This window comes from Mchenga conophoros, linkage group LG7, assembly GCF_057382185.1.
Source record: "Mchenga conophoros isolate Kocher_MC1m ecotype Shallow Benthic linkage group LG7, M_conophoros_male_GT1.1, whole genome shotgun sequence".
Taxonomy (NCBI): domain Eukaryota; kingdom Metazoa; phylum Chordata; class Actinopteri; order Cichliformes; family Cichlidae; genus Mchenga; species Mchenga conophoros.
The window spans coordinates 24,717,617-24,861,795 of NC_140532.1; the positions used below are offsets into that span (position 1 = coordinate 24,717,617).

The window sequence follows — 144,179 nt, forward strand, 5'->3', positions numbered from 1 at the left end:
CTACACTGCCATTAAACGAACAGAAGAAGAAGAAAACCCCTGCACATGCGCGGTACGGATCGGGTAGACCCGATTTGTACAGTCCGACTTTACACATGCGCAGTAAGGATCGGGAGTCCCGATCTGTCACTATCTTTTTTTTTTTTTGTTTTTGTCTACATTATATTAAATGTTTCATTATCGGAAACATTTTAAGAGATACTTGTTATTCTTAATATCTTAACAGATACTCTGACTGACCTGTAACTATCGTAAAATGCTTCGACCGGAAGTAGACACCTTTCGCGCATGCGGTGTACCGATCGGGTTTCCGGTACGGATCGGGTAGCGACAAGGTTCAATTTGCCATGTTGCAAGGAGAGCTTAACTTCTGTCTCACTAGCTTGCCCTGCACTCAGTGAATCTGCGTCCGACTACTCCGCCTAGGCTGCACTGTTGAGCGCAGATCCACTGAGCCGCTCAACACAGACAGCATCGTCAGAAGGAAAGTTGATAAAATAAATTAAAAATTTTGTATTGTTCGATACATATGCGTACCAAACCGAAAGCACTGTATCGAACGGTTCAATATCGATACGAGTATTGTTGCACCCCTATTCATTACATTGTTTGGTGGAACTGTCTGAATATTAGTGCGAATTAAGTGAGCAAACTATGGCTTTTATCTAACTCCCTGGAGAAGGCTTGCTGTGATGGAAGGGCTTTTTCCAGAGGGTGCACCATAAATGGAAAAGTGGAGGCAGTGGAGCTGTGGGTTTCAGACAGGTGGTGGAGGCACAGCTGGAGATGATTCAGATTGTAAATAAAGAACCCGAAATCTGCCAGGTTCACTTTTCCATTCTGAACACTCAAAGCTCTTTACACAACTTTCCTCATTCACCAATGCACTTTTTTTCTATGCTCTAAATACTTTCTAACATTCACACGCATTCATACTCTGATGCATCAGAGAGCAACTTGGGGTTGGTATCTTGCCTGTGGATATGTGGCAGACTGGGATCGAACCCCCAGACTTCTGATTAGTAGGTGGCCTGCTCTACCTGAGCTATAACCACCCCCTGAAGCATGATGCCTTGTTGTGAGGAGAGAAGACCCAATTGTATTCACCAAGTTGAGCTCTGTGTCTGGAGAGGGCTCTCCTGACTGAGTCTTTTTCTGCCATCTTTGTGGCCAAACTGTTCTGTCAGGCTTTTGACTCCTGGATACAAATACAGGACACAAATGTAAAAATGTAACAGTTTGGGGGGGTTTCTTTGCTAGCTTGGAGCAAAACAGAGGTTTATCCAAGGAGGTTATTTCAGAGTTGAGCTGTTGGAAGAGCAGGCAGGATATCCACAGATTTCCTTCAAAAGTCCACAGATGCTGTTACAGGATTCTCCATAAGCACAACAATCTACCATCCACTGAGGGATTTCTTCAGCCAATTACTCACAGGTAAGTCAATTGCCAATTGCAGTGTTGGGAAGGTTACTTTTAAAATGTATTCCATTACAGAATACAGAATACATTCCCCAAAATGTATTCTGTAACGTATTCCGTTATGTTACTCAATGAGAGTAACGTATTCTGAATACTTTGGATTACTTAATATATTATCATGCTTTTTACAACTACGTGAATGTACTATTGCTGTGATTTATTACTATTACTGAAGGTCCGCGGCTCCGAACCGTAGTAAAGGGACCTCTGGCTAATACCGTGGGTTCCGTGTTGGGCTCGTAGCCGAAAAATAGTTTTACTTTGTTGTGTGGGTCAACTTTGCTTGCAAGAGACAGAGAGAGGCGTTGAAAGGCTGTTCCAACGGAACTTATTGATTCGGAGGAAAACACGAACACAGTGTACAGTAGAGTCTTAATAGCATACTTACAACTGGGCTCGTCAGGCACTCTTCTTGGCTGAAGTGGTTATTATTATATTTACATGCTTCCAGCTCCCGTTTCTGCTCGATGACAGCTCGTACTTTTCCACTCGCCTTTTTCTCCCTCCTCGCGCTCACAGACACATAACGAGTATGGCAGTCCATTCTCCCAGCAGCACGGACTACACTGCCCATGAGGCTACATTAGAGCCATACCTGTAGCTTAGCACAACAACAAAAAGGCGCTCTCTCACCCAGGAAACACGCAGAGAGAGAGCGTCACCCTGTAACCGTGGCAACCGTAACGCTGCCGCCTGGAACAACAGAACATCACAGCTGTCAAACAAAACCCAAACACTCCTGACCCACCACATTATGAAACAGGAAAGTACCGCCGTGTAATCCATTTATTTCATCAAAGTAACTCTATTCTAAATACCACCTTTTTAAACGGTAACTGTACAGTTACTCATATTTTGTATTTTAAATACGTAACGGCGGTACATGTATTCCGTTACTCCCCAACACTGGCCAATTGTTTCCAGGTGTGTCACGGTGGAGGTCGAGAACCACGACAGAAACTGTTGCCAGACATAAAGACATGAGTAGTTTTTACTTGTTTACAGCAAAATTGCTGAGCTGGAATTAGAAATAGAGCATGTTTGAGTTCAGTAATGTAAAGCACAATAATGCTTGAAATAATTTTAGTAAGCAAAAAACAAAGGCAATATGTGTAGCAATTCATATATAATTTACCGATAACAATATAATAACAAAATTCTATGATATTTTAGCCAGAGCTTGCCATCAGAGAAAGGTTCTCTGTTATCTTCAATTGACTTAGTTTTGCCATATTCAGTGGCACACGATTATATGAGTTGGACATCATGCTGGCACAAAGCAAATATTTTAAAAAGTCATCACACAATCATTAGAACGTTTGAACAATTGAGCCAATATTTATAATATCTTGCTCTTGGACAGAACATTTGCATCCTTATTAGGCTGCTGCATAAAAGTCTTGTTACAGTATCATCATACCATTGGAATCCAAACTGTAATACAAACCAAAGATAATAGCTTCCTCTGCTACTCTTTCATAAACTCACATACTCTCATGTCAACACTGTCCTCCCATCCTGCTTTGCCCTCCACCTAGCCAGCCCCTCCCCTTGCTGAATGCTTGTCTGTCAAAACTGTCCACTGTGTGTTAATCCAGTAGGATTGTGTTGTTGTATTGTCACAGTGCCAGGAGCCAGGGGTCACTTTGATTGCTCTGAATGCTCAGCATCCCTCTGTTTTGCCTGATGTGTTTCTGCTTTGCTGTCTGACACTGTCATGACCTAGATTTTTTTTTTTTGTCCCTCTGTTTAAATTCCAGGCCAAGGTCTCCAAACAAGGCATGTTGTTGTTTAGTTTGCCCACCAATAGGCAGGATCCAGCACCTGCCCATTAACAAATGAGATGCAAAGTGCAGGCAGTCAACAGTTTAGCTTTCTACTGTAGTACAGCCCCATTTTCAAAGAAGTAGGTAAAATGTGTGTAAAGTGTGTAAAATGTAAATAAAAACAGTATGCAATGATTTGTAAATTTCATTAACCCATTTTTATTCACAACAGAAAATAGAAAACTAGTATGAAATCAGTGCGAGGGCTTCAGAACACTTCCAGAAAACTTTGTCTAAAAGGAAACAGACCATCCAACTTGTTTTCACTGGTTAAAGGCTGTTTTCACTCTAAAGGCTGCATCTCTGATGGCACTAGTTCCTATGGAATTGGAATTGGAAGCTCTAACATCTGAAAAGTCATACAGGTTTTAGAGCAACATATACTCCCTTCCAGACAACATCTTTTTCAGCAACACAATGTTAAACTCCGTCCTGCATCTCTTACAACAGCATTGTTTCATAGTAGAAGAGTTCGGGTGCTGATACTTTCCTCAACTATAAAAAACAGAGAAGAAGACCCAGGACTGTTGAGCAGCTAGAATCATCAATCACACAGGAATGTCTCATTGCAGCACTGTTGGACACTGTCCCTCTCCCAACAGTCCTGCAACTGATGTAGAAAAGTACCTGTTATGTTAATGAAACTTCATTACCCAGCATTCCTTGTTCAGTCATGTGATTGCATCCTCTCCTAGGCTAACAGAAGCAGGGAGCTGTTTGGGAGTTAGGAATAGCCCATCCTTTATTTGTTAAGGCTGGTGTGCATCACCTGTGTTTGAGGCAGCTTATGTAGACCTTTTGTCCTTATTTATATTATAATGTGTTTTGTTCCTGTTTGCAAAAACTACAGCATACCTATCCTTCATATACTATCACATTGAACATATATGCAATAATTTCTATTTCTTTTGTTTACCCCTTTAAAAATCACATAATCCATGCTATCACAGCACGATCCGTCAATTTTCCAATGACCTTCAGAAATCTTTGGTTTGTTAACTGAGGCTGCGGTTAAGTGACTGTAGAGGAGAGTCCACCACAGTCAGCACTCTTTAGTCTTCTTTGGTCATCAAGTGACTCCTGCAATAGTAATCCTTTTTCCACAACAAAGAAGAGGGTGGAGTAGGTATTTGGACAAAAAAGTTCCACTTCTCTTTGGTAAGAGTGGTGTCGATTAATTGCAGGTATAAGACTCAGTAGGACACAAAACACTACCAAACTTCAATATTGCCAACACTGTGGTTTACTTTGGATTTGGCTTTAATACACTTTGGTATAATTCTGTCTTCAGTTTGTCTTCTATATATACACCTGTATATAATATACCTTTCTATTATCGCCACTACTGTCTGACATTTATTGGTAAATAACACATTTTTCTGTATTTTTTTCCCAGCCCACTCCAGAGCATGTTTTGTTTTCTCTAGCAGTTTAGAAGGCACTTGTAATAATCTTGTTCTTACAGGACTTTAGCTGATTGCATCCTTGGAAAAGAAAAATACTTAGAGCATCTTTTTTTTTTAGAGATAAGTGCATAGGAGAGATTAAACAATCAAATCTGTCTCAGTTTCTGCTTCTGCTTCTGAAAGCTCATTGGTAGATGTACAATGCTACCACTGATACAGTAGCGTAATTTCATGTCTTTCATATCCTGAATATTAACATTTAGTTGGGTTTAAATGTTTCTTTTCCCAAACATTCAGATATTTTCACGGTTGAAGATATAACAAACTGAACACACTGAACTGTTTAAGAAAACTGTCATGTTTACTAACTCCAGAAAACACAAGTGTGTAAACAGACTGCACTTTTCTGCTTTGGTCAATTTGTCTCTTTAATGCAAGTGCTTTCTAACTAATATTCACACACATTCATACACTGATGGACGCATTGGAGAGCAACTTGGTTAATATCTAGCTGTTTGGCATGCAGACTAGAGCAGCCAGGGATTGAACCATACAATTAGTAGATGACTTGTTTTCCTTCTTGAGCTACTACCACCCTCTTGTCCTATTATGATTTGATAACCATATCTTCATATTTTAACTGCAGTTTAGCAGCATCACAAGCATCACAAAATGACTCAAAGTTAACCCCTAACCAACTTTCTGAAGTTGTTGTCACGGTTTGCCGGGGCAAGCCGTGTGAATAATAATGGATCCAACTGCAGGCTGCTGAAGTGGAGGGTGAGTTTATTTGCAACTAAAAGGTACAACAGACAGGGTGGCGAGGAACAAAACGGTGAAAACTCTAAACTGGGAAAACTAAATAAAACACTAACCGGAATACAAACGTGACATGCAGGGAGAATGACCAGAGAATCAACACAGAAGGGTGGAAGGGAAATAACACAGATGAACCAGCAGCTACCATGACAGAAGACACAACTTAAATACACCCAGAGAACACAGGGAGATTACACGCAGGTGGGGAACACAGCTGGGAGTGATTATCGTGACGAGACTAGGGAGGCAAACTGAAAACACTCACATAAGACGCAGACCTTCACAATAAAACAGGAAACACATACACGCAATGACATAACACACCAACTAAACACAGACTGGGGGACACAGAACATAGGAACATGAACAGAAGAATACAAACACCCAAGGTAACCAAAACCACAGAATACTAATAGACTAAACATAAACACGGAGTCGCAGACTCCGGACCATGACAGTTGTAAAACTTTTGTCTTCAGAAGCGAATTCTTCTCCAACCGCCTGAGGAGAATGTCTTCCTGTTGTTGTTCCTCTTTAGACATCTGAAGACCTGCAGTTATTCTAACAATGTTGGCTGGTGGGTTCAGAGCATGAAAGAGTCAGAGGGCAATAAATCTATGCAGACCAAAAACCAAAAGAGAAAATATGTGGTAAATCAGCTCAACAGGTGGAACATTGTGCTCAACAATAATAACCAGGCTTTGTACATTACAAATTATTGTGGCAATAAACATCTCGGTGTACCTTTCCAAAATAAAAGGCCTGGAGCAAAGCAGACATGGAATGTAGGTGGATGCATTTCCCAAAGCATCGCTGTTTGTTTTGGAAAAACTTCACAAATAACAAACCTTTTATATATATAAATATGAGTTTTGGGGCTGTGAGAAGAAAAGCCTTGCAGGCTGTGTAATAATCGCACTCAATCACATGTCTATAAAAGGCTAGTTTGTTTAGCCAGTAATTAACCCTGAGGACTGTTGGGACTCAATGGCTCATGATACAAGTCCAGTAAAGTGCACAGTGGCGTCTCTCATTGCTAAAATGTTGAAATGCTCCAGGGAAGTGACTTTGGGCTTGTTGTGTCTCCTCTGCTCCACGCTGCGCTGACTTCCGTACGGGGCGGGGTGCCACTGAGTCCGGCGCACAGCTCACAGCGCACCGTCACCAGCCGCTCTCCCTGCACCGTCTCCCGGCCTGACTTGACAAAATGGGTTTAGAGAAGGAGAAATTGGATACCAGCATAATTATGGACGAAGATGAGTTCAACAGATCGATAGAGCCCATTCTATCGAACAAGGGGAAAGTGTATACAGCGTCACCCGACAGAGATCCAAACGATATCAACCCACATCTGAAGGTAAAGTCTGTGCGATGTGTTGGGTGATACTTTGAAATTGAAACTACAAAAGGTGAAGGCTGTCCAGATGAATTATTTGTATAGCCTATTGCACTATTATTGGATGGTTTTTGTAGTCCAGCAAGATTGTTAATCTGCAGTATGAATACCTGGAAGTCGCTGCCTGCGCATTAATCCATCACATTCAAACACTTTCCTGCCTCTGTTTACTTATTATGTTTTTATTGCTTGCCCTATGACTTTTGTGACCTAACAGGTGGGCTTTGAAGATGTCATCGCGGAGCCCATTTCCACACACAGTTTTGACAGAGTGTGGATTGGAAGCCACGCCACCTTTGAGCTGGTCAAATTCGGTTTTTACCGCCTGTTGACTACTCTGCTTGCTGTGCCTGTGGCTTTCATCCTGGGGATAGTGTTTGGAGTGCTCAGCTGTGTTCACATCTGGTAAGGAGTTGTTCTCAGGCAGCAAGGTCCCGATGTTGTGCTAAACAGTATTTTCAGACAACAATATGTGAACACACAAATGATCCCACTGTAACAAGTTAATGTTGAGAAGCAGTGAACTTACAGTAGATTAGTAGAATATTTGTAGAGAAGACATCTTAATTCATAAAGATTAACTAGTATGCAAAATATCAACATTTCCAAGAGCGTTACGTTAATTATTACCTTATTCTGTTTACCTTGTTTAGATCATCGCATCAACATTATGAACTCCTGCGGCTTTCCACTATATTTGTTCTGTTCTTTAGGCAAACATTGACACAGGTTATTTTTACAGTCAACATCATATCCAGTGTGGCATTGAAACATTATGTCAGCAATTTGTTCTTATATTTGGAAAATTATGTCATGCTTATGTCAGCTCTATATGTCTGCAGCACCCAGGTGCTGCTAGGTTTTTAGCGCTCATGAGCTTCAACCAAAACCCAAAGAGTCTATTTGATGAAACAACATTTTATGTGGAGTAATGAACACCTTATGGAAAGTTGTGAGGAACATTGAGTTCCCCTAGTAGTGATGGAAAAAATGTCCTATGTCCCATGTCAGTTAGAGGGTGCTCTAGCAGCATTTGGAGCCTGTTTTCAGAGCAGAGTGGGACATTCTTTAGATGTGCACGGAGCACTGTAGAGTAATTTGTACATGACCTTTCACCTAACTGAGCTCTCTTGGGGCTTATAAGCTTAAGAGAAAGTCAGGCACAGGTAGGCATCACCAGAACAGGGCAGTGTATCAGGAGACCATACACAGGGGGTGTTAGTCCAAGGGAGGAAATAGCTTCACAATACACTGAAACAAACTTCAAAATGCAGTATGATGACCATCTTTCATCTTTTTCCTAGACAGGACCTATAAACTTTTTTAACAGCTGAGACAATAACAAGAGCAACTGTTCTGGCAACACAAATTAGTTTAAAACAGAAATCTGTGATGAAACCTCCATGCCTAGAAAAGTGACCCTCTGACCTTCTTCCTCCAGGGTGGTGATGCCTATGATCCAGAGCTTCATGATGCTCTTACCGTCTATCCACATTGTGTGGAGGAGTCTGACGGACATTCTCGTAACACCGCTTTTCCACAGTATGGGGAAAATCTTGTCCTCCATTCAAGTCAAGGCTACAGAAAACTGAAACTTCTGTCCCTGGGGAGAAAGAAATGTGCCGGGGGGACTGGAGTCAGTGACGAAAGAGTGACTGAAGCAAGTCGGATACATCAACTCTAAGTGAAATATGATATCCTGGTGGATGTTATTGCAAAGTAATATTCTGTAGATTTTTTTTTTTTTTTTTTTGAAAAATGTGGCCATGAGGGCTAAGTTTGTCAAACATATAATCTGATCTGCTTTTTCTCAGAACACATCAAATGAATGGTTTGAAACAGCAAAAGCACACCTGTGTTCAGTCTGAGCGAAACAAGGTTAAAACATTAGAAAATTAGAAATTTAAGATATGCTATGAACATATTTCACTAACCCTTTTCAGTGTATCAAGCAAAGACACAAAGCAAATAACATGACTTGCAAATAAGCAAATCTGCACATGCAGTCATCTAATGAAACCCTCATATATTTGCAGACAGCTTGTGTGCACCACCCAAAATGGAGTTGTTTTGCTGATTGTGACCAAAAGATGTTTGTCATTCCATTCCTTTGTGGGTGGCGGAGTTGTAAAAATTGTTGCTGTTCAACCTAACATATTGCTGACTTGCTAAGAGATGTAATATTTTTGATTTTTTATCTATATATATTGTGTATATTATTAAGCATTCAGCTGGAAGTTTAATGTAATGAACCGAATAGTTTGCTCAAGAGCAGTTTATTGGAATATTAAGCGCTATGAAGCAGCTTGTTGCACATTTGCAGCCTTATTTTACTGTATCAGCAATAATAATGGGCATTTGCTTATGTATGGAGCATACAGTTATTTAATTATGTTATATAAACAGGATTGTAGATCATTTTAGAAGGGCCTTTCTAATTTATTATTTATGGGACAACTAGTTCTTGATTGACAGACACTGACATCAAAAGACTTTACTACAGTGTGATGAAGGAGTTCCGTATTTCATTCTACTGAAGCCTTGGTTGAGCTGAGTGAGACTGTGGTACATGCATTTTGGATAAGCTCTGTTTACTGCAGCACAGCAGCTTAGTGAGCTGGGATTTGGAATACTTCTACAGCTGGAATTCATTTAAAAAATGACATGATTTTTACCATTTTGGAGTGGTTTTGATAAATGTTTAATTTGAAATATAAGCTTGCACAGCTCCTACTTGCAATGATCTGCACAGTCCAAAGTTTAAAATGTGTTATTGAGAGCATCAGTGCAGCAGTCAGGTCTGCGTGTCAGGTACATGCTTATATGTCTGTTTGCTTTTGTACTGTTTTCACTGTGCACTTCTGTCAAGTGCAAACCCACCTTAGACACTCACGGTCTAAAACCAAACTTTGGTATAGTTCGCACATCCCTTCTCATTCCCAGACCGTCAAAAGAAATTATTTCTGTCAAAGCCACTGACAGAACTGAACAACATATGTTCATTCCAGTAATGAGATGGTTGTTACATTTCCTCTTCTTTAGAAATCTGTGACTACTTTTGTAACAACATACAGGGAAGCACAGTGGGTAGCACTGTTGCATCGCTGCAAGAGATATGAATTTGCTGGCCAGCTGTGGCCTTTCTGTATGCAGTTTGCATGATCTCTTTGTGCCTGCGTGGGTTCTCTCCAGGTGCCCGGCATCCTCCCACAGCCCAAAGACATGCATGATGAGTTGCTTAGTGGTTCTAGATTGGTTGTAGGTTTGAATAAGCCTGGATGACTGTATGTCTCTATGCTAGCTCTGGGGTGGACTGGTGATTTATAGGATGTACTCTGCCTCCCACTCTATGACAGCTGGGATAGACTCCAGAACCTTTCCACCCTGCAGTGGATGGATGGATGGATTATCACACTGAAAATTCAAAATAGCCTTTAAGGTTTTGCATCAGCTCTCATAAAAATACCTGATTAGGATTCCAACTAAGGAAACGCTAGGTTATTTGCTGCCATTTGGACTGATCTTCAGAGCTTTAGTTTATAATCTTACACTACCAAGCAGTGAGTGATGGGTATACATTTCCAGCTATACCTCCTGTTTGGTGCCTCGGGATGAGAATGTATATGTTGTTGCTTGGTTAGTTGCTTTTACTGTTTGAAGTCTGAAAAACTTGACAGCAAGCTAAAACGCCTGTATACCTCTCACATACTGTATTATCTCACTGTTGTGGCTCATGTTATAAACAGATGCTACATCCAGGTGACACTGACCAACATTTCCACATATTTGAGTTTCTGCAGTCCTTTGTAGTCTTGTAACAAATATCAGAATTTTTAAGTAGATGCTATAGTTTCATTAGAAGCTAGTCGCTAACGTTGTAGTCTCTTGTTGGAGATAGTAAAATGGGTTCATCCGAAAGGGACACACAACAAAAGTTAAACTTGTTCAGTGCAATTAAGTTTATAGTAGATCACAATTCAGATTTTTCAAGGAAGATGAATCAGTTGAAATAAAAGCTACATTGGCATGTACTGGTGGTTGCACTGCTGGCTAACCTGCTGAACATTTAAATCAAAAAGCTGAACGCTGTATGATGCAATGCTTTGTTTCAATGCATTTTGTTGGGCTTTGTGGTCAGCTCTCGGATGACCATTAAAGTAGAGTTGTACAACTGAAGGTGGAAGACAGTTGTGTGCAGCAGCAGCATGAAACCACAACATTTTATCTGGGCTTTTTAGTCTAGCGCAGGCTATATATTCATTAAAGACAAAAAGGTTATAATACTGTAAGGTATTCACTTGTCACTAAAGTAAAACTACTTAAACTACTTTACTTTTAACAGTAATGATGCTACTTTTATGAGTTTGATTTTAATTTTTGTAGTTACTGTTTTACACAACATTGACACATTTTGGAATGAAACTCTTATTTTAACAATAAATATGTCCTTCATGACAAAAATAAAGATCTTTTTTTTCCTTAAGGTAATTCTTCTGTGTGTGGTTTCTTCTTTCTGTCACAGTAGATGAGTGTGGTTTTGATGTGCAGGTGAGTGCCAAAATAGTCTCATAAATCACTTTGCTGAGATTTCATAACACACTTTCCTATACAAAGATGAGCTGTGCATTGATGGAACATGACCTGAGGCTTTAGCTGTTAGATTTGCACGCCTGCGTGGCATTAACACTCATAATGCTACACAGAAGTTTTTTGTTTGTTTGTTTTATGAAGAGTAGTCTCTTATCCAGACATTCATGATGTTCCCCTTTGACCAAATGAAGAGACTCAAACACAGTTCTCTCTTGAACTCTGTCCATCTAAAGCTGAGTTTTCAAATTATAAAATATTTTGAGGTGCAAGTTGAGCTGTTGTGTCTGGCATTTCTCTTTTTGTCTGATAAATAGCTTCAGCTAGCCAATCACAGCCCAGCCTGAAACACAACGCTGTATTATTGTATAATTACAAGGAAATTAAAGGAACGTCTGAATGCAGTGAAATTTTTTCTGGCGTGTTCCAGCAACCAGTGCCAGAAACAAGCCAAAGAGTTTCTTCGCTTTGACCTTTTGACCTCCAACTCTTGTTCTTTGTGGATTAAATCAACCCAGAACATAAGCAGTGTAAAGACAGATAAGCACTGATGCTCATATCCACAACTACAACCACTTATTGCATTTGTCTGGACTCTGGAAGGAAGCTAGAGCACCCAGAAGAAAATCCACAGGGACATATGGAGTTGAACATGCATACTGCACACAGAAAAGCCCCACCTGGCTGTTGGATTTGAACCCAGGACCTTCTTGCTCTGAGGTAATGGTGCTAAGCACCACACTGCTGTTGCTGCCCTATGCATATCATGCAATGTAAAAAATTTCATTTCATATATGTTTAAAAAAGCAATAATTTAAAAAATGATCCTGCATTAACCTGATACCCTTATGGCTGTTTATTCTCCTATCACAGTTAACTCCGTCCTGATACTCAACAATGTCTATTAGTATTGTTTCCACTTAATTTTGCGCAAATGCAAATTATAATAAGTTTGCTTGTAATTTCTAAGCAATTGACACTAATGTGTACTGAATCCAGTTCCTATTCCATATCCTCATGACTTTTTACCAAATGTTACTTAAATTTGCTAATATTTTCCACAGTGTTAGTAGCAGATTGTGTAAGCTTCTCTTCCAGGCTTCAGCAAAGTAACATCTTTGTTTGAAGCAGGTGCTCATTTGGTTATTTTGATCTCACTTCAGTGCCACACCCAGTGGACTCAAGGAGGCTAACCAGGTGTTTATTCATAGAATAGCTTTCTAAAAAAGAAAAAGAAAAAGCATTACAGTACTTCATAATAAATGAAAGCAAGAAGAAAAATGATGCCTACACAAGACTTGTTCTTTTGCAGAGACAATGAAGCAAAATGCAAACAACTGAAGTCTACAAAACCTTCATTGGTGCACTCTTTTATCTTAACATTATGCGCTAAGGAAACATTAGTGCTTCAGGTTTTTAAAAACAATTTTATTTGGTGTCTTGTATGACATTATACGTCTGCACTTTACTGTAATTGTATTAAACTGGAACCAACACAGTCCTGTATCCCTACATGGCGCCATGTTCAAACGTGTCCACTTGAACTCATTCCACTTGAATTTATTGAAGAAGTTTATACACCTGCTCATTGAAATGTTGAGGAAAACAATCAAATTGTCACTGGTGAGTTTGGTCAAAGCTATTTATTCACTTCCATACAGATTTGAGCATTTATGCATTACTTTTAGCCTTTTCAACAATTTAGACATATACTTATACTATTTAACCTCTAAATGCATTTTAAACATTTCTGTAATATTTTCTTTTTTTTTTTTCTTTTTTTTTTTGTGTCCCGTTTGGATCTTTAGCCATCAGAATTGTTGTCTTAAGGCCAAGAAAGATGCCAAGCGGATTTATTTTACCAAGTGGATCATCATGGCCTTGCCATATTGGTCCATTTGATTGACCTTTATTATAATTATGAATTTATTTTATTTTCAGTTGCTACAAATGGGACAGACATGACTGGGGGATTCTGAAATATTTTCAGCTTACAGTATATATTTGTCATGGTTCCAGCGTTTTGAGTTTTGGCATGTTTTGAGTTTTCTGTGAGTTTGTTTTGTTTTGGATTTTGTTCTTGCATCCAGTCCTTTCAGCATAATGTTTCCTTGTGCTTCTTAGTTTCCCTTTCTTTCCAGTCTGTGTTTCTCATAAGATTATGTCATCTTTTGTTATCATCTTTTGTGTTCCCTTTCTCCTCAGTCAGTCATGTCTCTGCAGTTATCTCCTGCCGCTGTGTGAAGTTCACATGTGTTGGTCTCAGTGTTTGTTGCTTCCTGCTTTATTCTGATTGTCACTCATCTCCTGTAGGTTGTGTTAGTTAAGCTTCCCATTGTCTCCTTAGATTCAATTCAGCTGTGTTTCCTGGTGTTTCCTATCTCCGTAATTACCTGGTGTGTAAGTTGCCTGGCTTTCCCTTTGTCTTCTGCCAAACTGTGTGTTTCTTTCTCCTGTGTCTCAAAGTTAGGTTTCTCCCTTTGTTCATTCCTCGTGTTATGATTCTCAGCAATAAAGCCACACAGCAATATTTTCTCAGCTATTATGTTCAACTAATAATTATTCAGTAATGGTTAGGTCTTGTAATAATTCATCAATAGCTTTTAGCCTTTAGTTTTAATCATTCATCACTTTACCTACTTCCACTGTGTGGAGATACTATTAGCTATTACTGTTATTAATACAATTGTTTAATTACGAGAAAATATTCATCCATTTTTCCCAATTACTCATCTACTTTAATCATTTTTGCCTCCCTTGTTTATAGATAACTTTCAATGAATTAAAAATGGTTTTAATTTTTATTAATTTGTATTATTTTCTTTCTTGCTCCTTAAGTTCATTCATGTTGCTATCACAAACAAATGCACACCAGTTTTGTTTGTAATAGTTTATTGGCGCTACAATCATCAATAAACAATTGAAATGAAGTTCCTGGAGATAGAGTAGATAGCAAAGTGTTTAAATTAAATAACAGAATAATTACAGGATAAAGATAGTAAATGAATAGCCCAGAGTTAATAAGAAATAAGGTGCTCCTCAAAATAAACAGCAAAGAGGAGTTACTCTTCCTTGAACTGAGATAAGCTTTCACACTGAGGAAGGCAAGAGCTGACATCTCTGTGCATGTTGCTCTAAAACTAAAAGCAAATGAGAGCTTTGAAAAATGTAAAAACAACTTCATCATTGTGCCAATCCGTTTCTTTTATTGACACGCCAGTGAGACGCACCTAAAATTTGTTTCTATTGCAGTCCCTCTGGCTGAAAACAGCAAGGTGCCAGCTGGCGTCTCTCCACGATGAGCTGACACAAGAATGTAAACAGACCAGAGTGGCCAGCACGACTTCAAAACCTGATGAAGCTGACACCTTGAAAAACTGGGTTCACTAACCAAAATATAAATGTGATCTTATGAAGCAGCTGATGACAGGCGTGACTTTAGATGTGCTGAAATAGCTGAACTACATATTTCTTTCTTCCCTCTATCCATTATAACCACTTGGATTTTTCCCCGTAGGCTAAGGTATGGCAAGTGTCCACACCTTGCCAGGTTCAATTAACTCCCACGTTTCACTGAACAAAAAACTTATTATACTCTGCTGTGATCCCTAAATATGAAATTCCATGCCGGCTACAAACACCCTTTCAGTCTGAGATCACGTCAGTCTCTCCTCCAGCCGAGCAGGTTCCAGGGTGGCTCTCCTGTCTGCTCACTGGTGACTCCCCAGCTGCGCTCTGCGGTATCCGAGGAAACACTGGAGGTTTCCCCGTACGCGCTTGTCCACTGAATTTTAGTCACGTCCAACAAAAAGGGCAGGAATAACTTCACTATACAGGACTCTGAGAGAAAGACCCCGTCCTCCCAGTTTGCATCCACGCCTCCCTCTCTGCTTCCTATATTATCTTTTTTTTGTCTGTTTCAACGTGCTAATCTCTCCAAACGTGAGGACAGCATGACAGGAGGACCGAAGGACGGCGAGACAGAAGAGGTACAGTATAGCTCTCAGCTGTAGTTCTTTTAATTTGTGGTTGTTTGTTTGTAGCTGACATTTACTTTTCTTACAGAAGCTGATTATCTCCCCCCCCCCCCCCCCCCCCCTCAAAAAAAGAGAAAAAAAAAGAAAAGAATGCGTTCACGAGGGGGAAATGAGTGCGCTATGTTTCTGTCCTTATCTTGCGCTCTGGCACCCAGTCATGAGCACTTCTCCCACACAGGCTAAGAGAATGCGAAGGTCGATGCAGTTTACATTAGAATGTGGGTGTGAGGATCTTACCTGTTAGGTCCTCTTTCAGCACAGTAACCGATTATTTACGCACAAACGTTTAAACTGTACATTTCCATGCGTTATACAAGGGGGAAACAAATCCATTTTTTTTACCGTAAAATTCTGAATTTCAGTCACAAATCTCCCCTGTCCTTTAATGCCAACTGAAGTCGTGTGGTGTGCGTAATAACATAAGGTGCTTGACTCGTAGGATTGAGGAGGCTCATAGAAGCCAAAGGGGTCTTTACGCATTTTAAATGAAGTTTTTGCATACGTAATGTGAACATATTACAAATGACATTGCAAATATAACTGAATTCGTGATTTTCTTTACTTTCTAAATATATATTTTTCGTGTAGGAAGAGTATTAATTGGAGATTCGTTCATATTTAAAAAATAACGCCTTTGCACGTTTCTTAAAAGTGTTTCCATTGCCATGGGTAGACAACACGTTGAATCAACTGTATGTCATGTTAACATACTGGATTAGTGTCTGGGTGGTGAGGACCCCTTGCGGCTGGATGAAGGGGTGTGGTACTTTACTTTCTATTCACTTAAACCCATCCCTGTTTGTGGGGAAGCCTGGTAACTTGCAGCTCCAGTCGCTCTCTCTCTCAGCGCGCTACACACTATTCCTTCTCCTCTTCACCCTCTTCTCCTTCTGTCTCCCCCGGCTCTTTGCAGGAGTTTCTACATTCGCCGTTTATCCGAAAACAAGGGAACATATATAAACCCAACAACAAAGACATGGACAACGACAGTCTGAACGAGAAAACGATGGAGGATGTCCACACCAAAGAGATCGACCTGGTCAACCGGGATCCCAAACACATAAACGACGACGTTGTTAAGGTGAGTTAAACTTCAAAGACTGGTAACTTCTGAACTTTATGTTTTCGTCCATGGCAACCGAAACCACCTGTTCCCGAGTTTACACAGGGTTTACCTGTATCACAGGCGCTGCAAACTGAAATAATCTCTAATAAACGATGTCCATTTTATTTCTATGAGCTGTCAAACAAGTTATCTGCGCGTCGGACACGCATGCAGTTTTGCGCACCTTTGCTATGCGCCGTGTCAGTGTTACCACTCAGTGTCTTCCCCTATTAGGAAGAAGCTTTGCAAACGTATTAAAGATCATTGAGCTGCAGCGATACAATGGCATGCAGTCCCCTTGTGTGGAGTGGGCTTGAAACGTGAACGTCCCAACTTCGCTCCAACAGAGGAAATATAACCTATTTCCTGTTGTTGGAACACACATTTCCCACAGTCCTCGCTGCACACGCCTGTCTAATGGGAAAGTAAAATTCTGTCCATAACAGAGAAGTCTCGCCGGATAAATACTCAGTACTTATTTTTGTTAAAAGCACAGGGAGAGATGTTATAGCGGCAAAGGAGTGGTGCGCTGCAAGCCACCTGATTCATCTGTGTGGGAGAGAGGAGCAGCAGCCGTGTGCGCCCGGCTGTGCTCCTCTCCAGCTGGTGCATCTGGCTACATCAGAGTGGGGTCAAGCAGCTCCCTGCGTGTTCAGGAAGGGTCAGATCTTTGAAATGCCTGAACTCTGCCTTGTTAAAACAGGGAAACACCCAAGTGGGCGATTAGTATGAGGGGATCCCTCACCACTCCTTATCCTCCCTTCTTTCCTCCCATTCTGCCACTGCCCCCTCCGTTTCCTCCCCGCATGCCTATAGTTGCGTCAGAGGAGTGAGTCCATTTGTTTCTTTTTGTTGGCAAATACAAGGTTTTCAGTAGAAATGAGTGCCTGTCGCTGCTGATGTAACTAATCAGACCATAACTACTGAATATAACCTTTCTCTTTAAAGAATATATAAATGTGGTAAAGTTTCATCCCCTGCCAAATTGACTGATGAAAACATACTGACAGAGCATTTTGATTAAAACAACCATAATACACATATACAAGGAATCCATTAAAAATGTTGTGCTCATTTAATTTTCTGTTATTACATGACACTCGTTTCACATACAACCTGCCCAAAAAGTACATTTTGTCTTCTATTTCTCGTTAAATATTTGAAAACACTTCGTTTTTATGGAGTTTATCACTGTCTGAGAGGCATGTGTGTTACTGCCAGTTTGTGCATTTTTCCCATATGACGCACAAGTCTATATAAAATGTGCCATGAACACGATGAATTCACATGTTTGTATGAAAACACTTTTACAAAATATTTGTTGCTGGGTTTGGAAAGAAAAAGACTCTCATTCTCTAGTTTTCCTGTTTGCTGCTTCTATCCCAACTTCTTCCACCACTCTCTGGCTGCTCTCTCCCTGCTCTCTTCCATTGTGACAGTGAGTCAGACTCTCCTTCCAGTCTCAGAATAGAATGCAGCTTCACGATTGTCCCACCCCTCGCTAATCAAGCCAACAGACTGCTGCTGAAATGACCTGACAACACATGTGCATACACTGTAAAAATGAACATGCTATAGGCAGCGTTTAACGTAAGACGCCTGAAACCGTTCAGCTTTTAACTAGCAGTAGTAAACATCTATTGGTAGTAATAGATGTTTACTAATAATACAACGTAAACTGATAGTAATACTTAATACCTTGTCTTCTTGCGACATAGAGACAGTATCAGAATCCTTCTTTGTAATAAATTATACTTAAAAAAAAGACTTTCATATTGAGTTAATAAATCCCAACAGAGAAGCCTCTGGGTATATTTTATAACGAGAGGCCCTTAGGTACTCATTGCCTCCCTCTGGATTTTGAGAGTAAACACTGATAAGTTTGTACAGTGTGCTGTATACAGCAGCTCTGAGGTGCTTTGAGGTCAGTGAAACAGCTCAGCCAAGTGGAAGCGTGCATTCAGTATGCCCCGATGAAACACACAAGCAGGGAATCCCTTCCAGCGACGCTCGCTCTGCAATCCACCATGACCACACGCAACCCTCAAATGCCGGACTACCATATAAATCTGTAAAGCACGCATTCAAACACACTGCTTAGATAGCACACAGACGCAAACACAGAAACACTGCATTCTTATAATCAAAGGTGCACTCCTGTTGCTGCTGCAGCTGGCCTCAATCACCTGGCCACATCAAACAAGTTCCATTACTGCCATGCGTTTGGAGTTTCTCCTGCAATGATTTTTTTTTTTCCATTTGGAGGAGTTGTGGGATTTTATATGGGAGAGGAGGAGCTTAGGCCCAGCAACGAGAAGACTGAAAATGCCCCCAGTGGAGAAAGTTTTTTAGAGGGAGTTGTGAAAAGTTTGAGCTCTGGCAGCAGATCTGAAGTCTCTATGGTAAAACTGAAAGGAATGAAACACTCCCACTAGGACTGCAAAGTCTATTTTTGGTCCACTCTTAGTGGTATTTTTACTTATCTGCCTCATTCTGGGATTTTTAGTTGATTACAGATGCCTCTGGGTATGGGATCTTGTTGTATGTAAAGCTCACATGTCCTGCTTTGATAATGTCTGTGCTTTTTATTAGCCTGCGCACTCCGCTGTGGGCTGAGACATCAGGCGCTATTAAAACCTTTTTGAACTCAGTGTAGATTTGTTTCCGTGCAAATGGCATGCAAATTTAACAAAGCGTGTAGAGCTATGACAATAAATACATGCAAAAGATTCCGTTTTATTTTTACTCGTGTGGCGCCAAATAATAGCAATAATCATTCCAAGACACTTTTATATTGTGGTATAAGCTTGTGTTTTGATCCAAAACAAGTCGTGTGTAAATCATTGTGTTCTGCCACCTAAAATCAAACACACTGACCACTAAAACCCTGCAAATAGTTCTGTAGAGCACTACACTCTGACCTTCTTCTCCTGGAGCCCACTTTGTCTATTCAAGCATAGTCGACAGCCTTAAGACAGAGCTCCAGAAATAGAACATGACCTTATTTACTCAATAATACAGTTGCCTTGCTGACTGGTCACACACTGGTCTCGAGACGCTATTGTTTCATATCAAACTTCTCAATGGAGGGCCCCTTTTTTAATTTAGCACAAAAGTGATATTTTCTTAATGTGACTTGCTTATTTGCTTATTGAACTAATGTTCTTCATTCAGGAACTGCTAATCCCTAATCCTTCTTTAAACATGTAAATAATTAGATTAAACTGCCTAACATAACTGGATAACAGATGTTTTCTATAAGGGATGCCCATATCACTTTTGGACAGTCGGAATTCAAACAGCATTCTTGCCAAAATCCCACTTAACACTCGAGTGGCTTACAAAGGAAGCCTCTCCTGAATTACAGCAACGGTAGTAATGATAACTTTCCTCAGAATTGCAAATGAATAACAATACTTTAAAAAAAAAGAAGAAGAAGAAAAAACCCAGGAAAAACACCAAAGAGCACCGTTTTATGTCAGGAACTCCCCACCACCCTGCTGTGGTTGTTTGTGCCTCTCTGAAGAAGGCTCTCATTTAGTCTCAAAGTTCTGGAAACTGGCGCCGAGTTGGCCCACTTTAAAATTTGTAGCTGTGGAAAAATTAAATGGACGGCGGGCTGGTTTTGTGGCTGCAGTCAGTTTTATATTATAAGGCTGTAGTGAGCTTCGCCAGTTGGTGTTGTGAGAGACGCTTTGTGCTGCTTTCAGGATAAAAGAATTGGACTTACAAGCTGATGTTTCAAGGCAAGAAAAAAAGGCTGGATGTGAGGAGTCCTTTTGCTAGGACTGTAAAAAATATTACATTCACCCCAACATAAAGAATAACAGCATGGCATGAAGTCCTAAGACACTCACTGTTATGGACTTAGGTGACTGGTATGTGATTTGGAGCCGTGCATTATATTACAGATTTCTGATGTATGGATGCTGTTGCAAAATTAGAATCTTCAATCCAGTTTATTTTTTCCAGATTTTATATAAAAGTTGCACTCTGGTTGCTGTTATCACATTATTTGTAATACAAAATATTACATAATATTAAATCACTTGGAACATTCTTATTATATTGGCGAATCTTAACCGATTGCTGACAGTCTGCAAATTTACATTACATGTAACATAATAATGGCAAGAAAAGGGAAGATTAAAAGCAAAGTGAAAATATTAAAAAGATTTTTGAGGATAAATATTTTCAAGTTGACTGGTAGAAAATAGAAGGAAGGAGTTGCAGGAGAGCTATTTTTTAGATCTAAATTTCTATTTCATGCTACTTTAAACAGGAGACAAAGAAATGCATTATTTATTTAGCTTATACCAGTATAGCTCTCTAACTTTCTATATGTATTTTTTTAAATCTAAAAATTACCAGAAGGTTATATATTGTCAGCTCTGGATTAAGGGCAGTTACATATACTATTGCTATTATCAATAAATATCCCTATAGAGTAATAAATACACTGCAGAAAATCTGTATCACTTTTTAGTAAGATCTGAAAGTGGTCAAGGTCAGACAGTTTGTGTAAGCAGGAGTCACATCTTCCAGATGGTGCATCTCCTAGGAATGAAGCACTTCACTTTTCCATTTCATTGTTAGTGTAACACTAGATATTATCTGCTTGACTTATTGGTATTGCAGCTATTAGCCCTCAGTAGCCCAACTACTTTGACATGACACAGTCTCCAAGTAACTGTAAAATAAATATTGATTTGGGGCTCAGAGGCCTAGGAAGAGGCTGACCGGGAGAGGAAGGTAGGTTGAATAAGCACTGAGATGCCACTTTTCCCTCCATTCTTTAAACACCAGCAATCAGCCTGTGCACACTTGCATTGAGTTTCCTATTAAAAAGAAACCTAACAGGAGATGGAGGATGTAGCAGAAGCCCAACAGCCCAACAGTTCATCTACCAGTAACATTTCCTATTTTTTCTGTGTGTCCGGTCATTTCCAATGTAGGAGGCACGGGAGAAAAAAGCCCCTGGGATGATTTTCAGAAATTGAAGCTGATACCAGAGATAGCATTTGTGCAGTCAGTGTATTGGGTGGGGCAGATGCTGGATTGCGTACCAGTCCCTGCTAGGAGAGGTATAAATCTTGTCAAGAATCCCACCCTCCAACTCTGCGAAGCTGACATATTAACAGGGAGTGAAGTTGATTTGTGTGGAAATAATGAGCTTGGATTTGACAGCGTTAAAGTTTCCATAGTGGTTTCATTTGCGCCATATCAGAACTCTTGTGAAACTCTGTTGGCAGGGGATGAAGGTATTTAACAAGTCAGAGTGTTGAGTTTCAGCTGAATGCAGTGCTGATATGTTTTTCTGTGTCTTAAAATTCCATTTTTCACACAGGGATAGTTCACCGAAAGCTTTGTATTCTCATACAAAGTTTTTACCAGCAATTTCTAACTCGTCTACTTTCATCTTCCTTAGGTTGAATTTGAAGATGTGATTGCAGAACCCGCAGGGACCTACAGCTTCGACGGTGTGTGGAAAGCCAGCTTCACAACCTTCACTGTCACCAAGTACTGGTGCTACCGCCTGCTGACGGCACTGGTGGGCATTCCCTTGGCGTTGATCTGGGGAATTTTCTTTGCCATCCTGTCCTTCCTGCACATCTGGGCCGTGGTGCCGTGTGTCAAGAGCTACCTGATCGAGATCCACTGCGTCAGCCGCGTCTTCTCTATCTGCGTGCACACCTTCTGCGACCCGTTCTTCGAGGCCATGGGCAAGTGCCTGAGCAGCATCCGAGTCAGGATGACCAAGGAGGTGTAGCATCCCAAATCAGGAGGAGGATTCAAAAGAGGGCCAGAAGAATGGGCGCAATGGAGATGGGAGGGGAGTCAGAACAACAACCAAAAAAACCGAAAGAAGACGAAGAAAATAAATGGAAAATGTGTTGAGACTTTTCCAGAGTGGGGTGGGGGCTGGGTGGTTGTTTAGAGGTAAAGGGGTGCTGTGACATGGCACCTAACCCCACCTTTTTCTAACAGCTGTTTTCTCCTGTTTTTTCTTTTTCTGTCTACGTTAGTATTTTTTTTTATTTTTCACTGTTAAGTTTGTCAAGCAGGCAGCCAAGCTCCATATGTTGTTATTAATTTTGCTCCATCATGTAAATTCCTTCCATTCTTACTCTTTGTAGAGAGCCTTTCAAACGGATCGATCCGTGCAAAGAAGGGACGTCAGCATCTGCTGTAACCTCTCACGCTCGTGTTTGTTTTTTGGAGCCGTAGGGCAGAGTAGGATAGTCGGGAGGGGGGGGGGGGATGCTGGGGTTGCATACGTTCAAACAGGGAGAACGAGTGAACGCTGCCAAATTCTGTCTGACTCAGCAAAAAAGAACAACCACACAGATCCAGCAGCACAGAAGCACCCCTCCCTATGCCCCACACGCCCACTAAAGTGACCTCCCACCCCTCCCCTCTTTGCCCTGCTTTCCAGCAGTCTGACACACTGAACCTGCCCCCGTTTCTGCATGTACCTGCACCGCCATGCCAGCAGCTCACCGTCCACCGCGCCCGTGACACAGCCTGACTGAAGCTATCTGCATCTTCGCTCACTCGCTCTCTACACCAGCTTTTTGCTTCGCCTCTGCCTCAAATGAATTTTCTCAAGTCTGACAGAGAATGTCTGAACCTTACAGAACCTGATTTGATTTTTTACTCTTTTGTTAGTTTTGTTTTGTAAGACAAATTTAGACTTTTTATTTTTCATTCAGGCTCCACGTTTTATCATCATAGCTCCATAGTGAATGAGGTTTTTTTCTCTACACTATGAAAATGAAGAACTTGAGGAGGCTTGATTACAGTGCCATTGTTTTGATATCCTGTATGTACTGTGTGGGTGTTTATTCATAAGACAAGACTTCCAAAATGATTCCAGTGCACTAATCTATAGAAAAGTATTGGTAGTGAACAGCACTAATGAAAGTCTCCATGTTCCTCCATTTCCTAATACAGCAGAGTGCAAGCAGTTAATTTTGCACACTGGAGATTAACGCTGTGCAGTGAGGAGCTCGTGTGGAGATGTTCACATATTGTGGTACTTAGGTTAATGCATTGGAATAAAGACAATGTTTGGTGAAATGTGCCCACTCCCCATTTCGGTTTGCTTTTTTTTGTTTTTTTTGTCTACAGTTTTGTTATGTGGCCTTGCTTCTTGACTGTGGACACAATGCTAAATTGCATTAAAACGACACCTCCCACCCCAGGATGGGTGAATTTGTGGATGGGTGAGAATGGGGTGGAGAGAGGGTTGTGTTTAACTGAGACACTAAGCTCGCTTTGACTATATCACCTTTAGTCTACCTGCTGTTTTTTCACAGGGATGATAATATCAAATCGAGATGTTTTTTTAAAGCTCTGAAGGTGATATTTTTGTATAAGAAATGATTTTTTTTTCTTCCTTGCTTTTACTGTACCATATCACGCTGTGCACATTAAAATTTAATATAATCCGTTGTGCATTTGTTTATGTTTTATTACCTACAGTTTTACAAGCATGGATAAAGTGATCACTAGCATGTGCTTCCCCATGAAAGTCAGAACCTAACAGTGGGCTGCTTGTTCTTTTATACTTGTGATATTGAGTCATAGCAAATCTAATTGTGTAATGATTCACAGTAGATACTCGGTGACTGGTTTCATTGATGTGCAGTGCAGAAACCAGCCAGCTGGGATTACTTTTGTGGAAAAAAAATACATACAGTAAGAATGAAGCTGGAGTGAGAGCGGAACAGAAAAATCATTTCCAGCAGCAGTGCCCTGCAAACCCTCTCTAGTATTTATTTGTATCTCTGTCTCTGTAAATAAGGTCTAATGCCTCCAGTGTTGCCCATAAGCTGTTTTTCTCCAAGAGCCTGGCACACCATTTCCATGGTTACTTGGAAAACAAATAAAGTGTTGAGCAAAGCTCGTGAGACTTGAGTCCACTCTCTTAAATGTATTCAAGTTAATTTACAGTAAGCAAGCACATAATTATGCTGCCCGAGGCAGACCTGGATTCACACTTTAAACAGTATTGTTCAGCAGTTACATCTGAGGAATGAAGTCATGTTAACTTAACAGTGGTTCATTGTTTTAATATGTTTTAAGTTATTTTTAAACATGAAATTAATATTAAAAAAAGGAATCACTGATGAGCTGCTTAATGCTGCTAACAGCTCTATAATATTGCATCACAAAAGTATGTGGGCAAACAAACAAACATTACATGCCATGAATCTGCTGCTTTTAAAGCCTGTTTTCTACTTCCAGCACATCTTAGAACTCAGCTGCAGGGATTCAGCCACAACACTGGAGAAATAAGCCCCAGAGATGCTGGATGGAGTTAGGTCAGGGGTTTTCATCTTTCACTCTGTCAGGTTTTTCCACACCAAACTTGGAAGCCGTTTCTTTGTGGGCCTTTTTTTTGGGCACAGGGCCACTGTCCTATTGACAGACCTAAGACCTAACAGACCTAAGACCTAAGCTAAATCATGTTCCAAGCTGGATGTACATTAATGTCTTGAATAACACTGACAGAAAAAGTATTAGGTTATCATATTAGAGTTATGGAGAAAGCTAGATCCCCTTCATGAACCCCAGTAGAGTCGTGCCTTGTCCTTCACTTGTTAGGTAAACATGCAAATCATTACATTATTTAGCCACACAGAGATTGTTAAAAAGCTACAAACCAAAAAAAAAGAAAAACCCCAAAAAACATCCATTCGCTACCGCTTATCCTTTTCAGGGTCGCGGGGGGCGCTGGAGCCAATCCCAGCTGTCATAGGGTGAGAGGCGGGGTACACCCTGGACAGGTCGCCAGTCTGTCGCAGGGCCAACACACAGGGACAGACAACCATTCACATTCACATTCACTCGCACATTCACACCTAGTGGCAATTTGGATTATCCAATTAACCTATCCCCACAAACTGCATGTCTTTGGACGGTGGGAGGAAGCCGGAGTACCCGGAGAGAACCCACGCAAACACGGGGAGAACATGCAAACTCCACACAGAAAGACCCCGGCCTGATGGTGGAATTTAACTCAGGACCTTCTTGCTGTGCGGCAACAGTGCTAACCACCGTGGTACCCCAAAAAAACAGAAAAATAATATAAATATATTTTAAGTTTAGTCTACAAATTTACAATTGTCTAACAGTACATCATCATGGCAGGGAGAGGATGGTAGAACACAGAGACTGGGGCATTGTCCCCCAGCACAAGCCCAGTGCATCTCTGTGCAGCAACAACAAGTTTATCTCTGATGTGTTTGGTGAAAAAGTGTTAAATTAACTGTAGCAGGTAATTTGCATTTTAAACTTCCTGTGAATCTCAATTTCATTTACATTTAAGATTTACTCTCTAGGTAGAAGAAATTACATTCAAAACCCTAAAATGCAAAAGCATGTTTTCTGAATATCTTTGACATATGTACATATAATTTAAATGATTTATAGGTAACATGCTTAAATCTGTTGAAACATCAATATTTAATTGAACAGGTATATTGGCTGATTCTTGCATTGTCTGTGCCTGAGGTTAAGATGGACCCCCATATACAGTGGGGCAAAAAAGTATTTAGTCAGCCACCGATTGTACAAGTTCCCCCACCTAAAATGATGACAGAGGTCAGTAATTTGCACCAGAGGTACACTTCAACTGTGAGAGACAGAATGTGAAAAAAAAAATCCATGAATTCACATGGTAGGATTTGTAAAGAATTTATTCGTAAATCAGGGTGGAAAATAAGTATTTGGTCACCTCAAACAAGGAAAATCTCTGGCTCTCACAGACCTGTAACGTCTTCTGTAAGAAGCTTTTCTGTCCCCCACTCGTTACCTGTATGAATGGCACCTGTTTGAACTCATCATCTGTATAAAAGACACCTGTCCACAGCCTCAAACAGTCAGACTCCAAACGCCGCCATGGCCAAGACCAAAGAGCTTTCAAAGGATACCAGGAAAAGTATTGTAGCCCTGCACCAGACTGGGAAGAGTGAATCTACAATAGGCAAGCAGCTTGGTGTGAAAAAATCAACTGTGGGAGCAATCATCAGAAAATGGAAGACATACAAGACCACTGATAATCCCCCTCGATCTGGGGCTCCACGCAAGATCTCATCCCGTGGGGTCAAAATGATCATGAGAACGGTGAGCAAAGATCCCAGAACCACACGGGGGGACCTGGTGAATGACCTGCAGAGAGCTGGGACCAAAGTAACAAAGGTCACCATCAGTAACACACTACAACGGCAGGGAATCAAATCCCGCAGTGCCAGACGTGTTCCGCTGCTGAAGCCAGTGCATGTCCAGGCCCGTCTGAAGTTTGCCAGAGAGCACATGGATGATACAGCAGAGGATTGGGAGAATGTCATGTGGTCAGATGAAACCAAAGTAGAACTTTTTGGTATAAACTCAACTCGTCGTGTTTGGAGGAAGAAGAATACTGAGTTGCATCCCAAGAACACCATACCTACTGTGAAGCATGGGGGTGGAAACATCATGCTATGGGGCTGTTTTTCTGCCAAGGGGACAGGACGACTGATCCGTGTTAAGGACAGAATGAATGGGGCCATGTATCGTGAGATTTTGAGCCAAAACCTCCTTCCATCAGTGAGAACTTTGAAGATGAAACGAGGCTGGGTCTTCCAACATGACAATGATCCAAAACACACTGCCCGGGCAGCAAAGGAGTGGCTCCGTAAGAAGCATTTGAAAGTCCTGGAGTGGCCTAGCCAGTCTCCAGACCTCAACCCCATAGAAAATCTGTGGCGGGAGTTGAAAGTCCGTGTTGCTCGGCGACAGCCCCAAAACATCACTGCTCTCGAGAAGATCTGCATGGAGGAATGGGCCAAAATACCAGCTACTGTGTGTGCAAACCTGGTAAAGACCTATAGTAAACGTTTGACCTCTGTTATTGCCAACAAAGGTTATGTTACAAAGTATTGAGTTGTATTTTTGTTATTGACCAAATACTTATTTTCCACCCTAATTTACGAATAAATTCTTTACAAATCCTACCATGTGGTTTCATGGATTTTTTTTTTCACATTCTGTCTCTCACAGTTGAAGTGTACCTCTGGTGCAAATTACTGACCTCTGTCATCATTTTAGGTGGGGGAACTTGCACAATCGGTGGCTGACTAAATACTTTTTTGCCCCACTGTACGTGGTCATACATCCTATATGCTTTTTCCTTTTTTTTCCTGCCCAATGCATCATTTGAGTATATGCCAATTCAAAAGTGTAAAATTAATTTAAAGTTCTTGTGAGGATGATTTTGAACGGTTTGGTTTTACATGTAAGTTGATGTCTCTCCACTCACTTTGTGAGGAGCATCACTCAGCTTTTAAAATGCAACAGCCTCCTCTAGTGGAAAACACAGAGAACTGCATATTCGCAATGTAGACAATCAAACAGGAAACGCTCTGCACCTTTATAGTGTCTTCAACCTTAACAGGACTTAATAATGATGTTGTTGGACTTGTCTTTTTTGTATGGCCTTTATTTTACTTTCGGTTTTTCTGAAGTTAGTTTCATGATTTTTTTTTTATCCTGATCTATTATTGCACTTTGTATTACAATTAACATAAAGTGTTAAATAATTACAAAATATAATTTTTTTGCCCCAGTTATTTTGAGACATGTTGGTTCCATCAAATTCAAAGTGTGCCAATGTTTCTCTTAAAGTGGTAGATATTCTCAGTTTAAATATTTATATTCTATATTCAGCTGTCAATAAAACATGGATTTATGAGATTTGCAAATATTGCACTGTATCGTGTGTCTTTTGTCGTGTCTCCCTCCCCTCATCCCCAATTGATGCTCAACAGGGTTTAAGGAGACATGCTTGGCCAGTCAAGACCCTTTACCCTCAGTTTATTGAGCAAGGCAGTGGTCATCTCAGGGGTTTGTTTGGGGTCATTATCATGTTTAAATACTGCTCTGCAGCCTAGTTTCCGAAGGGAGGAGATCATGCTTTACGTCAGTATGTAAAATTACATCCCGAGGTTCATGGTTTCCTCAATGAACTGTAGCTCCCCAGTGCCGGCAGCACTCATGCAGCACTACCATGACCATTCACCTGGTTCCCACCACCTGAAACTAAATAAGTTTATCTTGGTCTCATCAGACAACAGTAATCTATGTCCTTAGTCTGCTTGTCTTCAGCAAACGTTTTTTGCCTTGTTTCTCTTTCTTGTGCATTATCTTTAGAAAAGGCTTCCTTCTGGGACTACAGCCATGCAGACCAATGCATGCAGTGATGCATTGTGCAGTGTATGGTCTGAGCACTGACAGGCTGACCGCCCCACCCCTTCAACCTCTGAAGCAATGCTAGCAGCACTAATACATCTATTTTCTAAAGACAGCCTCTATGACACTGAGCAAGTTTGAATGTGAGAGCAATAAAACCAAATTTAACACACGTGGTCCCCATTCACACCTGAGATCTTGTAACACTAACAAGGCACATGACACCAAGGAGGGAAAATGACTAATTGTTTAACAAATATGTCCTCAAACTGTTTAAGGAGGTCAGACTTCCCACTTAGGCACATAACATACAAATTCCACACGAAAGGCCCAAGTTGACTAGAAAGTTCAAAGAGGAACCTTGTTGCTGTATAGTGACAGTGCTAAATTTTGCACTACCATACTGCCTAAAACCATGAACCATCCATTGCAAAAAATATGTAACGGAGACAATACAAGACAGAAAAACTGCAATCAGTCTATCAATTGTCTATAAGTGGCTTTCACACATGTGTTAAGAACTGAGGTACCAATCTTTTCACTTATATTTACAACATTCTATGTATGTATCTGTATTATTATGAGAGTGGCCTCTAGCTATTGCCTGATGCATTTTCCCACTTGAATTAGGTCATTACTGGCTAAGCATACATAAACTTTTTTTCAAAGTGAGAACTGCAGCAGAAAAAAAATGAACAGCTGTCAGTAAGCTGTAAATGAATGAGGTATCAGACATGACTTAGACATGAGGTTCAGTCTCCTCTCTTCTCCTCAGGTCAGAATGACTAACCACCATCACAAGTGTTTGTCAGTTGAGAGGTGGAGACCAGGTGAAGTAAACCACCTGGAGGGCTGGAGAGTCAACAGCTGTTTCCTATCACAGCATAAAGTCATTGGTGATTCTGTGATTTGTTGGATATATCAAGAGAGAGACATTCAGCTTCTCTGAAGATGATATTTTGATCTCTACACTTGTTTACATTGAATCTTTTAAGACTCTTGGCTGCAAAAGTGCTACACCTTTAGGGATTTATACTGAAATAAACATACAAAGAAGAGTTGTTTGCTTTGCATTCTCCTTTAATACCTTTAATACTAGCAAATAAGTGACATTTATTTATATAGTGCTTTCGGGACGAGTAACAAAACACAAAAGACTTCAAATCCACTGAAGACAAAGCTGACAGAAATGAAAAGCACTCAAGACAATTCAGAAACTAGTCTTAATAATTTATTTTAACTCTATTATTTGTAGGAAGTCTATATTGCTCTAGGATTTATAATTTCTTTAAAGTCTTCTTTTCTTGCACTTTTCTACCAAACATTTTTAGCTTTTCCCCCTAGAATACATAATATCTCTTGCAGAATGTCACTGCTGGCCCAAAACCACCAGTGGATACTGTGACTGAACGTACATTTGTCTAGGAGATTTCATTGCTGTCCTGGTCTGTTAACAGACATCTGGAGCTGAAACAAATTTCAGAGGGTTTTTATAAATCAGGTCAAATCGTAAACACCATCGTCCGTGTTCTCTCCTCGTGTGTGTTCAGCAAACAAGTCCTCAGGGAAGCTGCTACTGTCCTGGTTTGCCCCAACCTCACACACGAGCTCTCAGGCTGATTGCCTGTAGGGTGTCATGTCAAATTTGTCTAACTAAAAGACAAAAATCTGGTTTGTTTTGTTTTTTTAAAGATGAGTTTTAATTTAATAAAATATCACTCAATTTGATCAACGTCGTTTTTATATGTGTGACAGTCGCTGCAGCATCTCTGATGGTTTCTGAGCCCCATATGTTAGAAAAACGAGACACTCATACTGTATTTTAATGGCATGCTCTATTTGATCCCCTTTATTGCCCTGTAGAGAACATATTCCCTCGAGCCTCCTAATTTTGCAATGGTCAGTGAGTTTACAGAAGTTCCTTTGTAGCCATTCTTGAATGAAAACAAAACTTCACACACACACAAAGGGGAAAAACACATGATTTTTTTCACAGGAGGAATTTGAGTTGTTTGTTGGCCTGATGCTCTGTCAGCTGTTGCTGCAGTGAATGCTGAAACTGATAAAGCTATGACATCAAGCAAGAAAAAGGCTGGCAGAGAACCTCCCACTCAACCACAAAAGCTTGTTACAGATGTTCCTCTCTCCAGCACACCTGGTCTCTAGAAGTCAGTGACTGCACTATTTGAAACGATACGTCACTTAGACCTCTGAGCATAGCTCTTAAGAAAACATAACTTGATCCACTAAAGCTTACAAGGTGAATCCAGGGCATCTTCGTTTATGCCATGCATAGCTTCTTCTTTGTTATTTTTGTACTTCTCAGTAATTACCTGTCAATCAAATACTGAGAAAACGCGGTATCCTTGGAACTGGTCTTGATATATCTTGAACAGTTACTGTATACTAACAACTACTGGTACAGGAGCTTATATAGCCAATGTTGTGAAGGTGAGGACGAAGCAAGGAGATACAATTTTAAAAAAGAAAAACAGTAATCATTCAATTAAAAAAAAAGTCTGAGTTTTACATTTAATGGATCTGACGCTGAAGCTATAGTCCTCTAGTCTTTTTTAACTGGGTCTAATTCTGTGCTTACTTATATCTGTAGGGTAACTACTGAGTAACATGTACCAGTTGTGATGAGACAAATACATATGGGACAACTTCAGCCTCTTTAAAACACAAATGAAAATATACACGATAAAAAAAGAACATAGCTTGCTAATGTGATATTCAAAGATTTAAAAAAAATAATGGAAAAATGTACGAGTGGTCAGAGGTATTATTGGGATTGAGATGCAACTGGATATCATCTGCACTGAAATGAAAAGCAAGCGTTTGAGTGTGATTTCACCAAAAGCGAACATAAAGAAAATAATACCAGGCCTAACATTGAACCTTAGGGAACTCCACAAATCATTTATGCGAGCATTTATTTGTTCGTTTTATCAATACAATAATTCTTACCATGCACTGTAGAGCTTTCACAAACTGAATATTGAGCACTTACCCATGAAAAACATATGAAGTCATTTTAGGCAGTTTTAGGTAATCTACACTATATATCAGGATTATATATTATAGTGCAAGAAGAATGACAAATTGTGTGCTGGATAATATAAATATATTATCCCATTTGTAAAGCAGAAGGCTGTATTGCAAACAGAAACAAACCCTATTGTTATTGTTATCTTAAAAACTGTCAAAAGTGTGCACGGTCCTCATCTAAGAATTTGTATTAAGTATTTTTTGTTCATTCAGGCACTAAAGCACAAAGATAAGCTGGGTGTAGAATCATGTAAAGCAGTCTACCAAATTAATTATCACTAAAGTTTGCACATTTTAGCTGTCAAATTAATATGTCTTTGAAAAAAAAACTGGAAAAAAAAAACCGAACAAAGCAAATAGACATTCAGCATGAAGCCCAGAATCTCTGCTGCACTTTCACGTGCTCTTAAGTGTGGTTTGTTTTAGTCAAAGCTTCCACACATAAACAACCAGGGTGGGAGAGTAAGAGCTCTCGAATCATTCTATAAACTGTTTAAGAAGAGGGTGACACAGCAGAAATGGAGATGAAAACAGAGAATCTTGCAAGCAGAGGAATTTTGCAATCTAATTCGATTGTATTGTAGAAACTACTTGCAAAAAAGAATAAGGAGAATGAGAATTTAAAAGTAGAGTCAAACTACTTAAACAGAGAAAGAGGGTTTTTTGTAATCATTTATAGACGTAGCAGATATCATACTGAAGGGATATAAAATGTTGCATTTGTATATTTTAAGTCATTCTTGGTTGTTTCCAGATACACTTAAATCTGAGCATGTCTTAAGGATGCAAACATTTTAAATCAACAAAGTTTTTTGTTTGTTTTGTACACAGTAGAAAAATTGATGAACTACGTGGTTTAAATTTTGAAGACGTTGGACACGCTTATTTTCTTTTCCTTCATTATTTTCTTACCTGCACTGATGGCCTTTAGTGTGTGTGGATATGAGCTGTGTTCTGACTCCATCCATGGTAAGTCAGATTGGCAGATACAGACATAGAACGCGGCTTATTGACTGGCAGTCCTGCCCATCTGTTGCGAGAACCATTTCCTATGATGTGTGAGATTTTAATCTTTTGATTTCCTTTTTCATTAACAGCCCTTATATCTGAGACACGGGTAGTGGAAGATGAGCGGCCTGATCTGTCTCTCTCTGTATATGAAAATCTGGAGTCTGGACCTCCAGCGCTGGGGTTTGATAGCTGGTGAGGAAGCACTGTAACCAAAAGGTGACTAAAGGTTCATTTTAGACAGGAAACAATATGACTAACAATGAGCAAGACCAGTGTTTGTAGAAGAAAACAGAGTGTTAAAAGCAATACTGTGCAATATCTTCTCTTTCTAATAGTAACTGGATTTGATGAACAAAAAAACACACTTTAAAGTATGAGGGTGATAATTAACCACTTTAAAATAACTTGTTTTCCTGGCATCTTTTAAAGCAGTCTGCTTATTTATTTTCTGCAGACTGAAAAAAAATCCATGTGCCATATTGCTTAGGATCATGGTGCAATGATATTATTGTAATATGCTGTGTATGTAACATATGTAAGATTTATGTGCGTTAGATTGATATTCTGGAGGAACCTTTATAGCACTGTGCAGGGTTTTCTATTGAAGCTGATCATAATTAGCCATACAATGCATTAATGTAAGTACATATAGACAAATAGGGTGACAAGATGGGAAATTTTTAAGAACAGAAGCAAGACAAATTCCACTGTAGTGTTTTTTTTTCAGGCATCAACATGCTGAACTAAGAATTATGCCCTGTGTTCATTTAACCTGTAATGAACTGTTCTGTTGCGTTCTTTTATGAATGATCCCGCTGATCAACTGAGTGATCAAAGCGGCACACTCTTAATCATAGCTCTTCTCCATGAGGTAAAGAACTCCGAGAGGTAAACATTCCATCTGGAGAATGAAACAGCCGGGACCTTTGATGGGTCAACAGCATCAATCAGAGTTTACTGTCCTGATCAGCGCTGAACCAGGGATTTTATTGACTGTGCAGGTGATAAATAACCTCCACTGAACTATATTTGGGTGAAGAAGAATGATCCACCTCCCTGGTAGTCTCTCACTTTTGCCTATGAGATTATTCCCTTTAGTTTCCATTCAGTAGCTTGTAAATTATTCTGGCAGTGCGGTCACTTCATGCTTTAAGAAAAGACGCCTGTTTGCTTCAAGTAACAGCAGATGGCGTCATAATAAGTCAGATACACTGACTGAAATAGATTGAAATAGATGAAATAGATTTTAAATGGTTCAGTGCAATCAAAATTGGCAAACAAAAAAATATGTTCTTTTTTTTACTCGACTTTAGCCCTGCAGAATTTTTTCTCCCATATCGTATGTTGACGTCCAAACATTGCACATTGCAAACATTGCATGCAGCCCTTGTTGAAAAAGGCTCAGATTTGCTGGTCTAACACCAAAATAGTTTTTTCAAGGTTTTCCATCAGAGTTTGTAACCATGGCTGTGGAATTGGCTCTAATTCTTCCACACTTACAGAGGTGTACCACTGACATTTCGCAATAAGTACAGCTTTGTGCACTGGAGACCTGTCAAGACATGAAGACAGAAACAGTTTTTTCTCCACACTCCTTTAAACCAGCAAAAGGGTCAGTTTTTCTCTTCACTTTCACGTTTTGATCTCAGCCAAAGTGCAGCCTGGACCACATGAACAGAAAATAGAACTTAGTTGTTGTGTTGCAGGTGCTGTGGGTGCAGATGCAGATCATTCCTGCAGTGCACGTCATACACTGAGGTTTCCAAACTCTGTGTGTGACCATGGTTCACCACCAGACCAAGCTTTTCCATCATCGTCTTCTACTGCTACCCAGCACGACAAGAACATGAGCCAAAACAGAGTTCACCACCACAGGAGCCACACAGACACACCCCAGGGGTATACACTCACACAAATGCACACGCCCTGTGTCGGACACACCCCTTGCCAAGCGCATCAGAAATGCCCCGAGGTATGGCAAAACACAGTTGCTCCATCAAACATTGGCTACAGCAAGCCAAGGAGTGTATGAAATACAGTCTTGCATGTGAGACTAAAACCTTTCTATCTTCTCATGCACAACAGAAGGTACTAAAACAGCTGAGCTGAACTGAAACTTGATCCTAATTGCACATAAATCTTGCTGTGATTTCTAGCTTCATTATGTTAGTGCATGAAATAGCTCACCAGAAAATAAAAACAGAAACTGTCAACCTAAAGCTTTGAAGCATCAAAAGTTGCGCTGTCCATTTATTATGCTCTACTTGTATAATCAGTGTTCTCAGTTTTAACTTTGAGCTCTTTTTAGAACTGTGTCATGTATATGGTATTTAGGATTTTGTTGCTTTATGAGTTTTTCCTCCTTTGACAATAGTCAATGAATGATGCACATTAACAGGTTAATTGCTCTCTAGTGTTGTCAGAGATAACCATGTTGTCCTCTGGGAAATCAAGGAGGAAGGCTTACTGTTAAAAACTGAGAAAAGTAGTAGGAGGAAGGGAACTATTACTCTGTCACGTTACTTTTCATAACTGACATCATTGAAAGAGCTGTAAATCCAGTTTAACACTGAAAATGTCACAAATTCCACCACTGCAATGCATTCTTCCCCATCTATTAGCTTCATTAAAGCCTCACTGTGCAGTGAGTGCAAAAAGCCACCACCTGTGCAGATCCACAGCAGACTCCAAACTATTAATTCTGCATACACACTCTCTGTTTTCAGGCTTTCCAGTCTCCAGTCCGAATGCCCTCCTTTCAGGAAGTGGGACAAAGGAATTTTTTGAGCTGCCCACTGTGATTCATTGGCTGACACACACACACACACACACACACACACACACACACACACACACACACACACACACACACACACAGTAGGTTTAGCCTTTATTTTAACTTAGCTCATTATTCATGGCTGAGTTTTAACACGACGACCGGCACTCTGACTCAGAGGGCTTCTGGAGGAGAGTCAGGTGGAAGTTGAAAGAAGAACTCTTCTTCTAGAAAGAGTTTTGTTCACGTTTTCTTTGTTTTACTGGCAAGCAATGCAGCATCAGAAAATCTAAGTGTGCAGTTTTAAATTGGTTTGGTATCGTTTTTTTAGTCCTAAGAAGTAAAAAGGAAACAGATTTATATATATATATATATATATCGGCTAGTAAAGAATGTACTATTGCTTTAGTGCAAAAGAGCTGGAATTAAACAAATGTAGGTTGTTCGAAGTCACAAGATAATAATGCACAATTATAACATTTTATTAGTGCTTGATATTCCCAGCTCGAACACGTCGTTAATGCTTAGTTTAACAGCTCCTTCTTACATGGGTGTCTGCATTGCCTTATAGTCATAGACCGATTAGCTTCTGCAGCACCTGAAGAGCCGCACGGAGCTCCAGTGGAGGAAAGGAGGCGGGGCATTGCGCACCACGAGAGGAACTGAGATGTGAGCGGGTCTCTCTGCTGGATGCAGCCAGAGTTTAGTCCCACGCGTTTCAGCAACAGCAGGTCCACGGGCTTGCCTAAAACCGAAGGGTTTAAAACTAAATTGGAAGAAAAAAACTTTGCAGGGGGTTTATTTGTTTCACCGGGAAGCGAGAAGAAGAATCCCGGGTCACTCTGGATTTATTGAGAAAGTCTCAGTCTTGAGAGATTGTCCAGCGGAATATGATTTGAATCAACAAGACGTACCGCACTGTTGCTCACTAACAGAAAAGCAGGTAAGTTTGTTTCCAACTCCGCTAGTTTCCAGGATTTTTTTCTTTCTTTCTTTTCTTTTTTTTTTGGATATACTGTATATTCGTGGACCCTGACCCTCTCCTCCTGCTCTGTATATCGCAGCCTGTTTGGAAATGTTTTTTCTGGCCCCTCACACCATTTCACCAACTTCCCATTTGTGTTTTCTGAGCCTCTAGCCATGACTCACTTTCCTTACAAACTGAAAACATTTTCACTGTTTTCCACCTCGCCTTTTGTCTTTTGGGGAAAAAAAAGAGAAAGAAACAGTCATGCTTAGAGGTTGTGATCTTTTTGTGTTTGCTGCAGGTGCACACTAATGTGCCCCCAATTACTCATAACAGATAAAAAGCAAGTCTTTGCTTCTCTTGACCCTGTCCTGGGATGAGAATGTTTTATAATAGAATCCTACATTGTTTAATGCTTATTTTCTTTGGCACACTATCGTCACCCTGCTGTGTTATTCCGTTTTTGACATGTATGAGTACCGCTTCATGTTTTCTGCCTTCAAGCACCTGTTAGTGCTGTCAGTGTGAAAATCTTCTCCGTGAAACATATGTTGCATCTGAAAGCTGAGTTTTCTCACCCAGACTTGCTCTACAATAGCAAATGAGCTCGTACCGTTCAGACATGATATAAATCAGGCAGATAGCGCACACTGGGGGGTTCTGAATGGTCTTACGCATAGCTGTGGGCATGAATATAAAACCCAAACTAACTGTGCAGCACGTTATTGGCTTATTTTGGTTTACAGCCTGGGTCTGTGTGTATGAAGCCACATCCAGACCGGGAGCATGAAAATGCGCATTTTGCCAATTCCCTCTGGTGTTGCTGTTGCCCCCCCCAACAACCTCCCAGTGGATTACCATTTAGTTGGTGGGGTTATTTATCATTTTGCTGGAAGGTGCCCCTTGCCTTCTCCCTCCCACCTCTCTTGTTTTAATTGAGTTTATCTTTGCTCCCTTGGGTACTTGCTGTCTAAACTTAGGCCAGTGCCTGCTTCAGCGTGTAGAATGGCCTCCTCTCAGGGTGATTCACTGCTTTGCTTTGTGCTGTGGTCACATGGGAGCAGAGCAGAGCAGAACAGAAGTGCTCGCCCAAGTCTTGTTGCTTGTTCATCCAGTGGTCAGTGAAGGCAGATGTTCAAGTGTCCATGATAAGAGGACTGATATCAAAGTTTTGTGTCACCAAAATGCCTCCAGTGACTTGAGTATGACTATATTAATTGCTTGTGGTGATGTGAGTAAACCCTGACTTTACTCCCTGACAGAGTTCTACTTGTGAATCTAAATAAGGGATTTGAATCTTCCAAATCAGCACAAACTGGAGCTTTTTCCCAAAAGTTCACACTCTACACAATTAAGGCCACCTATTCAGAGAGGCATGTGATGAATGCTTTAGTGCTTGTTGTTATAGCAGCGATGTTTTAATAATTCATTTCCCGTGTCTCTTATTTCTGGAACAGGATGAATTTGCTTCATGCCATCATGTTGCTGTGGGCTGTTCGCTCCAGCGTGCAGGGCCAGTGCGATAAATCATCAGAGGATACCAAACTCAACCTCTCGGTCACCTATGAGCTCCCATCGTTTACTGCAGAATTCCCAATCCAGAACATGGTGATACTGGATGGAGTCATCTATGTTGGTGCTGTAAACCGAATATATGCCCTGGCCCCAAACTTGAGAAAGCTGTCGGAGTACCACACAGGTCCGCTGCGTGCCAACGAGACCTGTGGCCAGAAGCTGAACGGAGCAAGCAGCAGTGGAAGAGTAGACAACCACAACATTGCCTTAGTAGCAGAGAACGTTTACGACAAGGGGTTGTACAGCTGTGGCTCAGCAGATAACGGTGTTTGCCGCCGTCACGTCGTGGATGATGGCGTGAGAAAAAGTGTAGATGAAGAAGTCTACTGCTTTGCCGACAATAAGAAACTAGAAACCGGGCAACCCGATGACTCAGATGTTGTAGTCAGCCCTTTGGGCTCCCAAGTGCTGAATGTGGAGAGCAATGTCATCAAATTTTTTGTTGGGAACTCAGAAATTCCCGGCAGAAGAAACATCTCAAGCAGTGCAAAACATCCCCATACCCTTTCTCTGCGGAAAATGAAGACAAGCCAAAATGGTTTTACTTTCTTCTCAAACAGATCATACATGGACCTAATTCCATCTCTACGTGGAAATTACTACCTGCGCTACGTTTACTCCTTCCAGAGTGGACCATTCACCTACTTCCTCACCGTGCAGCAGGTGAGCAAGAACTCTCAGGCCTACCACTCCCGCATAGTCCGCATGTGCTCCACAGACTCTGTGATTCGTCGCTACGTGGAAATGCCCCTTCAATGCATCAGCACCAACAAGCGACGGCGGCGCTCTGGGACACATGTGAAAGTGTTTAATATCTTGCAGGCAGCCTATGTCACTAAAGCAGGAATTGACCCGGAATTCCAGAAGCTCATGAAGTTGGAAGAGGACGATGATGTGCTGTTTGCTGCCTTTGCCGAAGGAAAGCCAAACTCTAAAGACCCAACACCTAATTCAGCTGTTTGTGTGATTGCCCTGAAAAATATCAACGCCATGTTCAAGACCTACATGGGAACATGCAACACCATAGAGCCATACCACTTCACTGGTTTAGACAACATTTCCTGCTACAATGGGGTAAGATCTGGGAATGGGAGGGGCTTACAGTTCAGTAAAAGTCATTGTAGACCAGAGGTAGGGGAACGCCAGGTCTCAAGGCCAGTGTCCTGCAGGTTTTAGATGCGTCCTTGATCCGACACAGCTTATTTAAAGGGCTAAATTACCTCCTCAACATGTCATGAAGTTCTCAAGTGGCCTTGTAATGAACTAATCATTTGATTCAGGTGTGTTGGCCCAGGGTGAAATCTAAAACCTGCAGGACACCAGCCCTTGAGGTCTGGAGTTCCCCACCCCTGTTGTAGACTTAGAGGGGAAAAAAGAACAATCCCATTTAAATAGAAAAAAATATTTGGAAATAATGTTTGTCTTGCTTTTTATAACTTCATAGCGTTTCTCCATTTAAAAAAACAAAGCAATGTCCATGTATTGTTTCAAATATTTGGTCTTCCTAAGATATAATCGTTCTTGCAGTTATGTTCCAGTACAAGTCTGCAATGACTATCGCTGCATTCACATGTATTTTTATGGCACTTTTTATGACTAGAGTGAGTTTTCCTGAAGGAAGTTTTAGAAGTGTTCCAGTGAAGTTTTACAAAGATGTCTGATTTTAATCTTTTGGAATTATAGACTTTACCTGTTAGACTAAATCCCATTTAGTTTGTTGGACGTAGAGACTGTAAGTTACTGGGTGGTCTCAGGTTCACACAGGCATTGTATCTACTTTGTGCTCGTCTAAGTTCCCTTGAGCAAGACATTGAAACATAACTTTGACCTCTGGCACCTGTTTTTAGGGGTGTACAGTGCAGTCTGTTGGTCAGGGGCAATTCTCGCATTGTTGTGGCTCAGTAATCCAGCACACTGAACATGAAATTATAGAATGACAAGGAGCCAAAAAGTCCTGACCTTCAACTTTAATTTGAAGTTGTTAACGTACATATTAGATAAAGACTGTACAGCTTGTTGTCATCTCAAAAGACTCATTCCACATTTGGAGCGAAAGAACAGCCATGTAGATTGTTTTTATGCCAAAATCACCAAATGTTCTTGCCCAATCTGTCCAACTCATGATATGCTTTTCATATGCTAATGAAATATCATTTTCTAAAATAAGCAAAAATAAGAAAGAAACAGAAAATGTTGAACAGCAAAAGATCAGTGTGGATCTTTCCGTGAGAGAGTTTATAGTTTCAGTCACTGAAAAGGACCGAAGTATTAAATAAAATTACATTTTCATTGTATGTTGATTGGATCAACATTTAAAAACATCTGCCTGATGTTGTGGGCCCTTTGCTCTGTTCTTCAAGTCAATACTGAGAAGGTTTTGGTGGTTAAGCAAATTTCCTGCTCAGAGAGGCTGCTACTGTCAGAGAGTGCAGTTGTCAAGTTAGGAGATGGTTTGCTCAGCAGCAATTTTTAGGTGGGTGCAAGTCAGAATAACATCCCCATAATGGGAGCCCAGGTTCCAGCATAAGACTGCATTGTAACGAGATGAGTAGCAGTAGTTACTTAACTAACTGCTTAGTGTTTTAATGTTGTGGCTAATGGATTTTTTTGGTTTCTTAAAATTTCTTTACTTTAATCTGATGTGGAAGAATCTCTGAATTAAATCTGAAAGTCAGCTGTAGCTAATATGCTAGAGAAGTCCCCCCTCCTCCATTGCTGTTGCAAAATTGTTGAAGCTGGTCATCTTTTCTGCTTCGCCTCTGTCCTCTGATCTATCAGCAATGGCCCAATCAATCGGCTGAATCACCTGATCAATAACGACATGAAGTTAACTGCTGACCACTCTGACAAAGGGCCTGTCAATATGTGTACTAGAGCTTGCCCCTCCGTGACTTCATCTTTACTTAACCTCGGCATCAGTCAGTACTGTATATCACCAGTCAGGCACTGGATTACCTCGATATATTATGCAGTGAATAGGTTGTCAAAGGGCAAGCACACACAGGAGTAATGAGAGAGTCAAGTGGAAACAGCCAACACACTCCAGAGGAAAACTGCTGTCAAAACACTGGGCGTGTGTGTTACTACAGAGGCTGTTTTTGTGTCACGAATTGGCTTTAAAATCGTTGGATTAGCCTTCATAGTAGCAACGTTTATTGCCGCTTGACTGCAAACCACAACCATGCACCATATCTGGGGTTAAAAAGCATTTCTGATTGATGAGGTTTGCACAATTGATCCTTTTTGTTATAGACTGTGTACTCCAGTGAGTGACTTTTGCATACTAGGCTGCTGTGTTTTAGACATTTTCTCTATCTTTCTAAGTGTCCTTCTTGTACAAAATAAAAATCAATAAACAGACAGTTTAAATTAGCTTGAAATGCATAACCCGTTCCAGTAAACAACAAGTCTGCAATATAGTGTAATCCTCATGAGCAAAGATTTGTTTACATTCAGCTTTTGCCATTGCTTGCATGCTTATGGCTTAACAATCCTATTTAATGAACCTTTAGAAATGGCATGTTTGCAGAACTGTTTTGAATAGTCTACATACTTATTCCATTCCATTTCCCTCACACAGACTTTAAGAATTGCAATTTAGTTTTGAACAATCACCTTGCTCTCATTTAAAAAGATTCAGTCAGTGCTAAGTTGCTAGCCTTCCATCTCCTGCTCCGTGAGAAGGAAACAGGAGACAACTGAATGTATCGGCCGTAGCTTGTTATCACCAATATCCGATTCAGCTCATCAAAGAAGGATAACTGATCCGGATCAGTGCATCCCTAGTCATTTAGAGAGTCTTTTGTTCTGTGGTCAGAGTATCTCCAGCTCTAGGTTTGTAAACTGCAGGTGCCAACAGTTGTTCTTTTGGTCTAAAGATCCATTGGACTGCCATTTGAACCAAAACATACAACTGATGGAGAACTGTGTCATGTGCTGGTACACATCGTGCAGCAAGGCTGCAGAGAAGAACAAGAATACCATCACTAGTTGAATTCTAAGACTGCAGAGTTTGGTGTCTATCCATGGGATGAGGAGCTCACCAATGAGGCAGATGATCAGATCATTAGTAATTGCACAAAGTGTGTGTAGTATTATATATTTATTGCTCTAAAAGGTGTGAGTACATGTCCTAATGCATGCAAATTCAACCTCATCCTGCTGACACGTATACAAACTTTTCTTGCTGTGTATCAGTTTTCTTCTGCAGGTCTTTTTTTCTGATGGATTCGTTCTTTTCTGGACACATTACCTCGACTAAATGTTCATTAAATGTTCACTGTTCCACTGCATCAGCAGATGCGAAATGAGCAGAAATGTAATTCATAAAACATTCCTCCAATGTGCTACAAGTGATCAAAATCTGCAAAGCTGTATCTTGCCAATCTGCGGTCTGATCTTTTAGTTCTGAATGTGGTGATTTTTTTTTCTTTTCTTTTTTTTTTTTTTTTGATGGGACCTTACAGACAGACATGAAGAGTGACACGTGGTTGAAAGGAGATTGAAAGCAGCTTTACGAATACATGCACATACGTGGTGGGTGGGTGTTTGTGTACATCAGTGCAGTCCTGACAGCTATCAGCAGCAGAGATCCACAGGGGAAAGTGAGGAATGCTGGGAGCAAGGGATGGTGGGGGGGCGGGGGGGATTTGAGGGCAGTGCATATCTGACTCTCAGTGAGCTGTGATGAATGGCTGGGGGATAACAGGGCATCAGCAGCTGGGTGGAAGATGATCCTCTAAACCCGCTGTGGCGGCCAGCCACACTGGCAGTGTCTCTGCCCTGCTTGCCCTGACCCCCACCTGTTACCGGCACCTGTGGGAAAGTGCAAAATGCATCCACGGCAAAACAGTTTCATCATGATGAGCGCAAATTTGCAAAAGTGCATTGGTGTTTAAAAATTAGAAGATGCGCTTTTAAAGTTTGTGTCATTGTAAAAACAGGACTCCCATTGGGAGAGAGCGGGGCGGGAGGGGGGAGTTTAAAAATGGAGAACTCAAAACAAACCACAGACCAGACCTTGTTGCTCTGTGCATCACTGCTGAACAGATGTGATTTTTTTTTTTTTTTTTCCCCCGCTGCTTAACAGTGAATACATTTGGATCCTGAACCATTTATCTGCTGTAAGCTCACAAAGTTTGTTGAGCTACTGTGCGCGGGATCAAAACAAAAATCTTCCTGTTGCAAATCAAACAGCTCCCACCTCAATCTACTTCGGCTCCAAACTTCTTGAAAAGGAGACGCATTTATCAGATGGCAAACACCGAGCATACCCTTTTCTCTCCTGAAACCACAAACAGCAATTGTCTGTTTCCTCTCCTTGACAGGCTCCATAAAAACTGCTGTTTTGATCACTGAGTGAGAGTGCACTATTCCATTATTAGACATTCTTTCCTCTTGACTCAGTTGATTACAGGGTGACATCAGTTTTTGCTGGAGGTACAGGAGCATCTCCGTGCTGTGTAATTATCAGAGGACTCCTTCTGTTGTCTCTTTGTCATTCACTGCAGTGCACACATTTTGATTTAAAAGTTGATTTTAAAAACTGCGCCTCGTTCTTTCTTTTGCAACTGTTTTTGCTCACTGCTCCTTATTTGGTATCCTGACACAGACATGCAGCCACTGTTGACTTTGTTTCATTCGTCTGCAAAAAAAAATCTGGGGTTTCAAAGTATCTCAAAGTTTGAAACTAGAGTTGCACAAATGCAGCAGTTCAAGTGCCGAATTGCTGCTGCCAAAAGAGCTTTTACTTTTGAATTTCTCTTTTATTGCTGACAGTCCTCGTGTCCTCGGCTGCCAGGTTAAGAAACAAGCTGTAACAACAAAAGGCTATCGAACAACTGTCCACCTGATGCTCGTGCTTTAAGTATGGCGTAGAGTCATGGCTCCCCTTAATAGATTTATGACCTATATTCAGTGGCATATGGCAGGTAGACTCTGTTATCAGGAGGTTTGTGAGAGTTAAGCACAGCCATAAATTCATGAGCTGCAGACATTTGGAGGATTCATACTTAGGCACACAAGAGGTTATTTTTGTCAGTTGCTCCACCAAACTGTGTGTTTCTGATGGAAGACTCCCAATAGGGATCTGGATGAGGTTGAAAGCTCAGTGTAAGAGCATGTTTGAAGTTTTTAAGTGCTGGTTGTCAGCTCAGACGTGCCTCTTAACTCCATTTCAGGCAGCAAGATATGATAAATGTTGTAATGATGAGTGGCCCTCTTTTCAGCTGTCTTTGTGACAGAAAAAATCTGCTTTTTAATTATTTCTGCAGGCTTATTTCTGTCTGCACGCTCCTCTCAGTTGCATGAAAGCCATAAAACTGAAAAAATAATAGATAATGTTAATCATGAAACAACTGAGCAACCAGGAGCAACTTCTATTTACTTTAATATTAGTTTATAATAAATTAGATCTATTGAGGTTGTATAGAGCAATTAAAAACTCCTAATTATCAACAGGTAACTGCTAATGAATCCATGAATTTCTTCAAAATTGAAATAAATACGATTAGAATTTGTGTGCATGCTAAATCCAAACAGGTTTTTGAGTGCTTAATCATCCAGTCTCATTCTTTTAACTAATTATCTTCTAAACACATATGCTAAAATGTAATCTCAGCTCAGCGATTGAATTTGATTAGTCAGATTTTATATTTCACTTGTCCTCCACCTCTGAGAGAAATTCACGAATATCAAAAGCACTCTTTAAACTATTGATCCGGCCCCCAGAATGTGCTGTGTCCTGACAGTATTGCTTTTGAAAAAGACACGCGAAGCCATTTTCTGGGGTAATGTAGTGTGCAGGCCCGTGGCAGGGATTTTTGAGCCTTTCCTTAAGTCTACTGAGGGAGCAGAAACACTTGAGACTAGAAATAAAGAACAGCCACATTCGGGGTCAAAATTATCATCGGATTACCATTGATCTGAGAAAACCCACCAAAGGCTGATTGCTTTTAAATTGAATTTTGGGCCTGATTGATTATAGTGCGAGTAATATAATTCCAGGAGGGAGACAGTTTTGACCGACGATCATTTTAATTAAGCTTCTTGTTTAAATGAACAGGTTTTAAGTGGTGGCTTGAAGAAAAAAAACAACTGGCAAACAAGCTGCTACAGATACTCACCCAGTGATATTTTGTTATGTGTCTGATTATAAAATAGTAAACGTCATTTTATGTGGTTTCAGGAATTCACAGGTATTTAGTTGCTAGATGAGATATAATTTCATTATATTTGCAGATAAAATTTTTGTATACAACACTGAGTACGTACTGTAACAGCTACCTCATTAAAATATGGAACACAAACACTGCTGGAAAGTGTTTTGTTCCTTATTGCCTCAGTTTTTAATCATTAAAAACTCTATTTCTTCTACTTTTTGCACCTACACTTATGAGGTTGTTACTTTATTTTACAAATAAAGGTTAACATAGTATAACTATAAAAGTGTAACTATAAAAAAACACTAATAACTCACATGACCTACACAGGTAATTTCATTAGACTTGTCTTTTTTGAAAAAATGTGCCTGAAAACTACAAAACAAACTGGATGTAGCTGAATTGTGTCCCCAACAAAGTAAGTGGGTAACCTTTATTTATTCACAGCTTGTAAAAACACAGAGAGGTTTAAGTATTGGGGGGGGGAACAAATGTGTATGAAACTGTAAAATGCATTATGTCAAGAAAATACCAAGACACATAAGAAATGTAATGTATCTAATGTGACAGCAATTACTGAGAAATCAATCTTCACTTTACGTGTCCCAGATGTTTCATAGATTTTTTTTTTTGTACTTTTCCACTGACCTAATGAGAGTTTCAGGTGATTAGATCCACAGCTGTCAGACAATAGATGGACTTATTGCTGCAAATCTCTCAGTGGTGCTGCTGATTCACTGGGTTCTGCAGTGAATGTCATGATTTTCAGCCCCACATGCCCAAACCTGCTTATGACATCACTAAGCTGGTTTTTGTTCATTTAAACATATGCATGAAACAGATGTGGAAACAGCAGGCTTTATTAAAGCAAAGGACATTATAGTCATCATTTAATGAAGTCACTTAGTTGTTGTTGTTTTGTTTGTTTTTTTGCATGTGTGTTGGGAGGAATTTTTACTTTTATTCACAGAGGACAGTGGTGATGAACAGGAAATGTGGGGAGAGCACGTAGGGGAGTGACATGCAGTAAAGGCCTGTTGGCTGGATCGACTCCATCTGGCTGTGATGAGATTTTACTCCAGTGGTATGTGCCCTAAACATTTGGCCATAGGGTTGACCTAATACACCATGACACTTGAACAATACCTAAACATTTACCACTAATGGCAGCCAGAAAATGCATTATCAGTGACTGTTTTCTTCACAAGCTATGGTGGATTTAGCTCTTAAAGAATTTTCCATTTCACTTCCAGGATAGACAGACATGTAACAGGTGCCCGCATATACAGAGTAGAGAGAAGTGGCGGTAACAGAATTACAGAGTACAGACAAATGTGCATGGGTTTTCTCACAGCGCTCCATTTTCCTCCCACAATCCAAAGACATGCACAGTAGGCTAACTGGCAATTCTAAATTGGCATAAGTGTGGACTTAGGTGTGAATTGTTCCCCTTTGACAGAACAACAGGCTTGGATACTCACACCCAGTGATTCTGAATAAAAAGAATTGATGGATGATATGATAAAAGGAAATGATCTTACATTTTTGTGGTATCTGATGAGTCTGTATGTTTATGTTACTTTTGGTTTGTGGCACATGCACCTCCATCCTTTACACATTCTGCGTTACCACTCATGCCACAGATTGTGTTCACATGTCCGGGCCTGTTCGTGCCATTGCTCAGTTGGGTGCAGAACCCGCCGCTGCTCACAGCAAGCGGGTGCGTCTCCGTCTGTGTACAAGAATCGACAAAAGAATGAAAATAGCAAGTTCTTGTCCTGTCCTGTCGCTCTCTTTTTACTGCTCGTAGGCCAGTGTTTTGATAAAGAAGACATTGCATGAGTGATTGTGAGAACGATAAGATCAGAGCTGTGTTCCAGTAAGTTGCATCTATCTCTTTACATATGTTAACGCAGAGCTTTTGTGCGTGTCTGGACACCAGGTAAATAAAAAGCAGAGCTGGCGAAATAGGTTAGGTTTGTTAACGGATCAACTGAACACAGCAGCGTAAAAATGAACAGAAAATAGGATATGCACATATATGATTCAGTGATAATTGTAGGGACAGAAACTAAATCATCAACTATCCTTTGAGTGATTCCAGCTGCTCAAAAATGAGAAAATCATATATTTTATTGATTTCAAAGTCTGTGTGAAACTCTGATCTATGGGCAAAAAGAAAAATAGAGAAAATAATCAAGCAATTTGCTGATAGTCAAGATGTTCATTTGGCTATAAGGGTGAATCCATAATAATGTTCAACCCATGTAAAGTACTTTTTGTGTACCATGACATCTTGGGAAATTCTTCATGCCCTAGAGCAAAACATTCTGACTTGCTGTGAGGCGGTAAGAGCTGGCAGCTCTGTATTCCTCCATTCTCAGAAGGGCATTGCATCACCTGACAGCCATGTTGGGACAGGTCCCCTCTTCAAAAGGAGAGGCTTGGTCAGCACCCACTCAGGAAAAAAAACATGTATCCGATGTCTTGGTTTCCAAAGTTTTACCCTCAAATTAACCTCACCTTGGAGTTGTGCCAATCACGACAAGTTGTGCTGCTACTGTGAATCATTAATTTTTGACCAATACGTGACTAACGGTCACCTTACAGAATCTTTTTTTATTTTCTTTCAGTTTTTTTGCTTGTTAAAGATAAAACTGTTGTGCAAAAGTTTGCCTTTTTTTTTCTTTTTCCAACGCTTGCAGCGGTGGTGGGTCATTGTGAGCCTGTTCACGTCTGCAGGCATTTCCAGGCAATTTTCCACATGATTCCACATTCAGTCAGTGTTAATGTTTAGTTTGAATCCAAATTGTTAATTATTAAACCAGGAGTTCAGTTTCTTGTTTTGATGGAAGAGTGCGTAAATTGTTTTTGCATAGTCTTTTGTATGGATACCTTATCTTTGTTCCCTAGATAAAGACGGGTGTAGTAAATATGCAAACGGTTGATGCCTGCAAGCTGTCTTTCAATAAGCAAGGTAGGAAATTACCACCAGCCAAACATCAGCCAAACAGTGGTAAAATTAGGCCACAGCTGTTAGGATTTTTATTGCTAACTACAACGGGGATGAAACAAGCAATTTAACCCCTTAACTTATTTTATTTTCTCTATTTTATTTTAGAGTTGTTAAATTCATGTTATTTCTTCTTGAACAGCAGTGTGAACTTTAACTCTTCCTTTAATCTCAAGGATGATTACACTTGGAGACGTTTACAAGTTTTTTCTTTTTAAGCACACATTTATACGTTTTCTGTAAACATGCTATCAAATGGAAATATTCTACATGCCTTATGCATCATTTTAACTTTCAGGAAGACATATATGGTATCTTTGGAAATTTTACAGTCTGCACTTTAATTTAAGACTTTAAACATTTCTAATTTTGTTTGGAGGCACGGCATGAATTTGCAATGACCAGTTTGCATGTGACACTGTTTTCAGTGACGAGAAAGAATCTGTGGAGTGTTTTTCTTTCTTTTGTGCGCTTTTTAAAACAATTTGATGACCATTTTCAGATGTTGATGTTTAAATAAACCCAACTGCGAAACCAGTATTTTTTTTTTTTAATGGTTATTTTTGAAAACATCTTTTTCTGCGGTTCACTGATATAATTCTGAACAAATTCTTTGTTTTTCCAACCAATCATTGGTGATCACTGTCACACTCATGTCATATTTCTGTTTTGACACGGTGATGCAAATTAGATACTTTCCTCATATGCCATGCCACTGAGTCTTTCATCTCCAATCTGATTTTTTTTAAATGCTTCCTTTACCAGCATGGAGACACTTGCCAGCAGTGCCAGAAGCCATTTATGATACACTTGTTTAATGTCAAATATGGAGGCGTTTTGCTCCGTGGAGCTTGTGAATCAAGGCCTCCAAGCTATTTCCTAATCAGCTGCATGCCTACTACTCGTCTATGTCACCACATAGTGATATCCTGCTCTGAAATGAAATAAGGTATGTGTCTGTCAGGAGCACCCCCCCGCTTCCCTCGTGCTCGAAATAAAGGACCAAAAGCCTGTCCTGAGCAGTGGCCTCACCTCGACCCCAGATCACTCTTACTTCCTTGACTCTGGGTCCTTCGGGCTTTGTCATAAGGTCTGTCTCCCCCTTTGAAAAGCTCATAATCGCAAAGTTCACTGGAGCAGCAAATGATCGTGGCAGGCCTGCAGCCACATTAAACTGGAAGGACAAAAATACAATTTTACCTCATCTCCTTATTTCTGAAGATATTGGAAAAAGGCAGTGTGTGTAGATTTTCTTTCTTTCTGATTCGAGTCTGGTTGATGAGCTCCTTGATACCATAAAGGCCCATTGTAAAAACTGAGGCTTTTCTACCTCTAAATGCATGATAGCTCAAAAGAGTCAAACCAAAGTGAAATCACGACCCGTGGAGTCATCTCCTTTGCCCTGTGTGGACTTCAGTCCTGCAAAAAAAAGAAAAGAAAAAAGATGCATATTGTCACTGGATATAAATTGTGGCTCTCAAGCTTTGCAGATATTGGTTTTGTGATTTTTCACTCAGCCCAAATGAAACAGAGGGGAACTGTATTTTAAACATTTCCCAATTACAAATAAAACATTAACAGAAGTGACACCATGTCATTCAACAGGAAGGTCTCACCACACATTAGGACTGATCCTTCTCCATTCCATTCAACCAGTAATCCGCACACAATGCAAGCAAGGGATTATGCCAGAATGTGTACTCAAGTAATGGAGGAGGTCGGAGAACAAACCCTCCCCTCCATCTCACTGTCTGCACACTTGTATGGCTTTTATCCCCCTGCTGTGCCCCTGAACAATGCACCACAAACAGAAAAGGTATCTTGCCAATCCCTGGGACACCGCAGATATTGTCTTTGCAGGCTTTGATCTCACCTTCCTCATCAGGGATCATGGTTTGAATCATTTAGCGGGAAGTGGGTAAGCTCACACCTGAGGGCTGAGTAGCTTTTCTTGGAAATGAATACTGTGTTTTACAGTTAAAAGCCACGCTCTGTACACAGCTGGAGCCTTCCAAGATTGTTTTGATCATTTTAGTTTAAGGACTCTTAAAAAAAACAAAAAAAAACAATAAGTTATTTCCCAAAACAACAATTTGCTATATTTAGTTTGTGAATATAGAATTATTCTTCATTATGCCTGCAAATTTGACTCAATAAATGGTTTTATTGCTTAGGGAACAATCTGATTACCAGTTTGCATGCGAGTCAGACAAGCATTGTGTTTGCTAGGCTGCATCATACACCTACATCTTAATTTTCAAAGTTAAACATGGAACCAAGCCGTCATCATGGCACAGTCTTACTCGGATCCTCCATTAACAATTTCTGGCTTTCCAAACCTGATCCCTGAAGATCTTTATTTGTGCAAGGCGGTGAAAAGGAGGGTTGAGCAACTCTGCAAAGTTTGATGCCAACTTCCAGGACTTTTACAAGTGAGAAAAGTAGCACAATGCTGCATTGTTGTGTTCAAGGGCTGCTCTCTGAGGACAGACGCAATGCTAATATTTCTTTTGTTTGCTTTGTCATGCAGTCTTGTGTCTCAACTGCACAAATGGCTGCCACCTGCAAGCTGTCACGACAAGCTATGAAATATTTTATGGTGACTTCACAAAGATCTGCATCCATAAAGTAAAGCGCCTGTTTTCAGGGTTTTTTTGACGAGGTTTTGTGTGTGTTTTCATGGGATTTCTTGATTATATTTTGTCTTTTTATCACGAAAGCAGCTGGAGTTCTATATTTGCTTTTCTGTCACTTGGAGAAAAGACGCAAATATGAAAGGCCATGCAGCTGAGCAATAAAAGCCATTTCAGATTTAGTTGCGTTTGTTTGGTCCTCTTCAGCTGAGGCTGATCTGAAATCTCTGTGTGTAGAAGCACAGTGTGTCTGCCAGCACTATAGTGCAAGTGATCTTAGCTCATTCAAGACCACACTGAGTTGAGGAGGCCTGCGTGTGCAGACCTTATGTTGACCCTCAGCTGATAAGCTGTCTTGCTGCGGGAGCACAGGCTGGTGTTGTTTACAACCTAAGGTTATCAGGCTGCTCCTCAACGCTTGTGACTCGGTTATCAGGCTTCTCCTCAACGGCTGCTGTTGGGCTGCAGCTCTCCAGCTGCTGTTTCTTTTCCACATATGTGTGTAAGTCCTGCTGCCTGTAAGATGGAAGTTCACCTCTGAAATCTGAAAAAAGATGAGAAGCAGAGAGAGGCACTTGTAGCTAAGAATGTTCTGAGCTTTACATGGTAGCAAGAAGGGCGCAGGAGCCGTTTTTGGAAATTTCGGTTCACAGTGAAGTCTTCACTGTGAAGATTCTGCCAAGTGTCTGCACCGGTGGATGGATTTGATTATTCCAGACTGCTGGGAGGAGGAATTTCAGGAAAAAAAAAAGATATTTGGCTGAATAACTTGTCACTTTAAATCTTGTGTGCATATCCCTGCTTCAAAGCCGATGTTGGCCTTCTCAGCATAAAGTGCTTGATATTTTGACATTTTCAGTGAAGCTGTTTTTAAGCCTGCCTCTCTGACTGAAGTAATCAGTGGGAAAGGGTAACGCTAATGCTAATAAAATAATGTAAGTAGATGATTAGCGCTCCTCGAATCTCCCTGAAAAAATCTCGACAATAAATCAGCCTCTCCTTCATGCGTATTTATGCCTGTAATTAAGAGCACATGTAGAAATGGCAGCTGCTTCAGTAAATACGACCAATCGTTCCACTCGGCTGTCAGCTTCAAGATCGATGTGATCTCAGAAAGACGTTAATGCTCTAAAATAATGTCTTGAGTGACTAATATCAAGGCTGAAAAAGCAAAAAGCAATGTGGTGCTCATTTACACCCTAAAATTAACTTTTGTCATTCCTCATTGACTTACAGCGCCGTCAGCTAGTATTAGGACAGGGTGTTTGGAGTTGTTCACATCTATATGCACCCACATTATACTTCTTGCCCTATTTTCTTTGGGGGCTATATAAAATGATGAGTGCATTTAGACAAAGGTTAACAAATACATATTTTCTGCAAAGGCACCCAGACTTTCTGATGGTTTCAGTTTATTTCTCTTGGTTTTGAGATATGTGTCTCAGTTTTGATTCTAGTGGTTACACCATCTGAAAAAAAGTTACATTATCTGTGAAAAATGTCTATTTTGTAACTATTCTCCTCAAGGGAACTTTACTTGTGAAATCTCCTCACAGCCAAGATGGGACACTAGTATAGTGTGCTAGGGTGCTAGGGACATTCACAAAGGAAGAGACTATCATACTATGGCTATCAAAGACCAGGTAACGTCAGTGAAAATCACTGAGATACTGTAGCAGTTACAGGGGGCGTAACTGTTGGCTAGTGGGGGATAATCACATTTAATGAATCTAAACTTTGAGGTTAGTGATTCCTGCTGACTAGCATATGACACGGTGGTGTAAATGGAAGAGGATTACCTGTGCAACTGGAGCCTGAAATGTCCCCTAGCGACCAACTGTCAAGTACAAAGTAGGGCTTCCACGATTAGTCGACTAATCACGATTACGTTGACTATTAAAATCGTGATTAGTCGACTAATTTAATAGTCGACGCGTCATTTGAAGGTTTGTAAGATCCCAAAAGACGCAGGAATAAGTAGTAGTATTTAAGAGTGTAATAACGGACTGAAACAGAAGATGGCAGCACTGCATGTACAAGGATGCCAGCTGCCGTTAAACCCCGAAGAAGAAGCTGTGTCCCAGAATTCATAGCGCGGACCAGCGCAGTTTCCAACAATGGCAGCAGCTAGTTAGTTTTAATATTACTCTTATTATTCTTTTTGGGTCACAAAATAAAGTTTAACATATTTTCAGGCGAGAATGTAGCTGTGTAAACCTCAAATATCTGCTCAGTTCATCAAGACAACACATATTTTCAAAAGCGCTCCAGCGTTTTCGGAGACGTCTGTTACCCACTAGCTCGTTAGCTAGCCGGGGTTCAAGGCTCAATAGAGCCCGTGAGAACACCGGACTCCAGGAAAATTGTTTTCAAACCCACCGCTGTCTTTCGCTACTCAGGTTAAACATGTAATATAAGTCACTTAGATAACTTAAAAATGATATTATTTGGCTTTTTTAGTATTTTATTTGTTCCTGAGTAAATCGGTTTGGCTGAGAAATAAAGTTATAGTTTTTACACAGCTGACAACTGATTATCAGAAGTGTGAGATGCTCGAGAATCTACTCCGGTGTCCTGTTATATTTTAGATAGCAAGGAGTTTATTAAACTCCACCGAAACAATCTGCAAATGTCATTAAAATTTAATAAACTATCATCTTGTCTTTATTTTTAGTTAGCACATACCTTAAACACTTCAAGCTGTAAGCTAATGATAGTTATATAGATGCATGCTGGTGCAGTAAGCTGTATGTTTTACGTCCAATGGATGCATGATCTGATTAGTCGACTAATCGCAGAAATAATCGGTGACTAGTCGACTGTCAAAATAATCGTTTGTGGCAGCCCTAGTACAAAGTGACATGTGGGCAGGGATTCTAGTTAAAGCATTGCTTTACAAACTGTGGGGTAGACCTCACTGATGAGACCAGAGCCTCTGAACATGGGGGTGGACCATTTGAATGAATAGGAGTTTTGGCAGTGAATAATAAGCTACCAATAAAACTGTAGTAGTACTTAACAAATAAAAGTCAAAGGGTAAAGGATTAGTCTAGTTAGTGTTTGACATGATGTTTCATGCACAAAATGCAAACCAAGCATGAAAAGCCTAAGTTTATATGGTGTTAAGTATCTCCAATATCCAAAGCTTTTATGAAACACCTAGGACAAGAGCTGTATGGAACAATACCTAATATCAGTCACGCATGGGGAAAAACGACCCATCTGTTACTGAAATACTATAGAAATTGGTCTCGTACAGCAATTGCAAAACCTCCTCCTTCTGTATGTGTGAATTCAAGAATGTATTAAGAAGTCGATCCCTCTGCTTCCCTTTTAATCTCCCTTTTTTTACTGTAATTGAAGCTACTGTGTCAGTCTGACCAAAACGTATATTTGAAGGTCAACTCTGGAAAGCTCATCTGAAGAATGTGCCATTGCCTTTCGGGAGAGGTGGAATCAAAGACATTGTCAGTGAGAAGAAAAAGTATATTTTGGCTCCCAGTCTTCAAACTCAGCAGTCCATCATCCTGCTCCTTATTTTGAATTGTGCAAATCCCCAAGAAGAAGAGGAGAGAAATATGTTGATTCATGCTGGAGAAGAAGTTGCTCTGTCTCACAGAGGTGAAAAATCATCCCTCGCCGTGTTTTCTGAGATTATATTTTAGTCTTTGACTGGAGGGAGAGGAGACAGGATAATTATTCATCCGGCCAGGTTTCAGACAGTTAAGGTGATTTACTAGGGCTGAGAGACTGGAAGCTGCATTGTTCCTTTGTTGGAGAAAACACACACAACCATACACACACACACACACACACCAGCAGATTATTTAGAATGAACTGAATCTGTGTGTGTGGAGGGAACTAAAGGAAACAGAAAAAAGAGAGGAAGGCAGTTAGTGGACAGAAGAATTAAAGGGGGATGAGGAGCAACATTTAGCTCAGGGACAGCTAATGGAGAATAGTAGAGGAAGAGTAGCTTACAAACACTTTCAGCATTTCCATGAAACAATAAGATTTGTTTTCATTATCTTGGCTGAGCAGAGAAAATGATATCCTCCTGCCTGTGTTGTGTGAGAATTTTTAGTTTAGTCAGGACAGGAGGTGATTTGTTTGGCATATTAGATAAATAAAGACAACAATCAAGCCATCTTTCCCCTTTCTTCATTATAAGAGTGACTTTCGCATCAAAGGATCAAAAATTGTCATGAACTGAGCGTGGCATGGCCTCTGAAATGCGTTCATGAAATGTAATTTTGTACTATATATAGTGAGTTAGAATAGTGTAAAAACAATACATTACCTCATTGTCACTTACCACACTGTCGTTTTCCTCTGTGTGGAGTTGTCAGCTAACTCTCGGGCAACTTAAATTTTTTTGGTTAAATGAGTTCTCCAGCAGTGCACAGCCTGCTGACTTAGTTCAATTTTGAAGTGACACCAGACATGACTCACGTGTGAATCTTCACTCACCCAGTTAATCAGAGCTGGTCAAATTGGTCCAGTTGGCAATTTTTCTGTTGCCAAGTAATTATTGCAAATGTACTTTTTACAGCAGGAATGCGAGCCACGTGTTTAATATCCTGACAATGGTGATCTGCTTTTACAGCTGCATACAACTGAGTGTCATCCTTGTATCTGTAGAAATCGAATAGTTGTCCGATATACTGCTCAAAAAAATGAAAGCAACACTTAATAGGTTCTTAATAGGGGAAAACCCATGCTTGATGTCTGTATCATATGGATTTTGGAATGTGTTAGGAACAAAAATTATTTGACATTGTTTTAAATGAAAATGATCAACCTACAGAGGGCTGAATTCATAGATACACTGAAAATCAAAGTGATTTTATTCCAGCTACTCAAATGGTACTCAGTAGTTTTTATGGACCCCCAAGTGCTTGTATGCATGCCTGACAACATCAGGGGATGCTCCTAATGAGACACCAGATGTTGTCCTTAGGATTACCTCTCACATCTGGACCATGGCATCACTGCGCTCCAGGATGGTCTGAAGTGCAACCTGGTGGTGTTGGATGGATCAAAACTTAATGTCCCAGAGGTGTTCTGTTGAATTTAGGTCAGGGGAGCTCGGGGGGCCAATCAGTGGTGTCACTTCCTTCATCCTCCAGGAACTGCCTGCATACTTGCGCACATCAATCACTGTTGTACACCTGGAGGCACCCAGGACGCACTGCTCCAATGTAGGGTCTTACAATGGGTCCAAGGATTTCATCCCAATACCTAATGGCTGTTTTCCAGCCTGTAGAGGTCTGTGTGCCTCTACATGAAAAAGGCCCAGTGATAGCCTGGGTCCTCGGCTGAAGACGACCCAGACTATCACTTACCCATCACCAGTCATGGTGAACGATTTTAAGGGCGCCGTAAAGACGCTTTAACATCTATCACATGTGCTCAGGGCTAGCCTGCTTTCATTAGCGAAGCACAGGGCAAGAGTAGTTGACCTGCCAATTCTGGCATTCTGTTGCAAAAGCCACTCGGGCTCCACAGTGAGCACAGAGCCCACTAGAGGACGTCGGGCCCTCAGACCACCCTCATGAAGTATCTTCAGTCACACCAGTGGCCAGCGGGAGGTCATTTTGTTGGGCTCTGCTCATCCTATTCCTCCTTGCACAAAACATCAATCCTACTGATGGGTTAAGGACCTTCTATAGCCCTGTCCAGCTCCACTACAGTAACTATCTGTCTCCTGGAATCTCCTCCATGCTCTTGAGACTGTGCTGAAAGACACAGTAAAGTATTAAAGTATTACTAGTATAGTAATATATAAAGAAATATAAGAAGAACAGGGGGCAGAGATACTCCATACACAGAGAAGGAATTAGAGTATCATTAACAACTTTAGTAATTGTTTCAAGTGACAAAAGTGACTAAAATGGTTTGGGAAGTTTGCTGAGGCAAAGTTATTCTTCTTCAAAGTGTTTAGACAAGTTAATAATTAGAAAAGCATTGAGTTGAGATTCAAATTGATCTTACTATCCATTGAAATTCTGCAAAAATATAACAATTAGCAACAGCTGTTAAACTAAAATTAAACTTTTATAGCATGTATGGCACAACTGCAAGATGGTAAGTTTAGAATAAGTGCTTATTGACATCTTCCTAACTCAGTGTAATTGATTTTGAAGTTGATTGAAAAATGTATTGCTGTTTGTTTTATTTGGTTATCCATATATAATTAAACAATAACAATGTTTTTTTTTTTTTTGTTTAACACTGATTCAAAGCACATGGGGGAAGCTCAAGAATTCTGAGTACTACATAACCACAAGCTCTACAAATATGCAGTGGTTGTTCAGATTAATAAAACTCAAATATGCCATACTTGTGTGGTTTAAGTATTTGGTTATTGACAAATATACATATGCCTCACATTTTTAGAAGACGTGGTCACATTTCACTACAATCGTCACATATTATTCTCCCTGTCTTCTGTTGGACCTGTTTATGTGTGCAGATGTTTTTCTCTACAACACACACTTTCAGACTGTATATTGGTACCAGCCACCTGTGCATTTTAAACACACACACACACACACACACACACACACACACACACACACACACACACATACATCATGGTTGTTACAGCTGTTGAGATCAGGTTGCAGAGTATCGTGCATACTGACTCCAGGTGGGGTACAGTAATGTGTGTCCCAACATAAGTGCAACAATACCCTGCTGCAAACATACACACACGTGTACACAGACATTCTGGGCCCATACGTGCGCACATTGCATTTGCTTTCTATTTCTCGAAAAACTGCATTCACACACACCCCAACGACAGCCAAACCTCCCTGCTGTCTGGAGTGTGCAATCGCACACGCGATCAAGAGGTCAAAGGTTATTTGAGGGAGAGTGCCAGCTGAGAGGCCAGCAGTGACACAGACCTCCTGAATTTCATGAGTGCAAGTTTGCTAACACAGTGTTATACCCCCACAACAACCGTTACATTTTTTTATATTAGCAAAAGTGCCTTTAACCTTTTTTTAATCATTTTCCCCTGGATTGGCACTGAACACACTGTCATACCGAAAGCCTCTGCTGGCTGTAACCCAGTCCATGCTTTATAATTCAGGTATTAGTGTATCTCTTCACACTGGACCCAGGAGCAACAGCGAGAATATGAAAGTGACATTGAAGCCTATGTGGATCACCTTTCACCCCTCTCTTGACTCTCCTGAGCAGTGCCCCAGGCTTTTGGGAGCTCCACAACGCCGAAACCCTATCGCAGGACCGTTGTTTTGGGGACAATAACTGCTGGTTAAGTACAGAGCAAAAGGTGTACAGTATCTCATGTATGTGCCCCGTGGTGCCTGTTACACGACTGGAAGACATGTTCACAAAATGGCTTGAAAGATGTAGAACAGCTTGCCAACACCATAAATCTTCTAAAAGATGAATGTAAGAAAAATGTGAAAATGTTGGTTTGAACTTAGAATTACTAAGGTCATTGATTAATAACACTTTTATTAATACTGACATTTGATTGTGGAAATAGTGAGGTGCTCTTTGCAGAGTTCCTCTGAGGTTCCTCTTTTTTTTTTTGACTGTCGGTTGTTGAAATTGCACTTCTTCTAACTGGCAGTTACTGAATAAAAATATTTAATTTAAGTCTCTATCAGACTTTAAGGGAAACGTCACCCTCTTGCAGAACCTGTTTGACTCTGTGGCAAACTCTCTGTCTCTGTGCCAAGAAACAGCCAAGGATAACAGCAGCGGTGCTTCAAACGAAGCTTGTCAAAACAGTCTTTTCGACTGTCCAATTTCATTGCTTTGATCTTTCAAAATAATTTAGCACAGGGATGCCTCCCAGACCCTTTCTGCTCTATCACCCAACGTCCTATTCCACTTCAACAAACACCTAAAGTCCTGTTTGTTTGCTCTGAAAATAATCAGCCTGGGGCCTGTTTTTTGAGCTGCAGGGTGTAATCTCTGTAGTGATCGTGACATCTCCATCTGCTGTAGTTTTAGGAAAGTCGGTAGAGTTTTCGCCGATTCATATGTGCTCAGTGATATTGATGTTCTGCTTGGAGTTGTGATCAAATGTATGAGAAGGGTAGACTTTGTGAAGGTGTTCTTACACATACACATCAACAGATAAAAAACAGGTTTGTGTCTTGTTTGAAGAAGAGGTGTTTCTCTTGCCTCAGCCCTTACACTGTCCTGTGTGTCTACTGTCCTACGTGTCCATGTACTTATCCAAGTCTAAATCAATTTCAGTCGCAAAGTGTCATTTCTGAAAAAATGTTCCTCTTTAAAGCCTCGCAATTCCATCCATATCAGCTGGCTTCATCACCTGCCAGCTGTGGACTTAACAAAAAAAAAACAGCCAATCTTTCTGCCAGCTTTAAATTTCCTCCACATTTTTGCTGGTTTTGACTTAGCCATTGTCTCTGTAATTGCAACCACTGGCCTTGAGGATATTTAATTTAACCAAGGTTTGTTGCAGCATGCTTGTAAGTCAGCCAGGTTTTTCTGCTTTCCTTGCCTTCCTCTCCGTGAGGTCCTGTTTATCTCTGTTTAAGTAACATCACTGAAATTGAACAAAAAACCTTCAGATTTATTACTTCACCATTGTTCTCCCGAGTTTCAAAGCTTGACACTAAACAAATGATGCAGCATATTTCACACACACCGCAAATAACAACCCAAGCTTACTTTAGATAGAACCAGAAAAGGATAATGAGCCTGTAAGTGATTAGCAGTTTTGGAGGCAGCCAATTAAATTTTTGCCCTTTTGTGCACAATAAATGGTCACTACCAAAGTCATGAACATTTCTGTGTGGCATTAAGTGGTAGACGTTAACTGTTAGGGCTGTACACACCGAGGCACTGAGACTGTCTACAAGTTTCAGCAATCATTCTGCTTGTACGGCCTGCCCATTTTTGTGACTACAAAGAAAAGGTTGTCAACCACTGAAGTTGAGAAGACAACAGAAAGTGGAGGTCTGGTCAAGCAGCCAGGTCAAGGACCTTAAGAGCCACAAGAGGCCCGCCACTCTCTGGGTCATTAATAATTAATGAAACCCGAGGCTAGGACAGAAGGCCATGACTAAACACAAGAGTCCGAACAGTGAGAGCAGCGCTGGGCAGTAAGAGGAGGGGGGTGGTTATTGAAAGAGAAAAGACCCTGAATCCAACTCTGGCTTCAGTCTGTGCTTTCACTGTATGCTCCAGAGGCTCCAGACACAACAATGTGAACAACCCAGCAGCATTTGCAAACTAAGAGAGTAACAGATTTTGGTTCTAAACTCACGAGGACAAAGAAAAACAGGAGGAGGGTGGAGAAAGCGAGAAAAAGTGGGGTTTCCCAGTTGGAGGGAGAAAAAACTGCACATGGAATGAAAAACAGCATGAATATCTCCTCGCTGTTTCCCATGAAATCTTCCAGTCCTCAAACCTCTGTTCAACAAAGCATGTACTTGCCCTAGAGGTACTATCACACTGAGACCTCCATTACGAGCTCGGTTTGATGAAAGAGTAGCTAAGAGTGGGCTTAGGAGGTTTTGGCTCCTGACCCTCCCCCAACTGAACAGAAATGAAATAAGATAGCTCAACATGATATTATATAACAAGTCGTTTTTTAGAATCTGTTTGGACAAAGAGATCAGATCTCGCTTAAAAGTATATTGTTTTATTTTTCTGGTAATCAGATTTTTATGGTTATGCCATATTTTTCATTCTTATCCAAGTTTACTGATTTTAATTATATGTTCCATATCGGATGTTTTTCATTGTTGAACATGACCACACTGGTATTTGACATTTCTTGGCTACATCATATATCCTATCAGTATCATGTCTCTAACCACAGCAAAAAGTACTTTCTCCACTATTATGTCCATGTATATTATTATTATTGTGGCACGCTAGAGGAAATTTTCTCCCACTGACTCCTGTGGTTTCTTTGCAGACTTCATCAGATGACTGCGACCCCCATGAAGGAATCCACGAAGGAAAAGAGAGCACATATCGCCTACAGGTGACCCAGTTATACGAGAGGTTAGAATACTGGCACAAAGACTTGACAAACACCTTGGTGACCTCAATTACTGTGGTGCCAGTCCACGGTCGTGCTGTGGTATACCTAGGAACTGCTGATGGACGTCAAATACAGGTAAACAAGTCACCGTCAGTGTCTTAATTTGCCTGTCAAATGCATGCAATGTATTCTACAGGCCTGCATTTATAATCTTAAAGCAGTTTCCCTATCTCACTGTTCATGTAAATGTGCCAGGATGTTGATCGATGTCGGGTGAAAGTGTCCTGCAGGAGACACAGTAGAGAAAACAAGTCCAGGTGTCTTAACTAGAAGCAAGTTAGGGGAAACTATCAGCAAGCTCCAGAATCTTCCAGTTTTTCACAGTTTGCTTACCTTTGAACTATGCTCAGTGAGCTTTCAAAGAACTCTATGTTCTAACTAGTCATCTGAGCAAATACCGTCCCTATTTAGGCTATTAGTGCTCAGACCAGCAGTAGATTCCACGCCTCTGGTCATTCTTTTTAAGGATGTTATTGGATGACTTTATAAAAGAAAGGCAGAATTTCAAGGTCCTCAGTTTATTAATTTAATTTTCTTAAAGGATGTGTGATTTGAATTATAGAGCCAGATGTTTTTAAGCCAGAAATGGCCATATTTGAACAGCAGGGCTAAACTATCAGCTAATGCTAGCTACACTGGTTAGCAAGTAGTTTCCACAATCTCCATGTTACACATATTACGGAAAATTAGTAAAATATGAAATATCAATAAATTAATACTAGACTGTGATCTAACAAACTAGAAGCTAAAACTTTCTCTGAGAATTCAGAGAATTATGTTAAATATACTTTCAAAATCATACCTTATAAGCACAGCTAGCAGCAATAAAAACACAAAAAATTAACAGTACTTTTGTGGCTACACACCTCAAAGAGGTCGCTACTCTGGTAATGCATACACAATGCATACAACGTAACTTTAAGCCTTGATAGAAAAGTACAAAAACACAAGTTTAAAAGGAATCACATTTAAGACTAATAAATACCACATGCAGTCATTTAGTATTTAATTCCAATGCACCTGAAGTTCAAATGAATATTTAGCCTGTAAGAGGTACTTTAGCTAATTAGAGTCATGCAAGGGCGGATTATCAAGGTAAAACATAACATTTTGGCTTTCAGTTTAATTAAGTCAATATGACAAGCCTGTGTAGCTGCATCTTGGACTGTGACTCACCATCTGCAGCTACTTTCAGTTTTCTTGTGGTGCTGAAGTCATTTACTCGGACAATAAAACTATGCATGCAAGGGTTGCAGCTGAAAATACAGCAAGTGCAGCAAGTGGTGCATTGGTGTGTCTGTAAAAAATAATAAAAACAAAAAACTGTGGCAAATGGAATGAAATGCATAAAGTAAACACTAAATTACCTCACGTGTTTTTGAAACACAAGAATGAGAAGACGCATGGAAAAGAACAGCAAGAAAGATGTGGAAAAAAGGGCTGACAGCTGCACGGAAAGGCAGCGCAGGATGGAGGAAGGGTAGAGACGATGGTAGTGGGGCGTGAGGGGGGTTTACAAGTCGAACGACACGTTGATGGTGAACGGCGAGTTTCACTGACACGTTCTCTCACACGCCACATTTCTACTCCCTGAGCGTCCCGTGCAGCTGTTGCTATGCGTTTCTGTACCGTCAAACACCACCACTCCAGCCCCTCCTTCAGTTCTGTTTTTGCGTTTTTGTGGCTGCCTGAATTGGATGTGGTTCATTGTTTTAGCTAAAAGTCTGAAGAGGAGACCAGCTGTATTGCACTGCAAAGCTCGCCATTTCATTTGTTATTGCGTACAAATATCTTTTTCTAAAAACGGACCAAAGAGGGACATTAAAGTCAACAGTCAGGAGGGAAAGACGCTGATCAGGAATAGTGGTTAAAAGATATTTCCAAGGCATGAAATCCAAATGAACAAAGAAAACTTAGTGAAAATCATTAGGAAGATATTGTAAGATCATAAAAAAATGATGAGTAAACCTTTTGCTTTTTGGATTGATCTTCTCTCATTCATGCTTTTACCTACTTTTAACCCGTGGAGTGCAACAGTCTTGCTTGCTGTGGGTTAAAAATTTCCATCAATCAATTTTTTAGCAGAAGAAGCACCTTCCCTATAAAACATTGAGGGAAACTCTGGTTTTCTAGTCACAAAGGTGGGAAATGTATGGGTGCAAACATTGCTTGTGAATTTTAGATGCACTTGATTTTGACACAAACTACTTCAAAGCTATTTCAGTTGCTCCTTTGTCACAAGGGGTCATAAAATCAGGTATCTCAGATGTTATTCCTAACAAAACCACAAAAGGTTGTGTCTCCACCTGGAACCAAACCACTGTAGTCCCACTTCACCGTTTATCTATTCTAACCACTTTGTGTTTACCATGAGAATTTTGTTGGCTCATTGGCTCATTAGCTTTTCTAGTCCTAAACTGGGAAGGCGTACATTTGAACTGATGACCTTCTGGCCACCTGGTCAGTCTCAGCCCAAGCTATGCAACAACAAGACAAGAAGCTGTGAGAGGTGGTCGTCTTTGCTATAGCAGTTCATTTCATTGTTAGTGCGGTAGAAAGAATATGTCAACTTTTCATGTATTTCAGTTTCCTGGTTGTTCCCAATGGACAAGGTGAGAGGGAGCATAGGGTAGAGGCAGTGAAAGAAAGAGTGTTGTTCACCCCGATGGACTCCATTCTGGCTCAGGAAGTGTTTCCCTCGACTTCACTTAGGCCACTGTGGGAATAACACAGTAGCTGTGTTTATAGGCCAAATTTCCCCCCTGCCTGCTTAATACAATAAGCTGTAATTTACGCCGCCATTCCCTCCAGAGAGATTCCTCTTGTATGGCCTTGTCCCCAGAGGAAAGCTACCTATTATATTCAATGATACAAAGCTAATGTTGATCATGAGGCCCAAACAGTGGGAAGAATGATGCAGGAAAACCAGACATTTCTGAGGGTGAGGGCGAGGGCAAGCCGTGTATCAGCCAACCAACAAAATCACATTTAAAATTTACAATGCACAGAACTGTAGGGATTTACGGGACACTGACCCACACAAACGGACAGAAGATTTACTGATTTATTCATGTTTCTGTTTTCTCGTTTTGCAGTAACTTCTCATTGAGGGACTCTTACCAAACTCAAACGAGGCAACAAAGTATGGTTAGCCAGTCATTACATGTCAGGTCCAGATTGATAGAGGTAACAGTGTTTCTGTGTGAGCGCTTCAACTGAACCAGGTCTGGATATCAACAGTGTAAATGCAAAGCAACTGTGTAATAGTGCATTGTGTAACTTTTTTTGTACTGAACCAGAAATGACAGCTATAACGCAGCCCTTGTTCCTGCAGGGCCCTGTCAGTGTGTTGGAGATATGCTGGACATGATTTGTTGTGTTTCCAATACCACAACTCTCTTTTTTGAGTATAAATAGTGTTGCAGAGTTGATGTGGAAAAAAATGTGTGTAGGTGGGTGAGTGTATTATTTAAAAGGTTTAATGGCACTGGTGTAACCGCACACCCTATTAGAGACCCTGTTCTGTGCAGCTTGCTGCGAGGTCTGTAATTGCAGCATAACCACAAGTGATGAATGGTGTTCCAGGTGTTGGGTGCGTGTGCACGTGTGTGGGGAAAATTGATGTGCTTTCGATCATTTCTTGAAGCTCTGTTCATATTTGATGACATGTGGTTATGTATTGCATGTAAGTACAGTAAATTGTATTGCAAGCATCAAGCTAACTGATTGTCAAAAGTGTCAAAAGCATTCATTCTAACCATCCATCACCTTTTGGAGGTTATGGCCGCAGCACCTGAAAGCACTGGAAAGATCTGTAAAATCCCCTGGCTTCCCACGTTTGGAAAACTGTGCATTCACAGCAGTAGGGTGTCATACACTGACTGGCCACTTTATTAGGTACATGGTATGTTCATATCTAATCAGCCAGTCACATTTCAGCAACCCGTTACATTTATTTCACTTCAATTCAGGCAAACAGCTGCCTAAAGGTGCTTTATATTGTGAGGTAAAGCTACGATAACACAGAGAAAACCCCAACAATCAGACGACCCCCCTATATGTGTTTTGGCGACAGTGGGAAGGAAAAACTCACTTTTTACAGGAAGAAATCTCCAGCAGAACCAGCCTCAGCGAAGGGCAGTTGGGGGCGAGGAGAGGAAAATGGGACAAAAGACATGCTGTGGAAGAGACGCAGAGATTAATAACAACTAAGAACTAAGAACACAAAACTGAGGATACAGTTGACACAGGTTCAGCAAAATGAATAATAGAAGACTGAAAAAATGTTGCCTTGTTTGATAAGTCTCTTATCTTATCAGGTTGATAGGGTCAGGTTTTGACATAAACAATATGAGAGCATGGATCCATCTTGCTTGTATCGCCAGTTATTGGTGATATTCATGGTGGTATAAAGGCGGCAGACTTTGGCCCCCTTATTACTAAGTGAGCATTTTTCAAAGCCCACTGCCAACCTAAGTATGTAGATATTCTGATGGGCTCCTTCTGTGTGACAAAGCTCAAACATTAGTCAAACTGGTTACTTTAACATGGCAGTGAGTTCACTGTACTCACAGTGGTCTTTACCGTCACCAGATCTCAACCCAAAAGAATACCTTTGGGATGTGCTGGGACAGAAGATTTGTCTCTCGGATGTGCTGCCGACAAATCTGCCAAATCTCCAAAATCCCTGAGGAATGTTAAGGGTAGAAAAAAGTGCCTTGGTACAAAGGCAGGGTACATGAAGTACTGCCAGACTATCAAAATGTGGCTAAAAGACAAATCTGAGACATTTAGATCAAATGGTCACTAAAGTTTTTCAGGAGATGAAAAAATGCCAGCTTCAGTATGAGGACACCATGTTTTTTCAGAGTCCAGCTGTTGTAAGCAAACTTCCCACTCCATTCACGGATTTCTATAGTTTCATTACTGTGTCATTGTTAGTGTTTGAATACACATAAATCATGTTAATGATAAACCTTTGGAGTTAATTTAAGACTCTTTTGTGGATATTGTGTTTTGCATAGGCTTAGTGAAACGGGTACTCGGCCGTTTTGTTTACTAAATAATGTTCCAGACACGTAGCTCTTAGAGAAAATATCAAAATGTATAATGGTGTTTGTTGGGCTGGGTTTTTTTTTTTTTTTTCAACCGAAACAATCAATTGGGGAAATGTGGCATTCCATTTATTTTAACACATGTTGTGTTGGTAATTATATTGCAAACTGCTATAAATAATTGTCCAGCCATTTAGATTTTCTGAAATTAGCTAATAACATTTATATTGAGTCCATTCACATTGGTATATTAGGTTAAGACAGATTATAATTGCCATTGGTTACACATGTGAAGTTCCTGTTTTGGAAATTTCGAGTATACATAGAGTGTGTGTGTCAACTCTGCTTTGCACAATAGATCTTTTAAAGTGAGCCAAAATCCAATGAAGAATTGCCTCAGGAAAGATGACACATTCTGGATCGTTTTCCTTCATGTCAATAAAAAGTCAATCTTCCAGCGTTGCTATTGTTCATATAATGTTTCCCAAGTTTCCCCTGTTATGAATAAATATAGCAATAATGAAAAACAGAGGTGACAAAGGAAAATAACTCCACCTCCACCTACTTATCAGGTGTCCTGATCTGACTTGAGTGCTGATTGCTTAAAAAATGGGGGTTGGCTAGTGGTGGGAGGTGTGTGTTGGGTGCTAACGCAATGTATTGTTGTACATTTGTTTTTTTTAAAAAGAGAGAGAACTGCTTAAGTCCTGTTTCTATCTTCTCTTAGAAAGTAGTACTCTTGTTACTAGATCATTTTGAATGGCTACATTTTTGTTTGATAATCGTCTCCGGGTGGCTTCTTCTTCTGATACATGTTGCAGTCAGTTTCAGCTTATATAAGCAGTACCAGAGTTGGGACTGTGATGATGATGTTGTCGTTATACAGACGTGAACAAATTGGTTGGTACCATCTCTGAAATGACTTGTAACTGCCATCTCGTGTTGTTTATTCCATATTTAACACATATCTGACTTTATTTTTGATTTCTGATTCAGTTAAATATTTGATACAATTAAAGAAATGCAAACACGCCATAATGATAATAATAATAATAATAATAATAATGGATTGCATTTATATAGCGCTTTTCAAGGCACCCAAAGCGCTTTACAATACCACTATTCATTCACTCTCACATTCACACACTGGTGGAGGCAGCTACAGTTGTAGCCACAGCTGCCCTGGGGCAGACTGACAGAAGCGAGGCCCCTCTGGCCAACTCCAGTAGGCAGTAGGGTAAAGTGTCTTGCCCAGTGTAGTGTCTCCACACTGCATATTTTCAGCTGTTCCCATGGATGTTCAATAGAAGATTAAGATCCTGGCTCATGGAGGGCCATTTAAGTAGTCCAGTGTTTATTTTCCAGCCATTCTTGAGTGCTTTTAGCTTTCTGTTGTGGGTCCTTATCCTGTTTTAGGACCCACAACCTGGGGCTAAGCTTTCTGACGCTCCATGTTCACAGTAGGTACACTAGGTGTCCTTTGTTAAAGCTGATAGAAAAAAAAATCACCACTTTTACCTCAGTCCAAAGGAATTTGGGGTTTGTCAACATGCAGTTTCACTTTTTTGTATTTTTCCGTCAGTAGAGGAGCCCGCTTGGTTCGTCTTCCATGGAACCCGTTATTGTTTAACATGCAGAGGATGGGGTGATCAGATAGTGACAAGATTTTGAATGGCTTTCTTTACTCTTCTTCTACCATCCACACTATCACTTCTGATGAACCCGGGTTGTAATTCTCCTTCTGTACACATCCTGGAAGGTTGGCTTATATTTTGTAAGAAAATTGGCAACCGTGGTCACAGGAGCACAAAACCTCTGGAGATAGTCTTAACCTTTAATATCTATAATCTTCTGTCGGAGATCCACAGACAGCTGTCTCCTTTGCTTTCTCTGGTTAATGTTCAGTATGTTGCATACAGTGATACCTGATTAAGCAACAGCCAAAGTAAGCTGAATGGCTGATGAAAAGCTCAAAGACACCTGTGTTGATAATTAAGATTAAATACTTTGTTACTTTGTTAGATTATTATTGTAGAGTCTTTGCCTTACAGTATAAAACACATTGAGGTGACTATTATTGCGATTTAGTACTATAAAGATAAAATTGAATTGAATTAAACTTTGTTTAAAACGTGAATATTATGCCAGGATTAATAGTTGCTTTATTGGTACCAACAAATATGCCCATACTATTTTAGCACGTCTTTATAAAATATTCATACTTATATTTTTACTCTGTCACAGGCATGTTCCCAGAGGAACCCACCCGAGGGATTAATAAAGTTCTATCTAATCTAATCTAATCTAAGTATATGACAGACATCGGTATGAACTGAAACCCCTTTAGGATAACTGCAGTAATGTTTCCCTCTTTTAGGTGTTGTTCTCCCGATTTGCCTCTCCCCATGTCAACATCCACCTGGACTCGAGACCTGTCACCGCCAGTGTAGCACTGCTCGATGCTGACCATTCAGATGGAGCCATTCTGATGGCCACAGGAAACAAGGTAAACCACTAATTATGGAATGCGCCTGTGCCTTTTTTGTTTGTTTGTTTTTATATTAAGTTCTTTTGTTCTGAATTCTGCCCACCTAGATCACTAAGGTCCCTTTAATTGGCCCCGGCTGTGGTCAGCTGACCACATGCATTTCGTGTTTGTTGTCGTCAAGAGTGACAGAATGTGGCTGGTGTGATGGACGCTGTACAAGAGCAAGCGAGTGCACCTCCTCCATCTGGACCCAGGACTACTGCACACCTGAGATTACCAAGGTAACCACAGTACACAAAGGTTGTGCATGTTTTGCGTGTTCATCATTAGCCACAGGCATGATTTGGTCATCCAAAATGAGCGCTATTAAAGCTCATTGATATTTCAGTTTTTAGGTTTCTTCTATATGTTCTTCAGTGGTTCTGAAATAAAAAGCAAACTTAAGTAACTTCTCCTGACTGTGTTTCCTTAACCATGTATCATACAATCACACCATGCTGTGTTCATACCTTACACAGACTGTCTCTTACTCTTCTCCTGCCAAATACTGTTCATGTAACCTGTCTGTTGAGCCTTTCATCTGCACGTGTTTGCACTGTATTTGTATAGTACTTACGAAGGTTAAGGTGCTTCCTGAGAGGCAAACGTTTTACAGCTGCACTGAACTACTAAACTCTGCTCTGGCATTGTCAGACTCAACTAAGCTCAGCTGGATTCCATTCTCTCTGACTTTAATGCTACACTCCATGCTGCTACTCTGCCTTCATTTAAACGCACACACACACAAAAATGGCAGCTGACCTCCATTGCCCTAAATGTACCTCTAAAAGCACCTTTTGTGCTTGAAGGTCTTGCTTGAGGGTCGGCCTCAATCCAGAAAAGCTGAGTGGATGTTTCTTGCACAGCAGTCGTTGCCTGGTTGTTACCTTCTAAGTGTTGTTACTTACTCTTCTGCATCATGTGCTCAAAGTGTGTGTGTGTGTGTGTGTGTGTGTGTGTGTGTGTGTGTGTGTGTTTGTTTTGTTTTTTTCTAAGAAGGAAACCAGTTAGTTGAAAAAGCTTGGTATTGAGCAGTTTTTAGAAATGGAGAAAATTAAGTTCAGAATTCAACTGCACACTTCTTTACTTTCTACATCTCATCTCAGAACATATTTGTAGTATTGCACATGTCTGTTAAGTTCAGGGTCCACATCTCAATTTTATGGGAAGAAAAATGTCAAAGGGATTGTTTAAAATATGTTCTTTATGAATGCATTAGGTTAGTCCAGCCTCTGGACCAATACGAGGCTCTACTGTAGTGACGATTTGTGGCAAGAACTTTGGCTTCGACAAGACAGAGAACTTCAAGGCTTCCATGGTAACCGTGGAGGTGGCAGGGGCTTCCTGTAAACTGTCCAGGCAAGAAAACTCCAACAGGTATGCTTGTGTTTTGGTAAAGAGTGTTTTTTGGGGATGGGAGTGTTAATAAATGTTGTGCATGTGTTTTGTGCAAGTTGCACTGGCCTGCTGTGACGTATTCAAACAGCACTGGTTCTGCACAGTATCTGAAAAGCCACCTTTTAGAGGAAAAGGGAGAGCCAGAGTGTATGTTAAGTGGTGAGTGTTTATGAAACAAAGGGACCACTACACTGGTGTTCTATAGGGGGAGAGCACATTTATTAGGGGTTATTGTGTTGAAGGAAGAATGTTAAGAAGCCCCAAACACCCCCACCCTTAACTCTTTTGCAGCCTGCAACATTCAACACATGACTCCCTTAACTGAAAAATTGCTGGGAAAAATCGCTGAATGCAGACTTTCCGCTTTCCCAAATCCACTGGGGCCATGTCCCATTCAGAAGAACCCTTTTGCTACAAACAACCTCATTACAAATTGGGGGGAAAATAAAAACACTGCCCACACAATCCCATGAAAATTGTGTCTTTGTGCATTCCTGCAAGGCAGTGGATGATCATTGAATTAAGCTAAATGCCGGCTGGCTTGGCAGGGTATAATGCCTGATCTATGTGTTGTTTGGGGGGGGTTGGCTATAGGTGGACTGAGATGCACTGTTCCCCAGTGTTTAATGGGAACCTCACCCCATCAGGAGACGTTGTGAAGGTCACCAGTGGCCAAAATGTGACCAAGTTCAAGGGTTTCAATTTTGTGGTAAGACTACTTTTCTCCTTCTTTTTGGTATCACTGTTTTGAAAATCTCAGTACTTTACAACTGATTCTTGACATGTAAAAATGGAACATGGTGATATCACATGTTACCAAGTGTACTTGATGATGGTAAAGCTGCTGTTTAAAACTGTTTAGGATTGATTTGTAATTCTTCGGTTCCTACGATTCTTAGAGTCAGTTTCAAAAACTATATATTTTTTACCCACAGAGTGGGTAACAAACTTTATACATACCCGTTATTAAAATGCATCTTGGGCTACAGCCTTGTGCAAAACAAATGGGTAGTGATAACTGCACTCTTATGAACTGGTGCATCACTGCTTAATTTCCCTGGGGTGAGAAATGTCAGACAAGTAAGCCCTAAAAAGTCCTAAAATATCAACCGAACTTCTTGTACACTGCTAGAAAGTTAACTTGCTCTCAAGTTTTCCAAACCGCCTCAGAAATCCATCACTGATGATCACATGAACAAGTACTTGATATATTGAAAATAATAATTTATGTAATTGTAATATTACTCATATTCACGATAAATAAATTCATATGTAAGGTAGAGACCCAACAGTAATACAAAGAAACCCCCAACAATCAGACGACTATGAGCGAGTACTTGGCAACAGTGGGAAGGAAAAACTCTCTTTTAACAGGAAGAAATCTCCAGCAGGCTCAGGGAGGGCATCTATTTCCTGCAACTGCTTGGGGTTTAGGGGCAGGAGACAGGACAAAAAACACACTGTGGACACAGAGAAATGAATAACGCATATGCATGGTGAGTGAAAAGATCTGAGAAAAAGTAGTGCTCAGTGCAACATGGGAAGCCCCCAGCAGCCTAGGCCTATTGCTGCGTAATTAAGTGAGGATTCAGGGCCACCTGAGCCAGGCTTAACTTATAGGCTTTATCAAAAAGGAAAATTTTAAGCCTAATTTTCAAAGTAGCAATGTCAAAATCCTGAGCCCAAACTCAGAGCTCCTCTTTCAACATGATATATGATAAATATGGAGAAAACCCAGCTCTTGTAAATATTTAGTTTACCCTCCATCATTAATAACACCATTCAGTTGATATTGCAGCAACATGGAAGAAGATCTGATAGCTAGATAAATCTGAAAATCTGATATCGTGAGCACTAAAATCTCCATGTGTTCTTCATAAATCCTGGGTACGTTCATACCTTTACTTTGTAGTCCAGTAGTGTTCATACCACATGTTAATGTTAATGTCAATGCCAGATTTAAAAAAAGTTGGTGGTTGTCTCCTTCTCTACCTGTAGGACCCTGTGATCAGTGACATCTTCCCAACATTTGGGCCAAAGTCAGGAAACACCATGCTGACCATTACAGGAGCAAACCTGGATACGGGAAGCAAGCGAGAGGTGACAATAGGGAATGCAATCTGCAACGTTCAGAGGTACGATCACTCTTTTTTTCTTAATGCTACCTTTGTTTTCTGTTTGGCTTACACAGATATATTGTCTGTATGGATAATTTCAAGTTAGCTTTTTTAGTTGTGGGCTTTTGGGGAGGGGTTTTTTTTTTTCATGTCATCAGAAAAGAATATACAAGTGTTTATTGTGCCTTAGCATTACTTTCATTTTAGGGAGACTTTTTTTGCCTAGCATTAGCCTTTGCAGAAAGGCTAATAAAATTAAATGATCTTTTTTCATTATCTCTTGTTTTTCTTGCTCTTGTCCTCATTCTATACTTTTTTCTGCTCTACAAGCAGAATTACCTGCAGGACCGATGAGAAAAACGCATGAATAGCCTCTTGGACAATGCTTACCATTGTACATACTAAAAAAACCCAATACATCATTTGTTTTTACTCACTCACCCTGACCTCATCTTTATCACCACCATCAGCTGGTCATCCAACATGGTGACTTGTAAGACGCCACCATATGCGGTTCTCTCAAGCCAAACTGTGAAGCTGACAGTGGATTCGGTGGAGCGCCGCGCCCCTATGCAGTTCACCTACAACCAAGACCCGATCATCAACAACATCCAGCCCTCACGCTCCTTTGTGAGGTTAGAGTTTAGTTTATTAAGATCCCCATTGGCCCCTGCGATAGCTGTAGCTACTCTTCCTAGGCTCTGACGAACTTTTCAACAAAAAAACCTTTTTCATATCTAAAACAGTCATTCAAATGATTCATAATGAATTCTGATATCATTTATAGCCACATCTGTGTGATGGCCAGAGTTGAACTGCTTACTACATATTTAAGCCCATTTCTTTAAAAAAAAAAAAAAAAAGTTGGGAAGCAATGATTTACAAATCTCATAAATCCATATTTTATTCACAGTAGGGCATAGAAAACATTTCAGCTGTTTAAACTGAGGCATTTTACTATTTCACAAAAAATATTAGCTCACTTTGAATTCGAGGGCAGCAACATGTCTTAAAAAGGTTGCAATGGGAGCAACAAAAGGCTGGAAATGTAAGTGGTGCTAAAAAGAAACAACTGCAGTTGTCAGTTTTATTCATATAGCTTAAAATCACAACGACAGTCACCTCAAGGGGCTTTGTATTGTAAGATAAATACTCTATAGTAATACAATACAATAATTTGGCATCTAATTAGGTCTGTTGGCAATAGGTCATTATCATAATTGGGTATAAAAGAGCATCTTAGAGCTTGGAAGAGTTTCTTAGAAGTGTAGACGGGCAGGGTTTCACCCATCTGCAAAATACTACACCTTCAATTGTGATAAGTGATGCAGTGGTGTCACTGCATGGGCTCAGAAAACACTGTCTGTGAACAAAGTTCACCACCATGTCGTGATAGCGACACAGTGATACAGAGAAGAAGCCATATATGAACATGATCCAGAAAGGCTGCTATCTTGGGCCAAAGCTCATTTAAAATGGACTGAGGCAAAGTGGGAAAAAAAATTCTGTGGTCACATGAATCAAAATTTCAAATTCCTTTTGGAAACATGGGCCAGACCAAGAGGATTGTTATAATTCCTCAGTTTAAATGCCTGATGGTTAGGTGGAGCAGCTGCCTACTGAATTGGCAGCATGCACATCTGGTAAGGCACCAAACAATGCTGAAAGGTATATACAGGTTTTAGAGCAATTCATGCTCCCATTTAGACAATGTTTTTTTTCAGGGAACATCTTGCTTATTTCAGCAAGACAACAGTAAAATGTATACTGCATCTATTTGAACAGTATGGCTTCATAGCAGAAGAGTATGGGTATGGAAACAGTCTACCTGCAGTCCAAACCCTTCCCCTACTGAAAACATTTGGAGAATTAATAAAACAAAAAGTACAACAAAGCAAACACAGGACAGCTAGAATCCTCAATCTGACAGAAATGGTAAAACATTCCTCTCACGTTTTCTCCTTTTCTATCTTCTATTGTGAATAAAATATGTTTGGGATTTGTAAATCAGTGCATCCTGTTATTATTTAAATTTTACCGAGCATCCCACCTTTTTTTGTAAGTGGAATTGTATTTATTTTGGATATCAGTTTGCAGTCTCAGCAAATTTCCTCTGAATATAAGCTGAGACATATATTTCTTGACCCAAGATGAAGTACGAAAGAGTGAGTTGGCGTTTCGACTGCCGATTAATGCTTTAGTTTTTACAGCAGTAGGAAATGAGTGGGAGGTGATGAGTGGCTAAACTGCTAACGCTAACAGCTGGTCACTCCCTGTAGGATTCTACTGTTTCCCCTTCTGATGCTAATGCTAATATCCTTTCTCTCCCACCTCACTGTAGCGGAGGCTGCACAGTGTCGGCTCACGGTTTTTTCCTCAAGTCCGGCCTTCAACCCATGATGCTTGTCTCCATTGGTCAGAATACTGAGACCTTCCATGTGGTAAGTACAATTCGGATTTAAACATTAAAATGAGAGTTGTCAGTGAATCTATATTTAAGTAGATGAAGAAATGCAAGTTTGAAATTTGGTTTTCCACTGGTTTGAAAAATACAGTCTAGAGAGGATGATACTTTGGAGATGGCCACCTCTCCTTCCTTGTTTTTGTACATCAGTTCAAACGTCAATTCAACATAATAGAAAAAAGCCACTGTTTAAAGCTATGTGGTTTTTTCAAAAAATCATGAAAATGTAAACATGAATATGTCATGTAAACCTTTTGGTTCCTAATTTACGTTTCTGAGTTTAGGTCTTGAGGCTTCTCATATCCTGGGCCGCATTAAATCACATGATGAACAGCAGCAGGCGAAATGGAGAAAAATAAACATTCCAGTGCCTCACTATCACATGCATGGTATTGCCATTATGCATACCCACGCTTCCACAAACCTCTTAGAAGAAAAAAAGATTTCTCCACAATAGTAAAAAGCTAAAGTTTCAGACAGACATGAGAAGAAAGGAAATGGAAAATCCACAGTCTGATCTGCAGGATCCAGCTGCAACCTCTGACTCATGCACAGTAGCAGAAGCAAAGCCTTTAGGATGCTCTGGCTCACCTCACCTCCGTCAGGTTTTATTCCACTTATTGCACGAAAGTGATACACACACACATACACGTACACACACGCACCACTTTACAGTGAAAGCCTGGAGGTGTTTTAAATTATACAACACCTCCACACACGTCTTTCACCACGCTGTCTGTGGCCCTTTAAAATTGCTAAAATTGATGTATCTCAATTATAAAAGCCTTAAGAAGTTGTTAAATGTATATAAAATGTCATCCAGGTCATAAGTCAAAGGCAAGGGACTGGTTTGAGTTACAGTGACATTTCTACTGACTAATCCGGCCCATTAGACTCTTGATAAATGACATTTTATAGCTCATATATTATATCACCTGAACGAGAGGATCATATTTGAACAGAGGGAAGCTGTACAATGTAATCATTAAGGTTAAATGCACTTTTTTTCTACCAGTCCACATGGCCTTAGTGTTATACTTCCTGCATTTGAGAGTATTTGAGGGTCTGCCTGGGTCCAAGTAAATGTCATCATCAGAAAGTGAAATGTGGCTATCCACTTACCCTCTACATTGTTGTGACTGCTCTGACTTACCCATGCAGACATTACGCTATCCATGCATTACGCTACAGGTTATTAAAATGACTTTGTCCACAATGTGTGCAGCTGAGATTATATAATTTCATTTAGGACATCTCACCGAAGTGCCAGTGCAGTTACACTGTGGTTCACTGCAAAATGACATTCAAACTATTTCACATTGTAAGTCAGAGTGTTTTTATGGATGATGTTACTGAATGGGATGGACAGTTTTGCTTCACTTCCCAGCAAAAAGATGAAGATCTTCAATGTAAAGCACAGGCGAGAGAAAGGGAAAAAAACTTCTTGGCGAGTGTTTTGCTGTCTTAGCAAAGTTTTCATGTTGCAGCCAGAATAATTCAGTCCTGTCTGAAGTAACAGTGCTGACCGCATAAACTACCCAGCGTGGTTTCCGACGATGTGAACTTACTGATCCTCTGATCCACTCTCATAGTGCACTTGGATAACAGTCTCACGGCTTGGGTTTCATTGCAGTTGCTGTTAAAATGATACCATTTTTTCTCCTTTAAGAGAGAAAGTAAATTAAGTAAGTTTAACCTCTTCTTGTCCTGCCAGCTGAAACTAAACAGAAACTGTTGCTCTTACTTTCCTGTAACTTCTCCAATTGCATAATCGGTTGGAAAATGGTTCTAAGAAATGTTCTTTGAGACTAAACGTGGCGTGTTTTTCTGGTGGTTCAAAACAAACAAACAGGTCCTTTCACACAGGGAATGTGTGCCCTGTCTCTTTGTGTGTTGTTTGCTTTAGGGAGGCGGTTTAAGGGCAAGAAGTGTAATGATGTTATCTGTTATCCTGAAACGCTCCTGCAGGTTCAGTCAGGAGATAATAATAAGCTTGCTAAATACACACGAATACCTGAACAAAACACCTACTCTAATGGAATAAGACCTCCATTTCAAATCTTAGTGGCAGAATATCCTTTTATCTGTCTTTGTTTTTCTGTCACACTTTTAAAAACACACACGCACACACAGTCTGCACTGTCTCATCTTTCATTTTCCCTTTCTCTGGTCATTGACCTGCGTTCAGGTCATCACTTGATGGGTCTCAAGGGAGCTCAGGCTTCATTACACACCAACAGCATGAGCAGATGCAACTCTGAAATTAGCCTGATGATCCAAAATTACTAGTTCCTATTCCTACTTCATCCATCAAGTAGACGGACCTCCCAGTGTAGCTGTTATCACTGCGTATTTTGTTGGCGAACTTCCACTGAGTTCCTCTGAGAGACAGTAGGTTTTTTCTTGGTTTTTTTAATTCCTTTATTATTTTTCTTTCTTCATTAGTGTTTCTCTAGCATCCAGTATGAGGGGAAAAAAAGACAATCTGTCCACTTCACGTGCCAAGATTTGCCTACTTCATGTTATTTTGCCTTTTGAGTTACACTGACATTCTCTGTTCTCTTGTCGACACATTGCTTTGCTTTTTTAATTTTCTACCCTGTGCGAACAGTTAGCAGGGGTGTAGATTTTTGACTGACCAGTGGGTGATGCCACATCTCTGTTTAGTTAATTAAATCACGTTTTACTTCACGTGCACATCAAAAAACAAACATTGCTGAATTACAGTTTTGAAAAATGCAGTCATCAGTTTCAGTTTGTAGCAAATTGTTACAGCCAAATGTGACTGCTGTAATTTCATCTGTAGTTTTATGGGATGTGTAGGGCCATTTTGCTTTTTAAAGGGGTTTTTTATGTGTCACCTGGTCCTACGGTAATGGAAGCTTATATGCGGTTGGTCATGGTCTAGTTCACTTTAAAGGTATTAACACATTTTGTGACAGTGTGTGTGTCTAAGATGACTGAAGGCATGTTTAAGTGAACCTTCGACCTCAGAGATTATCGTTCATTTTGAACCGGAATAACAGACCAAAGAATAGCAAGGACGAATTTCAGGCTTTCCTGGAAAGGGCAAGAGAAAGCATGAAGTGAAATGCTTGTATAAAAAGGGCTATTATTACTAATGATTTAGGAAGGGATCATGCCCCATAGGGCTCCAGCTGTCGCCTGTTAAATTCTTTCCAGTAAACGGGATGGGTTAAGCCATAGCCTAGGAAAGGACAGTATAAGTGTCTCATTGTAAGTCTCATTGTGCCTCATTGCACGGATCGTTCACAAATGGACAACACAGAAGTTTCTATCGCCAAGAGTAATGTGAGCCGGCGTGTCATGGCTCTAGAACTGTGTTCATGTGATCAGCTTAGTGTCCGAGAAGCTGTTAAAGAATGAAAACCTGCCATCCAATCAGATGAGATCTTCAGCCCTGAGATCTTCACACTAAAACAGGTTGTAGAAAAAAACCAAGACCTACTGAGAAACCAACAGCAGAGATTTAGGGGTCTCAGCTAGAGCCAGAGCATAAAAAAACAGCCAGTGTTGACTTGATATCTGGCCTTTAGATCTCCAGTAAAGCCCAGTCTCAGCCAATCTCAGCTTTCCCACAAACATCAAAGAGATTTCTTTTATGCTCCATCGTGAAAAGCTGGCATGGTCACAAAGTCAAAGGAGGCTACATATACACACAAAAAAACCCAGCAAAATGTCATCTGTGAATTTTCACATTGCTCCTAACACAAAGCTCGGGGAGTGGAGTTCATGATGCCAGGACTGCTTTGCTGTACTGCACCATCACAGATAGTTTGGTTTAACTGGAGGCTTCACCATAGCCAGACACCTGTTGCCTGAATTCACAGATTGGCTTGTTTCGTGTCAGACGCCTCTTCCTATCTCATCCTGGAGGAAATAATCCTTCCAGCTGACACCTGAATGCCTCACAGAGTTTCTTTACTTTCCCATGGCCCCCCACAGCTGGTAGGTGTCTGAAAGTATTTGTTCCTGTTAGACCTGCGCTGTTGCTAAAATATGAGGCCGTAAGATAAAAGTGGTACCAGCCATTTATCAAGAAAAAACAGTTGTTGTCAACAATAAACAGGTAATTAATGCCAGATATGTCAATCTGTGGGTTAAAACATATCAAACAGTTCCAAAACCTGATTTTGAGGATTTCAAATAAACTTATGTTTATTTGATAACCCATAAAGTACTCTTGCAAAGAGTTCATTATATTATAGATAAACATATTTAATGTAGTGTAGTCCAGCTCAGCAACTGAAAAGAGATAAGTAAGAGCATATATAAAAAGACAGAGTGTCTTAGGGGGGTGCAAAATGCATTATATAAAAGGCAAAATAAGAAATAATAAAACTGACACTAAAAAGCTGAGCAAAGATGCAGCTGAAGTGAAGTCTTTAAACCCAAAGTGTATGACCGCACAACGCAGTGTGGTAGGAAGCAGCTCCGGTATAAATCACTCTTGATGTGACAAGCACTTTTGTACGTGGGAGCTCCGTTATGACTTGGCTTTTTCACAGGCTGTTACACTAATGATCCTTCGGGGACAGCAGAGGTTTTTGGGATCGCTGGTTCTCTCATCACCCCACAGTAAACCTCTTGGCTCACTTGCTGTCCAGCTTGCCCAGCAATTGTATTCACAGCTGCTCCCAACTTAAAGCCCGTCACCTTCTCTCCTTAAATAAGAGGAGACATCAACCAAACAATGAATCTGACTGCAGTTTCCACTAATTCACAGGATATTTTTCCTTTCACTGCACCCATGGGAGGCAAGGAGGAGGGGGTTTGCCCTTCGTCCTATTCTGTCCGCTCCTTATTGATATGTAAACGAGAGAGGCGCATCGGATTGCTTTTGTTATGAGACCTGGGAGCTACCCTCACACACTAACACACACTTTATGTTTGCTTTTTGTGTTTTGATTGTGTTTGTGCACTTTATGTCTGCGTTTAAGCATTTGCAGATGAACATTTCCTCTGCATGTGTTTGTATGTGTCCATTTGGGCGACTCACCAGGGAATCAGATTGGCAAATGTGTGAGGAAGTTTCAGCCACACTTCAACAATACTGCTGTTCCTGCAGTCAGAGCACCTCTCCAGGGAGGCAGATATCAATCAGTATGTTAGAAGTCAGATTTCAGCCAGTCTGCCAAGTGATTTTACATATAACAAACTATACTGACTCCATAATACATTGTTTCCCAACTGGTCTAACCCCATGAAAAACGCTGGTTCTTTATTCTCAAGTCATAGTCTTAAGAATTCAGATCTCCCATTGTGAAGAAAATACACTGAAAATATTAAAGTGTAAAGGGGCCTATTCTATAGTTCTTCTGATTATTTGCTCCTTGAGAACAAATGATTTGAATAGCGGGTGCATGGCGATTTCTTTGCCCACACCCATGGAGATGATTGCTCTCACTGATAGATTAAAAAAAACCACAAAACGTGAAGAGCAGTGAGCCGCTGCGTCCGTGCACGCCACCATCTTGTAGCCAAGATCATTAGAGATAAGAAAAAACAGTCCACACAGGGAGTGAGTCACTCATCTACCATTGCGTTGAAGATGACGGTTTGTCACTAGCAGTTATTCCAGGTTCCAGTTGCATAGATAACCCTCTAATGTATGTACTACCAGGTGATATGCTAATCACCAGTATCCTGCTCTCATTGGCAGTTGCTTCAATTGTTTGCCTTAAAGTTTAAAAAGAAAAAATCTCCGGACCTGTCTATTTCACATCACCATTGGTTTTTTCACACGTAATAATTTCAGATTGCAAAATATCATTGACATTTTATGGCTCTGCATTGCTACATTACTGCTAGACACAGACAGAAATAAAGTAAAATGATAATAGGTCCCATTTAAAGTGCACTTGGAGCTGATTCAGGTTTCCCTGTTGCTTACAGTATAGGGAACCCAGCCTACTGTTTATTAACTGGGAGCCACTGAAATAATTGTGAACTGTTTGCAGTATTCATTTAAGGTTTTAGTCCAGTATTCTCACACAGATACTCAAAATTACTAGCAGCTGGCTGGCTGTTGGTTAGGTGCAGAGAAGACCAAGGGTAAGGTGTCTATCCATACAATCATCCAATCCAGCCTCTGGCACTTATTCAAATCAGTCAGTCAGCAGTCTTCATCTGTCTCAAGCAACACAAACACACACTTTGGAGGATGGAGTGAAAAAGACACACACACCCTAGCTCTAATGGGAGGAGCCAAACATATAAACAACATGGCACATGATCCATTATCATAAGACTGTGCATCTGCAAGCTGCTTTGCAACCCATCTCATGCTGATTTAAATCAGCTCTATTCTATGCTGTTACTGCTCTCCTCATCTCATTCAGTCAGAAAAGCATGGCAGTCGTGGAACAGACGTGTGCTGCTGAATTTTAGTCTTCATTTGGCTGTTGTGGTCTACCTGTTCTTTGTTATGCTATTACTCAGTGATTATTCAATGATTATTGACATGTCTCTTTAAGTGTCACATAACTGGCATTCAAGGCTGAAAATACAAAGGATGTTAAATATGCTTCTTTGTTTTTCAGGGGGGGGAAATTGCACTATTGCTTTAGAGCAACTAAAAACCATCCATGGCATATCCTACCCATTTTGGCCCTGGACACTGTCACAAGAGAGATTCTTTATTTCAAGAGTTTCACTTCCTGTATAAATAGAAGTTAAAAATCTCTGTGGTGCGTCTCTGTGTCCCTAAAGAACTTCATTAAATGACAGTAAAGACTCACAAAAACATCCGTGTGCCTGCACAGCAGGTGTTTTTCCACCTCCCACTCCTGCTCTCAAGGACACATCTACTTTTGTAACCCAGAAGATAAACACAGTCTATCATTACCAAAGAGCAAATATCAACATTGATCTTTCAGCACACAGACAAGCAAATATGGTTTGTTCTGTGAGCACCTACATGGAAGCATATAATGCCATCACACTTTCTAACGGCTTTCTGTCACTTGCATGGGTATTTGCTTTGTGTAATGGCTAAACCCTTTCTTTTATTCTCTAAGCTTGACCTCTGTACCGGAGTCTGGACATAAACCTAAATCCAGTGTTGTCTCCTTTAGTCCAAAAAATAAAACAGCATGGTTACAGGGAGAAGATAAGTTAGCAAATCATTGTGTAATCATTATTAGCTTAAATGTGAAGGCATGTGAAAAACTTTCAGATTAGTATTGCAATTGCAGTGATATGTACAGAAACCAACATGCAGATGTTCAGCATAGTAGTAGGTTAGTGCTGACCTCTGTCATACTGTCTTTGCAGTGGATTTCCCTTACGTGAGTCTGTGGCACTCTAACATTTCATGTTTCCCTTATATAAGCACACCGTGCAACATCATATGGATATACAAAGACACAAAGTCCAGCTTTAGACCTTAAGTCAACCACATCGTGTTTAGATCTCTGCCTGGAGATGTCAGCCTCAGTGTCTCAATCCCTGTTGGATACCTTTATTAATGTTAAACAACATGAAACTGCCACACCTCAAAGGGCTGTTTTCTATTTTCCAAGCTGTCTGTCTCTCACTGGGGGCCTTAGCGAGCACAAAAGCTGTGAGGCCTATGTGGGTGGAATCCAACAAAGGATAAAACTCTGTTGTGCCCCTAGGCTACACGTGTAAACACAGCAGTGGCTGACAGCAGGCACAGTCCCATGTAATGTGTTGAGTGTAAGAGAAGCTCCCAAATGAAGAATTATTACATCGTTGCTCTACAGAGTGACTGAATCAAGAGCTTAACCCAGTACCAAGTATCAAGAGTAGTTGAAGAGTTGCATGCGTGCAGATGTGTGTCTGTAATTTTAAAGACTGGGTCAGAGAGGTGCCAAAAATCAATTTGTTGTGGTTTTTTAATGGTTGCTGCTCTTTATGTATCATTAAAGGTTAAGCTTAGAGCGAGCAGTCAAGAAAGGGAGTTGGTTTTATGCAGTTTGGACTATTTTTGAATGGCCCTTTTTTTCTTTTTTACACTGTTTTAAGTCACAACAAGAAGCTGAGAATAGATTTCCATAAATCTAAATTGGATCATTTGAATGGTTCTTCTGTAGTCAGATACAGAGAAAAGAAATAGTACATAAATCTGGAAAAAGTAAGATATATTTTGATATAGTGTCTACAAATAACTTGGATTCCTTTATTTGTGAACATGTGTCTCTGATCACCCAGACATTATTATCTTAATTCCTTGCAACCTTACATCAGAGCTTGTAAGCTTCTTAATAAAAGAAACACCCTGGAGTTTAACAAGGAAAGTGTTTTTTCCCCAGAGTACCTGAGTAGTTTGCTATGGTTTTGGTTTTGTTCTGTTTTTTCAATGAACTAAAATGATCTTGAAAGGTGTCTGCATTTCCACAGTGGTCTAATGCATTTTTATCTGTCTATTGTCCCACCTGTCTTTCCACCAGAGCTGTGTGTATGGTGAAAATCAGACTTCCATCCAGTGCACAACACCCTCTCTGGTCAAACTGGGCATGCAGCCGCCGGTCATCACCAGGGTGTCATTTGTCCTGGACGGCTATTCAACTAAACAGTTGGATATGATCTATGTGGAGGACCCGCTATTCCAGGACCCTAAGCTCACTTCTAAGGACAACAAGAGCATAGTGGAGCTCAAAGTGAGGAGATTTGCACAATAAACCAACTTTTAACATTATGAACTTTCAATGCAGTGTTCAGTGAAAAATGACCCGGCTACAGTCCATAGCTAAGAAAATCTCTTCCTATGTGCTGCAACAAATTTCAGTTTCAAGTTCAAGAAATGCTTTGCTCGCTTGACAAGAGCAAGACAAAGGTGCAGAAGAAAAATAGAACAAAAACAGAAGAAATCATTAGTGTTTGTATTCTATTCTGTATTGTTAAGTTCACAAGTTAGATTGACAAGTTTGAGACAGGTGGAAGTTCACACCCCATAGTTCCTGCGCTTTACCTTCCAGTGCTCACACGCATTCACACGTAAAGCCCCCCATGGTCCAGGTCAAGTGGGGAAGGAAACAATACTGAAAGAAAAACAGGATGCAGAGTCAGTTTCCCATCATTTCCATCCTCCACACCAACATCCCCATCCCTCCTCCACTGTTATACCTCTCTGTGCATGCTCTCTATTGACTTGCATTGTTGTTGCTGCTGAGGGCAAAGCTTTTGACATATTAATGCTGCTTTTTGAACACCACAGTCCCCCGAGTCTGTTGTAGGAACACAATGAAATACATATTTCTCCCCTTGTCCCTTTTTTTATGTTGTTGATGGATTATGGCAGCTGTGCTGAACTTCTTGCATGGGACCCTGGCTGCTTTCTTTTTTTCTTTTCTTCTTCTTCTTTCACTTTTTTCCCAGACATGACCTTGCCCCTGATGCTAAATCCACCAACACCCCAACATATATCCCCCGTTCAGCCCAGACAAACCTCCCATTTTTACCCACGGGGAGGTGGTACCAGTCATTGCACTGAAACAGACCGCATTTAACGCCATCTGATAACCCTACTTCACAGTGGCCTCAATGAAAGAGGCAGATGCTGGGCTCATTTAGCACCATCTGATAACTGTAGCCTCAAATGGCTGCAAATAACAGCCAAATAAAGGAATATTTACCTTTGACTGACAGCACTAGTGTGAAGCATGTGAAGGAACCGGGCTGTTGGCTTTGGCTCGTGGCCAGGCTCTTATCACTATCCTGATCACTTCTAATTTTCATTGCGACAGTTTATTTAGAGGGAATGGTACTGTGCTGTTGTTTTTAACAACTTTAACCCCTCTTTGCAGTGTCTATAATATAGTCACGCTATGGGGAGGAGACACAGCATTAGAAGTGTTTTGGATAAACATGTATTGTCTTTGTGAGCAACGTAATTGCAAGCGTGTGTGTGTGTGTGTGTGTGTGTGTGTGTTTGCATAAGAGGGAAAGTGTGTGAGTGCAGGAACAGGTGTGAGCTACCACTCTGTATCAAATTGGAAAATCCCAAGCTGTCACGCAAGGAATGTGATCATTCTCTTTATTGCCTTCTGTTGCACTCAAACAAGTGTGTTTATGTCTGTGTGTGAGCCAGAGGGAGAGGGGAAGAGAGATGTGAAATCACAAGAACGAGCAGAGAAGACGCAGGAACAACAGAATCCTAGAGTAGGAAATGAGTGGAGCCAGAAGAGCCAATTAAGCGCTAATATTTTCTCACAGCTTTCCGTCAAAGAGCACATGCTCACTAACTCAGTTAAACGCACTCACACTCACGTGGTGAGCAGCTGCGTGTGCCTCGAGTCACATCTCAGTGGGGTGTTTGTTGTCATCCCACTAGGGTTCACACAGCTAGAACCCTAGACAGTTGCTCTGTCTTAATCTCATCAGCTCCAATAAGATGTCCAGTTTGTGTTCACTGGTTTAAATCACTATGAGTCATCATTAACTTTGTGAAGAAGAAGGATGCACCTCATTTGCTTTGGCATGCTTTCCTCTGGTTTCGGTGCCTTCTGCTTACAAATTCCAGTATGCCCTCAAAAAAAGCCATGAATTTGCCTCTGAAATTTGGCTCCAGGCAAGAGAATTAGTTCTGCAACTGCACAAGAGAACTGTAAAATTAAGTTACTAGAACTGATTAATGCTAATTAAATATGTAAACCTTTATCTTAGTATTAAAGTATGGTGCAATGTTGTTGAGTCCTACTTCAATCTTCAAGTTGACCAACCTTTGGAAAATTTTGATCTTAAATGTCATTTCTTTTTCCTATTCTCGCTCCCTCCTTAATCCTTCTTTTCTCTCTTTCCAACCCTGTTCTCCCTACTGCAGGGCGATCGGATGGACAGGGAAGCAATGAAGTGTCAGGTCCTCACCGTTTCCAACCACAGCTGTGAGAGTCTGACTCTAGTCGGAAACACTCTGCAGTGCATCGTACCCACTGAGCTACAGGTTGCCACAGCCAAGGAGCTGCAGGTGGAGGTGAGAAAAATGTGCACTACACAGGCACTAAGAGACTGATGTTGTTATGGCTTCACAAATATGGAATCAAGTTTTAGTTTGAATAAAAACAATAAAAATGATATTTATATTCTGTTTATTACCAGCCCTATGTGCCAGATTTTAGTTTTTTCGATGGTCAAAAAACAAAAAATAAACACTTACACATTAGTCCCTAAAACCTACAAAACATGCATGCGAGACATGCAGTTTGTGGGGATAGGTTAATTGATTAATCCAAATTGCCCATAGGTGTGAATGCGCGAGTGAATGTGAGCATGAATGGTTGTGTGTTAGCCCTGCGACAGACTGGCGATCTGTCCAGGGTGTACCTCGCCCCTCACCCTATGACAGCTGGGATAGGCTCGAGGATGGATGGATGGATGAACCTACAAAAATCCTAGAATTAAAAATTTAGACACAAGTGCAGAAAAGTAGAGAAACCACACCATGTATAAGTACACTGGCAGCACATCTCTATACCTCCACTCAAAGTGTCCAACAGTCAGTTAACACCTCAGTTAATAAAACCTTTTTTTCACTGAGTTCAACACAAACATGCATCCACACACCAGACTTACACATAACCCCCCCTTGCTAGTAATAGCAAGCTAAATGTTTCAGTCTGTATTCATTTCCTTAAAGACAATGCACGGTGCCGTGACCTGTCTCACTCATCCAGTGAAATATTGGCCAGAGATAAAGAAGTATGTTGGTTGTAACAAACCAGCTACTTACTGGTCATAACTAGGGATGGGTACCGGTGTCCGGTGCCATGATGGCACCGGTTCTGACATAAACGGTAGTAACCAGACCGAAAAGCAGCGCACATTTCGGTGCTTTATTTCGGTGCTTTTTTTTCCTGAGCTGTGATACACTTTAGATTCTAGCCAATCATTTTACGTTTCCGAGGATAGTAGGCGGGGCCAGGTACGTACGTTCTGTTAGAGCAGAGCTACAGATTAAAAATGTCCAAGGCGAAGCGGTCAAAAGTCTGGCTGTACTTCACAGCAAAATATGCAAACTCAGCAGCCTGCAACAAGTGCTTTAAGCTGATACTGTGATACTGTCAAAGGAGGTAACACCTCAAATCCGATGAAACACCTGGCGATGCATAGCGTTTTTTTTAAAAGCCGAGAAATGCGCCGTATTTGATAGCTTGCTGCGAGACCTCACACCGAGCACATCTACTGCGGGTGGGTTGCCTGTTATGCAACATCCCCCAAAAACACGAAGAGGAGAGTCCTGGCCCCTAGCCCTGCCAGTGTAGCAGAAATGATGACGGATGATGGTGGCAGCAGCCGTTCTTCTCTGCGTGAGTAGCTAATTTACGTTGAGTAGGCTAACCACGTTATTACATTAATGCATGTAAGGTGAACTAGCAAACATCATCATAGCTACATGCGTCTGTCTTCTTGTTTGATGGCAGATACTCCCTTCACCCTGGCCAAAAAGGCTAAAATGACCAAAGAAAAAGTGGAAAACAGCTAAACATGAGAGGTTTTTGGACAAAGTTTGTGTTTTTTCCATTGTTTAAGCACTGCTTCCAGCCAAGAGTGATACCATATATGCCCCATAGCTGCAGAAAAGGCTAACATTGTTATCTTTTTACAAAAAACAGCTGAACATGAGAGGTTTTTGGACCAATTTTGTGTTCTCCATTCTTTAAGCACCGGTTTGAGCACCGTTTGAGCACCGGCACCGTTTCAAAAGTACCGATTTGGCACCGGTATCGGATAAAACCTAAACGATCCCCATCCCTAGTCATAACCCTGATTCTACCTGCACAAATGCCCGAGGATGATGAAACAATTCTAAAAGCTATTCTGAGGTGAATAGATTTGATACAACAAAAGCCCATAAAACCACTTGTGGTGCATTTTTATGAAAGCTCCCCTCTGTTTGTATTATTGGGCTCACAGGAGGAATTTCAGCAATAAAAGGTATCATATCATATAACAGCACCTGCTTCTGAAGGAAACGAGGGTGACTCGCCACAGAGCAGTAATATATTCTGATGAAAGATGGAGAGATTATGTGCAGCTTTTTTTTTGTTTCCATTAGTATTTTATTTACATTTCATTACATTTTGTTTTAATACCAATTAACTCAGGTTTAAGTTGTTTTTATATCATTTATTATCATTATTATTATTTATTAGTAGTAGCAGTAATAACAGAAATTATAAAATGAAAATTAGCATCGCTGTAGAAGCCATCAGTTGGCTTTAACCACACCATTTTGCCATTAGTCCATTGTCTGCTGGGAGGACTCATGGGAAACGCTACATTCCTTCAGTGTTCCAGATCATTTACAGGAAACTTCAATAAGTCTGCTCTAATGCAGTCCCTAATAAAAAACAGCTCAGAAAGAGTCTTTTACACAGTGTGTTGAGTGAACAGCCTCAAACACCAGCTGTCTTGTCACTTGAATATACATCAGCACTGAGGTCACTTCTGCTCCTACTATACACTCCAGTGTGCTCACTGAGTTTTGGTCATATTAAAAATGTTGCATTTTTAAATATCAGATTCTTAATTGATACATTTTTGAGGCTCCTTTGGCATGTTCTTGGGTAAGTCTGCAGGCTTTGCACAACTGTGTTTGGACTTGAACTCTATCAGTCTGTCACATCATGTCTTTCAACAAATGTTCTGTGGCATAAGTCTGGATAAGGTACTCCAGTGTTGTCATGGCCACAGTTTCAAGTCGTATGATCTCTCTTTATTTGGCCGCATTCATCCTTCCCTCACGTCTGACCTGTCTCCCTGCTTGTGCTGTTGAGAATCAACCTATAGCATGATGCTACTATCCCCATGCTTCATTACAGTGGTGGTATTGGCTGGATGATGAACAGTCCTATTAGAGTTTTATGCAACTGCCTGATGACTGTTGTCCTTCAATTTCAACTGCAATTTCTCATGTAGTTCTTTGGACTTCAAGGTTTGGTTTTTATCCTGACATGCAGGATTGTTAAAGAAAACAGTATACACCTGACCACAATCTGTCCAGAATTATTTTGCAGATATTTAGTTTCTATTTTTAGCTGGAAAATGAACCTGCAACACTGCAAAGTGTCGTAAAAGTGATGTTGTTCGATATAAAAGTAACATATATCACACCATGATCATATGGCACATTAAGGTTCTTACTCGACAGATTTTAGAAAGTACAACTCAATTATTTGTTTCTCCAGAATTTGAGTGTTTTTCGTTGTAGCCAACAGCCCTTCAATCATCATAGTAGATTTAGAAATGCCCGCTCTTGTGATGCAAACTAATATAATTTGCTGAGCTATAGACCTCTTCATGTCATCCTTAGAGATAACATCCACTCGCCTCCAGACCGAAAGCTATCTAGCTCATCACTGTTGACTTGTGAACTGGACTTCAGAGGAAAGCTTTTATCTCAGGGGAGGGTCAGCCAATATCCTTCAGCGCCACAAGCCTTCAGACAGCAACACACGCACACATACACACACACTTACACATATTCGCATTCATATATCCCCTACCTTCAGACATGTCCAGACAGTCTCATTTACACACACAGACAGACAGGCACGCACACTCACAAACACACACACACATCATCCCATCTGCAGCAGCAAGCAGCAGTGGAAACCTCATTTCCACAGAACCTAATAATGGCAGAAGCAATATCACTGATGTAATCTGGCTGCAGACTGTGGCAACAGACTGTGTGTGTGTGTGTGTGTGTGTGTGTGTGTGTGTGTGTGTGTGTGTGTGTATGACTGAGTGCCAGCTTCACGTTTTTAAAAGCTTTTGTGGCATGCATGGCCATATATGCATGCATGACATTGCATATGTATCATGTCTGCTATGATAGTCATTATTATTCAAGCTTCTTCCTACAGACACCATAGTGCAGTCTATAAGTATTAGAAAAATGACCCTATGCAGCTGTAGGAAAGTTAATTTGTAATAAGCTTAAGATGAGGGATCATGTTTAACATTTAGAAGCAGATTCTTCAGTGGTTTCCAGTCCACACACACCAGCAGTGTTGGGCTGCAGAGGTCATGAGTTTTTTCATCTTTTGTTAGGTTGTTACTCTGAAGAAGTGTATCACTTACAGCTCAAGTAATCACAGCACTCCCAGGTCATTTAACGTTTCTTTTATACTAAGAAATACAGTAAAAGCATCCTTCGAAGACCTAAATGGTCCCACTTTGTCGTAGAAACACAGAACAATGAGGTGCTACCTCAAGCAATTGCTAAAACTGTGAAAACGTGTACAGGAAATCAGTCAACCCAGTGGTACTTAATTATCGTTTAAAATGCTCGTCAACCTCATGGTCAGGTGTGTTAATAAACCCCAAAAGAGTAAAGAGCAGAGCCAACACAAGAGAAAACACATGCCTGCTTCTTATGATGACATAAATGCAAAACTATTTGTCAATAGAGCAAGGGCTGCAAGGCTATTTCAGGAAGATAACTTGAGACATGGTGAGAAAGGCTGTATTCATACAAAAACTATGCATAATGAGCCCTGTCTCCAATTTGAAATGTCAGGAACTCGATTACACTTACAGTGGTAACACTGCTGCTCACCAACACTGCTACATCGTTCTTCCAGCATGTAACTGTTTGAGAAAAAATGTCTACTTTAATTGTCATACTGAAAGTAATATTTATTAGAAAGTTTTAAATTAATTAAGTGTAAACTGTTTAAAGTAAACAAAGTGCACAAAGTGGGGCCTCTAGTGAGTGACAGTTTGATCATATTGTTTATCCCATGAACCATTTTCAGTGGCGTCAGGCAGACTCCATCAGACATCTTGGCAAGGTGACGCTGGCACAAGAGCAGGACTACACGGGCCTCGTTGTGGGCTGCGTGTGCGTCAGCTTGCTGTTGCTGCTGCTGGGATCGCTGCTGATGTGGAAGAAGAACAAACACATTGATGGTAAGACCAAAGAGGGTCACAGAGCCCACGACACTCTGGGTTTTGAGGCTTAGAGCCATTTGATATCACCATAACACCATTATTTTTAATGTTATCTGCTCCAAAATGTTATTTTAATTATGACATGTACTCACAAATCCAGACAGTTTATTAAATGACCAGAATGCCATTTTCCTTGAAAATGTTTGATTAGATTGCAGCAGCTCACCAATGATTTAAGAAAAGTGTTAATAATTTGCATATATAATACATAATTGCAAATGAACTTCAGTGTGTTTCTTCTAACCTGTGTGCATGTGTGTCTGCTGGGTTTCATTTTGCCTGGTCGGTTTGACGTTTAAAAGTTTGTCTGAGGGGCGCACTGGTGGAAATGCTTCGCCTTTCTCAGTAATTCGTCTCTACCTCCCTCCTGTCCACCCACCCCCACACACCCATCTTTACTCTCCTTCTGTCCTTCCTCGTCCTTCCATTCCACTGAATTTTCCATTACATTTTCTACATCCCGTTGCCCTTTGTCTCTAGATCTGTCTGAGGTGTGGTATGATGGCCGGGGTCACATCCAGCATCTGGACAGGCTGGCTAACGCGAGGAGTGTCAGCCCCACTAACGAAATGGTCTCCCACGAGTCAGTCGACTATAGAACAACCCTGCTGGAGGGTACGTCAACCAGATAAGCCCCTCCCCACCTGTCAACCTCTTCTCCTACTCCACCTTTCTCCCTCCTATCTACTCTGCTTCCCTCACCGTGGGGCTAAACGCTAATGCTAGCCATGCATGCCTTACTGTACATGCTGTGAATTAACAACCCTTGCCTTGATGAATTAAGCACTTTTGTCCATTTCAAGGAAGCATTTTATTGCTCCGCAGAAACGCTTTCTTTGTAGCACTAGAAACAGACAGGTAATTAACCATTTGTGTCAAATCTCCCGAAATAAAAAGACTAAAGAGCTCTAAAGAGCTATGTCATCTCTCTGTTGGTTTGTGATTGATTCTTTGATAATGCATTTGATTTGATTAGTTATTATCTATAAAAATCAAATAATTTAAAAGTATTATCATGATACAGATTACCATTCCAAACACATTAATTTTAAGCAATTATCATTTTCTTAATCTGTCACCATGGCCTGTTTCTAACACACAGCCAACACAATTGGTGGATGATTGTAGAGTTGTTGACCATCAGGCAAAACTGTGGTTCTAAAACTGTGTTTTTTGTTCTCTCAGTTTGCATCCTCAGGCTGTGAGAGGCTTGTATCATGATATTTAGTGTCATGGTCAAAGTTATTTTCCAGCTGCTAAAATGTGACTTGAAAGGCTTAAAATCTAAGAAGATAGACTTACTAATGAACTAAAGCTTGCCCGCAGGGACAGGTTGTAGGAGGAGGTTTGGTTGTAGGATCAGTAGCTGAGCTTAACAGCTGTGTCCACTCCGTTTGGCTGTTTTTTGTTCTGGCTTTTAAATAAAATGTGGGTAGTTTGGAATTCATTTTCCTTCTACTATAATCATTGAAGAAAACCTTTGTTTTTCCTCCTCTGTCGACCTCAATTACAGTGTTAAGTTTCTTTCTGCCTTCATAGCCATCCTTCTCTGATCATATATTGCAATTTGACATCTCGAGGCACTGCTGATACAGTCACTGACCTCTGACCCTACCATGTCCCTTGCTTCTCCAGATCAGGGCACCGACAGGCCCGAGACATGCCGAGCAGCTCCTCCTATTTATGGGGGCAATGGGGAACTGCTGTCTCCCAGACTGGGTGCCTTAGGAGGTGGGATAGGGATGGGTCTGGGGATGGGAATGGGGATGGATGGCGATTTGGTATCACCCCTGCTAATGGCGCCGGTCCACATCGACCCATCCTGCCTCCACCCAGACCTACTGACTGAAGTGCAGCACGTGGTGATCGCCAGGGAGCGGCTGCTTCTCCATCTCAACCAGGTCATCGGCAGAGGTGAGAAGCAAACATTTCATTGTGTAGAAACTGTTGTGTATGAAGATCTAGTGCAAACTGCTGTGTCAAATCTTTTAATGAACACATAAAGGATGTGTTCCTTTCCTTGCATTGATGCAAGGAAATGAAAAATAATGATAGATTGATTCATTTCAGCTGTTTTCCGCAGCTGGAAATGAGCATCCATTATCATTGTGACCATTCAAAAATGCAGTGATAATTAAGTACTCACCAAAAGCACTAACCTGAAATCAAAATGAACTGTTGTTAGTGTTGTACAGCATGCCTAAATTGTGCACTCTGATGAAATAGTGCACACTATATATAATATACACAATACAAGGGTGATTAAATTGACCTCAAAACAGCGCCAGTGTTTATAATCTCGCAGTCTTGGTCCAGTGTCAGTTTGCATTTATAGAGAAAATAAAAAAGTATCTGGACTCGAGGCATAAAAATCAATCCATTTGCTATGCCTTTGTGGTCGGTCACAAATTAACACCCAGATATATACAAGATGAACACAGCCAAAGTAACACAATCTAAATTTGTATTATGTGGTTCTTTTAACAGGAAGTTTGTGGAGATTGACTTGTTTTTGTCAGTCGTAACAAGAACTGAACAGTTTTGGATTTACATTTTGTTATGTTACATCCATTATGCTACGCTATGTTACGTTATGCTACATTACATTACGCCACGGTACGTTACAATAGGCTATGTTCCATTTAGCTAAGTTCCATTATGTTATATATATACTCAGCTCTACATTACGTTTCATTACTTTACTTTACTTTTAGGTCCAGACACAGAAGCCTTTTGCTGTGAGAGTGCTAACCACTGCACCATTACACCACTCTCCAATTAGCTCTGTTATAAAACATTCACTCTATTGCATCTATGTATACTTTTTTAGTAAGGTTCAAGGTTGTCTTCTATTGAGATGTGTTTATTTACCTTTATGTTCCATCAGCGTATAGACATCACAGTCCATTTAGCATTCACCAATCTCAACATTTCTATACACATGTGTAACTTAAACCTGTTTTTCTGAAATAGAGAAATAATACTGTAAAAAAAATTATGAGCAATTTTCAAGATTGTGGTTGTTGTAACGCAAGAATATATTTAGGATTTATGTTAAGCTATACAAAAGTTAAAGTTACCCACAAAGGTTTTAATTGCCTGCATTATCAAACCGCAACCCTGACATGCAGACACAAAATCACTTCACATGGTGACATTTAAGTAGGCGGCTCACAGTCGCAGATCAAATTCAGTTTCAAGAGGAGAAAAAGACCCAAACCCCTCCGTGTCACCCACAACAGCCCTCTGCCCCCTTGGCTGAATTATCCCCTGAAGTCTGGATTTGGTGGCTGGAGTTTTTCAAAGTGGCGTAGGATGATTTGTTCACAGCTAGTATTCCCAGGATCCATTGTTGAGAGTTGTAATCCAACACCAGCCATCTGCAAGGACGTGATAGAAGCACGCCGCGCTTATTTAATTCCTGCACCCCTCCCCGTCTGGGGCAGGCCTTCATGTCTTAAAGCAGAGTTATAATTCAATAAAATGTATAATAACTCAAGCGGGTTTGGCACTGGTTATGAGCTTATACGGGGTGCTAATGAATACTGAGTTACTTGGAGGTCTAAGGTTTAGTGTGATGGTGAATTTGCTGTTTCGAGTGTGAAACACACGAGAGAGGCTATTTCTTCTTTTTTTTTTTCTCCATGGATCAATCAAATCACCTCGATGCTGTTGCACCAAAATTTCATTTTTGTATGTATGCAGACATGTTTGTTATTCCTGGTACTGCTGTGAGGCCGATTAAAAGGGTGCACATGGCTAAAATCATTCTTTCGAGACAAAGGCTTATTTAAACCATGATATTCATTGATCGATGAATGCTAAGTGGCTAATTTAGTTGGGGTGGGGGGTGTCCATTTATGGGTAAGATTTAGAAACTGCGGTTTACCGACTGAATCTATGAGTACATCAAGCCATGAAGCAGAATATCTGACCTAAATTACATTCACAGACACGCGCGCAAGCAATTGGAATCTGCTTGTCTCAGTTTGCTTTGATGGACCGCCAAATTTCACCTTCATGCTTTTGTTATGTTTCTGAGTCACGGTGAAAAGTAGGATCGTCAAATTTTATGTCAGCTTGGGCCTCAAGGGTTCCAGTAACCCATTATAGAAGCATGACCTTAACAAACTCTTAACTGTTTTCTAGCCAAGTTTGTGATTAAATCATTGTTTTATGGCACAGTGGTAACAGATCTATTACCACTAATGGTGTGGCCTCCATCACAGCTGGATCCTATTGTCATTGGACCTGAAAGTGTTGCATCCCATTTATCACTGTCATTTGTGTGGGGTAAAGAAGTGCTATTTGTTAGTCCTTTACAGGTTTAAACACGAGGTTTTCATTTCCCCGATGATGACTGACTAATGCTGTACGTCGTGTTGTAACCTGCAGGCCATTTCGGCTGTGTTTTTCACGGAACGCTGCTTGAGCCAGACGGGCAGAAGCTACACTGTGCCGTCAAGTCCCTGAACCGTAAGTACAGGTTTTTTTTCATCAATGTGTTAGCTTTGGTTTTATGGTGTTTTTTGGCGGGTGGAGGGTCTTTCAGTTTTTTTATTTCTTTCTATAGTGTTTTCTTTCCAACAGTGATAAGTGAAATATTTAATTGCACATTTTTTAAATTATTAAACCAATGGTACTGTTTCTCACCTCACCGTTACTATGTTCTTTATCAGCTATCCTTAAGCTTGAATAAGGTGCCTGCATTTCAATGAACTTGTATACAAATACACACATATACACCAAAACCACTTCATTAGGAATACCTCTGCTGCTCATTAATGCAAATGTGTAATCAGCAACTACACAACCTTTTCAGTGAATGAACCAAAAAAGAAACAATGGGGCGGTGGGGAAAATGTCATTTTGTTGTCAGAAGTCAGAAAAGAATGGCCAGATTGCTTCAAGCTGAGGCAACAGTAACTCAAATAACCACTCGTTACAACCAAGAAGAACACCTCTGAATGCACAACGTTAAATTTTGAAGCAGATGGACTCCAGATCAATCTTCTGCATCACCTAATTAATACACTCTCTGACAATATGACACAGAGTTTGGATAGAGTAGTTTAACCTGCTCCCAACCAGCTTATGGGTTCACTCAAAGTTACCACAGTGCTTTATCCAGGTAAAAAGACAACCACTTTTGTGACTTTTAACCCAATATTTAGGCCTCAAGAGCCTAATTCAGAAAATATGTACAGTATGTAAACAAATGCCATTGGAGTGCTCCAAGGAGCATAACCATGTGTCTCACTCTGAAAATCTCACTCCAAGTAAATGTAATTAATAAATAAGAGTCAGGTGTGTGCAAACTGAAGCTTCCCTGGTTAAAATGCATCATGACCCCTCCTTCACCCGGCACACACAGACTAAAGACACTGTTGTTGTCAAAACGGATTTGCATCCAGCTACAGTTATTCAATCATTCATCTAGTTATATTATATTGCATACTTATTGTATGATATCACCGCGCTCCCAATGGCATTAAAGATCTCATCTCATCAGAAGCCTGAATCCTTTTCGGGCTTGAAATGATGGTGATGAATGAGCATTCGATAGTGAGGACAGCATTAGGGTCCCGGCTAATCGTGTAACCTGTCAGTTGCAGCAAGGGAGATTGATGCAGGAACAATATGGGGAAAGGACCTGTGCAGCTGCTGGGGGACACAAACCACAAGGATGGTAGGATAAGAGGTAGTAGGATAATTTTCGGTGGTAGGACAATTGTAGTGAACGTGCAATTCAATTTTGTTGCAGTCAGTAGCTTAAACTGATTCCTTTATCCTAATGTAGCTGTTACTATGATATCTAGTTGAATGGCAAATATGTTTTATGACAAGCACGAGTAGTTTATGTAATAGAGACATTCTCCTCACAGAAAAACTTGAGAATCAAAACTGAAATCAAATGTCTTCTCTTTCTGCCTTTGGGGTCTAACCTCAGCTGAAGGCTAAAGAGCTTCCATTTCTAACTAGATTATAGCAAAGTCAGCAGGGCTAAAGTGCAAGACACCAGAAGCAGGGATGCAATTGGCAAATGGGAATGGGTCAAGTCTGGGGTGAATCTTCAGGGAGGGTGTTTTCTTAGATGGGTTTCTATCAGCATTCTCTTTCCCCAAAGGTATCTAAGGAAGGGCTTCCCACTGATATCATGACAGGAGAGTTGCACCTTATCATACAATTATCATTCCTGCCAGTTTCCAAATGTCAAATGTTCATAAACAAAGAAAACATTTAAAGAGGGCCAATTCAGCCCCTTAATCTTTTTATTTTATTCTGGGCCTTGATGCAGCAACTAAATTCATGTTTTTAGTGTGAAATAAGCTATTTTAGCTCCTCTCCCCTTAAGCCAACTTTCTTCTCATTGGCTGCCCAGTTCAAACAGAAGGGTTGATCATAAGATGGGTGGGGATGAACGGCTGTATTCGGGTCATTCCTACTATTCGGTGCCATTTCAGTGTGATCACTCTTCATCAAAAAATACAAAATTTTGAATTATTTTAACATTTCATCTAAAAGAGGGATTTTCAACCTATAAGAAAAATGTATTGGTCCAGCTAAGGATATTATATTATAATATTTTTTAAAATCAAAGTCTTTACCCATGACGTGCCAAATGTCCACCCTGTTACAGGACATTCAATTTTCTATTAATAACTGTTTTGAATACACAGTTATAGTAATATTTACATTTTCTAAAAGCTACAATGTCCCTTTTTAAAATCTGCAAGAAAATTTCAAGGAAGTATTTTAAACAAGCATTATATTGAAAGAAGACAGGTTCAGTTTTAAGACACAGTGTAATTTCAAAAGATTGTTTTTAGATTCAAAGGGAATATAAAAAAAAAATTGGCTCCATTTTTAAGTAGCTTAATTTTGCTGATTCATTCCCTCCCAATAACCAAAGAGACATGCATTAAGTTTGTTGATTTGATTTAATTAACAAAAGAAACACACAGGAAACAGGGTGGACAGAGGAGAAACAGGGTGGACAGGAGGTAACAGGGTGGACATAACATCAGTGACAAAAAATACCACCTTAAAGAAACTTTGAACACCTTCACCATGCCCGTCCAACCAACACAGGTAGATACATGTCCACATTAAACAAGCAAATTTTCACTGTACACCCAACATAATGAACATTTTTCTCACACATTTTACCTATGCAACAGACCAGCAACTCCAGTTTTTTTCAACGAAATCCCACACTTTCCTCTCCAGCTGAACTGACCTCTTATTCAAAGGTGTTGGTTCTTTCATCAGACACACAACCTGGTCATCCCTATACCAGGTTATGTCCTCACATGGACTTGGCCAGTGGAACTTGTTGGTCCCGTTCTTGTGCATGCATTTCACTTTAACATCCTCTTCAACCTCCAGAATGATTCCTGGGTAGGGTTCACCATCGTAGTTGATAATGCACCACTGACCAATATGATCTTTTGTGATGTTCTCAGGCCGGGTTGGTCCCTCAGTGCAATGTGGACTTGCCTCTTGACTAAGGCTTATCTCCTTCAGGCCATAGCATTCACAGTCCAGTACACCTTTGTCTGCCTGGCAAAGGCAGGTTATGTCCCTCTATTTTATTGTTCCTGGAGAGAAACTGAGTACTTGGTGGATTTTCATGGTTCCTTTGACAGGCACAAGTGTCGGTCCATCAATAATTTCTTTTACTTTCCTCTCAACATCATCTTCTCCCACAAAAAAAAGTTCCACTGAAGTGCCCATGTCTCTCAGCTTGTGAAACATAGCTTCTGCGTTGGGGATATCTCCTCCATGGCGGACAATTGTGTCAGCTGACCTTTTAAGGGTGGCTCCAATACCATCTGGAGCCCCCTTTCCATGGCTGGCCTCAAAAAAGTTCCAGCTGATGTTTTTGAACCCTTTTTTGAATGGCTCTTTTGAGAGCAGGTAAAAGTTGCCCTTTTGTTTGTATTGTGTAGCTGGACCATCGCTGAAGACATGGAGGTGTTTGATAAGAGGGTATCTTTCTCTGATCATGTCTAACACAGGGTCAAGATGGGCCCATATCGCAGGGGGATCATGCCGCCTGGAAGGTGAGATAGAGCAGAATGTTACTGGTGACTGTTCAGCTGCAGTGTACAGTACTCCAGTATGTAGGGTTGCCTGCTGGTGTGACCCTCCGAAGTGGACTGCTTGTACTTCTTGAGAATACTTACAGGAGTAGTTCTCACTAAAATCTACATGTAGCAGACATTCATCGTTTCTCAAATTTTCTCTCAGTTGTCTGTAGGCCCTATACTGCCATCGGATATTAAAGACGTGCCGCCTAAATCTGAGTAGTCCGTCATGAAATTCCCCTGCAAGTGCATCCTCTGTTGTCATGACAGTTGTCTTCACTGTAATTGTTGACTTTTTACCAGATACCTCTCCATCATTTAATTTTTCATTCTCTTCTAGAGACCACTTGGTAAAGGCTATCTCTGTGCTGTTAGGAGGTCTCAAGAGTGTGTGTGTTGTACTGAAACAGTCTTTGCACTCACCGTATGCACAGACTTTGGATTTAGCATCACACATTGTTGCATCTACCATCTCTTCAATGTGTTTTGTTGCTGACAGACCTTGGACGTACAGGGCATTGGCCATGAACTGTAAGTTCTCATGTGTCCTGCACTGACAGGTTTCACGATTAGCTTCTGTGGGCACCACAACCCAAAATGGTCTTAAGGTGCAGAAACAAGAATATGAGACCTGATGCTCAGTTTCTGAAAGAAACTTATGGTGCAGATTCTTCAGTGAATCAGTTAGCAAACGTTTCTGTTTTTTTATTTTCTTTTGAGTTACAGTTTGCTTTCGTCCTGTTGTCATCCGACTGACGTCATCTCTTAAGAAGAAGGCCTTTATTTTCTGCTTGCAATCAACCCAAAAACTAAACTTCTATCATCTTACGTCCCCCCTGTTACCATGTGTCCCCCCTGTTACAGTGCATAGCAATAACAGGGGTGACGGTAACAGGGGGGAGATTTTATGCTAAACTTAGCCATTACTACTAGTATGATGAACAACAAGCTAGTACATGGTGACCACTAAGAACCATTTTTAACATGTTTATTAGCCATATTATAAAAATTACAAAAAAAAAATTGTTTCCACTATTAATAAGCGTAACAGGTTGGACGTGTTATGCTTTGCCACATTACAAAATCTTGCTAAAACATTGAAAAAAGGGTTGATTAAAGAGTGGTACTTACTCGTCTTCTTCTTGAAAGTTTTCCCTCCAAAATATGTTACATCCGGGAGTGTCATGTGACTAAAAGAATAATCAGGTGATGTGTTCTATGGAATTCTTATCAGAGTAACAGGGGTGACAGTTGATTCAGGGACACAACATTTTTTAAAGATTTTAAGTATTAAACATGCATTAATAATAAAAAAGAACATTTGATGAGGAACATTAGAAATAAGCCAATCCAGAAATGATGAAAAATCTAGTTTTTTTTTTTTTTAAGTTATATTTGTAACTGAAGTCGAGCAAGCATGACTGGGGACATAGTACTTTAGTGACTTGTGCTAAAATAAAAGTAATTTACTTTTAATGTATTTATCCTGTGTATATATCAATGTGTTCTATGGTAGAGGGGGGTTAAACATACAAGAAAATGGTTTAGAAATAAGCATTAGACAAGTTTTACACTAAATATACCATATTATGTCATTAGGACTCAAATGGCACCGAATAGTAAGAATGACCCATTCATAATTTAAAAAAGAAAACCACAATAGGTCCCCTTTAACTGTATTTTATTTTGACTTTACGGGGGGAATTTTAGAAATGTTTCATGATAAAAGTCAAAAACTAACTAAGCTAACATGAAAATGATGTCAACTTGTTTTTTTCTTATCAGGCATCACAGACTTGGAAGAGGTGTCTCAGTTCCTGAAGGAGGGGATCATCATGAAGGACTTCAGCCACCCCAACGTTCTCTCCCTGTTGGGTATCTGCCTTCCGCCAGAGGGCTCACCCCTGGTGGTTCTTCCGTATATGAAACACGGCGACCTGCGCAACTTCATCCGTGATGAGGGACATGTAAGGGCCCACATATAAGCATGTTGCAAATTTCTGCACCAGAACTTTAGTTCATTTCAAGACACATTTCACAAGTTTGATGATGTGCAACAAGGTGACTGTAATTGATTCTTCCAGAACCCAACAGTTAAGGACCTGATGGGCTTTGGGCTGCAGGTGGCCAGAGGGATGGAGTATCTGGCCAGCAAGAAGTTTGTCCACCGAGACCTGGCTGCCAGGAACTGCATGTGAGCTGGCATTTACTCATTTAGCATCAAGTGATGGTGTTTTAAATATAAAAAGGCACAACACAGCAGAAAATAGAAGTAAATACAGGTGGGAAGAGACAGAATCAAGAGAGCAATAAAGAGTAGAATAAGTACCTTATAACAATGGCAAGTAGAAAATAGTCAAAGAAAATAGTACTATAATACTATAATTAGTATAGTAATAAGTTAATTATTTCAGTTATTGTTAAAATGAAGTAAAAAAGGCATTTCGTGTTTTCCCCGACAGGCTGGATGAGAGCTACACAGTAAAGGTGGCAGACTTCGGCCTGGCCAGAGATGTTTATGACAAAGAGTATTACAGCGTTCACAACAAGAGTGGAGTCAAGCTGCCCGTTAAATGGATGGCTCTGGAGAGTCTGCAGACGCACAAGTTTACCACCAAATCAGACGTGGTGAGGACTTTTTAGCAGTGTTTAACTGTTTACATCAGAACAACAAGTATGTCATTAAAGGGATAACAATGAAACTCTCTCCATGTAGTGGTCTTTTGGCGTATTGCTATGGGAACTCATGACCCGCGGAGCTCCGCCGTATTCTGATGTGAACTCCTTCGACATCACGGTGTTCCTCCTGCAGGGGAGGAGGCTGCTGCAGCCCGAGTTCTGCCCTGATGCCCTGTGAGTGTGCGCACATACAGTATGCAGAAGTTAATTTAAATGGAAAACCAGTGCGAGTACAACATTTCTTTTCTAAAGGCTTCTTGATTCTGATTGCTGAGCACTTGTTGCTGTGGTATGTGAAGTGCTGACCCATTAGTGAAAGAGTTACTGGAAGTGTTAAGAAAACCTTTTCTCTTGACACAGTCGAGTTTTTCCAGTTTTCTTTGGAACAGTTCACATTGGAACTGCTGCCAATCACTTGTCAAACCAGGACTGTTTAGACTGTTTCAAGCAAACTTACCTGAAACTCTTAAAATAACAAAAGAAAATCCTTTTTTTTTTTTTTTTTTAAACTCAGTCATTTTCAGCAAAGCTCACTTAACACTTGCTCTTATCCATTAAACTCTGGCCTGTGAAGCAAATGCCAAGAATGATCTCATACATCCCAGATAACATCATAAGGTGCATAGTGTGTGTGGACGTTAGAGGGGAATGGGAGTGTTCAGGTGAGGAGGCAGAGGCCCAAATTTCCCAAGCTATAAATTAAACAGACGTCAGGAGATGATGCACATCTGCAAATATTTGTGCAATGTTTCATCCACGAGTGTTCACAGGATGTTTTGGGTCCCAGATTATGGCAGACTCGTTAATAAGGAGGTGTTAGTTCCTGAAGTCTTAACATTAAATTGTTTTGGGGGGTTTTATGGTTATTTTGCTTTGGTGCAAATAATAAAAATGGATATTTTAGAGCTACAATATAATAAATAAAGTCATTACACCAAGAAAAAATATGCAATAACTTAACCAAAGTCACATTCAAGATCTCCAGAACTGACTAAACTGCTAGGATTGCTGGGAGCCCACCACTTATTTGCTGGGCCACATAACAACAGATCACGTGATTTGTCCGCCCAAAAAGATGTTTACAATATCTATTTATATTACAGAAATATCAAACATTACAAACACCTTCTAATGCTTTTTTTGTAGCAGGGGCTACACAGTTCACGTTTCCCGTGACCAAGAATTCACCTCTTGTGTTTGTAGAAAGAAATGCCTCGTCGCTAATGGACATAAATAAACAGCAATCAGACTCGGTACAGAACAATCACTAAGTGTTTGTGTTTGCGCAATTTTTTTGGGCTGCCCTCATACACTGGTTTTCTAAATTGGCACTTCTTCAAAAAAAAAAAATAAAACAACTTTAGAGAATTTGTAAAGTAAGCATTTGTCTCCAATTAGTGTAAATTAATTTTCCTCTTTTGTAGAGCCCAACCATTACATCATATCATGGCGGATATTATGAGTGAATTTTGGCCTCTTACAGACATATGTATAAATAAAAACAATCAGAAAGGTCCTGTGGGCTGTTTTGATATCTTGTCCATCACATAGCTTATACATATAACAAACATACATACATAGATTTCTTTTCACCCTAGAAATCCTGAATCAGTCAGGCTCTACTGCTGTGCAAGTTATTTCAGAAGCCACATAAACAAAGACTTCTTAGAGAGGAGCAATTACATATAATATACCCACATCAATACAGCAGCTTTTAAGTCTTTACACTCTACATCTCAGATGCTAGCTTTTGACATTTCAAACATTTTGCCAAATCACTGTACAGTGTACAGGTGTAACCACATGGTAATGTCCTGCCTTCATCATGATTTAATGTCTCTCTTCTCTGCTTTTAGCTACACGGTCATGATCGAGTGTTGGCACCCAAAGCCTGAACGACGGCCCTCATTCTCTGAGCTGGTTTCCCGCATCTCTGCCATCTTCTCCAGTTTCAGCGGCGAGCACTACGTCCTGCTCAACACCACGTACGTCAACATAGACAAGATGAGCCCCTACCCCTCCCTCCTCTCCTCCACCGTTTCCTCCTCCTCATCCTCCTCTGAGCCTTCAACATCCACTTCCCTGCCATCCCGCTCCCCACTCTTCTGTCAGGTGGCCCAAGACTGCTGCACCTGAAAAGGGAAAAGGGAGCGGATGATGGATGAGACTCGGAAGGAGGGATGAAGCAAGGAAGAAAAGGTGAGGTGATGAAGACTCTGTTTGAGAACTACTGTATGTATTTGCCAAACACTGGACACTGCATGCTGAGGGAAAACAGACCTTTCACTCACTGTGCATTGATTGTGGCCCTTTGACCTTCTCAAGCGTCACCAAATGACAGTGGTCTCCAAGAACTTTAGGGCTGACCTTTTCAACTTTTGTCAATCTTTTCTGACCTTTCATTGACCCAGAGGAGCAAGAGGTCAAACGTCCTCCATCGTGTACAAGACAACTACAATGCCTCCTTGGAGATTTCCGGTAGACAAAACGGCCATCGAAGAAGCACATCTCAGTGACTGATGCACCCACACACAAACCAGGGTAGCTTTCTACTCCTCTGTGGGTGGCATGTGCTTCAATGAGTGGATGTGGCTCAGACCTTTACTGCATCTGTAATGTGAATGAGTGACAAATGGCCACGTAGTCATGTTATATATATAAAAGTCACACCTCCACAAACCGTAAACATGACTTCATGTTACCTGAGAGACAATCTAGCCTGTGCTCTGATGGGTTTTCTGCCTCGGGTGTGTAAACTGAGGCATACTGGAGGTTAGTGGCAGTGTGTAAGTGTACAGTGGGATGTGTACAAATTCTGCTGCCTGTGTGCAGATCACTGGATGCTTTATTTGTGTAATTGTCTTTGGACCACTAGCTTTCTGATGGGTAAAAATTCCCCTTTCAGAAATGTGTTTCACCTGTGGGGAATCCCCAGATGTTTCTGGTGGTGAAATAAAAGCCTTTTTTTTTTCAACTTGAAACTTATATATCAAAAAATGAATAAATAAAAATGCAGCTCACTTTGATGTTTTCTTGGAAGTAAGAGTAATAAATGAGAACCGTGCAAGTCCAGGGAGTTTTGTTGTTGTTGCTTACTGTATGTCGAGCATCTGTTTCGTACGGCTTGCATTTTATTGACAGAAAAACTGTGTACAGTGTAGCTGATAAAACGGGTTCGCAGCCACAAGGTTTTTTATCTCACATTTAATTCATTCAATCAAAGCTCATATTTTGATGCCTTGAATAACTTTTAAATTTTTTGTTGTGCTCTGAAGAATCTCAAGTTATCGCACTTCAAAGAGTCCCTGTGTTTGTCTGGCTTCAAAACAGGACTGTCATTTTATCTGACTGTAACTGACCGCTGTATATTCTTTTATGATCGCTCTGTTTTGATGTTTAACAACCCTACCCGTGTATTTGAAAAAATCTGTTGCCTCTTGACTACAAATGATGTACAATTTAGACTTTCTGAGAAGCATGTGATAGGGTTTGATATTTCATTCCATTTACTTCTATTCATTTCAGCACAATCTAAAAATTAGAGTCAGACCAATATGATGCTGGACCGATGTTATAAGCTAATATTAGCTTATTACCAACATATTGGTATTGCTGTGTAGAACCCAGTATAAATTGGTTTTTTGTTTTGTTTTGTTTTTTTACAGTCTGTAATGCAAGAACAAGATACTTGAAGAATTGTAGAAAATTTTCATCCTTTTCTTTCTGTTTATTCTGGAGAGCATGGGTTCGGAGATGCAGTTCTCTCACCACACTGTGCAGGATATGTAGCAGAGTAGCATCGCAGCTCAAGAAATGGTCGGGTTTTGTCTCTGTGCAAGTTGTGTTTGTGGAATACACAACAACAACAACAGCCCCAGTATTATATCTTTAGGTTGTATTTCTGAGTATACTGTATATATATATGAACAGAAGCATTGAACATTGGTACCTGCCTCAAAGCTTCTCTCCCAGCTAGAGCAAGAGGCAGGGTACAGCCTGGACAGAGGCTGGGCTAACACTATTTTAAATGTTCTGTTCTGTTTGAATGTGCCAGTTAGTCAAATGTATAAAAACGTATTGCTGCATCAATTTGCCATTGTAATTTACTCAAGTCCCTAAATCCAAGTGGTGACATTTGTGATGACCATTATATAACAAGAAATGACTTCTTTTTGTGTTATACTGGAATATACAACTTGAATTTGAATTATACGGTGTGCTGAAATTAATGGAATTAAATGGTTTCCTGAAAAAAGAAAACCAGATTGTCAGAAATGCAGCAGTTTGATTTTTTTAATTGGTTAGCTCTCAATTCGAGTAATTTGTCACCAATGGGCTAAAACTTCACTCATGTGGTCAGTGTCCATTTTAACATTGCTATATGTAGCAGATTTTTGTTTTTTGCTTGTACGTTGTTGTTTAAAAAAAAAAATCTGAATGGCCGCTGATATGATTGGGCCATTAATGGACAGTTATGAATGTTTGCTATGACAAGAAAATTGCTGTACTATATTTTTGTATTGATGATGAGCCTCTTCTTCGCTGGGGTGACCAGGGGTGAGTGAATCATGCCACAAACAATGATTAAAACCACTTGTATATGAACCACTGCCATTAGGTAAATACAGACAGAGACGTGTGGATTCGTTGTGGGTCTGTGTGGATGCTCGTTTAGCTTCATTGCTGGTAAATCATCTTGAAAACGATATAGAATGTTGTACAAACTGGAGCCGCCTCACAAAACTCAAAGACTGCTGTCTCTTAGATCATGTGATTTTCTGATGCTTTGTTTGTTTTTAACACTGTCTGTTCTGTGTGTGCGTGCGTGCGTGCGTGCGTGTGTGTGTGTGTGTGTGTGTGTGTGTGTGTGTGTGTGTGTGTGAATTCGTCTATACAAAAAATCCTGAAGGTACATGTTCCTATGTAATGTCAGTTGAATTCTGTCAGTGTAATAAAGCTATATTATCAGAATTCATTTACTCTTCTTTACGTCCTTTGCTTACCGTTGAGTTGGCCATGCTTTTTTTTTTTTACTGAACAAACCGTCCTTTGAGGTGAACATAAAACAACCACAGAGAACTGTAATTACTACGCAGGGTACTGCTGCATCATGCTTTCCATATGTAGCCAACATGCAGCTGCTACTGAGTCAAAAATGCTTCCACAATGAACAATAAAGGTATTGTTGGTGAAATCAGACACTGTACGCATATTTGAGAAAACCTGTTTGAAGTTTTGTTTTGTTTTTTTAAATGATCCTTAGTTAGGCACAGACAGAATAGTTGTTCTCAAACTGTGTGAGAGTGATACAGTGCCTGCCTTCAATTACTGCCTTTGTTCTGACATTCACCCTTTTTTGTTTCCACTGCCTGTAGGTGACCTCTGACCCCTCAACTCTAGCTTCCCTCTTTTCTTTCACTCATTTTATATACCTAGTCTAGACTTTCCCCCTTCTCTCTCTGTCTAACTGAGGTGACAGCTTGACTTTCAGGACTGGGTAGTTTTGTGCCGTTACACAGCAAATAGTCCCAGTCCAAGAGCCACAAACCTCTTCAGGAGCATCTTCAAGAGATGAAAAGGTTGTTGCTGGTGTTTGACAAAAGTAAATTCGATCTAATCTGTATTCTTTTACTGTGAATTGTGTGCTGACTTAAGTAACATTTTCTTGGTTTTTACTGTTAACTGTCACTTTTAAGTTGTGGGGTGGAAATGACTGAAAAGGTAAAGGTTAGCGGTTCAAAGCTTGGCTACTACAGACTGCGTGTCAAACTATTTGTGGGTAAGTGTGTGATTAGGTGAACAAGGTTTGGACTGAAAAGGGTTTTCAGCTGTATTTTACCATTTCTGATTCCAATGAATCAGACAAGTTCTTAATTAATGTTTGTATTCATATTAGAATCCATAAATCTCTGCAGATGCAAAATAAACTATACTATACTAGCCTCTGAGGTCAAAGTCAGAATGAATGGATATGCATTTCATGATTATTGTTCGTTTTTTTTCATATATATTATTGAATTTCTTGTACATGTGGTTGATGACTGTGTGAAGCTGCTGCCATTAACTGTGTTGATCTAAACTGTGTTCAGATCAAGGAACTGACCTCACAGCTCAGTGTTCACTAGTGGTGCTTGTTTCAGTCATTGAGCAAATGTACTGTTTATAAGGGTGGAGAAACCTGCAGGCTGCTAAGACAGAAGTGACTTGGATGAGTGGTGACACGTTTTCTCCAACTAAAAACGCTACCTCCAGATGAACAGAACCAACTTTTTGGGATGTCTTTAGATACCTTTGCAAATGTCATTTGAAAATACTACTTGTGCCCCAAAAATTATGTTATTGATCAAACCTAACCATTTTCTTTTGCAAAAAAAAAAAAAGCGTATTTTTCTTACAAAACATTAACTTTTTATTGTATATATGCAATATTGTGACTACAGTATTTATAATGCTGCATTGAAAATGCTAGGATGCAACGGTGTAAATGAATAAGAACATGGTGGCCCACGCGCACAAACACAATGTGTTACAGTGTGAAGAAAAACAAAAGAAAAGCATTCCTTCATCTTTGCAAGATACATTAAGGTGCCGTGGCCTTCAGGGTCTTTACTGCACTGAATGCACTCAGTGACACTGTGTGGGCTTGATGGTGAAACTTTGATTAATTTGTTTCAAACAAACGTACTTGTTGAAAGTAATATGTGCGACTTTTTAAGGCCTACAGCAACAAGGTAGAAGGTGTGGTTTAAAGTTTTTCTTTAGTAAGATGAGTCACACAATCTGTTGTAATATGCCACTGTGGATTTTTACCTAGTAAGCAGTTTAGTCCTATTGTGTGTTTATGCATTTCATGTTTGTTGAAATCGGGGATAAGATTATAGCTTAAATCACTGATTTAATAGTATTATTATGACCATCTATCAATTATACAGAAACAGCAGGACCTACGTTTGCTTAACAGCTTACATGTTGTAAAGTTTTGGGTTTTTCTTTATCTAGCCCAGGGGTCGGCAACCTTTCTGATGGCGAGTGCCATTTAAAATTTCCTCAGAAGTCAATGTGCCATATGATTGCATTAGCAATACATTTAATAACGCTCTATATTAACAGTTACACACTATATAGAACCACTTTATAGAATTATATTTGTTCGCAGATGTTGGCAGCTATCAGCGAATAGTTATCAGCTGTTTTGCAACAAAAAAAGACACAACAGACATAACAAGAACTCCATAACAGCAAATGAACTGTACAACAGAAAATATGAATGCTATTTATGGTCTCCTCACAACAATGATAAGAAAAATAAACTGGGTCAAAATGGCATGTTTGTTAATACACTCTGATCTCTGGTCTCCCACTCAGAGACACAGGTCTCCAAGTGTCCAGCATTCAGATGGTTACCTGAGGACACTCATGTGAGAGAAAATCTGCTCACACAGACATGTAGAGCCAAATACTGTCAATAAGGCCTCTGCAATGTTCTGAAGACAGTTAAACTTGTCAGGTAGTGATGTCCAGCAGGTGAAAATGCAGCTCCATGAACACGCACAGCTGTGGATTCCAGCTGCTTCGATGTTATATGTATGATTTCTATACATTTTACGTCAGATAAAAACTTTGGTTGTAAGCTTCAGATAATTATTTATTAAAAGTGAGAGATTTTAAATGAGAATAAGAAAGTATTTCTTTGTGCCCCCCTTTCCCTGTTAATGCCCTACCTGCCCCCCTGGCAAAACAGTTCATTACTTCCCTTCAACTCATTCATGTCACCTAAAAGGTAAACCTGTTTCTCCATCACCTGTTCAGCTCTGATGATTCAGTAAGGACATCTCCTGGTTTCATCCTCATGTTTCCCTCTCACCACATATCCAAACCGATATCATGACCAGCAGCTTTTACAGCTGTGGCTCCAGCAAACATCAGCTGATACTAGAAAGTAATATTAAATAAATTCTAACAACAGCTGATCAAGCTTAAACATGCTGTTGTTTAGCATCCGGCAGTTTCCTCTTTCTGGCGCAAAGTGGGTGATAAACAAACAAGAGAGAAAAGCCGATCAGCTGATCATTGATCAGTTTCATGACTGAAGTAGCAACAGGAGAGGGAGGGGAGAGAATGAGAGAAGAAGAAGTAGCTGTGCAGCGTAAAGAGACAGGATCAATCCAGCTTTGTGTCTTTTTCCATTCTAGCTGAAGTCCGGGACAAACTGTTCCTTTTCACATCAACACGAAACAAGTAATATTTTCTCTGAATGCGGGACGATTCCGTGTTTTTACGGGACGGTTGGCAACTCTACTAACTAACCTTATGAATAAAATAAAGTTCACTATCAGTAACATCATAGCAACTGAACAGCTGTATAGAAACTCCGTCATGCTAGCTCAGGCAGTACGAGTTATTGTAACAGACTGTAAAAAGTCAGCACAACGAAAATAAACTCCACCTAAACTTGGTTCATATCTGACACAGATAGACTGCAGGTCATAACTTCTTACCTGAAGTTCAGTTCACCTGACACTCGGACTGGCGGCCGCCTTGGGTCTCTCCTCCTCCTGCCTCCCCTTTCTCTCATCCACCTGCTGGCCTCCACCACTTGCTAATGGTACTGAATCTGTGGAAGCTGCCATAGCCACCACCAAACAACCGAGTTATTTTTACACACCGGCCAGCATCTGGCCAATCCACCACCTTTCATTGTTTATACCGTTACAAAGAAAAAAAAGTCACCAAGCAAATGCCCGGTATGCCCGATGGCCAGTCCAGCTATGGTCGTGCCATCAGTTAACCCTTCGCGTGCCAGCTGTGGCACGCGTGCCTAGGGTTGCCGACCCCTGCTCTAGCCTATAATTAGAAATCATCGTTTAATAAGGACAAGTTGAAAATCATCAAAGTTATACAACGTTAAATGTGTATAAATGTTGATACATTTCACTGAGTCCCATTAAGTCAGTCTATACTAGGATGGTATAACTGTCTTTTTTTACCTATTTCAGTTATAAGACCACCGTTTTGTTTTTTTTTCTCAAACCTAAAAGTCGATATAGACAAAGAGGAAGACAGCTATGGTGGAAATTTCCAAGACACCAGGAGAACATGGACGTGATGCAGGTATCCTAGCTGGCTTGTTCTATTTTCTTTTCCCTAAGGCTTTAAATTATCCTAATAAAAAGCCATGTTAATCCCCAGCTAATGCAAGCATGACATATGTCTGCCTCTGCATCTCACTCTAAGCATTCATCTCACTCCTGCTGCACCAGGCTTGTCTTGTCTTTCATCCCTGTTCACTCAGTCTCTCACTCTGCTGCCTTTAATGCCACTGGGTTTTTCTGACTGAGGCCGTGCTTTTCTCTGTGTGTAAGCCTTCCCAAATGAATGCATGTTAACCGACTGATTGAAAGACATTTATTGGCTTAAAAGCATGCTTTTAAGTATATGCACCCTTTTTCACCAGGGGCGAAGCTCTACATGTTTTGACTTTGCAGAGTTTTCCACTGGATGCCCTTCCTGAAACAATTCTGCAGAGTTTTGTGTCTCCAACTGGAATCGAACCAACGACCTTTCACAGCTGCCAACTGCTATTAATATTTTTTCTAAAACACAAATCTGAGAATTACCTACATGGTAACAAACACATTATCCCTAATCTGTAAGTCAACTTGTCCACTCCTTCTTATTAATCCCATCTAAAGTCAACAGCAGGCTAATTTAAACCCTCTTTTACTCGTGTGTTTGTACTGGATGCCCTTCCTGGTATTTGTGTCTGTATATGTTCGCCTGTCTCCTCTTGTAAGTGAATCACGGCCACACACATGTTCAAAAAGGGGACAGGTGGGACTGTTGATAGGATCACAGTAAAAAGGTAAATGGTGCATGTTTTTCCTGCTAGAGTCATTAAGTGAGTCAGAAGCACAGGAATGTAGGGGACACCACTGATCTCAAACACACACATCTCAGACTTGTGTGTTCATTCCCTGTTAGATACGCTGCTGTGCCGTACGACATTTCTCCACTTACATATAGTGAAGTTATTCTTTAAATGTTACTTCTTTTGCTCCGTTCTCTGTCAAGATGATTCCACGCTGCTTCAACAACGTGGAGGTCCTGGTTCTGGGGAGGCTAATCCATAACTTATAGTGTTCCCTAATGTGCTTTTCTACCCAGGGATGCATTTAATGCATTGGCAGCATTTTTTTTGGGTGATTGTCATGCTGAAAGTAAAGCTGTTGCCATCAAAATTCCATCAATTTCCCAACATTAAGCTCCCATGCACCCCAACGCCAGAGCCTCGACCATGTTTTACCGATGGCTGTGGACACTCATTGTTGTACCTCTCTCCTGAATCCTCTGTGCACACTGAACTAATATTTTCTCATTTAGATTCATCACTGTTTCCGCTGATTATTGTTGTATTTCTTGTGTAATTTGGCATATATCAGCTTTTTCTCCCTTGCTTAAAGATGGCTTCTTGACAGCCCCTTTTTCATTGAGAATACTTCTAATGAGGTTTCAGTGAACAGTAGATGGAACAGCTCAAAGGGGCAGATGCATCTCAGATAGCGTTTATCTGCTATCTGCTTCTGCTGAGGAGCCAGATCTGCCTTGGTGCTTTAAACAGCACACATTCTTGAGACAGCCTTAAGAATCAAGCATACACCATTATGTAGTAAAAGTTAGGCAATTTGCGTGGAAAGAACAGCATCCCCAGGCTACATCTGTAAATCATTGCTGGGTGGCAGCCCTTCCCAAAATCACTAACAACAGGGATTCCAAAAAAACCCCAAAAAACTGTGAGCTTAACAAATATCTTGTGCCGTGCTTCTGTGAAAAAGCTGGTAATAGAAACATGCAGTGGAAATGTATAGAAGGTTCTGTATTGAGCACCAGAATCATCACTGCTTGAGTATAAAAGAAGTAATAGTGAGAGTGGTTTGGTACTCAAAAGTAATTGGACAGATGCAGATGTGATGAGCCGGTCAAACTAAAGCCTCACGCTTGAAATTTTTTGTTGGACTTTGGACACACAGACTTCAGTTCACTGCAACCACCTAATGTGAGGGGGGATCTGTGTCTTTCGCAGAGACTGGGTGATAATCATCTTCTTTCTCTTCACTCATATAGCTGCACGTCCTGTTGTTTCCGTCGACAGTGAAATCATTAGAGAATATCAGTGACTAAACCATAGCAGATGCACTGCCATGCTTGGAAGATGTGGCGATATGGCTCATAGGCTGTTGTTTTTCTCTCTACACCTCTGTATGGAGTGTCCAACTAAACACTTGTAGTAAAAGAGCAGTTCTGTAGTTCTTTTAATATTGATGAAAACGTCCTCAAGTTAAAGATTTGGCACTTTGATTTCATCTGTGTAAAAAAGTAAATTGTGCACACATGCACAAATTTATACACCACCTCAAACACTGATTTAGAATATTTAAAGGTAGAATTAGCATTGTACAAAATTCTAAATGAAACCTTTATCATTTAGGTGTAATTTGAGTAAATAGTAACATGTTTGTACTCCACTACGTTTTAGCTCAGTTACTGCAGCAAATCCAGATTTGAGACACCTTGAATAAACAGTACTCCAAATTAATCAAAAATAAATAAAAATATGCACTTTTTTGTCACTAGTGTTAAAAAAAGAACACAAACCACTAAAATGTTTAAAATCTGTCGACTGCTTAACAGTTACACTAGTTCAAATTTCTTTAATGTCATTATAAATGTTTTGATATTTAAAGTACATTGGTTTGGTATAGTCAGCTAAATGCTCTGTGACAAAAAGTGCCTGTTTAAAGGTCTTCTGTCAGGCCTGCAGAGGATGAGTGTATGATACTTGAAAGTTCTTAGGTGAGTATCACTGTAACACAAAAACACACACATACACTCATTCTTATCACCAAAGTCATGCGGTGCCATTCTGACCTGCTGAGTCAGCTCACACTCATTAAAAGTCTTTAATGAGTTTGGCTTGAAATGAAACCAGGGAGGCTGATAGCATGGGCCAATAAAGTAAACCCACCACCCCTTAAAACACACAAATACCATGGATGCAAAGATTTCTCATTGTATACATTAATAACTTACTGTATTTCATTTGTACGATGTAAAAAAAAAACTTAACTCCAGAGCAGAGGGTCTTGTTGTTAGGTTGTTGGCGCCCCCTGTTGATAGTCCATTGTTTTTGCATGGATTCTTTTACATAGGCACTGGGTAAAATAATGAGAACACCACATGAAAGAGAAACATGTTACCTTTGATGTATTTGTTACGCATCCAGCTGCAGCAGCAAGTCATAGAAGGGCAGCCAACCTGCAGCACTTACTGGTTTTAAACTACTATTAGTGCTTGACTGAATATGTGGGTTCATAAAACAGCATGGGACAACTTACAGTTTCAAAGAGGCAAAAATCAGTGTAGAACAGAAAGGTTTACATACATTGCTTTGTTGTGGTAAAATAAATAAATTATTGTTCCCTCTTCCCTCTGCTTTTTAATTTTGTATCAGAAGTATCTGCTTTGTCTTTTCCCCCCCCCCCCCCCCCATCTGCCCATATTAGTGATCTGCAGGAACACAAATTATATGACTCAGTCTCTCTGGTCTCAGGAGGAACCTGCTCTAAATCAGGACTGCACAGGTAACATCAGCAACAAAAGAAAAAGCAGAGCGACTCCCAGCAGAATACGTTCTAAATGCCAAGAAGCTCAAAGAACAGCATCAGCACCTCTGTGGCCCGTAACACCTTCATAAAAGGTTTGCATTTTGAGCTTTATAGAGGTCAGATTTATGACAGGCTTACCATTTTAGGAACCACTTCTTTCCAAGCACATCACACAGAGACACTAAACCTGTCTGTAACATGCTCCAAACCTGGAGCTCTGAGCAACTGAAAAAGTATTACAGCAGATGAGTCACCTTTCATGGTATTTCAGAACATGATTACACTGGGATAAAGCCAGCAGCCCACAATGTCTGCTGTCATTTATTAAAATGATGGAGGAATTATTGTGAAATGGAAACCGAGATCATAATATGGGCACTATATTAACACTTCAGGCTGATGCTACTCTGAAACAAACTGCTAAAAAATCACAAGAGCTGTTGTATGTGAACCGAAAAGAGAAGTATGGAGTTTTTTGTGAGCATGACCAATGCCTCCATTAAAGCATGTAATTCTCTTGTTAAACCTCGAATACATTACTTGAGCGTTTTTTGCATTATTTACAACACCCTTATTGCCTGTGAAACATATGGACATTTTTCACAGGGTGTTTTTCAAATTGAAGAGCACCTTACTTTGGAAAATACAATTATTACTAGACTCAATTTATCAAAACCACTCTGGCTTCAGCGCCTAAAATGTGAGCTCCTTGTCGTTTTTCACATTCAGCTGCGAGCTGAGTGAGGCCTAAATCCATAATTCAGCATGTGGCCCAGCCAGTGTACTTTACTGAGAACATCTTAAAATCAGACCGGCATGCTTTTTGTCAAGGTCCTCTGGTCCTCCTGTAATGACATGCCATTTTCTATCTGATTCTTCTCTTTGTTTTGTCTTTCTCTCCTGTCTGTATGTGCACGTGCACTTGTGTGTGTGTGTGAGTGTGCATGAATTTTCTCTGCAAGTTTGTTTCAGGGTGAGGTTTCCTCCATGTGTCCCTGCGCTCCTGGATGACGCACATGGAAACTGTTGTCAATTAGCTCACCTGTGTGAAATTGACTGTTACCTCTTTTTACTTGAGGATGAAGAAAGTTCTCAGCTGATGCTACGCTGTTGGACATGCTGTGATAGTTTTGGCTTTTGTGCAGACATATTTATTTCTGAGCTTCCCTGACGGAGAATTCTGTAAGAAGCCATCTGTGAATTTTTCCTTTGGCGAGAAATCTTGCAGAAAATTTCGTTTACCCCCAACCCATCAATAAACCTGTGAAACTTTTATACCTTTGTGTCCTTTGAGTCCAGGTCCAAGTCAGAAACGTGATAGTTTACAGCTGAAGATTTTTACTCCTGCCTCAAATAGTCCTTATTTACTGTATCTTAATCTTAAAAACATTTCTTTTTAACCTGCTGTGACCTGTTTTCAGAGCTGTTTCAAGAGTTTTTCACTGCTTCAAAGGTAAGAAAGGCAGTTGATATTCACTTTAAAAAAAACTGACTTTCAGGTTGGTTGTTGGATGTCAGGTTGAGATATATTGCTCAGTGGAGAAAAAAAGTAGACAGGAAATGATGGAAAAAGCTGGAGAGTGGTGGCAGAAAAAACACCTTATATGAGCAAAAAATTAATTCAGGAAAACAAAGAGAAATGACGAGGTATACAAAAATGATGACCTGATAAAGACTCGAGCTACAGCAGCCAACTAAACACAAGAAGGGTAAAGTAATAAGGAACAGGTGAACTTAATACAATACTGATGAAGGTAGGAAAAGAATAAAAGAGCACAGAAAATCACATAAGGAGCTCAACTTTAAAACCAGATAGGAAGTAGACTGAAAGAAGGACTAAGGCCAATCTCGTGCATAAAACAATGTAATACAAAGGGGGAAACAAGAACTGAGGATGACGGCAAAAAATGTTTTTTAAATCAACAAAATAAAGGATAATACCACCTGAATCATGAATATTAGAAATACTGTAACAATTTAAAAACAGTTAATGAGGCAGCAGCTTTATATCCCAGCTTGGCTAGGAATATATTGCTCAAATTGACTCCTCACTAGAATAACTCTACAATCACTCACACAAAAATGTAATCACTGTGAAATGAGCTGATAATCAGGACTGGGAGTGAACTCGTACCAAGGAATTCCAAGGGGGTGCAATCACAGCCAGACTGGTGTTGAAAGCCCATATCTGTGGCTTAGCAGCGCACCAGAGTCCCAGAAGGCCATGTAGAGAGTGAGCAGTGAGAGTGGTGTTTTAAAAAAACAGTAGCTCTCCACATTTAAGCCAGAAAAATGTTTAACTTCTTACGTATCAGAACATGACAAGGAAAGCAAATGGGCAATGTGAATAAAAGAAAAGATTTTAGCAGTTACAAAATCAGGGCTGTTATGAATATACCAATGATCCAACTACAAAAGCTCAAGCTGCTTTGATGCAACGTATGCAAAAGTGCCATTTGGGGAAGTTACCAAAATATTCCCAAAGATCAAACAAAGATTTTCTTAAGCAAATTAAGTGCCTTGGTAGTATGTTTGCAAGCCAGTGCTTTGAGGCCAGCACTCACATTTATATTAAGCCTTCACAAAAATAGCAATAAAGATGAAGAGAGCTTTGTTAGAGCATATAGAGGGACTACCACCAGTTTTTATGGTGCATAGTCTGACTTGATTATCTCTACTACTATATACAGTCATCATATACAGTCATCCCCAAGTTCACATTTACAGGTTGGCAACTATAAACAGTAGGCCTGTCTTAATATACTATGTTGCTTTACTTTCCTTTCTAGGGGCCATAATTGAGAATATTCACCAAGACTTGAAACTAGGGCTTGAGATCATGTAAAGGTCACAGATCAAGAGAGCTGAAGAGATGTTTTTCCTTCTTCTAGACTTCTAGGGCTGGACTTACACTATATTGGCAATGGTATTCACTTGCCCATCTAAATAATTGAATTTAGGTGTTCCAACCACTTTCATGGCCACAGATTTATAAAATCAAGCACCTAGTAATGCAGACTGCTTCTACAAACATTTGTAAAAGAATGGGTTGTTTTCTGGAGCTCAGTGAATTCCAGCTCGGTACTGTCAAAGGATGCCACCTGTGCAAAGTCCAGTCCAGTGGAAGCAATTAGAAATAACAGCACCTCAGCCACGAAGTGGTCACACATATAAAATCACATGTAAAATCACAGAGCGGGCTCAGCATATGCTGAGGTCCATAATGGGTCACCAACTTTCTGCAAAGTCAATAACTTCAGACCTCCAAACCTTATCTGTCAGATTAAGAACAATGCACAGAGACCTGCATGGAATAGGTTTCAGTGGCCAAGCAGCCCCATTGAAACTTTACATCACCAAGCGTGATCCAAAGCGTCAGGTGCTGTGATGTAAAGCATGCTGGACTCTTGAGCAGTGAAGACGTATTCTCTGGAGTGACAAACCACACTTCTCCTTCTGGCAGTCTGATGGATGAGTCTAAGTTTGGCGGTTGCTAGGAGAACAGTACTTATCTGACTGCATTATGTCAAGTGTAAAGTATGGTGGAGGGGGGATTTTGGTGTGTGGTTGTTTTTCAGTTGAGTTCAGCCTCTTAGTTCAATTGAAACTTTTTGGGAAAGGTCTGGGGATGGCCCCTTCCTGTTCGAACATGACTACACACCTGTGCACAAGGAAAGGTCCATAAAGACACGGATGAGCAAGTTTGGTGCAGAAGAACTTGACTGACCTGCACAGAGTCCTGACCTCAACCTGACAGAACATCTTTGGGATTAATTAGAGTAGAGACTGTGAGCCAGGCCTTCTCATCCAACATCAGTGGGTGACCTCACAAATGTGCTTCTAGAAAAATGGTCAGACATTCCCATGAACACACGCCAAAGTTTTGTGGAAAGCAGCCCCAGAAGAGTCGAAGCTGTTATAACTGCAATGGGTGAGGAGTCAAGTGATTACCAAACAAGTCTTTTGAGATTTTTCTTCAGGCTACCACATGTCAAAAAACAACTTTCAGGCAATCAGTCAAACAGCTGTTGAGACAGATCACTAAAACATAACATATTATATACTATATATATATATATATATATATATATATATATATGTATATATATAATGTTCTTCCTCTACAGCCCCCCCAATTTTTGCACATGTCGAGGAGCGTGTCAGGCTACATTTCACTGTGTGTTATACTTGTATAACTATGCATGTGACAAATAAAGAACCTTGAACCTTGAAATCAACCTCATGTGGAAATAGTCATTAGATTAGTCTGGTGGGGAACAAGAATTCACCTGACTGTTGTTGAGATATTTGGGTCCACTAGCGGAATAACAACGAAAAAGAAAAAGAAAAAAAATGCCACCCCCATTCAGTGTGCACAAAAAAGCAGTTTGCATATATGTGTTTTGTTTTTTTAATATTTGCCAAAAACCATATCCTCATTTCACCCAGAGGTCTCTAACCTTCAGGATTAAGCCTCAGTTTTAGTTCAGCAGTGCACACTCTCATCCATCTGTGCTGCTGCTGTCCTCATTTCAACACAGCAGCTTTTGAACTGGCACGAAAACAGAGTACTAGATACTGTCAGGAGGTGCAGAAATACAGTCTGCAGCTCTTTGATGACCTGCCAAGAGAGCATTTTTCACATTGATATTAAGATGGCAAGAGAATGGAGAGGGACACCATCACTCAGCATGGTATAACCAAAATGATACTTGTACACAAAAGTTGTGCTTCTTTTTTATACAACGGTTCATCCTTCAGTACATCTAATGCCTCACCGTTTTTGACTCTTCTGGGTGGCTATTGTCTAAATGTGAACAGTGTAATGAGTATCTAAGGTGACTAACCAGTGACTGGGGTGATTCATAAAGCAGCCTTCTTTTCACATGCAGAGAAACTGTGTTCTCAGTGCTCCCTTTGGTCCCCGGAGGTGATGAGTAGCTCCAGTGTCGACACAATGGCTGCACTGCAGGCCATTCAACTCCTGTGCAGATTACAGGGTTTTTAAAAGCTCCCAGTATGATCCTGCACAATTATTGAGCCACTTGTCCTGATGACAAGGCCTTATTGGAAGAAGATACTGACTTACTGATTATAGCAGTCATCCATAAGTTACGTTTGTAAATATAAGTCGCAAAACTCTTTTTTGAGGGTTTTGCATAAAATGAATTTTAAAAAACAAATAAAGAAATTAATCAAACAAAAAAAGTCATGGTTTTAGAGTGAAACTGAGGGCTGCTGATGATTGATGGCAGATATAGTAATGTGCATTAGAGAACATTACTGTTCTCTTACAGTGGAGTCATGGATGAGGGAGCATAAGGGATGGACAAACTCAGGCTTGTTGAAAGACATGGATTACCATTATCAAGTCACCGCTGTTGCTCTATAATAGTGTCAGAATACAGTTTCAACTTGAATACCAAAGTGACCCCACCTAAACAAACAGAGAGCAGCAATGTTGGCATGAACACTCAATCTTTTCAACAGACAGATAAATTACAGTTTGGAGGTAGAGAGAAAAGATGAGAACTTAGCTGTTAGGCAGCAATTTCGTGCAAAGCTCAAATTCAGAGACTTAGCAGGAGCTCTAAGTGCACATCTGAGCAACGATTTTATTATAAAATCATATCTTTAAAAAAATTGTTGTGTGGAGCCACAGACATTTCAGTTACCTTACAGCAGACGTGGATAGCTTTCAATCAAAATAAGTTACTGTTTTACACAGCACTGTCTTGTGCTTAGGTCACAGTCTGTGCTCCAAAATAGTGCAACTTTAGGAGATTCACCTCTGCTAAAAGTTACTTTCAGTATTTAGGACAGCTGATTAGATTAGCTAGAAATGTTGGCCCATTAAAGTACTCTGTAACTGAAGTAAATAGATGAATAGTGTTTCAGTTTGATATAAAATACTGATAACATCCAACTTTAGCTGCAGTTTCCAAAAATACTGACTCGATGAATTGCTAACAGGTTGAAGCTTTATAATTTAAAAGTAATAACTTCCCCACAACTGCCAGATGTTGTACATCTTATTTCTTGATACAAATGGCATCCATATGTTTAAGTGTGTGTGTGTGTGTGTGTGTGTGTGTGTGTGTGTGTGTGTGTGTGTGTGTGTGTGTGCAGATGAATGTATGATTACATTCTGTTGATGAGAGTCATTTTTACTCTGTTTCCATCTGGGGACCAAAATAATGTCCCCACAAGGTAAACTATTTATTTCATGGTCACATCTTGTTCTTATGGTGATGCTAATGTGATCTTTCTTTCCCCCAATTTGGTAATGACTGCTCGGGTTAATTACAGAGGATGTCTAAGTTATTACTGTCCTTAAAAAACCTCACACTGGTAGTAGGTTTGTGTGGTCCCAAATAAATTATTACATAGAATGGGAAGATTCAATGATCAAGACTTCAGTGACTAAAAGAAAACACAAAGACGAATTTATAAAGGTTTCTATTGTTTGACGAGTACACTCAATTATTTAAGCAACCAAATGATATAAGAATGATTCAAGTTTCCGTAGTAACATTAAACAGACCTCTGTGTTTCTGTCACTTTCAGACCCTGCCTGTGTTTCCCTGGGGGTTCTGTAATAAGTAACATTATCTTTGTTTGCGTTCCATGTGCAAGCAGATGATTCAGAGAGCGACTTTGTAAACTTTAAAGAACAGTGTTAGCACACCATCTAGTGGGGAAATGTGCAGCATACACAGTGTGACAGAATCTCTTTGTAATCATTGGGGATTTCTAAATCAGTGTAATCATCAACATTATTAGTTTACCTTAAACTGTAATATTAAGGCTGAACTCCACAGTCCCACAGTTACAAGCAGAGTCCTTCCCTCTCTGTTACCGGGTTTTTTGCCCACTAAAGAAATTAGTCCTCTGTGTACATGAAAAAAACACAAATATGTTCTCAAATATGTTCTTTTAATACAACTTAATATTTACTGGCTTCTGCAAATATAAAGCAAATATCCATCCATCCATGTTCTGCCACTTATCATCTCTGCTCATGCTGTTGCAGAGGCAATAGTATGAGCAGAGATGCCCAGCAAGCTACCTCCAGCTCTTCTTGGGGGAGAGAGAGGTTTTGCCAGGTAAGCTGAGAGACACGAGGTCCCCTGTGTCTCCCATCTGGATATACTGTACCTGAAACAGTAGTCCTGATGCCCAAACTCTGTCAGCTGGCTCCTTTCACTGTGGATGAGCAGCAGTTCTACTCTGGGCCATGCTATGTGATAACTAGCCAAATGTGATGAGAACCAGGACCCCAAAACCCTTTCCCAGATGAGGATGCCAGGAATCCCACCCTCCACTCAGGCCCGGGGAAGATGATGGTTATGTCGACCATGGGACTCGGCTGGATTCTGCCCCAATGAATTACTCCTATTGGGGTCTAGTCCTTTGTGGGTCAAGGTGGAGACCTTGGTGGTGTGGTTGCTGAAAAGAGCCTCAGATATACTCACTCTACAGCATTAAAAACTTTAATATGCTATTGAGCCCCAGAAACAGTATGTATTATTTGAATGAGTAGTAAAAATATTGCAAATATCATATAATTTAAGAGTTATGTAGAGTACGTTTGCAAATTGATAGTGAATTAGTTCACTCTGAGTTGAAACCTTTTTTGGAATTAACCACTGAACTAAGCAGTGGCTTGGAGCTTCCTCTTTCACAGTCAGTACAGCAAACTTCGACGGAGCATCAATCAAAACCGAACCGACGTGGGAACCACCCATCCCGTGACGTCACTGGGCTCTGACAAGCTGGTGGTGCCGGAAGAAAAGATGGCGGATCATGAGGAGCAGCTATCCGACGAGGAAAAGGTAAGATGCCGATTTAATTCTAGGTTAAACCTCACAGCGTGAAACGGTAACATCCAAAATCTGAGTTGCATATGGTCCTGGCTCTCGGTGCATCCTGGCGTCGACCGGCATTATGAAATTTGGGGAAAACCCAGGCCTCAGCACAACCTCTGCTGCTTCTGCTCTTATTTTTAGCTCAACTTCCGCTCATTTGCGAATTTCAAACGGAGGCTCCTTGTACGGTCCTGACTCAAAATAGGAACCGTGAACGTCTTATACACTCACCTATGCTCACCACCCGTTCTCTTTTCACCCGGTGGACATGCCATTTCACTCACGGGTCTCTGCTTACTTGTGTTATGGAAGTTTTCATGCACCATGGATCCGCTAGCTAGGTTAGTTAGGGTAGCATAGCCGCAGCCTGCTAACAGACAGCCAGACTTACTAACACGCCCTTTCGCCTGTTGGGTGCCCCTTTTCTGTCTTTAGAAGTTAAAATATTGGAAGCGGTAGAGTGCCGGGTCATTTTATGAAGAGCAAACTGTAAAATCAGCAACCGTATGCTATAGTCTAGCTAGTTTGATAACTCTCGCCCCTCTAAGAAGTAGCAGAGAAAGGTGAGGGAACTACGAGATCCCCTGAAGGATATGCTAGAAATTAAAAACTGCTTTTATATTCTGTCCTGTCGTTTGAAAGTCTGTTTCTACCGCTGTGAAAGCCTCATAGCAACCAGTGTTGTTTCTAAAACTGTAGCAGAAAACTGACTCATAATTTAAGCAGGATTTACACCAGTGACGCCCATGCAAGAGTGCTGCAGGTTTTTCTCATTTCCTTATAAGAGGACATGCATAGCTGACAGGACGTGTGCCTCAGCTAAGGGGTTTGCACGAATCCTTGTTGGACTGCTAAATGCATTTTTTCGTCGCTATATTCATTATAGGCTTTGTTAACAAAGTCAGCAGTTAGCGACGAGCAAATTAATATGGCAACTTTTATGCAGGGTATTTATTAATTAATTGTCAGCCTTATAATTTATTTATTATATTGTAAGGTATTAAACTATAAAAGTTTGCAAATGTTTATTGTAAACATTTAAAATGTATTTAACATTGTTTCTAGTGTTTATTTACTTGCCGGACTTCACGATTTAAATGCATAAATGCCTCAGCAATGAATAGATAGTACGAAGAAGCCATAGTTGGAGGTTAACATACAGAACGGTGTATATAAATGTGTAACTGGTAACCTGTGTTAAGGCTCTCCTCATAAACATGTAGTTCTTCCCATTAACCTTGTTAATATCGCAGTTAGCCATTAAAAATAAATCTTTAATAACTCTTCTGTTTCCATCCTGTGAGTTACGTAACACACTGTTCAGAGTAAGAACAGAAGAAGGGTTTGTTTCATTTTGCCCTGTTCCACATCAAACTATAAAAGTTTCCAGAGTTCTTTTTAGCAATTTAGCAGCTGCATTTGTATAAATGTGTTACACTTTACAACTCACAAGCATCTGCCATTAACCAAGCTTCGAATTTATAAGTGACTGTATGGTTTTGTTTTGTTTTTTCTTTTTCTTTGGCCATGTACTACATTACATTTCAGGACCACCCGAAATGTTTTGTTTTTTTTTCAGGTGTGTTCACACAACATGAAGCTGTGGTAAACTCATTGACAGCATTGGATTTTGGTTTTGCGAAGAGGATGGGAGCTCCTTTAATCTTGTAACCACACTGGTTTTGACAATTGTTAAGCCACTTTCATATTTTGACCAGACAGTTTGATTTTTGCAGAGCTGAAAGAATGATGATTGGCTTCATGCCAGGCTGACTGGTAGTGACACCAGACACGAAACCAGTGTTATGCAGTGTTTACCTGGGGGGAAATTGCTCATTTCCTTCTCCGAATACAAGTGGTATGAGGCCAAGATGCATTATGCATCTATTCATGGTGGGTGCGTTCCATTAAAATCGTAGTGTACTTTAAAGGGCCGTCTCCGGTGCATTCGCTCCGAGCAGTCAGCCATCTGCTCTGGGCCCTTAGCCCTGTTTTGTAAAACACTGAGGGGAAAAAAACTTGAGGGAGGAAATGAACATTTTCTTCTGCTTGACACAGTGACAGTGGGGAATAGTTTCTATAATTTATGATTTAGTGTGTATATCCCTTTTACTGTCCAGTCATGATTTGTTGAATAAAAGCAACTCATCCACGTGAGTGTTGGTGACCTGCCAGAAACTCTAACAGTGAGTAAAAGTGACAACCAATGGTACTTTCCAAACTCGTAAGTGAGAAATCTCCCTATTTGCTTTTGTGGGACTCCGCACTTACTCTGATGTGATGTTAGTGAGATGACTGTTTTAAGTTGTGGTGGAAGGAGTTGCAGTATTATTTTTGATAGGTCTGGAACTTTGTCATATACAGTAAAGAATTTGGAGTTTTGCTCTGGGAAAATACTTGTTAAATGTCTCCCTGGAGATTGAAGAATTTCTGTCCTGCTTGTGTTGTGGCCGTTAGCCTCATTTTGGTATTCATAAAAAAGAAAAAGGAAAAAAGCTGGAGCTCCCTGTTTGAAAATTAATAAAGAGACTCTGCCATTTGTAAATGATTTAACAGCAAGAAGAGTCATCTCTTCCACAGTTACCAAGCACTGCTGTGAGACTTCTTGAGTCATTTGGGCACCAGCCTGCAAGCTTCCTGATATCAGTACAGAAAGAACACACAGTATTACAGGAAACTGTGGTTGCACAATCTGTTAGCAGTCAGTTCTGTTGCCTGAGTTTAAGTGTCTGGGTGTCTTAAGTGTTAAAAAAAAAAGCAGTCAACTCTATGATCAGTCAACTTTATGGTTTTGCTTATTGCTCAACACAACATCCTCACTCAACCCCTGGCTAGTAAATCAGACTTCTATCAGTACAGGAAAAAAGCTCATTTAATTACTTTCATATAGTGCTTAATCTTTAATAACAGTATGAATTATTAGCAGGTTTATTTTTCAAATTAATAGTTTGAATTAACAAAACAATTGGTGACTGAAGCTTTACATGTTAGACTCCTTTGTGCATGCGGTAGGTTTTGCTGTTATAAAGTTGTTGCTATAAACACTGGTTTCAAAAGAAAAGATAAGAAAAAAAATTAGTTATCATGTTTTTTTTCTCAAGTGATTTGTGCTGTTGGGGACCCATGTGGCCAGCCAATCAAGTTGTTCGACATATTATTATTTTTATTTTTTAACAGCAGTTAGGATGACGATCTAGTACACAGTAAATTAATTCACAGGCCAGCCAACCCGTTTACCTAATAACATGTACTTACCTTGACTTTGTCGTAGGACTATGGTAAATGGAAAAGATATTTGTAAGAGTAGTCTGACTTTCGGTGCTTTGGTTCCTGTTTCAAGAAAGAGAATTAAGCTGTATAATCGGCTGTGACAAACTTCACAGCTGAGGCAGTACTGTCGAATGCCATTTATATAGGGTTGCAAAGTTTTTATTATATTTTGTTCATTGACCCTTTTTTGTTCAATTAGTAGTCCAAGATATTCAGTTTCTATTAAAATATGATAATGGAAAGCAGATCAGTACACTTGAGAAGCTGGGACCAGCTGAATTTTTGGGGGTTAGAGTTGAGGAGTAACTGGAAGTATTAATCGGATACAATCACTCAATAGTTGAAAGCATCACATGGTAGTTTCAGCATTTTTGAGTTTCGGTATTTAGTTCTTCCTCTTGTAAGTTGGGAAGAAATAGCTTTATACACTGTGAAAATAGCTGTTGGTGTTTTTTTTTTTTTTTTTTTTGAGGTTTACAAGTGTTTCAGTTGTCAGCAAGTACACATGACGCACCCGTGCTGGTGAGCAAAAGCAAACAAAGAAGCTAAGCAAATGTTATAGTTCCCCCTTTTGCCCACTAAAGGGACACAGCACTCCTTGAAGCAGGATGATGATCCAGACTGATGGGAGCCATAGAGGATGAATAACAATGCAGATTTATGTTTTGATGGTGATGCGACCATAAATGTGAAAGGAGCACCACAAAAATCGAATGAAACATTTGGGGGGCATTTGTCTGGCTGGATCTCAATAAAGATTAGAATGGCAGAAAAAACTGTGTCAGAAAATATTTAGATATTACAGTAATTTACATTTTACAATAAATTACAGAGAACAAGATGCTTGCAGAGTTCTTCCTCTTCTGGGAGATGCATTACTCAGATTTTCTCTTGAGATCACAGTAACTCATTTGGGGTTTTTTTGTTGTTGTTGTTGTTTGTTTGTTCTTTTGTTTTTCCAAACTTGAGTAAAAAGAGCTATAAAGAAACCTTAAATAAGGTCATTATCATCAATAAACTAAGAGTGAAAATAAATCACCCTTCATTTCATTTGAAAGTCCCAACAGTCCCAGATGTGTCCCTGAGCTTGGCTTTGAACAGCTGTCTTAGACCATGGGGAATACATAACTAACGGCCAGAACTTGGTGGTTTTTCCATTTTTAACAGACAAATTCAGGAGTCCTGTCTGTATGTGGCTGTAGCAGAATGAATGTGGAGATGTGGAAAGAGAACTCATGTATAGTTGTGTGGCTTCACATTTATACCGTTGTCTCACATCAAACTGGTTAAGGCAGCTATACAGAAAGGAGTAGCTTTACCCTGGTAGGTCTGCTGTCTGGAAGTTGTAATGCAAGCTGCTGGTACTAAATGTGTCACATAGTTGGCTACTTGGAGTAAAATGATCCTATTCCTGTTGTGAGCAAAGGTGACATAATCTGCAGTAGACAAAGCTGCCTATTCACTATTAGTACAGTTAAAGGTTTACTCGCTAACTGCGACCAGAAGTTTGCTTCTTGCCATAGTATTCATCATATGTACAGTGGGGCAAAAAAGTATTTAGTCAGCCACCGATTGTGCAAGTTCCCCCACCTAAAATGATGACAGAGGTCAGTAATTTGCACCAGAGGTACACTTCAACTGTGAGAGACAGAATGTGAAAAAAAAAATCCATGAATCCACATGGTAGGATTTGTAAAGAATTTATTCGTAAATCAGGGTGGAAAATAAGTATTTGGTCAATAACAAAAATACAACTCAATACTTTGTAACATAACCTTTGTTGGCAATAACAGAGGTCAAACGTTTACTATAGGTCTTTACCAGGTTTGCACACACAGTAGCTGGTATTTTGGCCCATTCCTCCATGCAGATCTTCTCGAGAGCAGTGATGTTTTGGGGCTGTCGCCGAGCAACACGGACTTTCAACTCCCGCCACAGATTTTCTATGGGGTTGAGGTCTGGAGACTGGCTAGGCCACTCCAGGACTTTCAAATGCTTCTTACGGAGCCACTCCTTTGCTGCCCGGGCGGTGTGTTTTGGATCATTGTCATGTTGGAAGACCCAGCCTCGTTTCATCTTCAAAGTTCTCACTGATGGAAGGAGGTTTTGGCTCAAAATCTCACGATACATGGCCCCATTCATTCTGTCCTTAACACGGATCAGTCGTCCTGTCCCCTTGGCAGAAAAACAGCCCCATAGCATGATGTTTCCACCCCCATGCTTCACAGTAGGTATGGTGTTCTTGGGATGCAACTCAGTATTCTTCTTCCTCCAAACACGACGAGTTGAGTTTATACCAAAAAGTTCTACTTTGGTTTCATCTGACCACATGACATTCTCCCAATCCTCTGCTGTATCATCCATGTGCTCTCTGGCAAACTTCAGACGGGCCTGGACATGCACTGGCTTCAGCAGCGGAACACGTCTGGCACTGCGGGATTTGATTCCCTGCCATTGTAGTGTGTTACTGATGGTGACCTTTGTTACTTTGGTCCCAGCTCTCTGCAGGTCATTCACCAGGTCCCCCCGTGTGGTTCTGGGATCTTTGCTCACCGTTCTCATGATCATTTTGACCCCACGGGATGAGATCTTGCGTGGAGCCCCAGATCGAGGGAGATTATCAGTGGTCTTGTATGTCTTCCATTTTCTGATGATTGCTCCCACAGTTGATTTTTTCACACCAAGCTGCTTGCCTATTGTAGATTCACTCTTCCCAGTCTGGTGCAGGTCTACAATACTTTTCCTGGTGTCCTTCGAAAGCTCTTTGGTCTTGGCCATGGCGGAGTTTGGAGTCTGACTGTTTGAGGCTGTGGACAGGTGTCTTTTATACAGATGATGAGTTCAAACAGGTGCCATTCATACAGGTAACGAGTGGGGGACAGAAAAGCTTCTTACAGAAGACGTTACAGGTCTGTGAGAGCCAGAGATTTTCCTTGTTTGAGGTGACCAAATACTTATTTTCCAACCTAATTTACGAATAAATTCTTTACAAATCCTACCATGTGGATTCATGGATTTTTTTTTTTCACATTCTGTCTCTCACAGTTGAAGTGTACCTCTGGTGCAAATTACCTCTGTCATCATTTTAGGTGGGGGAACTTGCACAATCGGTGGCTGACTAAATACTTTTTTGCCCCACTGTATTTTTTTTATAAAGGAAAGAAAAAAGAAAAAAAGTGAGGGTGTAGATGCCTTTAATGATGTACACTTTTAGTTTGCCATCAGGGTTGCAATTTTCTAGCACAGGTGATGGATGAAGTCCAAAGAAATGCTGTGAAAGGCACCAGTGGGAAGAAAGGAAAACTTTCACATTCATTAGTGGAGATAAAAAAATGATTTCATTGTTTTCAAATTTAATGGATTAAGAGTTAACTAAGATTTTTTTAAAACTGCATTTCTTGTAATGCAATGAATGTGAATGAATGAAAGTCAGTAGTGTAACCCTGAACAAAAGGACTAGAGCAGGTGACAGATATGAAAAAGAGAGCACATAGTTCATAATTCACATACATCATAATTACTTTAAAAAGTCATAATCTCTTGCCTGTCTGCCTCTGATAGTATTTATCTCCATCATCACAGATGTTAGGTCTTGTTGGTTCAGCCTAATCTTGTGTCGACCAGCCACCACCTTCTTATTTTGATCAGCAGTGGGACATTTCTGTTTAGCCTGCGGCTACCTGACAGTCTTCCTCATCTTTCTTGCATCCTGCTGTGTTCTCATTATCCATAAATTTTGATCATCCAGGCCCCCAGCATTTGCCCCTGACAGATTGGGTTGTCTGTTCTGTAGCATTTAAAGCGCCACAGATTTCTTTTCCTTTTAAATCTGGGATATTGAAATGGCTGCATGCCAAGTAAGGGAATCAAATTCACGGACACTGTAGAGCTTAAAAAAGGCATTGGTAAATATATTGCCACAGTTTATTCCTGCTTTTCTATGTTATTGTCATTAGTTTAATGCATCTGGAATTGCGTGATAATGATTAGGACAAGTGTGGTTTCAATGTTAGTGGGTGTCATTTGGGATTAAAGAAAAGGCTCTTACTAAGAGGGTGCAGGATGAGAGTGTCTGTTGTAAAAAAGCGGGGTTGTTGGGTGGTATTATGAGGATGAATATACAGTGAGCAAGTTGAAAGAAAGGACACCAGCTGGTGTCTGGACCAAGAGAGTACAAAGACACAAGAATCCCACACCACAGGGGGTGCCTGTGCTCCTCATTCTTTGTGTGTATGAGAAGCTCCAGTATTATTGTTCCAGCTTTTTGGTTAGCTTGTGCCTGTACAACAGCTTCTCATGCTGCACCCTCTAAGAGCCATTAGAAAGATAAGTGATAAAACTGTTAAGGAGTATTTTAAAAAGCCCTTTTTTGCACTGAAAAAAAGTTTGGGTTGTAATCAGACTGTGATCCAATCATGCTGCTTTTTTCTTTTAACTGCAGTAAGCATTAAAAAGTTGGATATGAATTAGAAAGTGATTTATCCTAAGCTGTGGAGATATGTAATAATAGGGATGCACTGATCCAACATTTATTTAACTCAAAAAGATGGAACGGGTATCTGTGGTAATGGGCTGATCTATTTATTTTCAGTTCTGTGTTGTTTGAGTTTATGTCACCATGCAGCAGCTAGTGGTTTAGCTAATGTAGCACAGAGTTGGGTCAAAGCAGAGCGACCGCATTTGTATTTCACACCTCTTACACTAACAGTTTTTTTTTCTTTTTTAATGCTTGCATAAGTATTTCACTTAATCAGAAACTGTTGTGAAATGCATTGATATGACTTAAGCTCAGAGTAGATGGTGCTTTGGCTTTTCCCTCTACTTGGAAACTCATTTATTTTAACTTATTGTGTCTGGTCACAGACATTAAATAGGGTACAATCTACAAGAACCTTGGTTCAGGTGCAACTGTGAATGACAACAGTTTGCAGTATGACTGTCACTGGTGCAAAGAAATTAGATAAACAACACCCATATACTTTATCAATTATTTTATTTATCTTGTGTCTGTCACTTATTATTCTACTAATAAATCATTACATTTATATTATTAGACATATTTAATAGGGGTGCAACGATATTCGTATCGATATTGAGCCGTTCGATACAGTGCTTTCGGTTCGGTACGCATATGTATCGAACAATACAACATTTGTAATTTATTTTATCAACTTTCCTTCTGACGATGCTGTCTGTGTTGAGCGCTCAGTGAATCTGCGTTCGACTACTCCGCCTAGGCTGCACTGTCGAGCGCAGATCCACTGAGCGCTCAACACAGACAGCATCGTCAGAAGGAAGAGCGCAGGGCAAGCTAGCAAGACAGAAGTTAAGCTCTCCTTGCAAGATGGACCTCCCCCACTCTCATTCAGATCTGGCGTTTGGAATTATTTTGGTTTTCATGTGACGTATGACCCTGAAGGTAAGCGAGTCATGGACTAAAGTAAAACAGTATGTTGGATGTGCCACGCAATGCTTAATTACATGGGTGGGAACTAGTGTGTTAGCGCAGTTAGCTCGTTAACGTGTTGGCCGTCTAGCCCCATGCACGGGGCGATCGGCGGTAGCTCGTTAACGGAGATTTGCCGTGTTGTGGCGTTAAGGTCATTTCAACGAGATTAACCTGAAAGCACTAGTGGGAACACAACGAATATGACTGCACATTTACGCCGACATCATCCTAGTGCAAAGACAAAAACAACAAGCATGCTACTAACTTTAGCTGAGTCATTTAGACAGCTGTTAGCACATGATTCTCCTTATGCTGCTGAGAATATAGCCCAGAAGAAGCGGATAGTATAGCTTTTATTTTGGAAAGAGACATTTCTCTGTAATAAACTCTCTTTTCCAAAGATGAGTGATTCCTCAATCAGATACAGGGCTCGCAATATCGCTAGCCCGACGTCCTGGGGCATATTGAAATCGCGTTTGAATTTGCGCTTGTTTTTTTGCTTTCACTTTGCAATCGTGCGAACTGTGTATAGAGAGCGACAGTACTGATCTGTGAGTGATGATAATTTGTGCACCAATTCCTCTGACATCGTCTTATTAATCGTTAGCTTACTATGCAAACATGACAAGTGAAATCTCCCGCAGCAAGCTTAAACATGTGAGAGGTTGATCGCGCAGAGAATCGCTGAGCTTATGTGAGTCCGTGTGTAAAAGCAGCAGTATATATATTTTAGTTCTGCTGAGCCAAATAAGACAGGTCGGGGTGAAGAAGTGACAGCCAAAGAAAAGCTTACCACAAAACGGAGAAGTTATGACAAATCAGACTATAAGGCAAAAAGAAAGTGCAGCTTTATGGTTTCATGGACAAAAGAATTTCTGTGGCTGCAATATGACGAGCTAAATAACCAGGGCTGCACATAAGTGGTCCGCAGGTGCGCATTCGCTGTCAAAATAAAAAACGCGCACAAGGGTTAGGGTTAAATTTAAAAACTGTACTTTTGAGTTAAAATATATATTTATAATTTTAATAAATGACAAATTAAAAATGCATGAACATTTTTTTGTATCGAAAAAATATCGAACCGTGACACCAAAGTATCGAACCGAACCGAACCGTGAATTTTGTGTATCGTTGCACCCCTAATATTTAATTGCTATATTTTATTTTACAATAAAATAAGGAAACCAGCATTTAAGTTGAGCCTGACGTGACTTGGTATAAGCAGAATACCCCAAGCCAAGATATGCACAAGGTATACAATAAATTAGCATGAATTCAACTAGTTGCACAGCAGTGTATCAGAGTTCATGCACTAATGCCTGGGAGTTGTTAATATAATTCCCTGTAGAGATTTTTTTTACTTGAGTGCTGCCCATTGTGGCACAGTAGCAGTCAGTGCTCAATGATGAAAATAGGTCTCAGAGCCCTAAAGTGTCCCAGCATATCTGTGCCCCGGTGTAACGCACTGAGAGAACACTTAACATTGCGTCTACAACAAAATTTTATTGTTGACGCAATGTTAAGTGTAAGGTAATTACAATACGTAATTACCTCGATCAAAGAGCAGGGCTCTAGACTAACTTTTTGCCATGGGCGTACCGGTATGCCTAACTTTTTAAAGTTAGGCGCACACAAATTTTATAATAATTTATATAATATAATGTGTTTTTCTGGATACACTGTGCTTTTTCAGCATTCAAAGATTGATGACACCGTGTCAGAGCACTGGCTATGAATTTCAGAAGGATCAGGCCTTAACTTAACAGAAAAGTTAGCAATAGTTCTTTTCCTATTACAGCTACATCCACCTCTGTCGTGCCTAGGCTGCTCACTAGGGCTGGGTATCATCACTGATTTCTATAATCCATTCGATTCTGGTTTTCAAAGTCCCGATTCGATTCAACTTAGCCTCAGTCAGAAATATTATAATTCTGATCATTTATCAGTACTGACTTCATCAGAATTGTGAACATCACAGCAGGTGCCTTTGTGTGAAAGTAACTGAGAATAAAACACAGAAAAACATGAAGGAGATTTTCCTGGTCTGGCTTTTTATAGCAGATAACCTTAAAAATATTCTACAATGTTCTGCATATAAAGTTTAAATTTCTTCAGTATTGAACAACAGAAAAAATAGGCTTTCTTGTCCGAGGTCATTTAAGTGAAAAAAAGAAAAGAAAAAGACAGCAGCCGACAGCGCTGTAAACAACGGTAGACTGGTGGGTAATAAGCGAATGAATAATACAGAAAACAGAGATTGGAGACGGGAAACTGTTCTTGAAGTATAGAGAGAGAGCTAGCTGTGCATGGAGTGTGATTTTAATAGTCGTGGAAGCAAAACAGCAAAATTCATGACGACATTGATCAAATGTGAAGCGCAGTTTGCTGCTTCTTTTGCTGCTGGCTCGGCGAATTTTGGTTGGAGAGAGACAAAACCTGCAGCTCAGAATCAGCGCAAAAAGACGTAATCACAGCGGACCCGACGCAGAATCGCCGAGCTCCGACAGCGTGTCCGTCTACGGGCCACCCGAGAAAGACAAAGTTGATTCTGATGCGTCGGTCCGCTCTGTGTTTACGTCTTTGTGTGGAGTCCGTGTACCTGCTCTCATTTGCTGTTTGGTTGTTGTTGAAATGGTTTTGTGACCTTTAATCTGAGAATCTGGCGTTTCTGGCCAAACACAGTTATATTTAAAAGTCGATTCAGGATTTAACGAATTGATATCGCTTTATTCAAGCTACTCACCTCCCACTTCCACCTGCACTTTCAACTGGACCACGGCCAATCAGAGAGGTCCCGCCCCTTACTATCTCTGATTGGTTTAGTCCACGATAGGGGCATAATGTGTGTCTGTTGTTGACCAAAGGGAAGGTTGCAGATTTTTTTTTTGCTACCCGAACAGTTGGTCGCACAGGTGCAACCAAATTTTTTTTTTTTTAGTCGCACCACTGAAAAATTTGGTCGCAAATGCGACCAAATTGGTCGCACTCTAGAGCCCTGAAGAGGTTATGTTTGTGGTACTGTTTGTTTGATTTCAGAAGCAGAATCAGTTTCAAGTTTGGTATGTAGTAGAGTTGGGCATTTCAAGCAAAAGTAGTAGTCAACATTTACTGGGAACTATGCAATGGTTCTTTGAAGATCACCCACCATGCTAAACTGCTCTTAAATGATTGTGATCTGTCATGGTACTTGGTAAATGACTCATAAATAGATCCTTATTGCTTGTCTGAACAAAATGTATCCATGTCAACGTTTTCCCCCCACCCAAATAAACCCAAAAGGCCAGCACTGAGCTTGAAAAATTCTCTTAGTGACCATACCAGAGCCTTGCATGCTATGCATGTTTGATGCTCTGCTACATGCGCTGCAGGCAGTGTTGCTCGGGTGGTGGAGACTCAGTGCAATAGTAAATCAAGTTTGAGGTACTCGGAGGAAGAAAGAGGTGATGTAACAAGCTTTTAAAAGTCAATACCTTTACTTGTAAACTAATAGAGCGTCTCCATTCTCCTGCTAGTGAATCATTTTAAACCACAGTATGCTCCCTTGGTCTTAGACTTTCATCTCCATTTCCTTAAAATGTGGTTTTTAGCATGATTTAATTGTAAAACCATCCCCATCCCTCTCACTAGCTGTAGGTGCTTCACAGTTAATTGTGTTAAGTTCACACAGTAAGATTCAATTATCTGCAATCAGTGTTACTTGAAGTACTGTTTCAGCTGTTGAGTGCTTGGAAATCTGTTTTTATAGTAAATATTCAAATAGTTTTCTATTCAGGTGTGTGTGTGTGTGTGTGTGTGTGTGTGTGTGTTCCCTGCTTCTTGTCAGTGGCGTACTGGGAAGCCCACTGGCCCCCGTGTGTCACCATGAATAACACATTCACAAAGATTTATGGATATTACCGTATCACATTACAGTAAAACTGCAAGACACCACATGAAAATAATGTAGAATAACAATTTTTCTGACACTGAGATGGTATATCTAATGTCCAGCTGTAATTACAGCTCCTGCTGAACTTAAGCACTATTAATAGACTTTATTGAAACCAGATCAGGCTGAAAGGAGTTCAGTTTGATGTCAGATATTTGAACTAGTTAATGTGCTTACAGATTGTCTTTGGTAGTAATATGTGTGTGTGTGTGTGTGTGTGTGTGTGTGTGTGTGTGTGTGTGCTTTTTCATTATTAATCTGTGAATATAGTCGTACTTCCAGCAGTGCAGATCAAAAATCCACCCTAAACACATTTACTACTCAAAATTGGGTCAATTCTGATTTAACTACAGGAGAAGTGTCCAGTAGCTAAAATTATAAGTGCCCAGTCAGCAACATGACAGCTCTTTTAATTAAGTTCCCTAAAATATTTTGGAAACCCCACAAACGCGTCCAGCTCAGCTCTAATTCCAGCTTTAAAGAAACCCAACTCATCCCCCTCCAAACCTTGTAGCGCAAATGATTCTGTCTCGAGGTAAAACACCTGTTGGTCTTGAATAACAAGCAATTTTTGCCTTATATGCATTGCTGATCCTATGACATCTCAGCAGTTGACTGGGTTTGTACTTTAATGGATGAATAATTAGCTTAACTGACTGGTATTTCTGTTGCTGATTAGCAAGGGCAGCAACAAATAAACATCCAGTTTAACTAATCGCACGCATATCCAGTGCTTACATGTTTCACCCTGTAAGTGCTCCTGTTTTAGATGACAGTGACTGCATTTTAATACAATTAAGAACATGGATATGTGATGGCTTTGTTTTTCTACTTAGCTGATATAACTAGACTAAATAACATGTAAACCTGGTTCTTAGAAAAAGTGTGTGTGTGTGTGTGTGTGTGTGTGTGTGTGTGTGTGAGTGTGAGTGAGAGAGTGAGTGATGCAGTCTGTTTACACTGCCGTCCAGTGTAATGAGGGAAACCCAATGCAAATTAGTCTTCCCGCAGGGATTTCAAGTCATAAACACACACAAACAGTTTTCCGCCATCTGTTTAGCAAAGACTGTGTTTATCTGTTATGTGCTCAAATGCACATGAATTTTTTTGTTGTTTAATGTAACTGGGTCATGATGATCTCATGACAGATTAGACTAATGCAGATAAACTTTGATCTCAGCATAACAGAGAGACACACACAGACACACGTTGTTTCCCAAGTGCCTTCCTTTCTCTGAGCATTGCTCATTAGCAAAAATCTATCTGCTGCTCTCTGTGAGTGCCTAGCAGTAGTGTATATACACTCACTAATAAGAACCCATAGGACCCACACGTGCACACACATTCTCTCTCATATGCACACTTTCTCTGATATACCAGCTTGTGAGATGAGAGGGAACCTGGCTGAGCTGCTGTCCCCTGCCAATGATAGAGTGAGGTAGAAATGTATAGGGGTAGGGCAAGAGACCGTGTGTGTAGTAGTGCTCAGCACATTTTTATTTCCTTATATGGTTGTAAAGCAAGCAAGAGAGGGAGGGGCTGTCAGCTGGCTGTCAGTTTGACATGTGACCTGGAAACAGGAAGTGCTGTGGTATAGCAGAAGAAGAGAAGTATAGGAGGTTAAAAAAAAAAAACACTGTTCGATGCTGCTCAGATATTCTGGAGACTGAAATGTCAGAAAAACCTCACTCCACCCTCCAAACCAGTGAGACAGTCATGTTACACCCTCTGTTGGTGGCACTGTGTACACATGTTTACACTGTGAATTTGAGCTAAATATGAATGTCACATTTTAGCCCCTATTTAAAATGCAGGCAACACGCTGATATTTCTGCTGTTTATATCAGACCACTGACATGTAACCTCTGCCTTCTATCTTTGGTTTTAGGTGCGCATAGCGGCTAACTTTGTCATCCACGCCCCACCAGGAGAATTTAATGAAGTTTTCAATGGTGAGCTTTCTGTTCTTGTTCCTCTGTATATTCTTTCATAAGATTAACAATGATTACATTGCTCAGAACTTGTAGTTTAATGCAATGTATGAGTCTGCAATCACCAAACATAAATACATAAAAGTGTATTTGAATAGCTTGACTTATGTATAAAGAGACTGTCTGCAGCAAATTCTGTTTTGTTACAGTTTCCAGTAACTCTGTATTGACAAAAACTATTGTTAAATGTAAAAGTGAGGGAAATGAAAACATGAAAGGCAAACAGTGAAAATGTGATATAAATAATTATATGGGTAATGTTTACATTTTTTATCATCCGTGTCTTTTGTTGAAGAGATATTAACTTCAACTTGTGTTAGAACCTAGATGTACTTTGGTATTATACCATTTTGCACCATCAGATGGTGTAATGAGTCACCTTTATTTAAGTGGCCAAATCATTGAGCGTATATTCTCATTCTCTGGCCCCCTGGAAAAAGCAAGCGCCTCTTGAGGAATTGTGGTTAGCTGGGAAAAATATCAAAAATGTCAGCGGTGCTGACATTTTTAAAATACTGCCTGGTGTAAATACAAAAAAAATCGGAATACTTTGTCAGTCCTAGAGGAAATGATTTGGTCACAGGTGCTCCAAGACCGTAAAGCAGCCTTTGGTACATGGTTTAAAGCCGTGCCAACTATGTTCTAAGTAAACAATTAGAGACTTGTTTTAGTAAGTTTTTATTTTTAGTCTGACAGCTTTTGTCAACATCAGAGCCAGGAGGCATCAATGAAGTGTGAACTGCTCAGGAGTTACAGAATGCTGTATTTGTGTTTCTGTTGTGTATGCCCTAACCCTTTTACATACAGTATAGCTGGCTACATTGAAATAAATAGTACAAAAGGGAGTCTATACATGGCCACCCGTTCAACCATCATTGGAGAGCAAGTCATGTACACACCATTAATGTACATTACAGTACTGTGTCAGTGCAGCACTGTTTTTTGTCTTTGTGTAGGTTTCTCACACTAAAATAGTTTTGGTTTCAGTTAATACAGAGGACCTAAAATAGAATCCATTATTTGGATTTTATGGCCACCAGGAAATTAAATTGAGACTGTGATGTTTTGCTCAAAATGTGTCTCGCCCTGCAGCACCAGAGTTGACACCACACTGTCACAGTAGTGCCCCTCGAGACAGTGTGTATGTGTGTCTTGGCTTTGTTAACGACTCATCCTGGCCCGGTACATGTCGTCACCTCAGAGGAACGCCTTTGGGGTTGTCTGTTTACCGCTTATCACAGCCTGTCAGCCACACACACTCATATGCACACACTAAAAACAGTCCCCTGTTGCAACTTTTCCCCCTTTCATCTCTATGTGATTATAGCCTTTTCCACTGAGCTAATTTACCATGTCTGCTTCACTCCCCTGGCATAGATGCTGCAAACACTGACTGCTGGCAGCTGTGACTTTAGTGTTTGTGTGCGTGTCATGGAGATGATCTGCTGTTCCGGTATTCTTTCCTCTTCTGCCACCATTAATAATAATAATATGACAATTTTTCCTCTTAGATGTGCGATTGCTGCTCAACAATGACAATCTGCTCAGGGAAGGTGCAGCGCAGTAAGTCTTCCCTTGTGCTATTTCCACAATTAAAAAATTTCAGATGTTAGACGGAAAATTGCAACAACTGAAGATGAAAGAGGAATACAACTTGAGATTCACAGACCAGACTAGTTTTAGTTGCTTAGGTTTTTACACCTGACCATTTCTCCCCTGTCCAACACGTTAACAGCAAGAAGAAACCATTCAGTTTACATCTAAGAGTTCTAGACCTGGACATGCTGAATAGTTACAAGTTAATCAACATATATTAAGATTGAAAAGTTTTAATAACCAGCAAGGCGGGACTCCTGTGTTTGCGATCTAACTAACTTGGTATCTCTCTCCGTAGTGCATTTGCACAGTACAACTTGGACCAGTTTACCCCCGTGAAAATCGAGGGCTACGAAGAACAGGTGAGCTCATGCTTTGCTTTTTGACCCTGAGGTTATGGTAGCAATACAGAAGCTAAAGAACAGGACTTTTATTACTTTTGGCATTAGTCACTTTATAGCTCCAACGCACAGTTAGATACTGCTATAGTTGATGCACATCAGAAGAATGAGTGACTCAGTTCATAAACTTTTTCCATGTGGACCAGGCAGTCACAAGTGTGACGTTCCTGTAATGTAAAAGCACAGTTTTATAGAGATCTGTTTCTTTAGCTCATCCAGCCAAGACTATCATCAGAAATAAAAAAGTGACACTTTTCTTGGACTTCAGGGTTAGAAGAGAGATGGTAGCCTCCAAATATATTATGGTTTAAGTGATGCAAAACATAGTATAATTGTATCATTGGCATTAAAAGAGACAAATAAAATTGGATGAAAGATCAAACAAGTCTGAATCTTCTCCTTTAGTTCCTGCAAAACAGGATCACATAGCCACTTTTATTTAAATGTCACTGTTTGCTTGCTGTGCATTTGTGTGAAGGTTGAACACTGCTGAATGAATGTGGCTGTGTTGGCTTTAGTAATGATTGCACTGTCTTATGTAAAGATGTCATCATGTCCCTCTGTTCCCATATGCTGGGCTGAAATTCCCCTGTCTGGTGCCCAGCTAACTGAGCTAAGTGTTGAGGTGAAAGGCAGAAGATGGAAAGTTCAGGCTGATGATGCCTGTGGTTCCTATTGTTCTCCGTCCTCCTCTTTTCATCCTTTTGTTTCCTCTTCATCTCTCCTGTCTCCTTAGATAATTTACCACAGCTCTACTTCTTTATTGTGCTGTTCTCTTTCCATACATGTTCTTGTCGGATTATTTATTAATTTTTCTTTCTTACATGTTTTACTTATTTTTCCAGTGCTCTTTCATTTTCTATTTCTTGGCCTTCCCACAGCTCTCTTTCTCATTCCTTTACCCCCCCCCCCCCCGCTTTATATTTCAGGTCTTAATCACAGAGCATGGTGATCTTGGGAATGGCAGGGTCTTGGACCCCAAGAATAAGATCTCCTTCAAGTTTGACCACCTGAGGAAGGAGGCCAGTGACCCACGGCCCCATGATGTTGACAGCTCCCTGGAAGGCTGGAGGAGTGCCTTGGACTCTGCTGTCAGGGCCTATGTCAAGGAGCACTATCCGAGCGGTGTCTGCACCGTATGTTCAAGCCCACTCTGTTACCAGAATAACTGAACTGCTCACCTCAGAAAGTTCATTTTTTCATTGTGTGTTTAAAGCTATTAGTTTATGAAAACATCAAGCAAGAGGGAGTTCTCCCACAGGATCTGACTCTGGAGTTCAAAACACACGTTACAACTATTACACATTGCTCTAAACTTAACAGCAGAGGCTTGTGTGTAATATAGATGACTGATAATTGGGACTGAAGCTCACTGTTCTCTGGTGTTTTCCTACAGGCTTATAAAAACAGATACATTTAAAAGTCACACACAATTCAACAGAACTGCTCAGAATACAAACATAAACCAGAGCTTTTAGGACCAAAATCTCTTGCCTTTGCATAGTGATCCTCTTCATTCGGAGATCTGTTTTCTATTAAATTAGAACTTTAGTGGCCTTCATTTTGTTTCCACTTGCATTTCAAGATTAATATTTTGTTTTATACATTCGTTTAACCCTTGGGGATTGGAACAGGAAGGGTATCTATTTATTTTTATTTTTTAATCCCTTGCAACAAATTAGCAGCTAAAAGTAGCCTAATGTTATTAGTGATCAAATACAACATGTACAGTCAAATTTAATCAGTTTCAAGCAGGAAGCAGTAGCAGGCCAGTATTTAGATAAGCCTGTCTTTTACTTTGCAAAACAGCTGTTGTCCTACTTATTAAATGTGTTGTGTATATATGACATCCTCTAAGTACCATGACAGGGTCAGGTATATAATTTAAGTTTTGACTATAAAACCACCGTGTGGTGTCAATTCTGCACACGTTGAGCAGTGAAAGTGGCCTTGAGTTGCATGTGAAATCTGAAAGTGTCTTTTTTGTCTTTTGACTTCAGATTTATGCGAAAACCATTGATGGACATCAAACTATCATCGTGTGCATTGAGTGCCATCAGTTTCAACCAAAAAACTTCTGGTATGTGTAAAACAGTCAAAACATTAGTGTGATATTTTCCCTCCCTTATATTTTCTGATATTTCTTGTGTCTCCTCCCTTTCTGCTTTCAGATGAATCTTTTTTTTCAATACTAGTATTTAGGCAGATGATTTTTAACCTTAACAACAACTACATGTTAAATACAATAAAACCATTGAAATCCTCAAATGTTTCTTGAAGTGTTTAAGGACATTGCAGTAATTGGCACATAACTCTGGACTGTTAGACTCTGTTGATTTTGATCAGGTTAATCTAATTGGATAAGAACTGCACCAATCCTCTTTGCTGCTGGGTCTTATTGGTCTTATAAGTGTTGGGTGTAGTAATCCCAAAACTACTGTACGTGACTGCTGTAATGGTTTGAAAGTGAAATAAATTTTATTTATTTATTTTTTGATTTGCAAATCACAGTGAAAAGGATCAAAACTTTCACATGGAGATTTTGTATCTAATGAAAAAGACATATTAGAACTTAATGATTCAAAAATTTGTCAAAATCTGTAAATATCATTTTTCACTCTTCTGTAATGCTTGCACCCCCACACTAAAATAGAAGTGCGTTTTATTGAAAAATTGGACACTGCGATTTTCACCCTGCAAAGGGTCACCCAGTTGGCCGAATTGGATGGGAGGTCGGTTCTGACCTCAAGACCGCATATTTGATCAGAGCACTTTGTAATAAGCCAGAACTTCAATGTAGTATGCAAATTTTAGTCAAATTAAGAAAATTGGCAGTAGAGTGTCCAAACTAATTTCCATGTCTGTTCACTACATATTAGGAGATGGTTCACTGACGTAAATAGCTGTTGGTCCATCATTAGTAATGCTTTTACTGACATAACACAGAGCAACTCTGTGAACAAGATGTAACACGTTACATCTTTATGGATCTTAACAAAACTCTTCTATGTCATCTTAACTCAAGAAACTCTTACATTGCTTTAAATGAAGGCGCACATTAACTGGTTTTTAAATGTGATGCTATACTTCATACTGTGAATACCTTTCTTACTATCTGTATTGCCACTGTTGTTGACCAAAAACACAAAGTCATATACCTTTTCTGTTTATTTTTCAGTATAGGCGATGACAGTTGAGCCAATGTACTGGACAGTTAGCTGAGTCAAGTAAAAGTGACTGAAGTGTGTTTATCTTTCCTTCTCGTTGTTTAGGAATGGACGCTGGAGGTCAGAATGGAAATTTACCATCTCCCCTTCCACCACCCAAGTGGCAGGAATCATGAAAATCCAGGTATGTTATCTGAACAACAATCTTTGATGTAAAACGGACACACTGTGTTGTGTTATGCATGTCAGCACGCATACTCAAACTCACGTTTACTGACAACATTTGCATGTAGACTTTAATCAAATTCAGTTTCTTTTTTCTTCCTTTGTCATCTTTCTTTCTTTTTTCTCTTTTTTTTTTACCGTGTTTTGTTTATTTATCACAAAGTTCAGTTAATTTCTGTTGCACCCTTGTCTACTTTTTCCCATAAGCTCAGTACTAAAATTTTGTGTTCTTGGTTTTTGTTGTCGTTTCCTTCACTCCCCCCCCCCTTTTTTGGGGGGGGGGGGGGAGTGGTTTGTTAGACCTCTTGAGATTTGTTTGTTGGCACACAGCTCTTTGATTTTTTTTTTTTTTACAGCTCCAATCATTTCATGGCACAGAAGAAATTTTGGTTAGAAATACACTATATATTTCCATATGTATTTCTAGGTTCATTACTATGAGGATGGAAATGTCCAGCTGGTGAGCCACAAAGAGGTTCAGGAGTCCATGTCAATTTCTGTGAGTATTTCTGTGAAGTCCAAGCAGAAGCTGCAACGATCATTCCCCATACTTTTACATTTGTATGTATTTAGGGTGATTATTTGTAATTTTATGTTAGTAATTGAGTTTTGACCTGGTACCAGCTACCAGGGGAGGTTTTCTGCTCTGTAGTTGCAGTGTAGGTTTTAAAGTTTCTTTTTTGTTGGATGCCTTGTCCTCTCCCCTCTTCAAAAGAATGTCATGTTTTCAGAATGAGGCTGCAACTGCAAAGGAGTTTGTTAAGATCATGGAGGCTGCAGAGAATGACTATCAGGTATGTCAGGAGATTTCGTTGAACCTGAACTTTCACCTTAGATCAGAAGTCCTCACAAATGATAGAAACATTTTACAGTTATGACTCCAGCACTTACTGCCACACTAAAATCTTTTGTTGTTTGGCTTTAGTTTTGTGTGATAATCTGTTACTTTTAGTTGTGAGGAGTTTGTGTTACTCAAGTCAGGAGATAATGAAAACATTTTACACGTTCGCAAACTCGCAGCACAGGAAGTCAAGTTTTAGAGTGACAATGAATAGAAAGCTGAGTCACTTGGATGAAGCTGGACATTTTTTAGAGAAAGCTGGACTTTCACAACAAGGCCTGGAGAAAACTCTGAAATACCCTAATGTGGTTATAAAACTCCATTTTCCTACACCACACAGACTTCTTCAGACCTGGGGAAAATTTAGATTTATTTGAGTATTATTATTATTTTTTAAATCCAGTCCCCTCTCTGTCTTCATCCTTATTTCATTCCTTGTAGACGGCCATCAACGAGAATTACCAGACCATGTCGGACACTACCTTCAAAGCCTTACGCCGCCAGCTTCCTGTGACACGTACCAAGATCGACTGGAACAAGATCTTGAGCTACAAGATCGGCAAAGAGATGCAGAATGCTTAAAAACCGCAAAGATAACAGTCAGATCCCCACTCCCCGCCCCCAGCCCCTCCATCCCCATCCAAAAAAATGTTGCATGACTGGATAGTTGTATCGTCTTTGTACAAACAATTAGAGAAAACGGGGGCAAAGAAAGGTTTGGTCTCACAGACGTCACATGACACATTGGATGACTGTTTTGATTTTATACAGACACTCTCCTGTATACTGAATTTGTGATCGTATTTGGGAAAATCTATCTTGAGGAAACTTTGCGAGTCATAGGACACAGGGTGGACACTTGTTTGCATAAACACCCTTATGAAATAAAATATCATGTGTGCAGTAAGTATTGCATCAGTGAGACCACACCTTTTTGTTTGGAAAATCTGTTAGAATTTGCAATAATGGTGAAAACAAATTCATTTCTGGGAGAATTTTTGTCTGCATTTACAGAGGAAGTCAGTTACTATGGCTGAAACGAACAACTCCCCACCCCACACCCCTCGTGCCCCCACCACCACCCAAAAAAAAGAAGTTTTGTGTTCATTGACTGATATATTTGGCACAAGCAGCCACCACTGTCAGCCACTCAATGTTCTTGTTCTCTCATTCTGGTACTTCCCCCTCACCCTTTGTCCTGTGTGTGCGCTCTCCAGCTTGCAGCACTCCTGGCTACCTTTTGACTTGATATCGTCTGAACTCTCACTCAGTGCAGGGAGTTCTGTGACCACTTAACAAGCTTAATTAACAAGTCATCAGTCGCAAAAGTAATTTGCATAATGTCCAATTTACAATAAAATTTAAAAAA

At 40.3% G+C, this 144,179-nt stretch overlaps 4 protein-coding genes across 5 annotated transcripts in view; all 4 read left to right on the plus strand.

Moving 5' to 3' along the window:
- Positions 1 to 6,651: 6,651 nt before the first annotated feature.
- cav2 (caveolin 2) lies at positions 6,652 to 11,408 on the plus strand. Its single transcript, XM_085283037.1, has 3 exons — positions 6,652 to 6,887; positions 7,144 to 7,331; positions 8,368 to 11,408. The coding sequence occupies exons 1-3, from the start codon at positions 6,738 to 6,740 to the stop codon at positions 8,516 to 8,518; spliced, it is 489 nt and encodes a 162-aa protein (XP_085139163.1). The 5' UTR covers positions 6,652 to 6,737; the 3' UTR covers positions 8,519 to 11,408.
- A 3,773-nt stretch (positions 11,409 to 15,181) lies between these two features.
- cav1 (caveolin 1) lies at positions 15,182 to 24,106 on the plus strand. The gene is made up of 3 exons (XM_085283038.1): positions 15,182 to 15,502; positions 16,464 to 16,631; positions 22,084 to 24,106. The coding sequence occupies exons 1-3, from the start codon at positions 15,467 to 15,469 to the stop codon at positions 22,423 to 22,425; spliced, it is 546 nt and encodes a 181-aa protein (XP_085139164.1). The 5' UTR covers positions 15,182 to 15,466; the 3' UTR covers positions 22,426 to 24,106.
- A 12,274-nt stretch (positions 24,107 to 36,380) lies between these two features.
- met (MET proto-oncogene, receptor tyrosine kinase) lies at positions 36,381 to 104,432 on the plus strand. 2 transcript variants are annotated; one of them, XM_085283039.1, is made up of 21 exons: positions 36,381 to 36,670; positions 38,152 to 39,343; positions 61,013 to 61,216; positions 68,573 to 68,701; positions 68,791 to 68,964; positions 69,942 to 70,099; positions 70,715 to 70,829; positions 72,119 to 72,255; positions 72,708 to 72,872; positions 74,579 to 74,678; positions 83,137 to 83,346; positions 85,509 to 85,658; positions 90,448 to 90,601; positions 91,124 to 91,258; positions 92,279 to 92,557; positions 95,039 to 95,119; positions 100,519 to 100,700; positions 100,818 to 100,927; positions 101,196 to 101,361; positions 101,450 to 101,586; positions 103,269 to 104,432. In XM_085283039.1, exons 2-21 carry the CDS (start codon positions 38,153 to 38,155, stop codon positions 103,546 to 103,548), a joined length of 4,257 nt encoding a protein of 1,418 aa, XP_085139165.1. In that variant the 5' UTR covers positions 36,381 to 36,670; position 38,152; the 3' UTR covers positions 103,549 to 104,432. The 2 variants fall into 2 exon arrangements, with proteins under 2 accessions (XP_085139165.1, XP_085139166.1); XM_085283040.1 differs by lacking the exon at positions 91,124 to 91,258.
- Positions 104,433 to 121,769: 17,337 nt separating this feature from the next.
- Positions 121,770 to 144,179, plus strand: part of LOC146570176 (F-actin-capping protein subunit alpha-2) — a 22,593-nt gene continuing 183 nt past the window's right edge. Inside the window, exons 1-10 of the mRNA XM_085283041.1 lie at positions 121,770 to 121,909; positions 136,478 to 136,541; positions 138,092 to 138,143; positions 138,475 to 138,538; positions 139,507 to 139,713; positions 140,578 to 140,657; positions 141,850 to 141,928; positions 142,397 to 142,468; positions 142,701 to 142,763; positions 143,252 to 144,179. The exon at positions 143,252 to 144,179 is cut by the window's right edge and continues 183 nt beyond it. Of these exons, the coding sequence (XP_085139167.1) occupies positions 121,871 to 121,909; positions 136,478 to 136,541; positions 138,092 to 138,143; positions 138,475 to 138,538; positions 139,507 to 139,713; positions 140,578 to 140,657; positions 141,850 to 141,928; positions 142,397 to 142,468; positions 142,701 to 142,763; positions 143,252 to 143,392 (861 nt within the window). The 5' untranslated portion in view covers positions 121,770 to 121,870 and the 3' untranslated portion in view covers positions 143,393 to 144,179. The remainder of the gene's footprint in view (positions 121,910 to 136,477; positions 136,542 to 138,091; positions 138,144 to 138,474; positions 138,539 to 139,506; positions 139,714 to 140,577; positions 140,658 to 141,849; positions 141,929 to 142,396; positions 142,469 to 142,700; positions 142,764 to 143,251) is intronic.

Bases quoted from the DNA above. Each gene is read 5' to 3' on its own strand.
- cav2 (XM_085283037.1), top strand. From the start codon at position 6,738: ATGGGTTTAGAGAAGGAGAAATTGGATACCAGCATAATTATGGACGAA. The intron at 6,888-7,143 runs GTAAAGTCTGTG...GTGACCTAACAG, and splicing joins ATATCAACCCACATCTGAAG to GTGGGCTTTGAAGATGTCAT. The intron at 7,332-8,367 runs GTAAGGAGTTGT...TTCTTCCTCCAG, and splicing joins CTCAGCTGTGTTCACATCTG to GGTGGTGATGCCTATGATCC.
- cav1 (XM_085283038.1), top strand. From the start codon at position 15,467: ATGACAGGAGGACCGAAGGACGGCGAGACAGAAGAG. The intron at 15,503-16,463 runs GTACAGTATAGC...GGCTCTTTGCAG, and splicing joins AGGACGGCGAGACAGAAGAG to GAGTTTCTACATTCGCCGTT. The intron at 16,632-22,083 runs GTGAGTTAAACT...CATCTTCCTTAG, and splicing joins TAAACGACGACGTTGTTAAG to GTTGAATTTGAAGATGTGAT.
- met (XM_085283039.1), top strand. From the start codon at position 38,153: ATGAATTTGCTTCATGCCATCATGTTGCTGTGGGCTGTTCGCTCCAGC. The intron at 68,965-69,941 runs GTAACCACAGTA...TGAATGCATTAG, and splicing joins GCACACCTGAGATTACCAAG to GTTAGTCCAGCCTCTGGACC. The intron at 100,928-101,195 runs GTGAGCTGGCAT...TTTCCCCGACAG, and splicing joins CTGGCTGCCAGGAACTGCAT to GCTGGATGAGAGCTACACAG.